Below are 142,962 nucleotides of genomic sequence, written 5' to 3'. Positions count from 1 at the left end.
AATTCTGTTTTTTTGTGATGGCAGATTTTATTGGGCCCTATTTACCGAATGCCCGGGAAGACTGAGCTCGACGAGAGCTTCACAGTGTGCAAGGTTTGCAGGAACTCATGTTTAAGTGCACTGTTTTTTGTTTTTTGTTTTTTTTGTTTTTTTAGAAAGAGACACTTTTATTTTTGTTACTTATATGTGATATTTCTTTTATGAAACAATTCCATCTAAGCATGGACATATGTTTCCAACTTCATAAATGTGAAAAAGACACTTTAATGTGATCATAAGATCATAAGAATCATTTACACACCTATGGATTGAAGCAGAAATCATTATGAATCCAATTGATCTCGAATTGAATCGTAGCCCCACATATCGGAATCGAATCGAATCATGAGATAGTAAAAGATTCCCACCCCTAATGGACGAACTTGTGTGCATAGGTCTGCAGGAGCGCAAGAGAGTGATTTTCTTTCCAGCATCGAAAATTCAATTCTGTTAAGGTTGCCGAGTCCATTGCTTATCAGTCCATAATAATGTCAAATCTATTGTGGCCAAAATCCCTCTGTTCCCACAAGCTCTTCACTTTAGGGCTCTATATAGGACGGCAAAGTTAATTTCTGAGCAATTATATTTCCATGAAAAAAAAAAAGAAATACTGAACTTGTACGCCTTGTAATGGTATTTGATCTCTAAACTGTATTATTCCACAGACTTGACAAGCCCAGTAGGCATGGAGCAGCCGGATAAACTGTATTGATACCCTGGGGCACACCAAGCTGGATTTTCCTTTGCAATACCCCACTATAATGAGTCAGTGACAGATGCAGGTAGGCTCATTATGTACCAAACAATTTGAAAGCCTCCATTTAGCCATTAATTCACCCGGTGCCATGTGTTGGTATCGGCATAATAGAACAACATAGTTGGCCCCAGCCAGCACTCAACCCTGGCTCTGGAGAATAATGAGGTCTTCCAGATGTATTGTGTGGGACTTAAACTGCGTGTATTTGCTGTTGTGCACGTGTGTATGAGCATTTGTATGGACACTTACACTTGCTTGTATTCAGCGATAATGGCCTCTTTGCCTGTTTTGGGGGAGATTGCAGCAGTTGTTTCCACTGCAAAGAAGGTAGAGAATTCCTGTCATATTTCTCTGAGACGTTTTATTTCATTTTAAAGTTGATTTTATCAGTTTTTTCCCGGGGATTTTGTTAGTCCATTCGACACTGCCTGCTAGTTTTAAACCCTACATGGGGCTTAACGTCCCTGCTTGTGGAATATAAATTTCTCTCGGGGTGAAAAACTGTCTGCCGGTTGGCCAATAGAAAAACCCAAGGATGATTGGACCACTGCGCTGTGACTCTCTTGTTGTGTGATTTCTCCAGATAGCAAGAGCATGAACAAAACTGCCTTTGTACCACTAAAGAAATAAAAATTCCTTTCGATATACAGACAGAGCGCATTCTGCCAGTGAGAACTGATTCACCACTCCATGATTGATTACGACAATTATACGTCCTTCCTTTCTGACAATGGCTCTCCTTCTCGCAGAAGTGTTTGAGGGCTTCTTGTCGGACAGGCATGGCCAGGTAAATTAAATTGAACTGTTTTCCCACTGTCGATTTGACATTAGCCAGACCAGCTGCTAGCCGTACAGTGAGACATAAGTCGTTGCCAATCTGCAGCTGACGTGATTATTTGAGCCGATGGGGCTGTCATTTTTCTCATCTTATTGCTCTTGTTCCCGATTTGTGGTTTTATGAGTCCCCTCATTTCATCCTGCATGCTCCATGTATCCCATTACGGCTGGTGGTTGTACATGAGGGGATGCTGGACTACTCCTGTAATGCCCTCTTTTCCAATTAGGACCAATCCCAGAAGACAAGAGAATTAAAGAACAAACTAAATTAATAAACTTCACACTACGTATTCCTGCAGCTATAATCAGATATTATGCTTTAGTTTTCTTGCCATTTGCAAGTCGTGTGTAGACAAGGTTAGTCTTCAGGAAAAGGAAGGGAATGTCATCATTAGCGGAGAACATCAGTAAGATATCGCTGCGTTCAGTGTCAGAAATTGCACAGACAGGAGTGTCTGCTCTGTTTCTGCGCTACCACTTCAACGGAAATGCTCCATATGTCACTGTAACTTCCATAAGTGATGGCGATACATTGTGACACCAATGGTATAAGTTGTTTAGAAGAGCAAAGAGAAGTCTGGTCAAGTTTGAAACAGTGGACTCTTCTTAATCTTCACAACACTAGGTTGTATTAATAACAAGACCACTCTTTGAGAATTGAGATGCGAGATTCTGATTACTTTGTAGGTTTGTACAGGGGCTGATTGATGATGTTCCTATTTTCTTTGTTGCACATTTAACCCTTTCAAAGAGCAACATATTGAAATCTGTGGTATGCAGAATGTGATTATGAAGTGTTATATTGTGTATCATTCCAGTAGTCCTCGACAGCTCAATACTGTATGAGGATGTGTTCCCACTTAGCTTTCTTGGGATGCGCCTAGTGATTTATTTATTTTTTAAATCTTTATTAATGAGTTCATTTATTTATTTCTTGAAAGTCGACGTTGAAGCTCAATTTGTGTCCTTGACTTAAATATTGCTAACATGCATTTCAGAGTGTGCTACCAGTGCTCCCCTAGCTTTGTGTTTTTTTGTTTTTTTTTTATCAACGTAATGTATCAGGGAAAAGCTCAGGCAAGCATCAGTGTTTGTCCCTCTTGGACCACAAATATGTACAAATCAAATTTCATCAGTCGATCTGGTCAATTTAGTGAAACATCAAAATGTCAACTACATTATGGACATGTAATCGGAAGATTACTAAAATCAGCAGACCTCTTCCTTGGGGACGCCTAACAGTTGGTGAGAGCTTCGAGGCTGACTATAGTAGTGGTACAGACCATAGCTAGACCAACAGAAAAGCTATAATCTTTCCTAACCTACAGGTATTTTTCTTGGAAAAACTTTACAACATGGCTCTGACTCCCGTGCAGTACAACAATGGGGTTTTTTATTGGCTGGAATAAAATGCCAGTGAGTGAACATAAGCCAATACTTAAAAAAAATAAATAAATAAATAAAAAAAATAAAAATGGTGAAACAAAAGTAGTTCAATGTTATTAATTTCAAGGATCCAGGTTTATAATTTCACGTCTCATTTCTTCCGATGTGTTGACATCTCAGCTGGATACACATCAAGAAGTGATTTTATGTTCCCCCATTAGTGTTTATTCAGTTTTTCTGTCTCACAGTATATCTACCGTAATGATGCCAACCGGGGACACTGTACAATCAGTTTATGTTGCAAGTAAATACTTCATATCAGTGTTCGAGAGAGGGCAGAGGGCCAGATTACTTTTAGCTCTTAGACTGACACTGATTTGCCCAGCATACTGCAGCCCAGTTTCATTCAGTAACACACAAATGCACCTACAAACAACAATCTAGGATGAAATAAAAAAGAAATGGGGATAAATGGAGCTAATTCTTCCCCGCAGTCTCACATTTTTCTTTTAACCTTTTCCCATCTCTGCCCTCCTCTTCTTTTTCATGACAAAGACAGCACCACAGGCTGTGTATGAATATCCGGCCCTCACTGTCCCATGAATAAAGTCCATGCTCACACAATTAGCTTTTAGTGCTCTCTAATTTTTTTCTGATAAAGTTCTTAATTTTAATTGTGCCCTTCAAATGGGCTGCATATCGTTTTGCGAACTCAACTTTGTCTTTCGCTCTCTTCTCCCTCTCGCTCTCTCTCCCTCCTTGTCTTTCTCACCATATAATGAGTTCTTTTTATCAGCGGCTGTGCTGTGCCTGGACAGGATGAGTCATTTTGGGGATCACATGAGACGTCTTTGCATTGCACTCAGTTACAACAGGTTTCAGAAAGCTTTGGGGGCCTCGCTCAGCTTTTCCCTGCCAACCACTGGCTGATTGGGTTTTTAGCATTTGAGCATATAAAACCTAATTACCAGCAAATTTTAAGTAACGTAAATGTAAAAATGATGACATGGCACATGGTTTGAAGAACCAACTTATGTCATCTTTGAGAACAAAAGCCAGCTAATATCTTTCTGGTTCCTCAACCTTTCATCTGTTTGAGGCAAATGATATTCAGATGTATTTGGCACGCAGACTATGACAGTATTATTTGGTTGTTCTGATGCCTCACTTATGATTAACTGGGTTAATGTTGCCTAATGTGTAACTGTGAATTATGGCTCCTCTCTGTCAGACATGATTAAGTACAGACTGATTGATTTAAAATTCCTTTAAACAAACAGGTTCTTTAAAAGCAGTACATTTTAAAGAAAGACGAAGGTTGTTTAAGGTTTAAAGTGGTATGTAAATCTAAAAAAACTAATAATTCGTGTGTATGAATATAACTTTATACCTTAATTCTTCATTGTAGTTTTTTTGTTGTTGTTGTTGTTGTTGTTGTTGTTTTTTTGGCACCACAAATTTTTTTCCTCCTGGTACCAAATTAGGCAAATGAATTTGTGGAATGCAACAAATAACACGCTATTTTAACTGATCGCACCCGATGAATACATCACTAAAATATTCCCAGTGTATGTTGGAGAGCGTGAGGCCCTCGGCTGATGGTATTAACAAAAGCTAACAGATCTCAGGTGTTATCAGACCATGACGCCAATCAGTGAAACAAGTTGTTGGAGCTACTTTTAATTGTTAGAAAAACACACTCAGACATTTTGACTTTGCTATTCACATTGGATATCCAATGTTGTGAATCTAGCCTCGCAAAAGAGATCACAAAAGGCTTTTGATCAAAAAGAGTTGATTTGCATAAAGCTGGAAAGGGATACAAAGTGAGTTCAAAGAGTTTAAGCATCCGTTGGTCCACATTTGGACAAACTCCCTATAAATGGAGGTGATTTTGTTCCGTTGCCTAGAAGAGACTGTCAAATAAAAATGACTCTAAAGGCACATTGTAGAATAATCTGTGTAAAAATGAAACTCAGCGTAGCAGCAGAAGGCTTGAAGGAATCGTTGGACCAGAATAACATCTCTGATGAGTCTACCATAAACAAATCATGGTATATGGTTGTTTTGAGCATGTTTTCAACACTACAGAGGAAGCTGCCACAGAGGGTCTTATGAAACTATGGCTGAATTGTTTAGCAAGAACACGTAGCGCTATGTTTGGTCGACACCAACATGAAAACAATGCCGCGGTGAAATGCGCTGGAAGAATCATCATGATTTGAAGCATTGCAGGCTGGATGCTCAGCATCATTGAGGGAACGCTAATCCCCATGTTTATCGCAGTATTTTGTAGGATAGCTGTCAGGACACCAAAGTTTGAGCGGCCCAGTCGGATCCCAGGCCTTAATCCCACAGAGAAACTGTGAAATTACCAGGCGAGAGCCACTCACACAAGATGTCCCTTTAACGTAGCCTCATGAGAAGCAAAAGGATGTTTAACCATTAATGGGTGGATATGCATACTCTTCCACATGCACTGTCACTGTTTAATTGCTGTTAACTAAAACCTTGTTTGTTCGCATTGTTTTGAATTCCCCTTGAAATAATTCTAACCCAACAACATGGTGCAACATGTGCATCTACCCACCTGAAAAATGTAGGTCCAATTTTCGCTGTTTTCAGTTGTGCTGTTGGTCTCCAACAACATCTGAAGGACAAATCTGGCTCCATAACTTCTAAACGCTGCACCTACTACTTGTTGAGTTTGTCCCTCTGGGGAAGAGAATATACATTGGGCTTATAAGAGCTGGAAAGTTGGCAAGAGACCAAAGCAATCACAATAAATAATTAAAACCCTCTTGAGTACTTAACTGTAAATGCTGATAATAATTCTGGTTTGCCACCACTAATGACCCTTTTAACATCACACTATGAAATTTGACACATTTGATTGCTAAATGACAAACTTGTTCCTGTGACCTATGGAGAGAAAGCGTTGATCAGATTAAATGACGAACTGTCGTGTTACTTATTACTTTAACGCAGCTGCTGTTGGTGTGGTGTGGAGCTGAACTTCCTAATGATGTCAAGTCTATTATATATAAGCACAATGTAATATAAAAAGCTGTAAAGTAAGGAGAGCCTTGATCGGTAACCAGCATATAATGCATACATGTAATGCAGAGCACATCTTATACAAGTATTGCAAACAGCACTTTGGGGTAATTTTCCCCTCCATTGCACACTATTCATGAAAATTTAATTTTTCTCAGGTCCCAAAGCCCAATCCTCAAAGCAGTGCTTGTCTCTTGCCACAAAAAAATTCCAGATGACCCCTCTATATTTTTCACCATTCAGTGTCATTAGGGGTTCATACTTGAAACAAACTGTCACTATGTTAAGATCATTTTTTTCGAGTGATGTACATTTTAGAGGCTGCTCTGGTGCCACTGTTCATGAGATTAAGCTTCATCATGCAACAGTTATATGCTCAGGGACTACCGAAAAGAAAAAAGACAGTCAGTGAGAGATAAAAAATACAAAGAGCCAGCGGAGAAACAAATGGTAATGTAATGTAGTGGTTTTCATAGTTTTGCATCAGGCTGAGGAAGGGCTCTTAAATTCTGAGAGAGAGCCCGCTGATCTGTTGGTATTTAATGCCAAACAGACAAAAAAAAAAAAAAAGAAAAAAAGGTTGATTTTGTGTAATTGCATGAAGCATGGGAGTGCGATCATTTATATTCATCAGTGAACCTCAATTTGTTGGAACTGAAATAGCAAATGAGAGAAAGAGGGAATACAGAAAGAAACATTTTGGTGCAGTACTTAGGTTTTGCACTTACGTCAACTTGTGTTGACACAGCGGGCATCCACCTCACAACTGTCTAACAAAAAGGCTCCAGTTCAAATCGATAAAGCGTGTGTTCGGAATTTACATAACATTGACTATAGATTTTGCTCTAAGATGTGGGCGGTTTCATGGCTCCAAGTGGATAATTAGTTAAGAAACTGAGCTTATATATAACTACAAGCCTCCTATTTCGACTAGGGCACTTTCACATTACCAAACACTATTTCTATATTGCTACAGTAGTTGATAAACAAGATGTGTATGATTAGAATAGGAATAATAAACATCCATTACAAGAACACATCTTGGCTGAAATCAGAAATAAAATGCCAGATGGCCAGCGATGTAAAAGTGAATTCATCTGGCAGACACTTTTGTCTGAAGCTCCATTTTTATTCGAAATTTTGGGTCCAGTGCTAATCAGGGACACTTGGACATGTGGACAGGAGGGGACTGGGATCTAACCCACCAGCTCTACCGCCTGAGCAGTTTCTGAACAGTAGAAAGGATTTTTTCTCGATAGAAATAAGACAATGTAACAGACAGATAACTTCTGTCTGAATGTGCTTTTACGAACAGGTGCTCTTGTTACTCACTCTCCTCTCTAATTAGCCTTGGCCCCATTCTCACACTTATACTACGCAGCACTCGGGCCTGCTGTGGTTTACAACTGAACCTCTTGACCTTAAGTATACACTTGAAGTGTTGTTTTGCTTAATTTCTCTCTCATTGGTCTGGATGCTGTTGCACAGCTGCTGAGTTTTCAAGCTGTCACTCTGCGCAGAACGGAGTCTCCAAACAGTGACAATGATGGCGTTATAAAATGACTTTTCCATATAATACCCCCGGGCACTTTCTATATTTAGTACACAGGAATGCATTCACACAGAAAGCCAGAAATCCAGTAAAGTTTTATATGAACACATTTGAGCCTTATGAAGAAGTTTTCTCTTCATTTTGACGACCTTTAGGGAGTTATAACTGTGAGGGGGTCAGGTTGGTTCGTTATGTGGATGGGCACTAGCCGAGGCTGTTCATACCAGGGTGAAGCTGTTAGAGTGCTAACAGCTGCAGTGTGAGGAGAGCCAGATTCCAAAATGTTCAGCTTTGGATAGTGTGCATGTCTTTTTCTGTTTCTGGTTGTCTGCTCCGAATTTTTCTTATCTTTTCCGTGGATTCCACCGCTTCCCTCTCTATTTCACTCTCTCACTCTCTATCATATTACATCTTCTCTTTCTCGTGGCCCTTCCCTCTAATCTTCGCTTTCCCTTTTTCCCCCCTCTGGATCAAAGTAAGCCAATGTTCGCTGGCTCAAAGCCTATATTATTCTCCCCCTTCAAAGTGCGTGCACTGTGTATAAGTTGAGAAAATGAAATGTCGTTCAACATTTTTGTATTTTGGACATGCTACAAGAAAATGCTAGAGTAAAGGGGGATTACCAACAAAGAGATTCTTCTTCCACCAGTAATTACAATACCTGAAAATGAAGCACTGTGCTTTTTGTCAGCTATAATACAGCTTGTGATACACAGCTGCTCCTACACCCAGTGGAAGTGTTATTGCAACAAAGCTAGGTCTCCCCAAATCAAGTAATTAGGAAGGAGACCAAGCAGTTGGATGCGAGATTCAAAAGGAGGCAGCTCATGTGAGCTGCATAGTTGAACACCTAAATGTGTGAACCGCTGATACAGTCACTTGCTGCAGTACAGGTTGCACATTTCTCAGGTCACTCAGGTTTGCATCATTTCAGAGGGGGAGCACTTTAGCATTTCAAAAGCCAACCTTGACTGGAAGCCAGACGTCTGAAACCTTCAGAAAGCCGCAAGGCAGAAGAGTCATACATGATTTCAGCCAGACTTGTTTCAGACCTCTGAACAAACCACATCGCCTGGTTGTTCAGGGATTCAAATACACCTGGTGTTTTGTCACAGATGGGGGATCAGTTGCTTTAATAGCATTGAGGTTTTATTGGCATCCAAAAGTAATGACTCAACAATATTTTTAGAGCTGCAAACAACTAGTTCATCAATTGATCAGTTAGTTCGCAAAATCAACCAGCAACTATTCTGGTATTCAGTTAATAATTTCTATAATTTTGAAGCAAAAAAAGCGACAGATTTATGCTTCTCACGAGGATGAACTAATTTTATTTTTTTACACACAGTGTGACAGTAAAACTGTTATCATACACCCCATCCCTCTTCTTTGAAGATTTACCAAAAAAAAAATTATGAAACCAAACTAAAAAGGTTATTTTCATTCATCCCTTTTGATTACAGCCATTACCATGGTTTCCTTTCTTAGCTGATACTTAACATGTTGCCCCGCAAAAAAAGCCACAAACACGATAGAACAAAGTGTTTCTTTTGCCGCATTATTTTCATTTTTTATTTTTATTTTTTTTATGGATTGAAGGTCTCTGGTGTGACCTTTAATGTGGAAAACACTGTATTAATGTATTTATAACTAAAAATCAAAACCAAATCCATGTCAACAGATGCTGTGCTGTGATAAAAGGATTATAAAATGCTTTGCACAGATGATATCAGGAGACTTTGATTTTTCACAATATATAGAGTTTGTAGTGGGATTTTTTTATAGGTATTTGTCACTGTTTCAGATGAATCTGCAATGAAATCGCTCTCCAGTTGTGACCTACATGCAGAGTATATTATTATGCCCAAGGGGAGGGTGTGGTTGCGTGATCAGGAACGTTTTGCTCTGATGAAGCAGTGACATAACTCTGTTTCTGTTGTTGTGATGAGACCTCATTATGTTGAATCATCAGCCATCCACTGCAGAACAGTATGGTTGTTAGAGTGGACATTTACAGTTCATGATCGGCCTCGCCCCCTACCCCCAACTTTAACCCAGACATACAGCAAGTATGACTTCAAGTACGGTCCACTTCTGTCAGCTTGGCTTAACTTGTTTTATTCATATATTTATACTTGTATGTATATGTACGCACACACACAAATACATACACATATATATGTATATGCATGCGTGTGTGTGTGTGGAATGGTAGTCTGTCAATATGTGGGTGGTCCCAGCCTGCAGACTGTCACGGTCAATAAGACAATATATGGTAAATTTGTCCCCTGCAGCCTAATCTGATGGAAGTAAGTGAAGAGTGAATACACAACAAAATACACTGAAGAACAAAAGCTACAAGTACAGCTAATAATATTAGGAGGACAATTTGTTTCTTCTTTTCCCCAAAGGGCCAAACACATAATTGAGCTACCAACATAAGTGGCCTGGAATTGAGTTATTATAATTGACCTCAGGTGTATCAATGAATAAAACAGTGTGCAGGAATGCGGTCACGTGTGTCTTCTGCCACATATGCAGACTTAATGCATTAGAACATTCCTATATTTTAGTGCATGCAGTGCAGTAGAGTGTAAGTAGATTTTTTTTTTTCATACAAATGGCATCTTTAGCAAGGCCGTTTCTATGGAAACCGGGTTGCCACGGAAACACTGCACGTCTCTTTGAATTAGAAATGTATTTTTCTGTCCCTCACTGCTCCCTGCTCCGTACATCTCTCCTTCACTTTTGGTCTCCTGGTCCTCGTCCTCCCTGACGCCCCTTTGACAGTCTTTGACAGGCCAGCTGCTGTCAGTCAAAAAGTCTTGCACTGTTGAAGGAGAAGTGCAGCACAAATCGACGGGGCATCTGTACTCTCGAAGAAGGGGGGAAAAAAGAAAAAGAGGGAAGGAGCTCTTATCTAGGAGCCTTGGTTTTTAATCAAAGACATCCCATTGAAATAGGAAGGAAATGTTGGGCGACATTCAAAACATAATGATGACGAGGAGGATGCTGTGAACAGAAGAGCAGGAAGACTGAAGGAGGAAGGGAGGGCTACAAAGACAGAGAGGGAGAGATAGCTGATGAAAGGGAAAAGGGAGAAGTGATTGATTTTTGCTCTCATTTGTGCCTCTGGTATCTGTGTAACCATGCTGCCACACTTATTCAATCTATCTGATTCAGCAGTATGCATGATAAAGAGAAGATAGATAGAGATACATATATTCAGAGATACTTTCCCGAAAGGGGGGGGGGGGGGGCAAGTGCAACAGATTGACAGATCCCAAAGAAACAGAGAAAAGATAAAAGCGGTCTGGGGAAAGTGTATAAATGAGGAATGTGGAGTTAATCACTCTCATTTCCCAGGTGTAGATGAATGCTGCTATTGAGGTTGTGCTTCAGGAAAAGTGGAGGGGGTGAGGAAAAACAGAAGGGAAAGGAAAAGAGAGTCAAGACGTGCTGAAGAGAAGTGCGTCATGACAAGGTTTTGAACTGCATGTCTCTCATTGCACGCTGCACTTGACTCTAACCCGCACTTCTCACCTTGTGTGCTTGTTAGAGAGGAAGGCAGAATTGAAAAGGCAGGCGGTATAGATGGACAGAAGAGAGAGGGAGAATCAGAACAAAGTACGAGAGCAAACATGCATTCTGACATGGTTAAGGGTTCATGTGAAGCTCTTATAGCTATAGATCAGCTAAAGAATGTGTGGTGAACAAAGGAAAAATGTAAGTTTTTATATATATATATATATAAAAACTTACATTTTTCCTTTGTAAGTGAGTGTGCTCCTACATTCCTACATGTGCCTGGACATGTGGACCTCAGAGGAAAAAAAGATTTTCTCTAAAGTTCTCCTTCAAGCCCTCCTGCATCCTTACACCAAGTCATTACAAATCAGTCTAGTGCTTCTTGTATGATCATGCTGACAAATAAACAACTAAGCCAAAAAAAAAAAAAAAAAAAACAGGTGAAAACATGACCTCTAATCCAAACTGAGGAAGTGGAGACCATAGAAAGGGCATTTGGTTGCATGCATGCAGGGTACCTTTACAAATTAGAAATACATTTCTGTTTCTAACGTCTTGTTTCTAACATGCGTGCATAAGCATCTACTAAGTGTGTTCCCAGTAAAGTCAGCCTGGTTAAGGACACATGTTGGAACAAGGTATTAGGTTTTCTCTGTGGGCGTGCTTGTAGTTTCAGAAAGAGGCAAAAAGACAATCAAAGAGAGACGGATGAAAGACCTATTGGCTGTAGTATTTTACCAGCTCAGAACTAAATTGATAAAATAAAGTGAAAGCAGCTGTCTGGCCTAATCCCAAGTTACAAATTGTCTCAAGTTTCAGGGAAGTGGTGTCTGTGTGCCTGTGTGTGTGTCCACACAGCATCAGGCAGCCGAGCCTGATGTTCTTGTCATCGAAGCTGTCTACACGAGTAGTTTGGATGTGGAGCACGGCCATCTTCACCTTTAATGTGCCAACGCAGCAACGGCAAAGCAGAGAAGATGTGCCGTTGCAGGGAAAGTGCACGACTGGTAATATTAAGGATGGCTGTGTTCACCGTGTGCACCTGTAAGCCTCACCGCTTACTGAGCAGACATGACCCATAACACGAGGCCCAGATATGCCCAGGTATACGAAAAAACCGAACAAACAAACAAAACATTCTGCCGACAGGTTAGAGCAGCCTTCGAAGACGTCACATGTTGAGTTTACTACTTCCAAGGCTAAAACATGGTATTTGAATGATATAGGCATTATACAAGCACAGAAAGTCAAACAAAACAAAGCTACACGTTGCATCCTGGGAAATGTAGGATTCAAAATGAAAGTACTTAAGGCTCTTCTGCTTCTGCTCTCATAAAAGCCCATAAAGGTTAAAAAAAAAAAAATGAATGGAACAGAACCAAGCACAATCTGATGATCTGTGATTTAAAAAAGATTTTCCTTTTTAATCAATAATAAAGCTATTTGTCTATATCTATGCTTAGCTGTTCTAATTCCAACTAGTCACTTTCTCTTACTGTCTCCTCCCCTCTTTTTCACACACACACACACACATAAATATGCACCATTTGGTTAGGCAGGTCATGTGACAACCAGGGCAAGTCTTATTGAATCACTGGCTTGTTTGGATTGGTGGGATCTGGCCAAATCAGCATGCAGAGCTCCCATGTGTTAGTGATTAATTACTTGCGTTTTCTGCTGTGCTAATGAGCTTAATCAAGTCCTCAAGAAGGGACTTGAATTAAATAGCAAGGCCAAAGGTGATGCTAAATTGACTCACTCCCTATTCTCCTCCTTTCATTGTCTTGCAGGGCTGGCGTTCCTTTTGTGACACTTTTTGGGGCAACGTTTTATGCTGTTGTGCAGCTCTTTTCATTGCTTGTCATTGCTGTTTCACATCTGTTACCAGTTGCGCCGCAGACTTTATTTCATCCGTTGTTCTCCATCTGCCATTCTGTGTTAGGGCAAGGCTTTGGGCTTGACTGACATGATGTGACTGCTGTTGGGGTTCCAGATTTAACAGTAGGAGATTGAATCACACTATTAATTTTATCTTCCTGGTGGCACACACGCCTGGGATAGCAATGGCGTGATGGAGAGAGCTTGAGGTGAAGACAACTTTGTGCGTGTGTGTGTGTGTGTGTGTGTGCGTTTGTGTTGGTTTAGACATTGCTGGATAATGCATCGGCGCAGTGTGGTTGTTTGTGTTTTTGAGACAATTTATTCTAAATAGACATCCAGTTGATGATTACATTTCAGTAGCTACTGGCGCATTATTGTCTTTTGTCTCTTAGAGGGATAATAGAAACCCTCTAGTGCTTTAATGTGTTCAGATGGTTCTGGCTTTTTCACATCTGGCTTACGGTAAGTGAGGATGATCATGTTAGAAAAGAATACAGAATTTTAAGAAGAATCAAAATATATTACATTCTTTGATGCCTTGGTATACTCGAATGGTTTATTAATGGTTTGGTTAGCAAAGTGAGCTCCAGTTAACACGGTACTAAATTCACGCAACCTTCTTAAAACATTAAAATATTGTGTAGCACAAGGGACTTTTATTCCCTGAGCAATGAGCGAATGCAGCCGCTAACACCGCTCCCTTAGCCAAGTACAAGCCACATGGCACTGTGCCTTGTTCACTTCCATAGCCAATCATCAAGCCTACTTCTCTCTACTTAGTATGAGATTTGTGGAAGATGTCATATTACTTGATAAATCAGGATAAAGTTGGCTCATCTAGACAGCGTGTTAACAAGTGGCTTAGCTACTAGATGTCGGATTGCAGGTAAACAGTACTGTAGCAGTGTCAGCGCTTAATGGCCGGAAACTGTGGTGAATAATAAAGATGTATACATCTGAGATCTGTGCACGAGTTTCAGTCGATCTACCTAGATTTTATGAGATATAATATAATATAATATAATATAATGTGCGTATATTAATGCAAACTTGGCATTTTGTTCTCAGGGTGGACCTGAGGGAGCCTGTGGCAACTGAAGAACCTAGAAATGCTTCATATTCTAGAGAGCCTTTAAGCTCATGATACATCTCATAGTATATTTCTGGTGTCAAAGAGTGAATTTTAGTGTGGTGATGAGTAAGATTAGATTTGGCCTGTGGATACATTGAATATTTATAAATATTAATCCTAAAGACCCCTAACATCAACACTTTTTTGTCTTCCATTCTAAATAGGAATATGTTTGTGTCAGCAGTATAGCAGACATATTAACAAATATGCAAATGAGGAGATGGCAAGCAGCATTGTCAAAGAGGAATGTGATGTGTTTAGCCATCAACAGCTTTCTGTGCTGAGCTGACGTGTTGAGCCGTCCATAAGCTGCTACTGTAAGACATAAATTTGCATGATTTGATTTGAGCGTTACTCACCAGGTGTAGGGAAGAAGAGAGAAAGCTGCCATTCATAAGTCCTACTTGCTCAGCACAACCCCACACCCATCCTCCCCTTTATGGCTTTCAAAAAACTCATACTCAAAGACAAGGAATTTCACAATTTACTTCAAAGAAGAATGAGCATCCTCCATCGAAATCAATAACACTTCTGGAGTATTAGCAGGCACCCTATAGAAAACAACAAAGATAGTCATGGGTGATTTACATTTTTTTTTTACAACAGTGCTTAAGAGAGGCCTTTACCTCCACTATCCGTATCATACTGGAAGAAAACCAAAAAGGAATTTAACAATATATCAAGTAACAAAACAAAACAATTTATTTTAGATATGCTTGTCGAACTCCGACAGAAATATTTTGAATTTGGAAATAAGAACTTTAAGAAATCAACTGAAGCAACAACCAGTGAAATCCATCATTATAATAGACTAAGCTGGAAATATAACACAAAAAAACCCTCCATAATTACATATAATTCTTCCACAGATGTCTACACTCAAGACCAGAATAGCTCACCCAAAGAGGCTGAAGGCTTTCTAAGGAGCATCCCCTAACCCAAACTAAGTCAAGCACAATTGGATCACCCAAACAAACAACTACTAACCACGCTGATCTATAATTTGCACGCATTGTATTTTAACACTACAGGTCTAACACTGTAAACAAGCAGTACTTTGAACAAAGATATGAATCAAACAAAAAAAAAAAAACACACACACACATATCGAGCAGTTCACATCTCGAAACATTAATTTCACGCCCTTTCGAATCTTTTCTGGTTATTTTTAGGATAAATAGTTTGTTGAGCGTTTAGCACCATAAAAGGAAAAGCAACACACTGGAAGTGATAATTAAAAATGATCAAAATTAGTGATAATTTGTACCTATTTTAAGAGCGTCCATGTGGAAATTGAAATCTCTGCAGATGGATAAAGAGCCGTTTCTGTTGTGTGAAATTGTAATTTTGCTCCCTTCTGAATGTATATGGCAAGCCTTATGTGTTTGTCTGTGTGTGTTTGGTGTGTGTCATCTTATTTTATGATACTAGTATCAAAACATCAGAGTGATGAATAATTGCTCAATAACATTTGCTTTAGGATTTTTTTAATTATGTTTGCGCGGTTGTGTGTGTGAACCGTAATGAAAATTGCTGTGCTGTATACTTTCAGTTAAATCCTACGAGGAGATGCAGGTTGGGTCCTGAGGGTGTTGTGCACTTTTCTTAAACAAGGTTGCAGCTGAGTTGCTTCTGGGTCTTATTTTAATATGTCTATTGGCAGAAGATTTTGATGAAAATCTGGGGAAAAAAGGGATTTTACCTCTTATGCATCAGAATGATTCAAGCTGCATTAATGAAAGAAGAAAAAACCAAAAAGGACAGCAATCATGATAAAACAGGTAAACCACTGACTAAACTTGTTGGTTGCTGGACTAAATTAATGTAAAATGAATGCTGTAAAGTGAACAGTGCCATCGTTGTCATCATCATCATCATTGTCGTCATTGCTCATCTGGTCACCGAGGAGTGAATCATGTTTCAGTGCTTCTGAAATCATTTCCTTGACAAAAATAGAAAGAGTGCTTTTAATCAGAACATTAAAATGAAGCGCACTGAATGAAGCTGGGAAAGAGACGTGGAAACAGGGTCATTGATAATTAAACAGCCGAATATGAGATTAATTAACTCGGTGTGAGTGTTTGATTGGAAATATGATGATGAAACACGATGGGCTGAAATTGAGGAGGACTGACAGCAGCAGAGGCAGCGCTCAGACTGTGAGGACAAGAGAGGGAGGGAGATGAAAGGTGGAGAAAGAGTGTGATGAAGTGGAAAAAGCTCAGCGTTAGAGGGAATGATGTGTTCACTGCCACTTGTGTTAGTACGTGTGAGTTTACATGTCTGCGTGTGTGTGTGTTTTTGTGAACCCCGGTCCGTGAGTTCTAAGGGTTCACCTGTTTTCTTAATAGAGGCTCTTCTCTGTCTCTCTCAGGCGTAACAGCCATTCTCTCTCCCTTACTCTCCATCTCTTTCTTCTTATTCAAACTCTCTCACTCTCTCTCTCTACCCTGGAGACCTCTCCCGCCAGGACTTGTTGAGCAGTGGGCCAATGTGTCGCTCCGCTTCTGCAAATCTAATTGGAGACAGGCTTTCCCTGGCATGACATGGAGATGAGTTGCCAAATCCTTTCAGCCCTCCTGCTTGAGGCTCACTCTCATCAGCTCCCGTACAGTACTGCGGACTGACGCAGCAGCTGCAGACGCAGAGGCAGGCTCAGCGCCGGCTACACATCCAAGGAAGTGTCCGTGGCAATCTGAGCGAGATCAAACATACCTAGTTCTCACTGTCTAAATAGATTTGAACGAGGTAGCAGCCACTGACACTACGCTGGCAGTGATGTTTCATTTAAACGTGTGACACTGAGAGGGAGAGACGTCAGCACTGTGGGGATGAAACTGTGGGGAAAAAAAGAAAACTATCATATTTACACGGATGAGTGTGTTCACTAACATGCTGTGTGCTTCCGTCATCTGTGAGGTCTCCAGTGAGTTCACGGAGAGTGTGGAGTCATCGTCTTAACCGAGGGATTCTACTGGCATGTTAGGCAGCAGTATTGTGCCTCAGAGAGCGGGGATAAGACGTGGAGGTTTCTGTCACTGAGCTAGCTCTCTGGTGCCATATCTGCACAAAGGTTGAATAATGCCTCTGAAGTGATTCACTCCTCTCCTCGCATTTTGTTTTGCCACAACCTGTAGGTGATTCCTTATCCCTACACCTGAACTCCTTTTGCAGACTTCAACAGCTGAAACACCAAATTAACATTTGGTGATGGGAAATGTGTGTGTATATATATATATATCATGTAACATTATATAAAATATATATATATATACATATAAAAAGTGTGAGTAGTAATACAGAGAAACAAGAACTGTAATTGACAGTAACCAGAAAGTAGAGAGCTCCCGCTACTCATTTACAACAAGTTCTAACAAAATCCGACACAGAACAAATCTCAAAAATAACCCACCTGAATTGCAACTTAGTGAAAGGAGGCACAAAAACAGACCTTGAAACAATATGGCAGCAAAGCGTTCATGGTTGATGAGTGTGAAACACCAGCTGCTGCAGCACCCCACCACCCCGGTGACACCATCCAATAGCCCTCCAAGACTCTTTACACTTTTGCGACATGAACTAATGGAGCTGCAGGACGAAGCAGAAAAAGAAGACTAGGGGTTCAGAACAGAAAGGCCAGAAATCTAAATGGGGGTGATTAGAGTATGAAAGAGAAAGAAGATGATGATTAGCTGTAATATAAGAAGGACAGAATGACATAAGCAGTGCCCTCACAATTCCTCTGAAAGGCAGTTTTAGTCTGACAAGTGATGACACTTCTCTGATCTCAGTTTTAGAGAGATGAAGAGTGACACCCAGACATGGAGGGGGTTTAGGCGGGAGGAGAAACTGATCCTGTTTGAGTACCAAGGTAACATCTGTATAACACTTGTTTGAAGAAAGGGGACAATTCAACTTTGTGGTGCATTTTCCTGTTTACCTCGTTTAAATTCATATTCGCACATATTTTGTTTTGGTGTAGGTTCTGCACACCTATGCAAAATTAAATTTGCAATCCAAATAATTCGTTAGCAGCACTGTAACGATGTTCTGCAGACATAGCCAGGATTTTAGACGCCTCCCTCAAGATCCTCATAAGGCAAACAGAGTATGTCCAGATTTTAAATAACTTGGATTTTTCATATTTCATTTATTGAGTTAACTGTTCAATTATACATGAAGGACTAAATACTGTTTCAAAGCTTTCCCCTCACAGCCAGGAGTAAGAGTCTGTAGGAAAATGCTGAAGCATCTGATCTGTTCACTAGTTTGCCAGCGTAAAGTGTTGAAATTTAAAATTGTTGAATCTAAAAATATTGCAAAAGGCACATAAAGAACAGCCACGTGTAAGTCCTTGAATGTAGAATTTAAACTCCCTTCAGGTGCTGAGGCTGCAAATAAATAGATAAAGTCCTGAGGATATGACAAAAACAGTAACATTTATGTTCACTGCTGACAGTTTCAATATTGACATTTTTGTGCTGAAAGTGTCACAAAGTTAAGTCTTTTTCACAATTTCATAGTGAGGTGGAGATGGAAACTTAAACTTAACATATCAAACCGAAAACAAATCAAATCCAAACCATGGCGTCTCTATGATGGGACATCGCTCAGGATAAGTTAAACCTGAAGGCTCTTCTCTACGAGTTAATGAAAAGAATTAGTGCAGTCATCGTTACTTCCTGATGCACCAACATGATAGAGGCCCTCTTTTCCTTCTGAAGATGCAAATCCTTAAAATAGGTCATAAATATTTAATTTCATTTTCATAATTAGGTCAGTAATTTCCTAAAACTGCTGGTTTTCAGCACACATTAATCAAATTGGAGGAAAAAAAAAGCATATGACTGTGACTATTTTCAGCTCTTCTACTATATTATTTACGGCAGCGCGATGATGCACATGGGATTGATTCAGAACCACAGAACTACTCAATTACATGATACGTGATCATATAATAATTAATGATTGAAGTAGAATTTACAAGTTGAGCTAAATTTAGATCATTTGATTGGATTTTGTTGACAAGAAAAAAAAAAAAAAGATGTGAATATCACTCATCCTTTTAAGGCAGGAAGGGGGTTCAGTGTGGTGAACAGATGGCACTGTGGATACTGGAAAGGGTTGGAGGTATTATACCAGGTCCACATACAGAAAATTCATGTCATGGTAAATCACGTATACTTTTTACAATTCGTTTAAGTCTCAGCATGTTCAAACTGAAATGCTCAAACAATAACGGGTTTTGATGGAAATGTGGGGTTAGAGGTGAACGGTGCATTAGCTGTTAGTCATGCATGATGGCATCTTCATTACCTTCCTTCCTGATGTTCTCTCATTGTAGGTAAAAAGACACACACACACACACACACACACACACACACACACACACACACGTACACACACCGCTGCCGATCTATCCACCCTTACATGACACTGCTATGTTATAACCGTGTTTGGGTGAAAAGTAGGTAACACATCATTTCTGTCCCTGTGGGTAAAAAAGGTGAGGATGGGGGTGGGTGGGCTTTGGTGTAGAGTTGAGGTAGCACAACTAACCCGAAGAGTGTGCAGCCTTCTGCGTGACTAACATGTATGACTGATTGTGCACCTGGATGGATACATACAGTACACATATGTGTATCGTGGCATTTTGACGTCAGTGCTGCATTTTTATTTTTATTTTTTCAACTTCATTTTAAGAACACAGGATACCTGGACTTTCTCGTGAGACTCCAGATCTACAAAAAATATGAAACTGGTTGAATAATAACATTTTGTTAATACTTTCTCATTCTTTGTTTGTTTGTTTTTTGTATATGCTCAAAATTTTTACTGCATCATGATGTGTACGAACTTTTGGATTGATCTTTATTTGAGTGTTAAAGTTGATGATCCCCTTGATTTTCCTGTAGCACCACTATGAGAGTCGCAGTTTTGAGCCATTTTTTATTTTAGCAAATTCAGACAGATTGCTATGAAGTTTGATGCAGTCATCCAATCTACCACCACACAAAATTCAACTTTGTAACTCTAATATGCTCCACAACTACCCCTGTTTTTTTCCCATTTGACAACTTTGGTACTTCCCAAAATGGGATTGCTCCTTTAAGGCAAACATCTTACTCATCTTCTTGAGTAAGGGCCAGTTTTTAAACTTAACCCAACGTCTACTGTCATCTCAGTCACTTTTCAACACTAACCTATATTTCACTCTGGACTAATAAAAGAGCCCATACATGATGTTGTTCCCATTGCCTTACAACATGTCACCCCCCGTCTCTATCATTTGTGAATAATCCATCTTGACTTCCATGTCCCAATGATTTGGTTGGCTTGCCCTTGACCAATCTATGACACCAGTCATCATGCTCCTGGTGCTCTAAGAGTGCTTATGACTGTCTCCTCCTTCTCTCTCATAGAAGAAAAATGTTTCAGTAGGAATGTCTACGTGAGACTACATTAAATATCACGAAACCAGGTGGCCACTTTAACTGTTGTGACCCCAGTGGAATACTAAATGCGCTAAAGGCAGCTTTAAGCTTTAAGAGCTTAGTAAGTGAACAATAGTGAATGAGCCGCCGTGTCTGTTTTCCATATTTCAATCTATCCATCAATCCATCTTCAGCTGCTTACCCGTTTCCGGGTCATGGGGGTGCTGGAGCCAATCCCAGCTCACGCTGGGTGAGGGCGGGGTTCATCCTGAACAGGTCGGCAGTCCATCACAGGGCCAACACACAGAGACAGACAGAGACCAACAACCACTCACACTCACACTCAGACCTAAAGACAACTTAGAGTCACCAGTTAACCCAAACATGATGTGTTTGGACGGTGGGAGGAAACCTACACAGGCACAGGGAGAGCATGCAAACTCCACAAAGAAAGGCCTCAGGCCGGGAACCGAACCCACAACCTTCTTGTTGTGGGGCAAACAGGACTGCTGCATGGTTTAGCCGGACAGGCTCCATCATCATCTGTGCCATGCCTTCCTATTCTCCCTCATGCTATGACTCATGGCCTTTTTGACTAATTGGCTTCATATCTTTGGTTTCCAGGATGACCACTCTATGTTTTTCCAGTTTGGTCCGTCCATCGAACAGCAGGCCTCCGTCATGTTGAACATCATGGAGGAGTATGACTGGTACATCTTCTCCATCGTCACCACATACTACCCAGGCTACCAGGACTTTGTCAATAAGGTGAATATGAAAACACACACGCTGATAAATGTAATTTATGTACTTGACATACAACTATATACTTTATTATAAAGGCTTCACAATTCAACTAAACATAATGCAAATCTGATTTGATTTGATTTTGACTTAATGTGCTTGTATTCTCTGTCAGGCAACCTTGAGTGACTTGAAAGGCGCTATATAAATAAAATGTATTATTGTTATTATTATGAAATATTCCTTTGATAATAAGTTATGGTCAGACATTGTGAGGGATATTACCTGCAAAGATAAATGAATTCTCTTGGTAAAAACTGGTTTTGGAGGGAGCAGGACACAGATTAGCTGTAAAGTTAATTAGAATAAATGTTTTCAACCATTAATGCAAACACAAGGTTCCTATTTTGCTCTGGCACATTTGATATTATTACATTTGTCTTTTGGGGATCCATTATAGAAGGTCTTGACAATTTCTGTAATTTTGAAATTTTCTTTTTGTTTCTCCTTATTATCCATTTTTTTTAGTTTATGCAGCAAGGCTATGTGCAAAACAATTAAATTATCCTAACAAAAGCGACTTTTACTGAGAACTTACTTTGAAAAAAGGTTGTGCAGGGCCTAATATATATATATGGCTAGCAAATTCAGTTTTCTTTGTGCTTTAATGGAAAAGACAGATCGGCAGAACATGTCCTTTTAAATGCGGCAACTCACTGAAGATTCAGCCTCCTAGTCTTCAGAGCTGAGAGTTGACTCTTAAAGCAGATTGCATGTGAGTCTGAATTTAAAACGTTAAAACACTTAAAAACACCCTGGACTGGTCGCAGTCAGTTGCAGGGCTGTTAAATAAAACAAGCTAAGACAAACAACCATTCAAACCTTCTGAAAATATAGTCACCAATTAAATAAACGTGCATCTGTTTGGACTGGGATTTTTAGACCCAGCCCAAAAATCAATTCTTGCTGCAAAACATATTAATTTGTCGTAATGTTGTAGTAATATCCATAGAAGAAGGAAAGTGACACTATCTATTACAGTTTCATCTGTATCTCTAGAGGATATGGCCTTAGGATTTGGGAGAAAACATTACCTAATGTTGCTCTTGTTACATAAAAAAATAAAAAAAATAAAAAATCGACCAGTGCTTCCTACTCCCAAGAGACACGTAAAGACAGAACAATTTTGCAATCTGGGAGCTGGAGGAGGAGGCATCTCAGTCAGTTTTGTTCCAGTAGCTCTCCTTAACAAGTCCACTGAATGTTTGCAGCCTACACTTTTTAAAATCACATTTTCCTTTCTCATCTAGGTCCGCAGCACCATAGAGAACAGCTTTGTGGGCTGGGAGCTAGAAGAGGTCTTCCTACTGGACATGTCAGTGGATGATGGAGATTCCAAGATCCAGAACCAGCTGAAGAAACTGCAGAGTCCTGTTATTCTGCTCTATTGTACCAAGGAGGAGGCGTCCACTATCTTCGAAGTAGCTCACTCTGTAGGTCTCACTGGCTACGGTTTCACCTGGATCGTGCCCTCACTCGTAGCTGGAGATGCAGATCATGTTCCCTCCGTCTTCCCTACAGGTACACCCAAACACCAGGGGGCAGCTCACAGAGGAGTTTTGACCTCTGCTTTGATTAAAAAAAAAAAACAAACAAAAAAAAACAACTACAGCCAAACAAACAGAAGAATAAGTTTGGATCACAGCTGTCTAAATTCATCAGTGTCACAAACTAATTTAGTTCCTTTCCACCTTGAGTTGGTTAAATTTATCACCCAGTTCTGCAAAAGTCAGCAATCAACCAAAATCGCGCGAAAAAGAGCAGGAAATTCTGTAGTTTCCTGAAGTGTTTAACAGTTACAAAGACAACAATTAAATGAGCGCAATTATTTTCTGAAAAACAGCAACACTGCCTTGCACCACCGCATATATTACTTCTTTTTCTCCTTTTACTTCTTAAGCCAGACTCCAGAGGTTTTATATTCTTTTGTGTAGTAGCCTATAGTGGAGCAGCAAATAACTCTGTGTTTCAGTTTCCATTGGAATGGAGAAGATTGTGACTGGCTCTCACCTTGTCACATGCACTACCATGTGATATTTGTGTAAGGTTGAGTCTGTGCAAGTAGCTTTAAAGTCCACTGAAGCTTCCGTTTTTTATGAGACTGAAAATGGTGGCAGACAAAGGCATCATGTCTGTATGGTATGATTAAGAAACTGTTACTATGGAAACCTAGGGGATGGGCGGCCAACCTTTTAGGTTTAATATTAGTCGTCTGCTTATCTGAAACTGTTTGCTTCTTCAGTGACTAAATTACAAAGAATAATAAATTTAGAAAAGTGTCTATCGTGTTACACTATCAACAGGACTTAAAACTGCTCCAGGTAAGCAGGAGTTATTACCCTTGCATTCCATAATTCCCTCTGCTTCCTGTTTGAATTTGTTAAGTCTTGGATTGGATGATGATTTGTTTACTTTTTCTTGTGCTGTAGATGATCAGAATGTACTTGACTCTGACATTGTGCTAATAATCAGGAGTAAAGAGGTGCGGGGTTATGTATAGTTTGGTTTTTTGCTTTGGTTCCACAGCATGAACTGCAAATTTTATTCAAGGACTGTGTTGCCGGAGTTGGTTTTGTAGACCTCATTTTGTGAATAGACAGAATGATAAGTTCATGGGCCAGAGGTCAAACCAGAGGTTGAGCCAGCATCAAACTCATCTTAGCAACTCCTCACTGAGCACACTCGTCTGTGGTATGTTCTCAGACAACTTTGTATGGATATACGGGCACAGGTGACAGATGGTCTTATTTGCATATATGGAAATGTTCTTCTGGTGTATTTGCTGTGTACTCTGCCAGTCAGTGGTAGGCTGCATACTAATATTTCTTAACCTCAGGTAAGTTAGACTTTCATTAGTTTGACATTTGGCATGATTTTATTCCTACTGCTTATGGAATACTTAACATAAACGACTCGATGACTGTGGAATAACAAGATTTCCTTTTTTATTTATCAGTTCTAATAATAGCCTCAACTTTGGCCTCATTGGTTTATGTCACTGAGAGACTTCCCAATGATGCTGTTTTGAAAATGACCTGCCTTGAAAAATGACCTGAAAATGCAGTTGTTTATAGGAAAAAGATGTTGACATATAATAGCCTGCAGTTTCTTATGCTTGAAAAGTCAATCATAACAAAAAAAAAAAAAAAAAAAAAAAAAGCAGTGGGATGACTGATTCTCACATTTTGCTATTATTCCCTGTGTTTTCAACCTGAATGAGCTCTTTCATAGCAAGGTAGCATGGTACACAGCCCAAATATGGCTTGCAACGAATTACAACATGATAGATATGATTGCACTCTTAATTTCGTCTCAGTGTTTTGCCACTTCTCAGCCTCCTCCAAAGTGCCTTCATTTTTGTATATCTTTTCCCCCTCTGGCATTTTTTCATTGCACTCTGTCTCTGCTTCCCAATTTGTACACTCCCTCTCTTTCTCACACTTTTCTGCCTCCGTCCTGCTCCTTATCATCTTTCTAAAAAAAAAAAAAAAAATGTTTTAACCACTTCTCTTTCTTCACACTCTCTATGCATTCCTCCCTCTCACCTCACTCCATCTCGCTCTTTGCCAGGGCTTATCTCAGTGTCGTATGACGAATGGGACTACAACATCGAGGCCAGGGTACGTGATGCAGTGGCTGTCATTGCTACGGCGACCTCCACCATGATCCTGGACCGGGGGCCACACACGCTGCTGAAGTCAAGCTGCCTCGGGACACCTGACAAAAAGAGCTCAAACACCGGCCACTCCAAGGAAATACTGAAGTGAGTCAGTGCTGGGGAGAGGGGCTGGTATAGACAGAAATGAATAATGTTAGATTAGGATTTCATGCTGATGACTTGGCCATGGGACAGAAGTTAAAACGATTCTCACAGGTTTAGAGCTTAGGGACTCTACTTTGGCCTTTTCTTGTGTCCACTCACTTTCTAAGTGATAACTTAGTAACTTCCTCCCGTTAAGGGGTGGAACATCTGGCCTGTTGCAGCCATTCAGCTAGCATGTCATCGGTAAAATCAAACCCATCAGGGAAGTTGCCACTTCCTCGAAAGTGTATCGCAAATATATTTCAAGCACCCCACCTTTCCTACCTGTATGATGTCACAATCCCCGAAACTGCCAAATCCACATTCCCACCAGCGTGGCACTGTGACTGGCCAGCTGGGTACAGCTGAAAAAGTAACTTAGTTCAACGCTTTCCATCTGACCCTCATTTTTTTTTTTTTTTTTTTTCATTCTTGTCACAACCGTTTCTGTCCCTGCTGTCGCCCAGCGCAGCACAATGAATGTCCTCCAGGAGTCATTGCCTGAAATGCGTGCATTATCAAATTTAAGCGATACCTCGTCTCCCGCTTCTTTATGAAGTCCACTTTTTCCCCTCCACCTATGTGTACAGTTTGAATGGATAGCATAAAATATCAATATCAACCATGGTTGGCCATCACAGGACAAAATTCCTCAAAACAGTCACAATATATTAAAAGGAAACGCAAAAAAGAGATTCTGGATTCAGGTGATATTTCCATGCATATATCTCTGTGTTTCTGGTTTTAAATCGAAGCATGTAAAATAGCACCTGTTCGCAACAGTCATCTGTTCAGATGCTGTTGTTCCGATGTTGTTGAGCAGGAAAGATAAAACGTCTTTTGCTTATGACAGTGTGAAACTGAGCATTCATTGTTTTGGAAACCAATCCAGATTTCCAGTGATAAATTTGCCACTGTCATTATCAATCCCACGTGTATTAGCTGTTTTTATGTGTTACTTTCAGCACACATCATTTCCTGGCACGCTGCAATCTGTTTTTTTGATGAAATTTGGTTTTGTTCATGAACCTGGGTCTAGGGAAGACAAACAAACTGCTGCGAAAAAAGAGCAAACGCAATGAGCCTTTTTCACCTGCTTTTTAAAAAAGCTCTTTATGCGTGAAATTTCTGTTGGGCATCCTGCAGAGTGCCCAAATATGGGCTGAAAGACATACTGACATAGAAAACTAGGTGTTAAAGCATCATATCAAAGCAAGTACTGAAAAGTGTAGACACACACAAGCACTAAAAATACAGACATCCTCCCTAAGGAGAAGCTGAATTTGTTTAACCAATACAAACTTAAAACACAAGATGAGTAAACACAATAACTCTGAGATTTATAATAACATGCTGTCTTATCTGGAACTTAACCCACAGCCATCTTTAAAGGAAAACATCCTACTCCTCCGTTTCCTCTAAACCTCTTTGTTTTGCTTTTCAGCACATTACAGAACAAGCAGGAGCATTGGTATTCAATAATTAATCCCCATTTGACTTCATACGGCATGATTTTACAGTTCACATCGATCAGAGATTCCACAGCTAATTGAATGCTTGGGGACAACTGGATTCATAGAGGGGGGGCAAAGGAACAACAGTGGGGTTATCACTAGGATGCAGAAAAACACATACATGTTGTTATGGCATGGCATTTAACAGCTCTATAGGACTTAGCCCCTTAAATAAATGACTCATGCCATATTCTATTACAAATGCAGAATAAAAAGCCTGCCTTCATTTCATTTTTCTTTTTTCTTTTTTTCATCTTTAATATTTCATGTCTTTTTTGTAATAAATTAGAATTTGAGTCATGTGATGAACTGGGGAAAATTTAACTTTTGCTGCTGCTGCTGTATTAATCTCTTGGCTGTGGTTGATGAATGACTGTAAATTTTGGTTGTGTCTTTACAAGCCTTTCTGTTTTTAATATCGGGAGCGCTTGTGCGTGCAGTCTAGGATTGTGTCACCAACAGGACTGAGATAACAATAACACAGCAACCATGAATATTTGAGTCCCCAACGGGCACTATCAGATACAAGGTTAGCGCTCAATCATCCTTCAGGCACACACCTGGGACACTGCTTTGCTATGTATATGTGTGTGTGTGTGTGTGTGTGCGCGCGCTGTGAATGTGTTGAGTGCCCTGATGTGAATGTATGTTTTCCAACCAACCATGAAATATTTCACCATTTGCCTTCGCAAAGCCTGAGATTTAGGATCGGTGGGTCTTGGTGGTGACCACAGAGGCCAGAAACAGCCTGCCACACAAACCGTCACATAATTCCACCTATTCCATCCCCTCACCCCCAGAACAAAAGCAATAATAAGGCCATATGTCTCTGCATGGCCCTGTATCGCTACGGGCCACGGTGCGCTGCATGCTTGCTGGATTAGCATGCCATCCTCTCAGCGCTGATGGATGGAGATGGGAAGTCTTCATGAGTCACGCTCTCAAATTTGTTTGAGGGCTTCTTGACCTAATAGGGCACACACAAAGAAGCAAGCACACATAAAAACATACATGTACCGCAAGCACTCATGCTTCAACACAAAGTAACTACACACATACACGTAGACTCACACACGCACGCACACACACACACACGCAAAGAAGCTCTAGAGGGGATCCATTGTCTCCTGCCTTACAGAGCGGACAGGAACTCTGGGATAATGAGAAAATGTGCTCCAAGTGGTTTTGGCTGAGGCACCAAGGAGCTTATTTGTGAGTGGATGCTGCAGAAACAGGGATGTTTTGGTTTTTTTTTGTTTTTTTTTTATGATTTATTTTCCTCTGCGTGTTGCTCGTGTCCAAAATTCTTCTTAAATACCGGCGCTGGCACACACAGACAAACAGGCAGATGTGATGAAAGAAATGATGAATATTTTGCAGTGTCTTTTTTTTTCCCTTCTTCTTTAATGTGATCATACGAGACATTTGTCTTCATGTCTGCAGGCTGCCTTCCGTGCGCTCGGTCCGAGCCTTTCAGCAGAGCTTTGTAGACAGACATTTCTGCAGGGCATCTGACACTTGTGCTGCCTCTCATGCGCATTACTCGCTTTCACCTTTAAAGTATTTTTTCATGCTGCGGGAAAGTAGTGGTATTGTGTTTCTCAATGGGCACAGTAAAAGTGTTTGTCTCATAAATCCTAGCTCTGTTTATGAGAAGCCAAGCTGGCCATTTCTTGTGCTTTTGAACATCTACGGCGCAAATGACCGTGCCTCGGCGTGGTTCGTCTGCACATTCTTTCCCTCAGCTCCTTTTTGAAGTTCTCTAGCATTATGAATGAGGTTGGAAAAAATGGATGGCACTTGAATTACATTTTTGTTTGTTGAGATTGAGGTTCATGGAAAATGTTTTTGTTTTTTTTTTTATTTCATCTTCAAACTTTTGCTAGATGCGCAGAAATAAATCTCTGCTTTTTGATTCTGTGGGACTGATACCAAATGTTTCCATTGAAATGACGTTGGATATTCTTTATTTTTCTCCAAAGACTGAGAAAAAATGTACCACAGACTAAAATTTGGCTTGCAAATCTTCTGTACATGGCCAATAGCTATTTGTAATATTGAATTTAGTGTTTTTGGGGTTGAGTTGATGCTCCCTGCAGCACTGCTGAGCTAACCACACAGAGCTAAGATGTTCAATCATATTTGTTTATGTTAGCTATTAAAAATTATTCATCAAATTTATATATTTTTACCCTAAACTACTTTGATTAAAGTAGATAAGTTCATATATCTCCGATAAGGTCATTATAATGAGGTAAGACAAGGCTGATAGTATTTTCAGTCAGAAGTTTGGTTTTTGTTGGATGATAGACAAACAAACAAACAAACGAACAAAAAAACTCTTGAATCCAGGCTTTCGGAAAAGTTGTGGCCAAGATAAACAGTACCATACTGAAGGAAATCCTTCCCATGCCCTAACAAAACAAGACAAAGGGGCTCTTCACGTACTAAAATCAAACATTTCAGTCATAGTACCGTCATTTGCACGTCTTTACAAAGCAAAACAAATTATCAGTCAAACAGAAGCCTATCAGAAGAAAAGTCCGCTTTGGAGTTTTCTGGAGAAAGCGATCATCAGAGCATATAGAAACTTTTCTTTTTCATGTCAAATTCAACTCATCTCTGTATGGATCTAATTTTAGTCATGGCTGTTCATATACTATTAAAGGCACGTTTTCCCCAATGACTTTACCTTGACTTTGGGAAGAAAAACTAGATGTTTAGTATTAATAGAAAAATCCTGCGTGAATGTTGTGGGCTGTAGAAAGTCAGCGTCCTTGTCTGTTAAGCACATTTTAAATGGCTGTCTCTGATACAGTGCTCCAGTCTCCACAGGTAGCTATTTGATTTCTCCTGCTCAACAGGAGTCCTCATGGGCCCAGATCACATGGAACTCCTGGAATCACTCATTAAAGGCTGCGGCTCAAAGACTCTCTGAGTCTCACATCTTCTCTGCGCGTCGTGTTCAGCACTCTCTGCAACCAGCAATAACTGAATCAGTAAAATGAGTATAGTACATTAATGTACATTAATTAGTGCATTAAGTTTCTATCATGATTAAAAAAAAAAAGAAGGAAAAATTACAACCATAGTTCGAGTTTCCTCGCAGAGACACTGCTTCTATGCAACGAGACTTGTGATGAATAGTACACATTTCATCGGTACCTGTGACTCTTCAGAGCCGATCTTCTGCAGTAATCCCAAATTGTGAGTCATCCACCCAAACCTGATACACACTATGTATATGTGTGTGTGTGTGTCTGTGTGAATGTGCACTACATAATTCCATATACACACAGAACAAATTCACTTTTCTATGTCCCCGCATTGCAGTGACGGAAACATTTGTGACCTCTGACTATTTTTCTATGAGAAAAAAGGCATTCTTATCAAATTGAGATGTGAGGGGAAAAGAGGGGTTTGTGCCCATGCCGCTGATGATTCAGTGTCTCTGTAACTAAAAAACAAATTCCCCTCACAGCTAGTGATTAGTTGAGGAGCAGTTGGTGAGCAAGGCGCACACAAGCACTGCATATGGCTGTGATGAAGCTGCATGAGGTTCTGTGTGTTGCTCATCCCAGTATTTTTTCCTCCAGTAGAGTCAGAGGGGGAATACCGACATGAGAGGGGATCAAACAGCACATAAAAGCTACATCAATACTACAGGGCTACAAAATGACTAACAGAGCGACCTCCTTTGCTGTAAATTCACAGCACGCTGCAGTCTTTGTCGAGGTACCGGTTAATATACGGACAAAGGAATCTATTTATGTGACGTTTGATGTGCAGCTTGGAGATGAGATCGAAAGATTGATTTGAAAGGGAGAGACGGCGCGAGGGGCGCGTTAACACTCAGTTTTAGACTGAGAAATGCTCCTTTCCTCTGCGTCTCTATCTCCTTTTCAACCAGCCTCTCTGAGATTACTGTTCCCATGGCAACACATCTGATTGCCTGAAAATTGCTGTAGTTGTGGGTGCCATGGCAACACATTGCATTACATTATACCGGTGTTAAAATCCCCACTGCGTCCCCGCGTTTCAGTTTTGCGTACATTTGCAAGTGTCTCCCTGTCATGACGAGACACACACAGTTTGCTACTGGTCACGTGGGCGATCACGGCATCAAGGCGGAAACAAGTTGGACGTGGCGAGCTTCCACCCTCATCGTCCTGATCTTTTTGATGCCCCATTCAAACTGAGATTATTAGGAGGCTCATCCCATGTTACATGTGCAGAACGGCACTTTTAGTGTGCTAGCCAGTCAATGTGCAGAAATAGGCATTTCGTGGAGGTTTGAGTCATTCTATCGACTTCGTCCGAGCATGTAGCATTACTTCGATCTCTGTGTGTATGTGGGATGGGATTTAAATATAGATGAAGACATTCCAGATAGAGGTACTCAGCGCTCCAGTCGGACACTTGCAATACAGTCTTGAGTAACTTTTAGGCCATTGTTCATCTGTCGCCATCTGCATTTTTTGTTCATTTGTGAATAGATTTATTGTTTTATTTTCACACTGACTCGGTTGGAGATGATAATGGATAAAATGTGCTCGGCGCCTCTTCTAAAAAGACAGCACACAGCACCACACACATATACACGCAGAGGCACACGCGTGCACGCACACACACACACACACACACACACACCCTCACAGCCCCTCACTCCTTGCATTCAGACAAGATATTTATTTCTCCGGTGGATTGTTTCAGAGGCAGAGCATCTCCATGGTGATGGCAGCCCACAGATCAGGACAAGGAAAAGTGAAGGAATGAGGCAGCAGATAGAGGGAAAGATGAGTCCAGCTTATCTGCCACTGCTGTGTACTTGTTGACACACAGATTTCCTGATATATGATCACACAGATAATTAATACTTTACTCCTCCTTTCCTCTTCTTCTTAATCTTCTGGCTTCTTGGTGCTCTCTTCACTCCCCTCTGCTCTCACTTATTCTGACAGTGTCATTGTGGTCCTTCGACTGTTGTCATATATTAAACTAAGTTAGTTAATTGCTGAAAAGCAGCACGAACGCCAGTGTCCCATATTTTAGTAAGCACATAATGGGATTGTGTAGTTGAATTCTGTGCTTCTATTAACAACATATCGCTGGCATAAAGGTTACTTACTATTACAAGTAATAATAATAATAATTAGAATGATAACAATGAAATTCAAATGAGGATTTCTCTTGGTTCCATTCTCAGGTCAATCCACATTTTATGATTAACCAGCTGTTTTAAAATCGCCACACTAACCTGCCTCAGGACTTCAGTCTTGAAAAGGTATAATACAGAAACAAAATAATATATACTAAAACACAAATTAATAAGGTAAACAAGAGTCAATGCTGTGTCTTTCAAATGGTAATGTAAAGCCTGTGGGTGTCAGATATTATACATGGCGATATCGTTTTGATATTTTCTGACCCAACACATTTCAGGACATCACTAATATTATAGTGCCAAGCGTTGACAGCGCTGACTCACCATTAATACCAGCCATGTACGCTGTGTGATTGAAATGTTTTGGCTCAACATTTCACTGTTCAAGACATTTGAGAATATTGATGAAAAGCGCTCGTGACTTCTTCGGCGTGGATACCAGCAGCTTATACCTACAACATAGGTCTTTGCCGGTACGCCGGTAAGCTTTTGCACTTAAAACTGCACTAATAATTTATATTTTAATGTTGATTTTTGAAAGAAATGCTTGTGTTGCTATGATGAACCACAGAGAAAATATCACTTGACCCTACCTAGCGTTTTAGTGTCTTTAATTGTCTGATTTGGTTTAAGGCCTTCAGCGTCATTGTTTTTGTTCCATTTTGCAATGTAATTTGCTGTAACTGCTGCTGATCAGCTCATAGGCCAACCCACATAATGTCTAGCTGGCTGAATTTCCCTCAGGACCTGCTAGAGCCTACACTATAGGCTTTACCTAAAGCCAAAACAGAGTGAACATTTGACCTACTGTCACCAGATGTAAAATAAGTGGACTATAAATGAATGCTAACATGCCTCCAAGATTGTTCGTCCTCACAGCAGATTTTACTTCCCGTAACCGGCCTAAAAACGATTTCAAGCAGCTTTTAAAGAATGGTCACTTCCAATATACGTAAAATCTGCAATATGTTCAGGTAATTTCCAGCCTCTCGTGCCAGTTCTTTAAATATTTATAATTTTCACCACAAACTCAATTTTGTCAGAAGCCTTTAATTATTTATACACATTATGCACCTTGTAGCCTGAATCATCGGTAGGAAATAATGTTGAAAGTCTAAATGCTGAACATTTAGTTCTCAAAACAGTAGACATGTAGATATTTGTAACTCCAACTTGAATTTTCATTTTCAGGTACCTCATGAATGTTACATTTGAAGGCCGAAACCTGTCATTTAGTGAAGAGGGTCACCAGATGTTCCCCAAGCTGGTCATCATCCTTCTAGACAAGGACAGACAGTGGGACAGGGTAAATATCTTCTCTCCTTGTCTATCATCCACTTGCTACACCTAGTTCATATCTTTTTTCTGATCCATCCCCTGTTTTTTTTTATTATTATTATTATTATTATTTTAACTCACTTTGTGTGTTGTTGTTTTTTTTTTTTTCCCCCTCTGCGATGTCTCCATCACTTTTTAGTTTGGAATGTCTCTCTGGCACTTCAAGTGCGTGTTACAGTGGCCTGTGTAACTCACATCCCTCCTCCCACTCAACCATGCAGGTTGGCAAGTGGGAGAGAGGCTCTTTGACGATGAGGTACCACGTGTGGCCTCGCTTTGAGCTGTACTCTGGGGCGGCAGAGCGGGAGGATCACCTGTCCATCGTAACTCTGGAGGAGGCGCCTTTTGTCATTGTGGAGGACGTGGACCCACTTAGTGGGACCTGCATGAGGAACACTGTTCCGTGTCGCAAACAACTTAAACTCAGGTGAGAGTTTTAAGTTGGCTGGGGTTAATGACTCGTTGGTGTGAATCCAGATGACGATCCTACAGTTGAGTCCTTCAAAGGAAACTGAACTTGATTTATACAGGGATACTGAAAAGTGAATGACTTGAAACTTCTCTGATAATGGTTTATTACCTTTTGCTCTTATCAAAAGTCATGGGTCTTGTGACACATTGGAAATTGCTAGTTAGGTATAATAATACATAAAACACAGACAGCTGCATTTGTAGCTAAAGGTAATATTATGCAAATTGTAGATAATAAGCTATTTGTACAAACTGATCCATTTTTCGTAAAAAAAAAAAAAAAAAAAAAAAAAAAAAGGCCTGCTGATAGACGAGCATTCATGGCCGCGGATTATTTTACATTTTCCTGAACTGCCCACTTTTTTTTCTTCCTTGGCTCTTCTGTTCTGTATTTCATGATCAAATAAGCCCAATGTAATGATTCAACTGCCTTTTTCCTCACTGGGTTTTAAAACTATAATCTATTTTGTTGACAATCTATTAGTGTCATGTGATTACTTTGACTGTACTCTGCAGATTGTGTCACTGTTTTTCTCCCTTCACTGCCTTTTCACCCTGATCTGCTTGCTATCTACCTCTCCTTGGTGTGTGTGATAATGAATTGTTCTCGTTGGTCTCCTTTTCTATCACTGGGCTACCTGAGACCTCCTGAGGCCGTCCTACATCTTCTGGCTCAGTGGTTTTCTTATTGACTGATCTTTCGCCCTGTCCATTCTTCTATTCCCACTTTGTCCCCTCCTTCTGTCTGTCTCTTCCTTCACGGACATCCTAACACACAGCGTTTTCATGGAAAGGCAGAAATATGCCACCGAGAATATGCAAGGCTTTCTTTCCAACCAAAAAATATTCCCTGAGCCAGGTGCTCGACGCTGTGCAGATTTGTCCTTGTATGCACAACAGCAGAAATATGTGGACAAAGCCTTTGTGCTGGAGAGATAAACCCATGTTCACTTCATTTCGTTTGCTACAGTGCGGTTTATCTCAGTAATAATGAAGGTTGTTCACTTGCAGGAGCTGAATTCATAAACCAACAATTGTCTACAACTGTATGCTGACACACCCTTGTGGGAATACAAAACACATTAAAACAAACACATTTGTCCTTGGTCTGGCACTGGCAACATCCTCTAACTGTGCCAAAGCTGCTATTGTGTTGTTAGCCACAGCTGTTATGCACCTGTAACTGTTGTGAGCCAAAACAACCCACTAATTGATGACTCGCCATTTGCTCAAATTTGTTACTCGATGTGCTTTATTCTTATTCTTAGCCCCCACATTAATGTATAATTGAGACAATATGTAAACTTGTTTGTTTGTGCTCGAATAAATTTGTGCTGCACGAATTGTGGAATTTAAATTCAAGTCTTTCGGAGGCGCTGGAAAAAGTGTGGTTGTGTCTTCCATACTGCAATATCACAGCAGTCCTAGTACACGTAAAGAACAGTAAGGGGGGCAGTGGCTGATGTCATATTTTGAATTTCAGATTTTGTGTGGATTGTAGTGAGCCAGAGCCAGAGATGATGTTCTGGCAGTGATCAATATGTACTGTGTGTAAATTTTGCCGGTTTCACTGACCAGTTCCTGCTGTTTGAAGCGTTTAATGTTTGTGTTTCAGTCTGGTAGAATTTTTATTCTCCTTCCTTCTCCCCCTCCCATCATCCACCAGCAACCACACAGGTGATTCTGGGATTTACATCAAGCGCTGTTGCAAAGGTTTCTGTATTGACATCCTGAAGAAGATCGCCAAGACAGTGAAGTTTACATACGACCTCTACCTGGTCACCAATGGCAAACACGGCAAGAAGGTTAATGGGACATGGAATGGAATGGTTGGTGAGGTGAGGAAATCTCTGTCTTTAATGCAATCACTTCATTTGTTGCGGCTTTTTCAGATAAACTAGTTCTGATATTGTTGATATTGATATTGATATTGTCAGTTTCACTGGTTTGTAGTCGGGGGATTCTTCTTTGAGATGCATTTAATGAATAATAGAACAGAGATGATGTTTAGAAGAAGAAATGTGAAGTGTTCTCAATCAAGTCCAACACCAGGAAGAAGGAGCAGCTTAAAAATGAAAGTGCAGACACAACAAGCAGGCTGTTCATTGATTTATTAAACCAAACCACTGAGGCTACTGAATAGAAATAAAACTGAAAATCAGGTAATACAGCAAAAGGGAACAGGAGTATGAGACACAGGAGGAACTCCGCTGTGGCAGAACAGCCAAACTGCCACTTCAACAGGGGGCAGAGGCTAAATACACAAAGGGGGAGCAGGTAACAGGACGCAGGTGTTAACACATTAGGGCAGGCGAGACAATCACACTGGAGGGAAACTGGACAAAGTGACACAACCAGAAGACACTTTTAAAATAAAAAAGTCATACAAATCCAAAAACAGTCCAAAAGAGAGAGCACTTTCAGGTGCAAGCAGGTCTTTTTTTGGAGTTAGGGAAGTTGTGATCAAAATAAATGAAATCCAGTTTTCAAGCTGCTTTTGTTTAATGTGGTCTGATCGAAGTCATTTGAAAAAAAAAAAAAAAAAAAAACCTTTTTGAGAAATTGCACCAATGGAACATTTTTCAGCTTGTGACAGCCACCTGTGCCGAAGTAAAGTTTGATGTTGGTCTGTTGCAGGCAATACTGCGACCAGAGGATTAAACTGTGGTAATTTAAACCAAATACAGTACAGCTCTCTCTATCTCTCGCTCCATGCATATATCATTTCTTCATCAGTTTTCCTGCTCTTATTATCTCCACAGTTTTACTGTTACGCAGTTTGTAATTTGCCTCTCTTAACAATATTAATACAAAGCTCCGACAAAATTATCTTTCAAAATGAACCAGTTAAACAATCAAATAAATAGAGTAATTAAACTAATTCAATTGCTTCTATAGCTGAGAAAATGACTTTTGTGCCTACAGGAATTTATTTTTACCATGAGGCAAATGAATTTGTCTGAATGTCTCTTTATTTCTGTTAGTCTCTCCATGTCGTTGTCATGCCATGGAGCACTTGTTCCCCACAACCTGGCCTGAGGGGCAGCTCTGATCAGCTCCTCAAAACCTTGGGAGGAGGATGATGAGGCTTGTAATCAGGGCTGGACAAAGAAAAAGACACGAGAGAAAGAGAGAGAGAGAGAGAGAGAGAGAGTGAGAGCGTAAATGGGAAAGAGAAAAAGAGTGAGAGAGGGGGAGCGAGGAGCCTCAGGGAAAGACCCACTTCTCTCGTGCACACATTACATATTAGATATCAAGCACAAACACAGCTTCACAAATCAATGTGATGTCCAACTGAAATGATTAGGACAGCAGCTTTATAAATATCTGAAGAACGCAGATGAGTAGAGATGTGTAATTTAAAATTATAGCATTTGCAGTTGACCCTCTGTAGACTGAGTTAAAAATAAAAAATATTCCGTTGATATACTGTATGGACCATGCTAATGTGTAGCGCACGCATGCATGGATGCATTAATCCACATCCTTTAATGCTGAAGCAAGTAGCTAATGATTTAATTTGAACGGTGGGAGAGGGCACAACAAACAGAAAACAGAATGAGAGGGAGAGGGAGAGGGAGGAAAAGAGAGAACAGGCCTCGACAAGGAAGTGTGACAAGCAGGGGTAAAACACTGCATACAGTAGGAACACTGCTCGCTGTGGCATACGTGTTTTCTTATTTACAGTCTTTCGTGCTCTATTTTTTTCATGGCCCAAGGCTCCAGAAACTTAGAGCTAAATATACCTGAACATCCCAACGAAGAGGGAGCACTGGGAGCACGGACCTAATCATGAGAATGAGCCCCTTCTCACCCTCATTTCCTTCGACCAAAGCAGCTTCTGAAACGCGAAGCAGAGATTGTGGCTTGACGAAGAACAGTTGCACTGAAGTGCTTTTCCAATTATCACGTCGATTTCACTCTGATGTTTTTCACTGCTTTCCTGTGGATTATCTTACTTTGCACAGCCACTGACCCTTCGTGTTTCCCTCCTGTCTGTCAATCTGCGGTCGACTCACAGGTGGTATTGAAGAATGCCCACATGGCAGTTGGTTCGCTCACCATCAACGAGGAGAGGTCAGAGGTCATCGACTTCTCCGTACCGTTCATTGAAACAGGGATCAGTGTCATGGTCTCCCGTAGCAACGGCACCGTTTCCCCCTCCGCCTTTCTGGGTGAGGAGATGCACACCTGGTGCTTCTGGCAGATGTGCAACAAACAATTGAGATATGTTTATGTGGAAAGACACACAAAATCTGGTTTAGCACAGATATTAGATTTAGTTGGAAAATGTTGGAAAAAGCTATTTTGAACAGTAAAATAATTCATGACCTCGGCAACATTTACATTTGTTATTATTAGTCATTTTATTTATACTTTACACATCTAAGCCAATATTGAATCATTTTATGATTTCTTAAATGTTCGAATATTATTGCTGTTGAGTTTTGGTTTTTTGGTATTTGAAGACATGGGTCACAATTTTCTGACTTCATCAAACAAACAAATCTTCAGATTACGCTACAGTTACGGCAATCAAAATATTCATTAGCTGCATCCCGCAAAACAAAAGCTGATAAAACAATCCCTCTGCAAGGTCTTTTTGTAATTGTCTTTAGTAGTTCTGGATCTTTTACTTATATCAAACACAAAGTTTTCATGGAATTATTGATTTTTAGATTTTCATTTTTCTGTAAGCGTTAAGGATGTCTTACTTTAAAATAAGCTTGAAAGGTGCTGTATGTAAGTTTTCTTTTGCTTCCAGACACGGTTTCTTGCAAGGATTTAGTGGTGGTGATAATGGTTGTTTCTGAAGAGATTCAGCTATTGTCGTGTTCACACTACTAGAGGTTATAATCAGGCGTGAATAGTAACGAAGTACCCTTACTTAAGGACTGTACATTTTTTCAGTATCTGCACTTTACTTGAGTATTATTGTTTTTGGAAACTCGTACTCCTCTATACTTAGACACAAATGATTAGACAAATAAAGTTTTGATAAGGAACTTCTATACTTTATAAGTAAACGGCTGTTAAAGTTTCCTTTGGCCATGTAGTGATATAATAAACTTAAATTTACATATATCCTTTAAGATTTCTGTTCTGGTTGCTTCTGCTTGATTGTATTTGTTCCCACTCACGGAACTACTGAAATGTTTAAAGTGGCCACTAAAAATTACATTTTTTTTTGTTTTGTAAATGCTGTCACCACTACCGCAGTGACGCTGTATTTCCTGCTTCAGCTTTAGTTTTTTAAAGTGAAGCAAACAGCAGGAAATGTTGGATATGCATCAGCATTTACACCGTAATTTCTGGATTATAAGCCGCTACTTTTTTCTCACAACCCTGCGACTGAAACAACTATACGGCTAATTTATGGATCTTTACGGGTAATGAGCTTCATGCCGCCAAAACATTTAGCGTCACATCAGACCAATGAAATTAGCCAACAGGTCACAGTGGACCAATGAAATTGTTCGAATTAAGTTAAACGCACCCACACTAAATTCTTCAGATCAGTCATTTATTTTGTGCTTCGTGCACACAGCCTTATCACGGAAAACACACAAAGCAATGCATATGATGCAGCTTTCAAGTTAAAGTCGATCGATGTGGCGAAAAGGCAAAATCTTTCTGTGTAACATAATTCCTGCCATATGCCATTTCCTCCCATATTTCTGACACCTGTGGCTTACAAATAAGTGCGGCCTATATATGTACAAAACAGTTTAATACTTTACTTTACTTTAAATTTAGCGTGTGCACAATAAATAGCGGCCACTGGTGAAATTATTACAAAGTTACTGTTGCTGGATGATGCTAGGAATGGCACACTGATAAAACAGTGAACACCAGCCGTCACAGTGGTGTTGCTTGTGACTATTGTGTGAAATTCAGCAAACAGAATAGAGAGTGAGCGGAGGAAAAAGTGCCCATTTCAGTGAGTAGATCTGTCCATTTACACCTACCTGCTTTCCTCCTTTGGTTTCTCTCTTGAGAAGTGCTTGTTAGGGTACACACATAAAATCCATGAATGTGAAACAAAGAGCACGCACTGCATGCCGTCTGAAAACAAACACTCATGTTGACACCAGAGGGTGTTTTTATAATTTTGTTTAATTTGGTGTAATGAACTTCCTCTCTCTGTGTCCCCACAACCCTCCCCTCCCCTTTTTGCTTCCTCTTCATCCTGCTTCTTCCGCCCCTTTCCCACTGCCTCCCCCTCCTCTCCCACCCTGTCTCTCTGTGTTTCAGAGCCCTTTAGTGCTGATGTCTGGGTGATGATGTTTGTGATGTTGCTGATCGTGTCAGCTGTGGCTGTGTTTGTGTTTGAGTACTTTAGCCCCGTGGGTTACAATCGCTGTCTGGCAGACGGACGAGGTGAGAGACATACACATCTAGACACACTCTCACACACACAAGCCCAGATCCAGATAATCTATACTGCTAATGATGTCGAGGCCCATTTTATTGACGAAAAAACAAAAAAAGTGTTGATGTTTTGCTATCTTGATTGCACAGAGGAGCCCTCCATGTGGTGAGTTACTTTTACAATCCCCTCTGATTGAGTGTGACGGGGGCACAAGCACTTTCTATTTGTTGACTACTTCTAAACATCTACAGCTACAAGCTCTTTTACTAATAAAAATAAAAAATAATTGATGAGAACCAGATACACGATCTTAAGTATTTGCACCCACGCTGTGCGGACAAAAACTTAATTAGCTGTTTTGCCATGCATTGAAAATAGATGCAAGATTTTAACGGTCTCTGACAGTATGGATTGAAACTACCCTGTTGAATGAAATGCGGTTCCAGTAGGCTGTTCAAATCAATTCGCCCATCAAAATCAACGGTTCATATTCAATCTTTTCTTTTTTTCTCTGGGCTTTTACACCAAGGTCTGTTGGGCTCTCGGGGTTGCATTAACCTGAAACAACAGCAGCCATTCAAGATAGAATTAAAAAAAAAAAAAAGTGTTATAATGCTGCCTGCAGCCTTTTTTTTTTTTTTTTTTATCAAGGACCAGCAGGGATAAGAGCAATGGTGTTTGCTTTGGAGTTATTTTTCCCACAGCACTGTTTTCTGAATGTCTTCTGTCACAGTAACAGTGTGTGTGGTTTAATCGCTTCGTTATGTAAGGCTGTTGTCCTATACTGCTGCTCCAGCTGTAGCATAATTGTAGCCTGCTGTGTGCCCATCTACTCCCTCCCCCATCTCTCTTTCTTGCCATCTCTGATGCCACACAGCTACACTAGGTATCTTGTCATACTGCCATAGAAGTAGGTGGAACGGAGTTAGTCTGTAACAGTGGGTTGTCACAGCAGCGGCTGGAGGAGTGGATGTGGACCATACAGCACACCCTACGATCACTGACAAACTAAAGGATTGGAATAAATCTAGTCTCCATCGCTGTGATCCATCAACTCCCTCCCACAATGGCAGTGATGAGTAAATGCATATAGAGTGAAGTAGTTTTTAGGATCTATGAAACTGATTTCCTACATTTCCTTCTTTATTTCTGTCATCTTTCAATTCACCTCCATCCCCTTTCACACCTTCCCCCGCTTTCTGTCATTCTGTCACCCAGAGCCTGGAGGTCCCTCCTTTACCATCGGTAAGGCCATCTGGCTGCTTTGGGGTCTGGTTTTCAACAACTCTGTCCCAGTACAGAACCCCAAAGGCACCACCAGTAAGATCATGGTGTCGGTGTGGGCCTTCTTCGCTGTCATCTTCCTGGCCTCCTACACTGCTAACCTGGCCGCCTTCATGATCCAGGAAGAGTATGTCGACCAGGTTTCAGGCCTGTCAGACAAAAAGGTGTGAATTCAGTGCAATGTCGGGGGCTGCTGGCTGAGGAGGGTGTGTGTAAGCAGTGTCTTTGTGAGACGTCAAGAGCATCTCCTTGTGTGAATGATTAGATGCCTGGTTTTACAAAAGTGCTTGTGGTTCAGCACGCCAACTTATGCAGCTAAACCATTTTCATGCCTGATTATTTGATGTTATTTAAGCTTTATTTATTCAGATTAGATGCTATTTTGCAATAACACAACCTGTTAAACTAAATAGGAAGATGAGATGGAGTCATTATTAAAACAGAAAGTAATCTTTTTTATAAAAACCTGTGATATATTTTAAAGGGAATTGTTTAGTGGTCCTGAAATTCACACAGTTTCAATAATTCATTGTGTGGACAATAATTCGGATGGATTAGTAATAGCTACATAGCCTACTCTGAAAATCGTAATATTTTCCTGGAGTACGCTCCACTGAGTTGCTATAGTCTGCTCTGTGTCCCTTGCTACAGTTTCTCCTGCTGACACTTTGTTCTTTTGTTGATATGCAAGTAGTGAACATATCAGGAGGCTCCCAGTCTCCTGATTTGTCCACTGTCCAAAGCAAGCATTGGAACATGCTGATGGTTCCTACCTTTGGATTTCATCTAGGAACCTTCAGCATGTGTTGCAGGGGTGGCACATATTTAACATTCACAAAGTAATGAACAAACTGCCCCGTGCTCAATTGATTTACAATGGACATGGAGCTGACAAAACACTCTTTAGCAGTCTGCTTGATGTATAATACGTTGTGAGCAGCGTGCAGCAACAGACACGCACTTTGGTGCTGATGTTTTGTAGACTTATATTTACTGTCACAATAAGCAACAGACAAAATGCTTCTACATTTGAGAAGCTGGAACCAGAAAGTGTTATGGTTAGCAGAGATACAAACGGCGAAGTGGTACTGCAGCTCTGATCTGTTACAGACCTAACCACTGATCTGCTAATTAATTAAATTGATTAGCCAGTGATGAGAGTGAAAATTGATTACAGCCTTAGACAGCTTGTTTCAGCACTTCATCCCTGTGATATACATCCTGGATCCTTGATCTGGTGTGCAGTACAAGCTGGTCTAAATGTTTGTTTGAGATTAAGTTTGTCTGTCTATTGAGGTCCTGCTCAGCAGTGCATTGCAGGCTATCTGATGTGGCTCAGCGCCTTTTCCATGCTAATGAGCCCTCCTGTCATTTTCTCTGTGTGGTTTCATTTTCCGGAAAAACCTACCACAGTTCCAGAAGCCGAATGAATTCTCACCGCCGTTCCGGTTTGGCACGGTGCCCAATGGGAGTACAGAGCGCAACATCCGCAACAACTACCCGGACATGCATGCCTACATGACCAGTTTCCACCAGAAGAATGTAGATGAAGCACTGTACAGTCTGAAGACCGGGTGAGGAAGAGAGATAGAGGGGAGGATGGGGAGACAGATGGGGCTGTAAGGAAGGAGAGAGTTGAAAGGATATCCAGCTGGGAAGAAATGAGACAATGTTAAGGAGTTGTGAGGTCCTGTACTGATGCAATACAGAGAAAAGATGATGAAGGATTAAGGAGAGGGAGCCAGAGGAAGAGGGAGCTTTTTGGGCAATGTGGGTGGGCAGCTGGTGGAGCTGTGTATCTGCCTGCCTCTGGTGCTCAGAATAGCAGCGTAGCCTGCGGTTGCATGAAAGCTAGCTAATATTCAGCCAAAACTATGCAACGTCCTCCCTCCATCTTCTCTCGTTCCCTCTCCTTTCTCTAAATGTTCTCCACAGTCTCTGCTAAATTATGAATACAAAGCAGTGATGACCCCTGGTGTTTTGTGAGAGTTGAATGACCACAGAGGCCTGGAGGGCCTGAGTCACTGTTGATGGAGACTGTCATTAACCTGCCTATCAAATCCCTCGGGACTGATATGGATAGAAAAAAAAAAGAAAGTTAAGATTTAAATTAGTGGGTAAACTGCCCAAACAAAATTTAAGGAAGGTCCAACTGAGTTGGACTTTTTTATGCTTTTGACCACATCTTTGGCTTTTTTCAGTTGATGGAGTTGCTCGGTTGTTATAGAAATGAATTAGTATTTACTTCACCTTCTTGCTACTTACTCTCATTGTTTTAACCATCTCCATGACAACTGAGCAACCATCTGCTGAGAAATGCCATGAGAAGTGGTCAAAAGCTTAGGAGACAAGAAGAAAGATGAAGTTCTTGAGCATGTTTTATGTAATCATGGGTATGGCATTTATCATGTGTGAAACAGTGAAGCTGCTCTTTTCACTTGAAGATAAATTTTGCATTTCACAGAAGATAATTATTTATTCAGGACATCAGTGAAGTTTGTCTTTGTTTCAGGCGAGGTGACTTTGGTTTGCTATACAAAGCCACTCAGAAATTTCAGAAATACACTAGTGTCTAAATTCTAATTGAAATACTTATGTACCATTAAAAAATCTCAAGCCATGAATACATACTCCATATCAAAGCCTTTGCTAAAAAAATATATATATATATATATAATAAAATAAAATAAATCCCTTATTGTCTAGTAATTCTTTATTTTGTGGGACCATAAATTTCTAATAATTTCACTGTAAATGTCCTTATAGAGCAATACCATTTGTTATAAAATACAGCTTAAATAAAGAATGTGTTCAACTGGTACACTTCCATTACTTAATTCTAATTAAGTGCAAGGCGAGCATATCCCTGAGGGACATAGTCAGTTCACAGCAGGTCAGCTGAACATGCAGAAATGTGCACAGAAAAGCGTGTAATTCACTATGACTCCAGAACACAGTTTTTAATAGTAAATTAATGATGAATGAACATCAAGTTCAGTTTAAATGGAGCAATACTTACAGCCCATCCCAATCATATAACTGCTTCCAAATGCTTTGTGTAAAATGGTCATTACCTAGAAATGTTTCTCAAATCACAATTCACTCCACTTAAGTGATTCACAAGTCCTCTAGAATTTCAATTAATCATAAATGGCCCGGAATAGTGAATAAGTGGGTGAGGCTGTGATTTTTAGCACACTCATTCACAGTCAGTGTATAGCAAGCTCCATCGCGTTGTGTAACAGCGTTTTCTTTCCATTGTGCCCTGCAGCAAACTGGACGCCTTCATCTACGATGCTGCAGTTCTAAACTACATGGCGGGCAGAGATGAGGGCTGTAAGCTGGTCACCATCGGGAGTGGCAAAGTGTTTGCCTCCACTGGCTATGGCATCGCCATCCAGAAGGACTCAGGGTGGAAACGTGCTGTGGATCTTGCCATCCTCATGCTGTTTGGAGATGGTAAATTAAGTATTATAGTCCAACGGTGCCCTTTTTTTTTTATTGTAATATCATCACTACCTGTCATGTCGATAGCCCACCATTCACTGGTGGATCCCAGCAGCTAATTGGATTTCCTGAACCAAGACTTCAGTCTTAAATCAACAGTGAATATATAATATAATAATGGCAGGACCCAAAATATGCAGCTGCTGCGTTTGTAGAAGGGGACGCTTGAGTCTGAAAGGAGTTGGTTAGTATGGCAGCACATTGGAAAGGCCATTTGGGCAAGACAGTCAAAGGCTGACCTTAACCGAAGATAAGTAGAACAAGCTCTGCGGACAAGATTAGTGCTGAAATGTAGAGACATCTGCATATCGTTTGACTGGAGTGATTGACAGATTTTTGCCACAAACATTTCTGCAGCAGGACCCGTGGAACGGCAGACTCAGGTAGTGGACTAAAAAATGTTCAACTGTAAAACATAAAATATGTTTTGATTTCCTCATTCTCAGTCGATACTGTGGCACCTCATCCAAAACTTTTTCAAATTTGTCGACGACCGAATTTGACAATTGTTCAAGTACGAAACACACGTAGAATCTTAGTCAACTTGTTTTCACACGTGGTTGAAAATTACTCTGACATATTAAGTGAAATTCCTTCCATGTTCATACTAGTGCACAGCTCCCAGATGTTCTTTTTGACATCCAGTAAAACCCTGCAGACGTTTCAGACATAAACGCTGCAAAACTCTCTCAATTTAGAAAAGTACATAAATATTTTAACCCCTTAACCGCCTCCACTGGCTGATAGGTGATGTGCAAGCAGCGCAAGAGTGGTCTCGAGCAGTACATTTGTCTTTGCCTAAATAATTACTTAAGTACTGTGACACCAACTTATCAAATCAAAAAAAGGGGGGTGGTAACTTTCACCACGACTACAGCTGGATCATATATATCTAAATATTCGTATAAGGGAGAGAAAGGATTCTGTAAAGTAAAAAGCAACACAGATGATATTTTTTGGGGGGAGGAGAGCATTGCAACATATGTAACGTAACATATGTAATATAAAGTTGGCGACGATACAACCTTCGCACCTCTGTTTGATCGAGGGTCAACTTGACGTCAAACTATTGACAGCTGTCGATGTTTAGGAGTGATGCAGAGGAGACACACGGATATGGAAATCAAGATGCAGCTTTCATAGTTAAGAGTGGAAAATCAGTCAAACTGTCAAAATGACTCAGAATAACATTGATGGTGTCAAAAAGACAATGTGTTGTTATTCTTGTTCTTACTGTTGAGTGATCAGAAAAGACAAGACTGGGCATCCTTTAGTTAAGATACAACACTGCCACACCTCAGTTAGGGTGATGAAATATCCACGTTATTATTTCAATCACGCTGGTGAACAGATGACGGACACAGTAAAAAAAAAAAAAAGATGTATTTGCGCCACGCATTCTTCTTCCTTGTCAAAAACTGGCACCTGCATTACCCACAATGCAACTATGTGTCGAGAGTTGGAAGTCAGTTGGAATCTCGGACATGTTATTCTAGCTAGCTGCCATCTCGGCCTCAAGCAAAGATGAGGACCGAGCGACAGAGGTCTGGTAAGCTCACTTCTTTCTAACTTCACACCACCGCCTAGTCTTTTTCATTTTCAGTTTGAGATCATTTTATTAAATGTGATGCTCATTCTGGAGCATGACTTTTATTTCCATTCTTCTTTCCTTACTCCCAGCACCTGGAATTGACATAGATGTATAAAATATGTGGATTTCCCCTTCAACTAATTTAACCAAACTTTCCCTCTCACATATTTCAGAACCAACAAAAAGTCTGCCAGCTTGGAACTTTTGTATGAACGCCAAGGATGCTACAGTTTTGTTTTGTTTATATATATATATAATATATATATGTGTATGTATGTATGTACAGAGTCTGGTTAAGTTTACTTAACTAAAGATGTGATAAAAAGAAAAACAGGATTGAAAGTTTTTTTGCATGTCTACAATTTACTGCAGTTATATTATCTCCCTGACTTTAACCAGTGAGACGAGTAACTCACCATTTGTTTTTAAGCCTGTCACATAAACGTAGAGATTCTGTCTGCTCCTGTCACGGGGAGCATGGTTCTATGGGAAACATTGTGGTGGAGTCACAGTTAAATCTACCACCAGCTGTGTTTTCAGCAGTACTGGAACCTTGTGAATTGTAATAAAAGGCACATTTAAAAGAAACGGTGGGGGCCGATGTAAATTCAGATGCATTATGCGTTTCATACTGCCTACCACATGAGACATCATATATTGTGAAGCACTAAGAGGCAGGGACACACAATTATTGGGTTGAGAGGTACAGTTATTCTCAACTAGCAACAGAACACAGACGATCGATGTTGTGATTTCAATTCCATTATTGATTGACTGTATTGATCTCAATCTTCGTCAGCTTTAATATGATTTGACAGCGTTAGTTATTGTATATATAAGAAAGCACATTTCAATTTAACAGCGCTCAAGAGAGCATGCCTTTGCTTCACATCACTTAAATCTTCATAAGTGATGTGAAGGATCAGTGTTGTCAGAAGTCAGGAACTGGAACCATATATGCTCACTAATCTGCTGATCCAATCCTTGTTTTTGAAGTTTTGTGTGAGCTGATCTGAAAACAGGAGTATATATATTTTTTTGTCTAATCATTCAATTTTTTAACATTTTTTTTATTTTACAACTATAATCATGCAAAAACTTTCCCTCACACGCAATTACTTGAAATGTTTCCAAATGACAGGATATAGCAAATGAAAGAAGTCTTTTTCATAGCACATGAATTGACTTCTCACTGGATGCATAAGCACAGTGTTACTAATTACATTAACATTGCTTCCGCGGGACAGGCGCCGCTAAGTCTGGTCCACATCACTGGATCTCCATGCATCCGTAATGTCTTGGGTGCAAACCCACCTGTACTTGGAGCTATCCACTGCTCACAAACGTACATTAATGAGAAATCCTCTTGTCGGCACTTAACAGCCGTACACGAAACATTGTTATGCAAGTGTTGGAAAAATACAAACCCTCTGACATAGACGCAGAGACAATAAACAGGCCCTTGGTGCAGCTCAAGTAAATCTCTTTAGACATGTCCTCCCGCCGAAGCAACCCCTCCTAGGGAAGCTGAACTCAGGGGGCCACATGTTAGGGCGGAAATGATTGTCACATGATCACGTGCGCTTCCTCCCTGAGGAGTGTCAAGTCGCAGTAGGCTGTTGTTCAGAACAAAAAAGGTTTAGCCTTGCATAAGCAGTCCTTAATGAGGATGCGCCTCTGGCATATTCCCTAACAATAACATGACGTGTCACATTTTGCACATACATTAGACCTGAGCTGTTTTTGGCAACAACGCCCCATCCAAAAAATATGTCCTCTCTTGATACTCCTGCTTACGTGGTTTGACACCTAACCCATCCAAGTGTGCAGCACACAAAGAGAAACATCTACTAACACATCGATACCGTAACCTGGGCACATGTTTCTCCTTCTTCCAGGTGAGATGGAGGAATTGGAGGCCCTGTGGCTGACAGGCATCTGCCACAATGAGAAGAACGAGGTGATGAGCAGCCAGCTGGACGTGGACAACATGGCAGGGGTCTTCTATATGCTCGGGGCCGCCATGGTTCTGTCATTCATCACCTTCATCTGTGAACATTTGTTCTACTGGCAACTGCGTTTCTGCTTCATGGGCGTGTGCTCCGGAAAGCCTGGGCTCACCTTCTCCATTAGCAGAGTGAGTGTGTTTGTGTTTTATTTTAGGCCTGACCTTTGTCCTCCTGACAAAAAGATCACAGGAGTGGCTCTTTTAAAACCACTGGCTGTGGTTGAGTTGTATCGAGTCAGTCAGGGGCATATGATGACTCACCTGTAGCTTTTATTTTTAGCACAGGCAGTTTTTAAACACGAAAAAAACAAATCACAATCATCCTGTGTCATGTTAAAGATCCTCAGCACGATACCTCAATGGTATACCAATATGACAGCTCCAACTTTTAGAATATTCTTTCTGTCAATATTAGTGTTGTCACTGTTAGTTTTCCAAGTCTGAGACGTATGAGGATAATATATTGTGCAACAATATATGTAATTTGCTAAATAAATGGAATTTGCCATGATTATTATCAAATGAGGAAATATTGATCATTGATTCAACTAAGGACTATTCAAGATATATTATAGATTATGTACATGCAGAATTTAGGTCCAACTAGGAATATTTGTCATAAAATGTATAAAAAATTTTGAAACTTTGAAAAGTGACAGCTGAAACCTGAGTGTAAGTGAGGGGAGGCAGGATCTAACAACCGCTTGAGTGAGTAAATAAGGGCAAAAACTGATGAACATTTAATTGGCAACCTGCTGAAAATGAATCGGGTTATACCAAGTGGCCTCTGAACACATCGCCCCATTTGAATAGTTGGGACACCTAACTAACACGATGGTCGGCATCAGTTTCCATTTGACAAAGCTGACACGTCTGACTTCTATTTGCCGTTGCCTTAAGTCAAATGTTACGGTTACTTTCCACATTAAATGGAGTGGAAAAAATTCTGACGCCATAGCAACACGAGAGTTACTGCATGTTCATTCTGCTTTTAAGCAAACAGGTTATCAAATTTACATAATATACTTTGATTGATCGAGGAAAAAAACAGTTTGCTCTGAGACTGTTGGTCTCAGTCCATAACAGGCTTAAAAATATTTAGCTGACTATAGGAAAATCCACAGTTCATAAACATAATACTGCTGAAGTGAAAGCTACTTACTAGGCAGCACAATTTCAGCGGCTGACCTCAAGGTTTGTTGGTGGATGATGAGCTCATTTCAGCGTAGTTACAACTCCCTCTCAGATAGGTCACTTAACAAGGTGTCTCAGTGTTACTGATGTAGGCCGTTAGGGTCCGTGCAAATTATTGCTTGAGATTGTTTTCATTTGCATAATTATTACCTATTAAGATAAAGTGGAGGATGTTGTGTCATGCACATTGTCTTATTGATTCTAGGAGTAAAAGATGCAGGTGTTTCTAAATAGTCTCTGATTGTAATGGCGTCTGGTTTACACCTGCTGAGAATCGCCTGACAGAACTTGACGGACAGATTTGACCCTGAGCTCTTCAGAAAGGGCTCAGAAGGATAAACGTCAGAAACGCACGGAACATCCCTGTTTGTTGAATCGACACCAATTCCCCTCTGCACTCTGCCTCTGTAGCTTCGGAAACTGCAATGCCTTTTATGCCTTTTACACCTTTTATGCTTTCTTGCAGGGTAGCTTCAAGATTCACTTAATTTACATCTTGAATCACAACAATTTATTTACATGGTGGTTCAAGTATTCAAGAGTCATCCTACCACCAGATTTTATTTGCTTACATGACGAGTGTAACACATGAAGTAAAGAATATTAAAAATAGTGGTACAGTCAAGACAATTGCAATTCATAAGAAGTATACAGGATGGGCAAGCAATTACAGACAGCCAGAGCAATGAAACAGAATAAAACTGGTTGAATGACAAAAGCAGAGGAGAAAAAAGAGTAGCCGTAGCGGTGTGCCAGTAACCTCTATTCTATTACCTTTCGCAACAGCTGTAGTAGCTATAGATGTAGAAAGATAAAGAGAATCCCATTGGAGCTGCTGTCGTTCACCTGTGTGCCGGAAAATAGTGATAAAAAAGAAGCAAAGAGAGAATGGGGACATCAAATAAGGGTTCATAATTCACAATCATGAATGTAGCTTGCAAAAGAGACTAACAGAGACAGAAACTGGTTCTGACACACTGACGCCTTTGAGGAACGCTGGCCTGCGTGCTGCCTCGTGGGTAGTGTGTCGTCGGCCTTTCAGATGTGGCTGTCGCCTCGACCTCAGAGTCCCTCGGCCCTCATTTACACACGCTTGCTTGACTTCAATGGCAAAGTCCTTCCCCTTACTGGAAAATCCTGCTGTCGTCAACCAACCAAAAACTAAATAAACAAATACGCACATTTTGGTGGATAATGACATTTTCAATAGATTCCAAATGTCTGCGTATCAGAAAAGTCCGACAAACTTTAACAGACTGATCCATTCCCTCGACAATGTTTTTATGAAAGGAAAAGAAGCGTAGCACTTGTGATGTAGAAAGCCAGTGGCACAAGTGTCATCTGAATTTAAATGACATTGATTAAACCTATTGATTGGTGGTCAAAGCATGAGTTTACTGCTCCCTTGAGTTATCAGTCAAGGCTTTGATATGCTCATTCCCCTCTCACTCACTTCCCTGTCTGAGGTGGAGTGCTGAGCAGCAGCTGTGAGGGTCCACGCAGTTCCCCTGAGAAAAGTCATTTATGAACTCGGCCCCTATTACTGTTAAATAGTGTGTAAACAAGAGGGTGGTCAGAGGAAACATGGCAATGCATTAACCTCTCTCTGCCTGTGTCTGTCTCTGTCTGCCTTTCTCTTTCTTCCTCTCTCCTTGTCTGTCCGTTTACGTGGCTGGCGTTTGACTCTGCCCCTCGATCATTAAATCTCGTCTGGTTCTTGACTCCTTACTACAACTTACTGTTGTTCTCCTATCACTTGAGCTTCATGCTCTATCACTTTCGCTCTTCCACTTTCTTCCTCCCATGGCCTGTCTCACACTCTCTTTCTCTCTCTACCTCCCTTTGCCTCCAATTTTCACACTCCAGGGAATCTACAGCTGCATCCATGGCGTACAAATTGAGGAAAACAAGTCAACCATTGACTCACCATCGGCGACCATGAAGAAGAACATGAACAACACCCACTCCAACATCCTGCGGTTGCTCCGCACTGCCAAGGACATGACCGCTGTCCCAGGCATCAATGGGTCTCCACACGCTGCCTTGGAGTACAGTCATAGTGGTCGTGAGTCAGCTATTTATGATATCCAGGAGCACCGACGGAGTCTGGTAGGTCACCCTGCAGACTGCAAGTCAGCGCCTCCTTACCTTCCAGAGGACAACATGTTCAGTGACTACATCAGTGAAGTGGAGAGAACTTTTGGCAACTTGCCTCTGAAGGACAACAACCTGTACCAGGACCATTACCGGCACCACCACCCGGCCTCGGCTCTGGGTATGTCCGGCCCCCCGCCTAATAGGCCGCGTAGTTTAGGCAGCGCTAGCTCGTTGGAGGGGGGTATGTTCGATTGTGACAGTTTAGGGGGAGGGGTAGCACCCATCTTTACAACCCAGCCCCGCCCCTCTATGACTCACAGGAATACCAATAAATTTGACCTGATTGCTGGCCACACCCCTGCGGATTCCAACCAGGGTGGGTTCAAGGGAAGCAATGTGTACGGCAGGTTTTCTTTCAAAGGAGGCGCATCCAGCACAGGGCTGATCGGTGGTCATGACAGGTACTGTGGTGGGGGTGGGGGAGGCTCAGGGGGAGACGATGGGAACATTCGCTCTGATGTGTCGGATATTTCTACGCACACTGTCACCTATGGCAACCTGGAGGGCAACGCCAAACGGCGTAAACAGTACAGGGACAGCCTGAAAAAGAGGCCAGCCTCAGCCAAGTGCAGACGGGAACAGGACGAGATAGAGCTGAGCGGCTTCAGGAGGAGACCCCACCACCACACCGTCCACCACCACTTTCCCCATGGGCCCCTGGCACACCGCACGGTCTCACCTCCCCTGGAGCGGAAGAGGGGAGGAGGAGGGGGTAATTCTTCACCTTACTTATTCCGCAAAGACAAAGAGAATCTGAGGGATTTCTATGCGGACCAGTTCTGCTCCAAGGAGGGCAAGGCCAAGTGGGAGCAAGAGGGTGGAAGTGGAGGAAGCGGTGTGGGCGGTGGTAGTGGTGGTGGTATCTGTAAAAGCTTAGTGCCTGTGGAAGACTTCCTCAAAGGTAAAGGCAAGAAGCCAGAGTGCAAAGGTGGGTTGGGCTCAGTGTCAGCAGGACAGCAGGTGCACACCTGTTGGGAGAAGGGGGTTTCTGGACTAGGAGGGGGGGGCATAGCAGGGGGGGACTGGGAGTGTCGTAACTGCCACAGTGTGTGTCACCACAGTGGAGGAGTAGCGGGAGGTGGCACGTGCTCAGCTAGCGGAGCTGGGGGGAGCAGCAGTCGCCCCAGCTCCGCTACCTCCAAACGCTGTGACTCCTGTAAGATGCAGCCGAGCAACCTCTACAACATCAGCGAGGATAATAACATGGTGTTCCCTGCAGAGAAGAGTAGCGTAGGACCCAGCCAAACACAAACTCAGGCGCAGCGCAGGAAGCTAGGGCCTGGTGGGAGGGTGTTGAGGAGGCAACACTCATATGACACATTTGTGGACCTGCAGAGGGAGGGGGCAGGCCGCATGGGAGGAGTTGGCGGGGGCGTAGGGGGCCAGTTTGCCCAACCCCGAAGTGTGAGCTTGAAAGACAAAGACCGCTTCATGGAGGGCCCCAGCCCCTACGCTCACATGTTTGAGAGATATTCAGGTGAAAGAGAGTCTCCCATGTTTGGCGGAATAGGGGGGGACAGGGTCAAAGGAGGCTCCTCCTTCAGTCTGTTCCGTGGAGGTGAAGTTGGGTTGCATCGCCGGTCGGTGGGTGAGAGAGACCTGAGGGACAGAGATAGAGCTATGATGGGAGGTGGGGGCTGTGGTGGTGGTGGTGGTGGTGGTGGTAGCAGAGGGGCCGGGACTTACTCCTTGTCTAAATCTCTCTACCCAGATAAGGTGAACCAGAACCCCTTCATCCCAACCTTCGGCGACGACCAGTGTCTATTACACGGTGCCAAACCGTACTACATCAAAAAGCCACAGACGCAGCAACAGCAGCAGCAGCAGCAACTTCTCAACAACAGCCGAGGAGGAGGGGACTTCCGCGGCTCCATGGGAGCAACTTCCTATTTGCCCGCATCTGCCACAGCTGGGGTGATTTCCAATGTGACCCCAAGGTTCCCCAAAGAGCTGTGTCTGGGCGGGGTGGGAGGGCCCATGGGGAACCACCATGGGAGCAACAAGCTACTGCCTGGGGCCAGGGACACTTTAGGTTTGGGGCAGGGACAGAGACCCTTCAACGGTGCCAGCAATGGACATGTTTACGAAAAGCTCTCCAGCATTGAGTCAGATGTCTGAAGGTGAAGACCGAGGAAGAACGAGAGAGAGGGAAGATGAAGTGGGTGAAGAAAAGGAAGGGCACAGAGAAAAACGTAAAGCAGCGGAGAAAAAAAGAAAGAAGAAAAAAAAAAAAGAACAAAGCAAGAAACTGCTCAGGCTGATGACCTCTCTGTGTGAAGGCAACAAGGAGACAAAATACTGTGTGCGTTGTCCTCTCTCCACGTACTGGGAAGGATTCGGACCACAGGCCACTGCAGGATGAGCTGGGGCGAAGTCCAGTGGGAGGCAGGTTTTTAATGAGAAGAAAGGATTCTGGTGCTGCTCCAACGCTCAGAGAAGGATAGGAAGGGAAGGAGGGCGGGAGGGAGGGGAACAAAGTGAAATAAAATCTCCAGTCTCTGCTCTCTTCACATGCTCATTGTCTTTCCCTCCCTCCTGCAGTTCCTTAACACCAAAACAAACATTTTGTTTAGCAACGGAAATACAATCATGAATGACCAACACTTCTGTTGAAGTAACAGGGTAAACTAATAATAATTGTATTGATAATGTTAATATTATTGAATATTATTCTAGTGTTTAATAATGATCGGTTTGGATTGTTTTTCAATTTTATTTATTTATTTATTTAAATAGTTCATGTTACATATTTGTATGATGTTAATTCTTTCTTAGCTTACCAATATTACAGGAGGCTGGTGGAGCAGTTGTCCATTAGGATCTTTTTGAAGTTCCTGTAATTTGGATTCTTCTTTGCTATTAATTACTCATGTTTGATTTTTTTTTTTTTTTTTACTTTTCTTATTTTTGAGTGCTGTGAAGTGTATGTGAAAGGCATGACTTGCTCAGTACATTTCATGTACTTATAAATTTGCAAAGAAGGTTTTTCTTTCAGCTGCAGAAACAACATCATCATACTGATTTGCCATTTCCTCTCGTTTTTTCTGCTCGGCAGCATCAAATGGGTCTCACATTTTGAGCTGGATGTGCCTTAAAGGATTAATGCTGATTTTCTACACATACGATCTCTTTATGTTGGTAAACAGATCCATCTGTAAACAATTCGTCAACTGATTTGAGTGGCAAACACGCCTGATAAAAGTCTGATATCAGAGTCAATTTTCATGAACAAAACTGACTTTTAAGTACTTTTACTTTTAAGTCTAACTGACAAACACTGCTGTTCTTACATTGACCCCCCCCCCCCCAACAAAAGTAACCAACAGCTGGATTACAAGGGTTAAGACCACAGTGCCATGAAGAATATACATTCCTGTTCACCCCAAGTCAGGTATGATGGAGCTGTGCTTCTGTGTGTGAGAAAATAAATTCATCTTCTACTATGAACTTTGCAGTTTATCTTAGTGGAAGTCAGTTTCCTTTAAATCATCTTTAAAACGCTACCGACTTTATCACCTGACCTCTTGAACAGATGACCTAGGAACCACCTGCCCATAAGATACAAGTAAATCACATTTAATGTCTGCTTTCTGCTCTTGTGGCGTCTCATTGTAGGTGGCTATTGGCTGGCAGCTTTGCTGCTCAGGGTGAGAACACCGTCAATGGACTCTTAGCACAAGACCTGTTAATTAGGCCATGATTGGGGCTCAGAGCTTCGTCTGCTGTATTAGATTTTGAGTGTCAGATTATTTGAATGATGAGAAGTCTCTGTCTGTCTTTTCCAACTCCTCGTTCCTCTGCATTAGGGGGACCGCAGCAGATAACTTCAGCCTCAGCCCCAAATATTGACTTCATCTTCAATTCTTGCGACCTTTTTTTGTTTTCATTTCATTTATTCTGCTCACCTCCACAGTATGTGGTTTATTTATTTTCCTAAAGAGACAAGCGCTTCTTTAAATGTGTTGAAGCATATTAAAGTAAGAGATTTGTTCTGTATATTTCGCCAATTAAACTATTTAGCTTTGCTGCATTGAGTTGGAGGAGAAGATCAATAACAGTTTTGTATGTTTATTAAAGGTAAAGATACAGCTGCTAGCTGAAAACTGAAAACGTGGAATCATCTACTCTGATCGTGTCCAAAGTAAAATAATCCACCTACCAACACTGGTAACACTCAACTACACAACCTAATATATGTTACATAGTGATAAATGACATATTTTTGTTTCCTAGGGATAATAGGGAATAATCAGTCTTTCCCTGACTGGTGGAAGCCAGATATTGTTACCTGTGGTCAGAGACAGGCAAGCCAGTTTGCACTAAGATAAGCTTAGTGGGCTGTGAAACCGGTATCAATCCTCTCATCTAACTCTCACAATGAAAATTAAAATGGAAATGCCAAACTGTTCTGGCGTGATCTTCATCTTCCAGTCTTAACAAGAGAACTAGTTTGATACTAGCCTGTGCACGCAGTCATCATTTTCCCACCATGTTGCTCAAACTCACATTTTCACCATGCAGGACACACCAAAACAGTCTCAGTATGTACCGTAACCTTGATTTCTCTTTCCACTGGACCATAATCTCTTTCACATGCTGAGATTTTGATGAAGGAAAGAATTTGCTCTCAGGTCCAAGGTCGTGTGCGGACTGTGGAGAATAAGAAAAAGGAGAAAGGCAGGAGAAAGTGAATAGTGTCCTTTTCAAACAGGCGGTAAATTTTGCTAAGAGCGTTGCCTTTATCACTGATGGAGCTTGTTTGGTAAGTCAGTGGCCCCCAAGTCCACAAAATCAGACAGGCCAGGTCTCACACAATCTAAAGACAAGGTGAAGCTGTGTTTTCTTTCTTAAAACCCTCCTTGCCATCAACAACACTGTAAGTCACTATTTAAAATGAAGCTTTATATTTTAGTTATCACTTAAACCACCTTGCTGAACCAAATTCTAATATCTAAGCACAATGTGACTGAATGGATCGAACACTGAGTTTGTTGTACATCCCAGTCAAAACTTCAGCAGACTTTCCTTCTCTTGGTTGACAAGTCAGTATGTATGATACTTAGGTGTTTGTAAGGACTTGCATGTAAACTCTGAGTTTTTTTTTTCTTTCTTTCTGTTTTTTAACTCTTTACCTTTTAGCCCAAGATAATGGGTGTTTTTGAACGATATTTGGAGTTTTATCAATTTCACTGGTACTGATGATCCATGTAGTACTGTTAGTGTGTGCGTGCGTGTGCTTGTTTGTGCAAGAGAAGACAAATCTAAAGAGTCTAAATTTGGATTCTACTCAAATAAATATGGCAAAATTGACAAACAAAAATGTTCACTAGGAGAGGAAACATTTTTTATTGTCAATATTATACAGCGATCAACTTTCTTGATAGTTTGTGTAAATGCTTTTTAATAAAATTGAGGTCTCAATACATTCATTGTCACTGAGGAAGCCTTTTTTTATTTGAAATACTTTTCCAATGTTCATTTCTTTGAATATTTCTCAATACTTTTCATCATTTCTGTTATTGTATGTGCCTGAATACATACGCTTGATTACCTCTGTGTGTGTTCATATGGAAGAGAGACAGAGTGTGTGCGTGTGAGCGATAACTGTTAATTCTACATGTATAGAAACTGTATGTAAATATTTTACCTCACGTTCATGGACTTTTGATAAAAACTGTAAAAAGCAGCAGAGAATAGATCTATTTGGGATAAATCTTTGATTCGTAGGTCCCCTTGCAAAATTGCTTTTGTAATGACTTCAAGCCAGGATATGTGCACTCATTTAATATTACAGACATCATGTGCACATTTAAGGTTTGTTGATTTGTTTTTATTTCCTTTTTGATTTTGGTCCAAGACCATCTTTGAAGGTTGTTTTTCTCAAAGGAAAATTTGTAAAGCGGCATCATCAATTGGTACACGGAAAGCACAATAGATTATCTATTGCATATTTACACAGGGAGTCTCTTCTTTCCTCTTTGGCTACATCTCCTGTTCTTGCGTTTTGCTGCAGAAGGATGAACCACTCCATCCCTGAGCTGTACAGATTGTGAAAAATGTACATACGACAAGAATCTAGTTCATCCTCAGATTTTTTGTATGGAGAGAAATTACTTGTCTGGAGAGAGTATTTCAAATTTGATTGAATATTTAGTAATATTGAAAATGAGGTTAAACACAGTCAATGTGAAAATAAGTGCTGAGAAATATTATTCTTCTGTCTCTTTGGAATAAAAGTGTTGAGTATTAATAAAAAATAAGAACTCACAAACTTGTTTGCCTTGTTCACTTATTTCCCTCCAGCCTGTTTGTTTTTGTTTTTGTTTTGTTTTTTTTTTTCCTTTGTGTTCTCAGGTTAGTGGTCACAAAAACAGGACTTCGGTCATGTGCGTCCTGTTCATATTTGGCATTTAAATACGGTGGGTTCATGTTGAACGGATGATATTGTTATGTCCCACAGGTAATCAGTGGATCAGAGATGTCTGCAGCTGAGTGTCATCTGCTCTTTTTTTTTTTTTTTAATCAAATCTCTTTTTGTTCCTCTCTGTCTCCAAGCATCAGTTTAATCTCATGTTGAGGCTGATGTTACTCGCAATGTTGGACAAGTGTTTTCCTAGACTAAAGAGCTATTAAAAAAAAGGTGGAGTGAAGGCGAAGAGAACAACAGCAACAAAAAAAGAAGCAGTAATGAGATAAATTAAGGAAAACGAGAAGTGATGCAAACTGCAATGAGCAGCAAAGATCAAAGCCCCCCCCCCCCCCCCCCCCCCAAAAAAAAAGAAAACCTCTTTCCCCTCCCTCCCTCCCTCACTCCTCAGACTCTCTCTTAACTCTGAAAGCCTTGTCCAGCAACAGGAGTTATTTAAAGAAACATGCAGGTTTGAAAATGTGCCAATGCCTCGTGTATAGATTTGGTGGGAGGATTATAAATGATATAGGTTCCTGGATGCCGACATGAGAACGTGGGGCTTTAATCATTTTTCATCTCCGGCCTAATGTTCACTTTCACCCTCTTTCCTCTTCCTCCTTTTTTTTTTTTTTTTTAAATACGCTATCTGTCCTTCTTACACATTCTCTCCCTACACCAGCACTACAACCTCAGGATGCATTGCAACACATGTAACTACTTCTTGACAATTAACTGTTACCTAGCAACTGGCTCTTTTTCCAGAGATGTTGAGGGAGGAGGATGAGGGAGGTTTGGAGTTGGGGGTGGGGGGGTGGGGGGGGGGGGGATTTATACAGTATTCCCACAGCATCTTAACTGGATTGAATGCAACAATGCATTGACAAAACAATACCAAAACGGAAAGTACAGCTTGAGCTTAACGCCCACACGTAGCAGTGGAGAGAGAAAAGGAGGAGGGAGTGAAGGCGGAGGAGGGGTGGTGGGGGTTGATGTACAGATTACAGGATTTAAAAAAAAAGAAAAATCAGGGGGTGACACCAATGCAAGAGAATCTGAGGAACAAAGGGGAAACTGACAAGTGGCTTTCGAGCAGCTGCAGGTTGAAAATGGGTGCGAGAGTGCAGAAGCTGAAAAAGAAGAGAGGAGGAAGATGGCACACTGCAGTGTGTGGTGTGGATGGCAGGCACAGTTGTAGAAGAGGTGAGAAACTGGTTGCTGTAGAAACACTTGGCAAAGTTTTAATGAAGCCATAAAGTTCAATGCCTGTGCCCACAACACACACACACACACACACACACAATCATTGCATGCAAACAAACAATATAATTATGTTAGCAGATATTAGGCACCCCCTGCTGGGCTCACAAGGACCCTGCCTGGCTTCAGCTGAACAAAAAAACACCAGATCAAACCCCCATGAATCAGTGTAATGTTAGATCTGATTGCAGCAGCAGGTGAACACTGACACCCCGCGGCCAACCCAGACATCCTGCACACAGGGGGGTTTAGTTTAGGAGAAAGTGGCCTGATTGACAGAGTATGGCTCTTGTTTGAAATTGAGCAATTTTTGAAGGCTTGAAGGCAGTGGAAATGATGCAACTCTCAGAGCTCACCTCACATACTCAGCTAGGCTGCGGAACCCTCATATTTACTTTAGATCAACTTCGGAATAGATTTTCTTTTTTCTTTTTTTTTTTTGTAGCTCTTCATTTCATGGGCTAATTGAAAAGAACTTGATCATAACTGCACTAAATATAAATGTTTCTGTTGACGTGGCCGGGTTGTGTTGGTTTTATTATTTGCTTTAAATTTTATTCCAGTGAACTAGCAGTGGTGATGCATCAGTGTTTGGTGTCCGCATATGCTCTGCTGAATTGGACTGAATTACTAATATTATTATTGTCGTCGTTGTTAGCTGGCTTTGAATCCCATCACATACAGTGACCTCACTGTAAGCTGGAGTCTTCTGTGGCCTGACTGAGCAGGAACATCTGTCCTTACAACAGTTTATTTCACACTGATTCTATTCATGTTTGGTGATATGTGCTGTTTGCATTTAAAAATGTTTTAGTTTTTTTTCTCAGTAAGTGTTTCACCTTTCAGTTATCGAGAAAAACTGGGAGTCCGCTCATCAACAGCCAGATTGGTTATTTGCTTCGATGATACTGCACTTTAAGTCTCAACGTTCATTTATGTGCAAATTAATCCAGTAAAATGCAGTTGACAGTTTGTCTTCAAGGCCAGGGATTAAACTACAAACCCCAAAAGGGCGTTTCTTATGATGTTCCCCAAACTGATGGGAGATTTACAGGGGTTAGATGGTGGGGGTGTCTGTTCTTCTGTCAGGACTTCAAACTCAGCCTCACATGAACAAATGAAGAAGGAAACAACAGTAATCATAAATGTTTATTTGGGAAGATATGGATGATCTCTGACCAGTAGAACCCATAATGCACTGCTCCTGACCACACAGAAAAAGATGCAACAATGTCTTGCAACATCATGCTATTTCACAAAAATGACATCTATCCACTACATCATACAAGAAAAAAAAGGAGCAGAGCACCTTTATGTCCCAGTTATCCATTTCTATCTGTCACTCTGAAACTGTTTCCCTCCCCCCTTCTTCAGGACTCTCACCCGTCTCCTGCTCAGTACCCGGCTCCCCCTCGGTGGGCTGATCCTGGCCCTGGTTGTGGTCCTCAGGGGGTGCTGGTCCAGACTGGTAGCCTTCCCCCTCAGGCTCTGAGGTGCTGGAGCCACCTCCTCCCCGGCCCCTCGGTAGCCGTGGTGACGGAGGAAAGGTTCCAGCGTTGCTAGGCGATGAGAGAGCTCGGTGATGCGCCTGCGCAGCAGTGACACTTCTCTGAAGAGGTCGTTGACGGACTCGGACAGAGGGCGCACCCTGCAGGACAGAGACAGGAAGCTCAGGGCCTGGCTGACCTCATATGAGGTGAGACTAAAAAGCAACAACACACACTAACCAGACATCTTGCTCAGTCACGCAAAAATCTCACACTTCCATTTGTAGATTTGTGTCTCCTTGTAGTCTGCATGTTGCTTTTTGTCTCTCTCACTGGTTACTGTAGGCCTTTTACTGCTCTTGTGTTGCATCTCTTTGATTTCATTGAGTGTTTCTTTGTATCTGCTTTGCATCTGTTTCTTAGCACTTTACACACCATCGTGGTCTCAGTCTCTAAATTAGTTGAGCCTGTTTGCTGTCACTTTACAGTCAGTGGACAGAAGTGACAGTGGCATCAATATTCAGCAAAGTCTCAGCAAACAAGTTAGCGTCTCACTCAAAATATCTACGTATTTTAAAGTGTTGCTTGAAATTTTACAACCCTACAAACACTTTATAGAAGACCATGATGCGTGAATGACTGAAAACCTCTGACGCACCAACTGCTCCATATTGTGAGATTGTTGTCTTAAGACTGAACTTTGGCTTTTCTGTGAAATTTTCCTGAAACATTTCATTCAGAATCAGCCGTGAATAACCATAATATATAATTTCATAAATGATTTGAATTGGAAATCTCTTTGTTGGCCACTGACTGTAAAAGAAACACTCAATATCTGCTATCAGTTTGATCTGCATGCACAACAACGCTGGCCACATGTTACCTTGAACAAAATTTATTCCAGCGAACTGGCAATGTTTAAAGATCAGCGCTTGGTTTCTGCAGATGCTCATTGTATAAGGAGAAATAAGCTGAACCAGGGCAATACTAAATAAAATCCATTAACTCCTGAGGACACAGCTTCTGTATGCTCACTGGGAGGCTCTGGATGAATGAAGGGAATGAAGATGCCGGCCTGCAGGCTTATTTTGAGCAGAATTGTGGTTTAAATATAAGTAGTTTTAAGGAAATGCAGACAAACACTCTAGCGAAGTAGATAAACAATTTGTTGTAGAAAGGAAAAAAGGGGAAATGACATGACACAACTGTTTTGACACTTCAGTTCAGTGTCATTGAAGATATTGAAAAATATTTAAACGTGGGCACGTGGGAGTAAAAAGAACAAAAACATGTAATTGCTGTAGCAGAAGGAGTGACGATAAAAGAAGAAAAGTGATGAAATACCATAAATAGTGTAAAAGTTACAGGTGGGTGTTTGACGAGGTGATGCAGCAGCCCGGGCTTACCTGGAGTAGTCGGGCAGCAGCGTGCTCGGCTGTGAGTGCAGCAAAGTCTTGATCTCATTGAAGATGCGTTTTCCCCAAGCATCTAAAACTCTGGTCACACTGCGCACTGAGGCCACATTCACACTGTCCGCTGAAAGCACAACACCACAGCACAGTGATCCCATCAGGTTTCAGTTCACAGAGGGAGAGAACACCCTGCATGAATCATGAAAATCAAAGAGACATATTAACATCTCTTTGCAGCCTGTGATTGTACTCCAACAGTTAATTATTCTTTTCATGGACAACTTCAGAGATTTTATCCTTCTTGCGGCTCTAAAACATCAGGCATTGAACAGAGGCTCATGATCTACCTCCCTCTCTGTAGTTCCAGTACCCATAATCCAGTTCATTCTCCTCGCTGGCTGCATGACCCCCAGTTACCGTGGCAACCACCATCAGCAACAACAACCGAGAGGATGGCGCCATGCTCAGCATAAACACGCCGCCCTTAAATAAATAAAAGAAAAGAAAAAATGAGGATAGATAAAGGAAAAATCTACAGGAAATAAAACACAGACCTGGAAGAGTGACTCATTTATTTTCAGATTCAGCAGCAAACATGTGTGTGCAAGACGTCAATCACACACAATTGGCGATATAAGACAGCTATCAAATTTAAAATCCAAATAACAAGAAGAGGCCCTGTGATGCACTGGCGATCTCTCCAGGGTGACTCTGCCCTCGCCCAGTGTGAGCTGGGACTGACTCCAGCAGCCCCGCGACCCAGAAACGGATAAGCAGCAGAGGAAGAATGAATGAATGAAAAACAGCAATAATAATAATAATGATAATAATGTTCGGGAAGAGGTCCAAATTTTTTTTTTAACACTTTCAGTTTTGCATCTTGGTGCTCCGGACTTGAAAGATGCTTTTCCTTGCAGTGATATATATTTCACATTGTTGTATGTCTGCTTTTAATGAACACATCTTTAACTACTGTGTTTCTGGACGGGCGGAAAAGCTACCTCCAAAACTTTAAAAATACCTGCTGATCAAAAAAGCATTTTGATTACATCTGTACTTGATCAATGGTCTGGTTGAGATACAAAAAGTCTTCTGATCTATTTGACTTTTTTTTTTTTTTTTTTTTTTTTTAAGTTTTGAGTTTGAGTTAAAATCTGCAGAAAACAGCCTTTTGTGTCTGCCATGAGAAGAGAATGCCTCCAGTGCAATCTGGCAAAATGAAGCAATTTTTTAAGATAGTTTTTTATCATTCTAATTCCATGACTAGGGTAGAAAAACAAGAGAAAATAAATAAGTAAGGGAGAGCGGACAAAAAAATTAAAAAATGTGGAAAAAAAGTAAAGAATTAAAAAAAAAAAAAAAGCTGGCTTGTCTCCATATGACAAAGTGTGTGAATCATACTGGGCAAATAATAAGACAATGAGTCATTGTTGAGGCATTACATGTGTTTTCAGGGTTCAGGAGTCTGGCCACTGATCAAAGACACGGTGAAAAAACACAAGATCCCAAAATAATCTGAAACAGCTGGAAAAATACACCAACAACACTGTACAATCACACAAGTCAGAGTCCCTCTGCCTTCATGACTGTGACTGTGCTGCAGTCACTGCACCTCTAACTTTGCCCACCGACCCTCCACACACATCACCTGAGGAACGTGAAATATGCCCAAATGAGTCAACACTCACCAGCTGAAATGAAGATGATGCTTCAAAGTCCTCTGCCGAGGTAGTTTGAAGAGCAGATGCCTGTTTCTCTCCGCTCTCCCCCTCACTGTGTCTCTGCTCTTATTTCCTCTCTCCCTCCCCTGTTTTCTCTAATGCTCTCTCCACCCTTTGCTTGCAGCTCTGATGGGGACATGATGGGGACCCCTCTTTCTCCCTCTGTCACTCTCTCTCTCTCTTTCTTACACACACATACGGACACAAACATGGCAGCAGCCGGCTGCTGCCAGTTGTGCGTTATGTTGTGTTATGCGAATGTTAGGGTCTGCACTCTCGCTGTATCTGTGTGGATCAAGTTTCTGAAGTCATGCAAGTTCTTCTCTTCAAAACTCGATTTATGGACCTTTTCATGTATGTCTGTTTCCCACCTGGCCTTTCGCTCAAGACATCTTCTCAGCACACCAAAAAGTCCAAAAGACCTTTTTTTTTGTTGAACAGTGGTAGTATATTATATTACTGTACTGCAGTACATTCATTTGAAACCTGTTAAAATTTTTGTTTGGTTGGTGATTGGGTTAGGGTTAGGGTTAGGTAATTTGGAAACGTGCAAGTTGTTTTACGACAAAGTGGAAAATATTGAGAGAGCTCTTCTACCGCTAACATTGAATGTTGCTCAGAAGAATTTATACAAATTGTGTAGTTTATACACTCTGAAACTGTTTATATGAAGTTTAGTGGGTAGAAGTAGCAACACAATAATATGGCCCATAATATTAAAAGTCCTGAATTTACCTTTTTTATTGGAAAAGGTACAGGAACAAATATTTAACCCGTTTATTTTTACTGTGCACTGCTGTAGCAGCTGATTTAATATACTTTGGGGTAGTGATGAAAAACAGTACTGTAGCACTTAAATTTGATGTGTGAGATGGTCTTCATTTTGCAAATATATTTTATGCCACTTTGTTTTGCAGATTCATATGATTCATTAAAAAAAATCAAGAAATGAATTGGGTCGTATTATTATAGATTAAGATACCCTGAATTAGCCCCAATGTACCAGTGACTTGTATTATTAGGAAATGGCCCAGTCTGCAGTGCATACCGTGATGCTACTGTGACCTTCCCTGAAGAAAGCAAATATCTTCCAAAAGCCAATATCTAGAATGTGTTTAGTTGGAATTATCGTGGAGTAAAAGGTCCAGTATTTCCCTTATGAAAAATCATGGAATGGAATTATAATGGAACATAAAGTTGAGCTATTTACGCAAATGTAACACCTAAAATGTGATACAATAGCAGAAATGGGTATAACTTGTCACTACTGTTCACTGCAGGAGACCTCTGGCTTTTTCCCCATTCCCAACCAAAATGAAGCACGCTTCATCTGGTTTGAAAGGCCACTGACGTCCCTTTAATTTGTATTTTAAATGACTGAAATACAAGCCAGTGCATTGGAGGATCTGAAAGGGTGCAGTGCTTTTTTCAAACTGTATTAATTTATTTGTAAGTAAGGATTTGGATACTATACTCCCCAGGAAAGTGTGCAGAAGGAGTCTGGGAGATAAATAAAAAAAACGAAAACGAATTATTCTCGGTTGACTGCCATCCAGATGTTGTTGCTGCTTGCTCTCTTGCTATCTGTATCTGTTTTCATGCTGTTGCTGAGGTGAGCTCAGAGTTGGACATCGAAAAAGCCAGAAAGAAAAAATTAAGGAAAGAAGTCAAGTAGGGGCAGAGCGGGGGGAGGAGGCGTAGAGGCAGAAAGAAAAGCAGACAGACAAACGGGGTTAAATAACGACAAGTACCGCACTTCAACATCTGTGCACCACTCCTGGCAGAGTTACTGTGGTGAAGTCACAGCACCAGCCACAGCTGCTTCACATTAACAACAGGCAATTTGTCACCTTCAGCTGAATTCCAGCCGTGGTGACACACACACACACGCACACACACACACATTTTCCCTTTTACTGTCTTAAAAAAAAAAAAAAACATATGACAGGGAGGCAGTTTGCGGCTCACACTTATTTCCTCACCACTGTCTCTCTGTAAGGAAAGGCCAACATTGCACTTAACATCTCAAAACTGATGTCACCAAATTATGCAACCAGTAATATCCCCTCTCAGCACACAACCCCAAAAAATAAGTAAATAAATAAACTGTCTACTGTCCACATTTCTTTTCTGCTATTCTGGCTTTACTGTTGTTGTGTTCAGTGTTTTGAGGCTCTAAGCTTAAATGCAATGATCTTTTCCTCTGTGCTCGTGACTCTTTAGTATCCTTGGTGTTTGAGGGTCCAGAAAAAAAAAAAAAAAAGCAAATTTGAGGAAGTGACATTGACTAGAAAGAGGAAACCCAGCAATGTATTTTATTTACCATGAAAAAACACTGAGTAGGTAGACAGGAGAAGTTAGTACGACGAAGAAGATAAAATCCTTCAAACCACAACATGAGAGCGCAACGAGTTTGCCGACTTTTCTTCAAGCTGAGTTGGACATTTACATGTTTCCTCTCTTCTTGTTGCTTGGGTAAGTAAGCCATCAAACTATGTTCACATACTTTTTATTCGACATTTGGATCGGTCTACAGTATATTTGCCATTAACTGTAACAAATTGCAATTATTGGATTGTTACCAAAAATGTCCAAATATATGTTTCTTTAGCTACAGCAGGTAAAATAAGCATGGAACTCATCACTATTTTTCTCAGGAAATATATTTCTACAGCTGCTATTGACATGAAATTTTCACCGGACGTTGGTAACGACCCATGCAATCTACACGTGCTAAGAAATCAAACCTTAAATGGCCAGAAATTAAGTTGTGAGTAATCAAGTGAAATGACACAGGGAAAAGCTATTGAAGGACAGAATGGCGGCAGATTCCTCCACAACGAGAAGGTTGTGGGTTTGGTTCAACACTCTGTGTGGATTTTGCAGTGATAAGAAAACAGCCTGCCCCTTATATGTGAAAATTAATAACAGCTAGCTCAGTCCCAACTGGTGGTCCATAAAAAGGTGTCTAAATACGGTCACACACGAAACATCTCATGGTCGGTAAGAACAACGAACTTTCTCAAAACTGTTGCAACCTTATTGTTGCAAAACATAATGATGGTTTTGGAAGTATTTCTAAACTTGTGAATGTTCCCGTGAACACATTTGGGGCCATAATAATAAGGAAGTGTAACAAACATCATTTCACCATAAACAGGCAGTAACCAAGTGCTCCTCACAAGATTTCTGACCGAGGACTGAAAATAATTATCAGAAATGCTGTCCAAAGGAGATCTTCAGAAGGACCTGGAATTCGCAGGTGCAATTGTTTCAAAGGAAACAATAAATTATGCACTCAACTGCTGTGGCCTGTATGCACGCTCTATACTGGGAGAATATAGACTGGTCAGACGAGACCAATTTTGAACACTTTGGATGCCATAATACACCCCACGTTTGGAGGTCAAATGTCTCTGCACATCACCACAAAAACGCCATACGAGGTAGGAGGTGCGGACATCAGTGTATTGACCTGTTTTTCAGCACACTGCACAGGAAAACTTGATTTAATTGAAGGAAGAATAAATGGGAAAATTTACCAATACGTTTTTGTAAAGATCTTCTGCCATCCACAAAGATGATGACGATAAACCTTCAACATTTGAAGACTTTTCATGGTGAAGAATGAGCCAAACTCACACCAGAGCAATACACTTCACTAGTTTCTCCTGCATGGAGAAACTAGCGGTAGTTACAGATCATTTAATTTCTGCAGAATTTATGTGTTTTACTTTTTTCGTATGTATGGATTATTTGGGTTGTTACCAACAGCTGGTGAAGATTTCATGGCAGTTCTAGAAATATATTTCCTGAAAAAAATGGTGAGGGTGAGGTACTGAACTTACTTACCCGCTGTACACATTCATATTCATAATCAGTACCACTTATGGTTTAAGTCAGAAATTTGTGAAACGTTTCCCCAAATTTAAGGTAAAATAACATAAATAGAGCACATCCCCACAGTTGTGTCTTAAATTTGTTGGTATTCCATCTTCTGTAAATTGGCAAATTAATAATTTGACAAATCATATTGGCTTTTGTAATGACATGTATGCTGTGTCCAATCACAGGCCTCTCCCTGGAAGCCACAGTCTTTGTGGCCTGTAAAGGTGAAGCGCTTACCATTAAATATAAAGTGGAGAAACCGGCAAACTCAAGTCAAAGCATGTTGACCTGCTATGATCCTCTCAACAAATCAATATATACAAGTGCACTGACCGACGAGACTGCAGATATCCCAGTGAAAAATGTGAGCCAATCAGGAGAATACTATTGCGAGTATCGAACGGCCAAGGCATACTGGTATCTTCTAGTAAGAGGTGAGTTCAAAAACAGGAGAGAACAAATGAAAGCTGAAACTGAAAATCATGGAGGTGAAGTAAAAAAAATGTTTGCCTATAACTGAGAGAACCCTCTGCAGACTGAGAGTGTGGTGTTTCTGAGGTTTACAGTTCAAAACAATGTGTTGATTTATCAATTAGTTAGCTGAAACAAAATTCATTTGCAGCCAGGTGGCTTGTTAATCAACGTAGTAAATTTATGTGGGGGACAATAGTTCTGCCATCTTAATCTATGAGAATTTACAGGCTTCTCCTCACTTTTGTGAGAGTAAATTTAGGCATACTGGTATCTTCTAGTAAGAGGTGAGTTCAAAAACAGGGGAGAACAAATGAAAGCTGAAACTGAAAATCATGGAGGTGAAGTAAAAAAAATGTTTGCCTATAACTGAGAGGGTCTTGTAAAAAACAAAACAAAACATATCAATTGTTTTTCACGAGTTCCTTTTCTGTTTCTGTTTTCACATGGCTGTAAAGGGGAGCGGTGCCCACCGTGGGAAGGCTGTGCATTTATTTATTTTTTATTTTTTATTTTTTAGATTATAATGAATCCTCTTTGTTAGTTTGTCAGTCTGTGTGTTAGCGCTGAGCCAAAGTATAAGACAAACCTCAAAGAAACTGAACATGTATGATTAGTTTCTCTCTAATCCCTTCCACTTCCTCATCTTGTATTATTTTATGAACAAATGTATCTCAACTGAATGGCGCGTCCCAACCACCAGGATGGGAAACACAATCAGTTACCAGAAAATGTTTAGCTGACAAAATATCCAGTTGATAGAGATATATTTTAACCAGTTGATAAGTTGCTTTACAGATGAAGGATTTTTGTGTGTCACTAGCTGACACCAAACAGTGTGTTATTTCCAGATGACGGCTACGTGGAGCCTCCGGTGTTGGAGTACATCATCATACCAGCCTTCATCGTTGTGCTGCTGATCATCGGTGTGGTCGGGTCAGTCTTTGTCTTCAGAGGACATCAGGTGAGCTGTACGCTGCTTTATCACCTGTAAGTTAAGAAACCGCATGCTGTACGTTACAAAGAACCCTCTGCGGACTGAGAGTGTGGTGTTTCTGAGGTTTACAGTTCAAAACAATGTGTTGATTTATCAATTAGTTAGCTGAAACAAAATTCATTTGCAGCCAGGTGGCTTGTTAATCAACGTAGTAAATTTGTGTGGGGGACAATAGTTCTGCCATCTGAATCTATGAGAATTTACAAGCTTCTCCTCACTTTTGTGAGAGTAAATTTAAGGTAAATTTTTTATTTATTTATTTATTTATTTTCCGTTATTGTATATAGCTCTTCAAAAAATCATCATTATCAATCATCATCATCATTATCAACTAAAGAACTACAGTAGAATAATGATTAGTTGAAGTCCTAAATCATGTCTGGGTGAAGCACCAGATTGCCTGAATGTTTTCCTTTTTTTTTGAGTGTGTGGGCAGCTGATGCGCTCCTTCCAAGCTTCTTTAAAGTTTGTTCTTAACTGAGGATAGATTTGCTGCAAATAAACAACAGCTTTCTCACAAAGGTGTCATTAAGCCTTGTTTAAAAAAAAAAAAAAAGTCACTTGCATACAACAAATGAATCAAAATCTGTCTTTATGAGCAAGATAATTAGAAAAGTTCTGAATCTACTGAATCTCCTGAGTAACAGGAGCCACACTAGTTCTGTGGCTTCTGTGGCTGGCTTAAGTTCCTGAATGGTATTAATCAACACACTGGTCAGGTTAATGCATATAGTTTATGTTATTTGGTTTTTGATTTTTGTTGTCAAGAACAAGAGTAAGACTACTACATATCCTGAAACAAATGGGAAACGAAAGCAGAACACTGAAGAAAGGAAAGGAAGAGAGACGGGGGATGAAAACACTAATGCTCCGTCTACGTCCGTATATGCTGTAAGCAGTATTTTTCACTCAGCATTGTAGATACAGGCACATTTCACTTGGGATGAATTGACCTGCATGATTTTTGTCTTTGGTCATTCCTGCAATTAGCTGTTTATTTTTATGTGTTGCCAGAGTCTAGAGATTCGGCCCGGGTCCATTTATGATGTGCTGGACCACTCGGCTACCAACACAAAGTCTGACCAAAAGAAACCCAAGGCCAAGAAGAAAGAGCCTCAAATAACAGTAAATGAAAATACTGCATGTTTTATAATTTCCTGTCTCAGTGGATAGCAATGAAACACAGTTTGTAACCTGCCTTTTACTTCCTCCACAGAAAACCCCCAAAAACCAAGACGAAGGTGTGTTTGAGAGTGTCTATGAGAATTTTTGAATCACATACAAGCTTATTTATGCAGACTGTTATATTTATGTAAGTAGTTGAGGTCTTCTCCATTTGCTTTGCTGTGTCAGTGTAGTGGTAGAAAGCATACGCTATAAAGATTCTTATAAAATAAGAAAACGTCACATTTTAGCATAACATTCATTTGTATGTACTTTATATGCATGGATACAAGGGTTATCAGAAAAATGTACTCATAATATAAAAGCTAATTACACAGCATGCAGGCAGAAAACCTGTCACTAATCTTTAATATGTTGTAAAACATGATTGATTATAATATAATGCCTTGTCCTGTAAACAACGTTATTGCAGTGGAGCACATATTTCCTCTTTTATTTTCAGAGGTTTCATTTGCTGTGCTGTACTGAACTGTACTTAGTCGGTGAAAACTGAAATGAAAAATGCAAAAAATAAAAGTTCACTTGTCAAATTTCTGCGTTTGATTACTCGCTAGAAAACGTCAATTTTGTATTTCCGGTGCCTCCTAATATGGAAATGTCCCGCTCATACACACGCCAGTCTTGGATGCAATGACCAATGAAATTGAGAGGTCTGGATTCTACGAGCCAATCTGAACGCTGCTCTCACCTGTACTTCCTGGTTTGTCTTCGCTTGTTTTGCTACATTGACAATGGCCGCTGAAGGGGATTTTCTGGCTAGATATCGCGCTGTATCAAATAAACTGAAGAAGTAAGACAATTAATAGCAGTTTTTTGTTTCAAAAGAGCCGAAAACGACCAGGGATTGCTCTAACAGTTGTTGTCAGTATTGATAGACAGGATTTATACAGACAGGGCTAATGAGCTAAGCTAACTGTTAGCCTATCGTTGATGCCAGTGTCGGCTAGTTAATATTTATTTAGTGTAACTAACCCTAACCCTAACTCACATATTATGTTTCGTCAATGTTTATTCGAGGCTCCTAACCGAATTAAAGAAAGGGGTAACTATATTGTTGACAGATAGCAAGGGGGAAGGTAGAATAAATAAATATGGCCCTTGCTAGTTTGCTAAGCACGAAGCTCATCGACGCTTCCCCCTCAGACCAGATTACATTTGAGTGAACTTGATTTTCATCACGTCGCTTAATGTTTGACTTAAAAACATTTTGAACACTGTCAGTTTTGCACTTTTTTGTCGCAGACGTTTTCTACGGAAGCCCAATGTTGCCGAGGCAAGTGAGCAGTTTGGTAAGTTCCGATCTCAAACCTGATGTCATGGCTCAAAATAGCGCATTTGCTCCATCACGATAACGGTGAATATGTTTCATTCAGTTTTGTATAAACACTTTGGTCTCAAGTAATTCTCTCCCTGTCTCACCAGGTCAGCTGGCCAAGGAGCTGAAGCAGCAGGACTGTCTTCAGTATGCTGCCTTCTGTAACCTGGCCATGGCTCGGTGAGGACCAAACCCGCTTCGTATAAACTCCATACTCATTTACATTATGGAGACACTTGACTGCCCTGCACGTTTAGAATAGTTTGCTTATTTTTTCAAGTGAAAAGAAGTAAAAACAAACTTTAGGCATTCAAAAGATACAAATCCCAATTATTCCTACTATTTGTACAATTCCTGTTATTGGCTCAATTGCCCATTTTCGATTTTAGATCCAAATTTAGCAAAGGCCTCTTTGTGTATTTGCTGACATGCATATATTACGGCTCATAAAGACCCAGTTTAGTGTGCAAGATTTGTATTAGCATGCACAGGTCCCTGACATGAATGCAACAGAACATCTTGAAGATAATAAAGACCACGAATTTATCACTTTATCATCTTCGAGATTTGCTATTTAAGGTCATGTTATCTTTTAGATCATCCCACAAACGTTCCGGCTAGTGACTGGTCATCTCCTGTTTTTCTTGTCCATCACCATAAATGACCACAAGGCAGTGATGAGAGTTTCTGCTAATGAGCCCAGAAGCTGTCTGGAGCTTTCAAATTGGTGTTATGTTAATGTGTACATTTGTTGTTGTTGTTGTTGTTGTTATTATGCATCCTGAATGTCTTTGCTGCAGGTGTGAGCAGACTCTTTTTAATGCTCCTGGAGAAGCTTTGGCATTAACCGATGCTGCCCGCCTCTTTCTCACATCTGAAAAGGAGAACAGAGCCCTGCAGGCCCCAGGATTTGATGAGCACCTTCAGGCTGCACTCAACTGTTACAGCTTTGCAATTAAGGTACACTGATGTCATTAGTGCATAAAGCATCAGCTGCGCTCTGAAAATATCTGGTAAATGAAAGCATTAGTAATCTCAATGTTAATTCTGTTGCATGTATATCCTGTAATCCTTTTTATGGAATATGTGAGCGCATCAAGGATGCAAAGAATCAATTCTGTTGTACATTTCTATATTGTGACCACATCGCTATAGAGACAGTACTTCAATGCTGATGTGCAAATGGCTTACAGGTGTATATTGAGATGAATCAGCCTGTGATGGCAGCCAGCCTCTGCCTAGAACTTGGCAACGCACTAAAGGTACAACTGTGTACAATAATGATCTTAATTTTTGATTAAAGGTTTATAAATGTCACATATTAACCTCAGTTCTGTCTTTAAAAGGAAATGAACAGACCAGGAGAGGCTGTTGTTCACTATCAGAGGGCTGCAGAGTTACAGACCCAGACACCGATTGAAACACTCCTGTCAATGGGAGAGATAGCTACATGCAAAATTCTCACACGTGAGTTCAGACAGTCTATTCACATTTTGCTATATGTGATATTTATGTGTTTATCCTAATATACATATGCTTATAGAGCTGATTTGATTTGCTGTAGTTTAATCTTTTCTCTGCTGTTTTGCAGGTGACTACGATGGTGCTTTGTCGGTGTTCACTGAGATGCAGCTGATGTGTCAGGAGAGAGGACTGCAGCTACCAGGCACCAGCACCCCTGTTGGTGAGGCTGTGCACTTATTTACATCATGTAGCAGTTCAAAATCATCTCATATGTGTGATAGTGTGCTAATCTCAAAAACATAACAAACAAAAGATCCAATAGGCATAACTACATTTTGGCACTTAAAGCTGGGATGTTAACTTTAAGATTCCAGGATCATTGGCTCATTCTCTCCTTCAACATAATTGTTGCAATTTACTGGATTTATGCAGATTGAGAAACTGCCCGGTAGTGTACTCTCGTCAGTCATTTTTTGCATATTTAATTCTCTAAAATTCTCCAAGGTGCATTTTTGGACATTGTGGCAAAATGTGAGATCTCCAGAGTACTACTGCTGATGTTGCTTGAGGTACGTAAGTCTATTTTATTTTTAATAATAGTTATTGCAAGTAACCCATCTACATCATAATAACTAAGTGGAAAATATAACCTCAACAGGTGCAAAACACATTTTAAGAAGTGTATTAGTATTAAACCAGTTCAGTAATTGCTCACTGTAATTCAGGTAGTCATGATGAAACTTTATGAAGCCGGTGCAAAATATTATTACGGTGGATACACTGCAGAATAAATTAATGGCAAACTGTCAGTAGGTAAGGAAGGAATGAAAGAAACATTAACATTTTACCATGAACACCTCCCAATTGAAAAAGCAATAGAAAATACTGTGACTGAAGTCAAGTATGTAAATTTTTTTTTTTTTGTATTTCAGTACAAATACAAAGTCTTGGAATGAAAATTGCTGAATGGTTTGTGCTGTAAGACTTAAATAACCTTGCTGTTTCCCGGTGTAGCCTCCACCCCAGAAGCTGTTACCAGAACATGCACAGACTTTGGAGAGATATGCATGGGAGTCCTTTGACCCTCACAGCCAAGGTCAGCATTAAACTATTTTGGAACAAAATTTAGTTTTTTACATGTGTATTCTTTTAAGTGGTAATTCCCAAGACTGCATGAAGCCTGTCAGTGAAATCAGTTTGAAGTAGTGGTAACACAGTCTTTGTGCTCTCATTTAGTGACCTTTCTGCCTGAGAATGTTTTCCTGCTCCTACAGTCAGTCGTGGTGAGTTTCATCAGACACATATTTGCACAGTTCACATTTTTTCCTGATTTCCTGATATGTCCCAATTGCTTGAAAAGAAAATCATGGTTTTCATGGCCTTCACATGGCAGTGATGAAAGTGCTTGAGTTTGTTTTCATTTGCTAGTGAAATTTATTGTATCCTTTTGCAGCATTTTATAGTGCTGCGTGTGTGTCATTAAACTTTTCCTTTTTCTTTTAATAAGAGTCAGTAGATAGTAACAGACGGCGATTGATGTTTATTCATGACTCAATCCCCTTAATTAAAAAAAGATTCTGTAAATCAACTTTTCTGCATGAGTAGTCTCTATCTGTATTATTGGAGTAGTTATAAGAGAGCATAAACATTGACAAGGTCATAAGAACTTGTCAAGGTTATGGTTTTATTTGTGCAACGTTTTAACAACAAATCTTTTTTGCAGATGGCGTGTCAGGAGAAAGACACCGAGTCCCTTAAGGCTCTTCAGACTGAGCTGTGGTGAGCTTCTGCAAATCTTGATTTCCATCATGTGATGAGATGTGAACAGTATTTTCATTGCTTCTTAGTCTCAATTTTCCAAATTTTAAAGTGTTTATGGGGTTTTTTCCCCTCTTCAGGCCGCTTCTGACGGCTGAGCAGAATCACCTTCTCCACCTGGTGGTGCAAGAGCGTATCACGCCGTCTGGCCAAGGCATCTAGTGCAGTCCAGTTTTTACTCACTTCCTCTGGGAACAATACTTAATATAATGGAACATTCCTGTTTCTGACTGGGTCTGTTGTAAGGCCTGAAGAAGTGATTCTTAATGTTGGTGTTGTAGCTTGCACTCAGACAAATACACAAACTTTGCCCTGATCAAGCAAAGTCAGATTTAGAAACCGGTCAAAATCGAATAACATTGTCCGATATGTTGTCTGTTAATACTCTGATTTATGTCAGGAGGCAAATTTAAGATTACATTTAAATCAAATTTATTGTAATCTTGTGTCCTCAAACTGAAGTGAATGCTTCAAAACTGGATCATTTCAGAAGTATTTATTATGTAACAGCTGCTGTTTTGGTTCTTTACAGCAATTTCATACAAGAGACGTGAATGCCGTGTTATAATTTGTTTTATTAATAAATGATATGGCTTTTATTCCAATGTAATTACAAACAAAATCCTCTATTGTATACCTCTGTAATATGGTGAAGTGAAACACCATTGTCATCCATCCCTGGTTCACTTTATGTTCACTTGTACAAGTTGCATGTACTTTTCTTAGGATAGCAGCCAACTACAAACATAAAATCAGACATGATTTAAAAAAAAAAAAGAAACACTCCATACAAAATCCATGTTACAAAAATATACTGGTTACAATGTACATAGAATTAAAAAAGAATACACTACACTATACCTCAGTTGTAAAATAAAGATACAGGATTAAAACTATTTGTACTGTAAATTTAGGCTTGTCTTTCGTGATTGTTCAAGTTCCACAACAGGAATGTAGTACTTTTGCCAACATGCCGTACCTTCTCAGATACAGTATTTTTCTCCTTCCTCGACTAAGGAAACCTGCAGTAGTAGCTCTCAGCCTCGCAATGTTGATTATACAGGATAAGTACTTCAATTTTACAAAATATATGGAACTACTATGTATCAAACGGGCGTTTACTGAGGGCATTATGTTTCTCACACCAGCGCTTTTATTCCACTTCCAAAAGCAGCAGTGAGTTTTGGGATATGCACTTCGTAATGTTCATGTTGAGCCAATATGACGGAACAGATTCCACCGCCATCTAATTAAACATACAGCTACAGAGCCAGGCTACTTTTAGCTTTGCATAAAAAAGATGGTAATAACAGATAGCCTGGCTCTGATGAAAGCCAATTTAACTAACCATCATAGCAAACTCAAAAAGCAGGCAGGTTGAGTTACACTTGTATTGGATCATAGCTAAACTAAGCTAAACCGTTGTAGCTTTAGTCTAAGCGCACAAATTGTGTGTTCACAGTTTAGTATGGGATTAGTTTTCTCATTATTCTTGCCAAGAAAGTGAGTGAGTGTACTTCTCAAAATGTTGCTGGGTGTAGACTTACTGCTCTAAACCTAGATGCAACTACCTCTACAAGACAATGGAAATTATCGATTTATTATTTTAGCACTATGAAATAAGCTTTTAAGGATTGCAGCCTGTATATCCTATTATTTTGCGCCCCATACCATCTCACTCTTTAGTACTCTTGCCGTCTTCTCAATTTAATCAAAAATTGATCACCTAAAATTCAGCCCTTCATGTAATGTTAGCATCTCTTTTTTTTTTTTTTTTTTCTGTATTTATAACATTGAAAAAATAAACAAATACATGGCTCTTATTAGTGATTGTATGAACTCCCCATTCTTCTAGCTACAGATGTTGATCAACCATCTTTCAACAAATTTTGTTCCTTAAGATCCCATATTCAAAGAAACATAATCTCAGCTTTGCCCTCATTCCCTTTTATCCTCTCACTCGCTCTTCTTGCGCAGGACGAGGTAGGTAACTGCTAAGAGGAAGGTGAGGACAAAGGATATCCAGGCCAGGACATAGCAATGTCCATACCCTTCCGTTGCCACGTCCTCAGTGTGAAACTTAGCCGTGTAAATCGAGGCTGCTGTCATTATACAAAGGCCTGCAGGGGGAAAGAGAATATTGTCACACGTGACCAATGAGGCAGTTGAGACTTAATTACTTGCCCAAATATACGATAAGGCCCATGAACAAGCATGGTGAAGCGAATGTTTCCACCACAATCGAAATGAAATGAAATGAAATGAGCATAGCAGTTTCACCTTACTAACTTTCATATGACAAAGGCTCATTACTTCTGATGTCACATAACGTTACCTTCATATTTTTCCATATGTATTAAGTTAAAAGCAATGACTAGGGATTGATAATTATTACAGTTTTCTACCCATGTCGTTAATAGCACATCAGCACGAGAGGTGAAACATCTTTGAAAAACCTTTAAACCTTGTTTGATTTAAAATGGCACGTTTGAGGCCTCATCCCAGCCTCTGAAATGTTAATATTTCCTGGTTGTGTTAGCCATGTATAACAGTAATTGTTACTCCTCCCCCCCCCCCCACCTCCGCCGCCACTTCGGTTTCAGACACGTTTGAATTATATTTCCCATTTAACATTTAAGCATCCTGTTTCAGCCTGCAAATATTTTTGTATCCTGAAAATGCCATTTCAGAGTGGCATTTAATAACGAGGCACTGAATTTTCACATAAATAAACGTATTATTCCAAAAACATAGATGGTAACTGCTCCACTGCCGAGATTTTTCTGTTGCGTGCAATCAAAGCATGAAATGAGACCGAACCAATTTGACCATTTTTACTCTCAACTAAATACCTGCAGGCTGTTGCAGCACAATGTGTAAAGTTTCATTGATAATTAATGTTAATATTTATCTACCCGCCCTCGCCCACTGTGAGCTGTGGCTCCAGCACCCCCTGCTACCCGGAAATGGATAAGTGGTATAAGATGAATGTATGAATGAATGTTACTATTTATCTGTTTCTTAGACCTAAATGTGGACTTTCTTGCCCAAAAACAAAAGCTTTCCTGAAACTGTCTCTGGGGTTTTGGAGTATATCTGTGTCCGTTTAAGGGAGAAACAGACTGCGCTTTGACTGAGCTTTAATTGATTTCATATCGAATGTAACATTCTCAAAAAAAAAAAAAAGGAAGAAAACAACTCACATCCTCCATAGAAATGTTACCTCGAAGAAACAAGCAAATAAACCAGTGACTCCAGGTTACTTACAGGCAATTAGCTGTAAAACACCAGTGAAAGTGAACCTCTGGCCTTTGGGCAGTGTGAACAGCTGAGCCACAAACACAAACAGGGCCAAGAAGGCAAAAATACAGGCCAGCACTGAGGTGGCCTGCACAGCCTGGAGATAGTCTGCAGGAGCAAGATGCCAAAACACGCAGTCAGTAAGTCATCAACATTAACACCTTTACATTATAACCTTCATATATACATGATTTTATAACAGCTGACATAAAAAAACCAAATAACTTGGGAACATATAAAAATCCTTTCAGTTTCTACATCTTCTGTTGTGGACACTGAAGAGTCAAATCAACTAACGTGAACAGTTTTGTGACAAAACAAAGCAGTTACCCTGGTTGTCGTTGCTCGGGTTGCTGTAATGCCAGGCTGAATTTGAGAGCTTCCATTTGCCCCACAAGTCAGTTGACAAAGTGTTACTCACCCACCAGGCCTGAAGACACACCCACACACACACACACACAAAAAACAAAAAAAAAAAAACATTGAGGATATCAAAGCACATAAAGGAGGTTCAATCAGGTTTACTCATAGGAAGTTTTGTAAGGTCATCATGTATACCCACATGTATCCACATTGGCAGAGCTGTTCAGTGTCCCATTGTGGGTGGTAATAACCCCCCCACCCCCCACCCCACCCCCCCCACCCACCCACCCAAATTATACTCTGACATTTGACTCCTGAGTTTTACAGTGTGATGTAATGACGTGGTGCTGGGCCGAGCTCCCATTCACAAACGCATGCTGCTCCTGCTGTTTGCTTTTATTCTGAAAGTGTGGGGGTCTATTGTTAGTTTTCACAAGCTCACATGAGTAATTACATTCTGTACTCACATTATCAATGGTAGCCACCAGCAGAAGGATAATGGTGGTGATGTGCAGAATAACGATTCCGGCCAGCATCAACATTGTGACCTCCTGAAAACTGATAAGAGAGGAAAGGCAGAAAAAAACAAAGTATGCACACTATTATTTGTTTTCCATGCACGGACTTATGCAATGAGGAAGCATCTATTCTCACACACACACATCTGTCCCAAAGAAGGGCAAAAAAAGAGTGACAAAAACTGTTGCATTCAAGTCCAAACTCGCTTAAGATTTTTTTTTTTTTTTTAATAAACATAAAACCAGTTGGACACCCCCGAAAGTCATTTTCTCTAATTTCGCAGCTCCAAGAAACTGCCATGCCCTCGGCAGCACACAGAAAAAACCCTTTCCCTCCACTTATCCACTCGATTTTCACGACTTTCGGCCGCTTCCGTCGACAAGAAAGGCGCGTTTGTGTGGACGGTGTGAGGGCTTTTCCCTGCGGACTGCTCCGGCTCACAGGCCCGCTCCTCAGCCAGCAGCTCCCAAAAAGAGCGCCAGTATACGACGGCAGAAAAGTCCAGTGAACGCACCTCTAACAAACACATCGATGCGATAATAAAAGCCGCGGAGCGTTTGGAGCCGTGCGTCCGTTTATTAAAGCTCCTTTGCGCTCAGTTGTGTCTGAACTATTCTTCAGAGCGTCGCTGAAAACTGAAGCAAGTTCTCTTTTTCGGCCCACCTGGACCCAACTGAACAAAAAATAAAGTAGACGCAGAGTCCTGCGTAATGATGCGTAAGACACAGCTTTCTGCAATGTAAACAAGGTGAATAATTGTTACCTGAAAGCGCCTTAACGCACGGCCCGGGAGTTTTGTGGGAATGCGAAGGACTGTAGACCCACCCAGTTTTGAATTCACAGCACACACATCACTCTGTTTTCCCTCTCCATTCCCTCTCTTTTCCCTTACAAAGCCCCACCCATAAAGTTTCTTCTCTTTCCCCCCCCCCACAGTGAAACCTCCAGAGTCAGGCAAACCAAAAAAACTTCAGCCACCCCCTCCCTCCACCTGCAGACTGCGAAGCTAGATCCCCAAAATCATTTTTCCTCATGAGTTATTAACAAGTTTAACTGCGTCACGTGTATAAATGTCCCGTCCCTTTTTTTTTTTTTTTTTTTTCCCCTTGCAGGTTGTTTCAAATAGATTTCTTCCAGCCATGTGTCTCATCTTCGTAATGAACGTGCAGCAGCTGCTGTAAGCCGCGCAGCTTATTCGTATGAAAATGAAACATCATTTGGGTCATGCTTTAAGATGTCTCGCAGAGCAGTGGAGGCCTCAGGTCGCCCTAGTGCCTTTTCAGGCCGCTTGCACACTCTTTGCCGGTTCATTACACACTTAAAATGATTCCTCTAAAGGTGGGCCATTAAGACGGGCGTCTGAGCACCAGGCCCTGGTGGATATCCTCATCTCTGCACAGCACTTACACTCTGATGGCATGTTTTCAAGCAGGTGGAAAGTGAAATAAAATACTGGCTCATTTAGATGAAGTTTCAAAAAGCTTTCAATGGATTATTAAGTCAGTCAAGTCTCCTCTCATGGTGGAGTGAAGTTTTGCTATTACAGGAACAGTGGGTGTGCGCAGCCATCTGAAGGTGGAGCACTTTGTGTGTGTGACTGTGTGCGATTTGATTTGTTCCTCAGAGACTCACTCATAGTCAGAGACCAGGTTTTTCAGAGGGATGTGGAAAAATACAAGCTTGGCATTCACAAAACAGAGCCATGCAGAGATGAACTACTCCGACTCCGTAATATATCAACATCAGCATCAGACACGCTGTTCAGCTCTTTTTATTCTTTATTTAATAAATATTTTTTATGTGTTTTTTTTTTTTTTTATGGATGACGCTACATCTCCCTGAGGGCTCACACTCTACCTGAGGACGGACTGAAACACACACACAGACCTGAGCTGCACGAGCTGAACTGCAAATTGTATAATAGCCTACATGTTAGAACCTTTTCCTGACATTTACAGATTAATAGGAGGAGAAAAAGACATTTTGCCTTTCCCTCAGTATACCAGCCTCATTTAAATAAGAACACAAAAGTGTTGGAATGAAAAGAGAAACCATCAGTGGCAGCCGAGTGAAACAGGGCGGAGTTTAGCAATATACTAGACTCCTCAGCTGAAAACAAACTGTTATATTTGACATAGATACGTGTTATTATTGGCTGTATTCACATACTACCTTACTATTAAGGGATTAAGCAGCAGACAGTGCACATCTTGTGAAGCCTTTTATCACCTGCTTCAGATGAGGGTAAGATCAAGTGATTATGGGTCTTCTTGTTTCTACAAAGGACCTTCATAAGAGGACATTGGCAGAGCATCTTTATTTTTTACAAAGTCTTATTTTCTAGCAGGTCTCAGCTCACCTCTGCCTCGGTCTTATCTGCCTTCAGGCTGCGGTCTCGTAGTGAAAAACACAGTGGAAGTCTTGTTACAATGGTTGCCTTGTGCTAACTGAGGTGGCATGAGGAGAGATGCCATAATTGCTTCCTTTGCTTTTTCACTGATCGTTCCCTCATTGTTGACGATGCGAGCTACCTCACTCAGGTCCTGTGTGCAAGGACAGTCGTCAACTACCCAGCTCACTGTTGAACGCATGGAGGTAACAGTATGTACAGCTCCTATCATTGAAGTCAGTTTGAATATTGATACAACAACGAGCTGCTTGGTTTATAACATTTTTGACAGTAGAAATGCCATCAGAATTACCCCCAACCCAAAATCATGAATACATTCATAATTAAATAATCTAGTCTAATAGCGTTTGGTACTTATTCTGTAAAAGGTTTTAAACTTTCAACAATATCTCAATATCTTAATTGGCTCGTCCTCATAATACTGTAGTTCATAAATGTATTAAATTGTGTTTGTTCTGAATTATTTCGTGTGCAATTTAACATCGTGAAGTAAGTCATAGCTATATCTTCCAAACAGTGGAATAAAATACATAGTCCAACATATAAAGTAGTAGCTGTAGAAGTTGGACGGTACTTGAATACATTTACTTGAACTTAACTTTGAGAAACATTTTATTTCTTTCTATCATCATACTATCATGGCTGTCATGCAGTAGCCAATATTATATAAACGTTGTATATTTTTATTCCTTTGAATCTTTTTTTCATCTTGATTAAGCAATTGAGGATTCTGACTATGTTTTTGGAAAATTGGATGCTTTGCTCTGAGCCTTGAGTTTAATAGGAAGACATGAAAGGGCACACACTGGGGCTAAGCTTTATCTGTGGGTCAGAGCCATTAAAAACAAATGTCTTCTTTACAGAGAATACATTTCTCACAAGCTCTGTGTTACATAACTTTGGGCTGTGCTGAACGGACCATTAGCACAAGCCTCTGTTTTTATTATCGTACCGCTGAGATGAAAATCATTCAAGAGCTACATTATTGTCAGAGGGTGTGGGAATGGCCCAGGGGAAGTATTTCCTTCAGGCAATACGTCTGAATAGGACCAAGATTGAAGCCATTATATCTGACCCCTGATGGTTTGTCATATCCTCCTAGTGAATGGTGAGTGGGTGCTGAGCAGTGCGAGTTTCCCTTTTATGCCACCTCTGAGTCAGTGGAGTTTCTATTCCCATCCTAACATGTGGGCCTCTGAGAAAGAACAATCTTAATCAGTGAGGCCGTCTATTGGAAAGAAAAAATCTCACTTAAGACGGTGACGTTTTTCAGGAAAACAGAAAGACACACGGACAATAATCTTATTTTCTAACTTTTACTGTTACAGTTGATATATTTTTACATTAACATTCCCACCCTGTCTGAGACACATTTCTCAGAGAGGCAACATTTTGTTTCTTTTCTTTCAAAGTTTCCCCAACAAACAGTGAAGAAGCCACATGCCGCAAAATTGTTCTGAAGTTTGTCAGCACAGTGTGACAGCACACAGCTTTCCTTTTCACATTAAGTCCAGACGCTTTTGTAGCCTCGGGACATTGAGTCTTACACCAGTCTCATCTAAGAAGCCACCGCAAACTTATAGCAATACAGTAATGAACGATCTCCACCAAAGTCACACAGACTGCCCCTTACTTTTCACTTCCTCCCATCATAAATACAACATTTGTCAGGTTCTGCCACTTTCAGCCAATTTCAGCTGCAGTTTAGGAATCCCGCAAAGGGTCAAAAGGTCAAACTGAGGTCTTTGCAAAATGTTTAACAAGAGAAAAGAGCAGAAAATTTTTTCTTCTACACCTATGGACTATTATTTATTATCCTTCATCTATCCTTTTTACATAAAAAAAAAAAAAAAAAATCAATCTTTGGCTTGTATGTCAAAACTGGTCCACATCTACAACTGCATCTAGGACTAAACTTTAGCAAGCAAGTGCCTCCTTCTTGGACAAAACCACTAGATGTCAAAATCACAAAATCTTATATGACACTGACACATTTTCATTTATGAAATAATATTCTGTGTGATGGTTTTGATAGAAAAACAACAAAGTCTGTACAGCTGACAAATCTGCAAAATGCTAAATATATCATTGACTTTCAAAAATATAACCTATAACACCTAGGGTTAGTTTTTTTTTTTATATGCACTAAAATAAATCTGGGTTGGGAAATATAAAAAAAGTATTGTCTGCGACCTGTCCAGGGTGACCCCGCCCTCGCACCCCAGTCTGAGCTGGGATTGGCTCCAGAACCCCCACCACCACCACCACCAAGACCAGGAAACAGATAATCAGTGGAAAATGATAAATAAAAAAATATATATATATTGTTGGGCGATCAGACCCAGTGTCAAATGTTTTGTTTTGACAGAGCATCAGCCCGAAACCAAAAGATACTTAGTTTATAAATACATAGAAGTTAGTTTTTTGCCTTAGAAGAAGATATATGATTTTATATCAGGAAAACGGTTCAATCTGATGATGGACTCACCATTCATCATCTATTTAAGGTAAACTGATCAATTCTTTAACCTGATTACTACAAATGAGTTAGTCTGTTTGAAGGTGACTGTCACTATGACAGAAGGAGGATGAAGTAGAACACCTCCTCCAGGATTAATTGGTCGGCCATTGGTAAAACTATAAAGGGCCAGTTCGGGCGCGCGCACACGTGGAGCGTCAGTTTTAATTAGTCCCGATGACTCTTAATTGAGCGGCCTCTTCTTCAGGGGACGCCTCTGTGCGCCTGTGAGCAAAAAAAAAAAAAAAAACAAAACAAAACATCAACAACACGGCGATGTCTTGCAAACGGAAAAGAGATATAAGTACGTTTTTATTCTTGTTGGCGCTTTATCTGTGCATGCTTGGATTTTGTCTCTCGGTGAGTCTCGGACAGAGAGGAGGGGGCTTTAGTCCGGACCAGGTTCCAGCCGCGAAGAGGACCGGACGGGACGGCGGCGTCCGGTGGGGAAACGGGGACTTGGTTGAAAATATTATTCCTGAGGCACATCTGCGCGAAGCCGCCCGGCCTGAACCCGCTCCCCTCCCCGGGGATCCGCTGCAGCACCCCACTGCGCCAAAACGTTTTAAAGCTGGCGCGTCCTGGACTGTGGGAAGAGTCAGCCCGGAGCCGAAGGCCCCAGCTCAGGACTCCGGGGACGGATACCAAGCGGATTTTACAGGTTGAAGCTCTTTTAAGTCTGTAACACCAAAGCCTGTTTACAGGTGGAGAGCAGCAAAACGATTCTCACGTGTTCCTCGAACACAATGTCAAATCTATGGAGTGTTTTCAGAGATGGCGGGTTTGGCATGAAGCAGTATCCTTTATCACGATAGTTTCTTTTTTTTTTTTCCTGCCATTAAGGTCACCATGGAGTCCAGGGGAAGGTTTTGGGCCCACCATTTGACTCCAGTCCACATTTATCTGAGTGGCAGGCCATGAGGCCTTTGGTGCAGTGTGATGAAAATGTCATGACTTTGAGGGCCTCTGGACAGGGACTGACACACCTGTTAGTGGACAGAGGTAAGGCTATGGAATAGTATTACTGCCATATGGTGAGAGGTCTTGATGGAATATGGAAATTACAGGAGAGAATTTTACATGATAAAAAAAAATGTGGTATCCCCAAAATCATGTATCCTTTAAAAAAAAAAAAAAAAAAAAGGCGCTGTCGTTACCTTGTTGAGACTTCCTCACAATTTTCCTGAACACAAGATGAAGTTGCAGCTAATTTTGTCTGAGTGTTGCTGACCTGAAACAAACACAATATAAACATTTGCACAGTGAGTGTTTTGTGTGTTTACTTCCTGTCGCTCGGGCGGTTTGTCATTCATTAGTTTGAGCAGTAAAATCGGCTGGCTGACATTTTCTCTTTGCAGAAGAAGCGTTTCCCATCTCTCCGTTCCTGCTGCCTCCATACTGTGGGTACTCAGTGAGGACGTCAAAGAGTGAACTGGAGATGACGGTGCCGTACGATGCATGTTACATAATGCAAGAGGTAGAGGTGACGCCCGCACGACATTTTCCACCATTCGCTGTTTCCGTGCCTTGTGTTCGTCATCACCTCCGTGTCTTTTTCCCTCTGTCAGAATGACACTTATGTGCTGCCCCTGTTGTGGTGGGGCAGCCCCCTAAAGCTCTCCTGCCCAGTGCAGATGTCCACGTCTGCCCCTTTGTCCTCCCTCTCCGCCCCCTCAGTCATCTGCTCTCCCTATGGCATGGCAGTGCAGCTGCATGGGCAGGAGCGGGATATACCACTGCTGGGAGTCAAAGGTAAGTTAGTTTTGATGGGGTTTTTTCCTAACTTTTTGTTTTGCTTTAATATCCCATTTTACAGCTTTTGATAGTCTTGGTACGGTGCCTTTTTTACTTTTAGGGTTTTAAATTTGACAACTTTTAAACCAACGCCTCAAAATCCATTGCTTGTAGGACAGGGAGAGCTTTGAAACAGCAGTAAAACATTAATTTTTGGCAAAGAAAACAGTCATGTTTGTTGGATTTGTGCTTTACTTTTTTTTTTTTTTTTTTTTTTTTTTGTTTCCTGGAGAGAAATGCAGTATGTAATCTAATACTCAGAGCTTTGGCTTTGTTTTACCTACACTGAGACAGTTCTTTCATGCAGACTAATTGGTTTTCATGACTTAATAACCAGTAGTTTCCCACAGGAATTTAGGATGCATACAAATTTTTAGTTTGGATTAAAGAAGTTCAAAAAGTTTTTATTTTTTCTTTCTTTATTTTTTGTTAGCTGTAGTACAAGCTCTCTTTTTACAAGTTTTACTCAACTCTTTACTTACTATCTCTGTAATTATTACTTTTCTCTCATGATACTGTTGAAACTCGTAATGTTACTAAAATCAAAACATTTCTCAAGAAGGAATGCAGAAGATGAAAACTCTCAATCATCACAATTTGGGCCTGTTCAACTCACCATCACCTGATGCTGACCTGTAATCTACTTTCCAGTGAACGGAGGCCGGGGTCCATTTTCATCTCCAGGATGTGCTTATCGTGTCCCCGCCCAGACTGAAGACCTTTTGTTCTTCATTCCCTACAATGCTCCTTGTGTCATTATTAGAGTAAGGTGTCTAATTTTAAATGTACTTTATCAGAACAGGTTGCTGGCTTTGGCCAATATTAATTTTATTATTAATTATTCCCTCAGGAGGGACTACATCTCCACCTCACAGTAGATGATCATGAATATATCCTCTCCTGTCCAATCGATCCTCAGTTTTTTGTTTTACCAGAACCTGTTGGACCCGCACCCTCTTCCCCTCCCCAGCCACCAACCAATGAGCAGATTACTCAACTTCCACAGTACCCATACCCTGGGCTGCAGAACCCCCAGCTTCCCCAGCTCCATACCCCTGGCCCACAACCTGTCCATCCTTTGCAGCCCACTAAAGACAGTCCTCCTGGCTTCAAACCCCCACAGCAGCAGCAGTTACCATCCTCTGCTGGAGAGCACCCAAAATACCCTCCCCCTGCAGTCATAGAAACCACATCTGCCCGAAATCTTAACCCTGTTGACTTTTCTCAGCATCAGTTTGGCCTGTTCTACCCCCACATGAACTTCTACTACCCTACAGTCACACCAGCGCCGACCCCAGAAGCTAAAAAAACCACTATTGCTTCTACTGTTCCTCCAGCTACCCGCCCACCCAGACCTCCAGCAAATCCATACTACCTTCAGTATTACTTTCAGATGCCTTATGATCCTGCACCCACTGCAGCACCAGTGACTCAAGCACCAGATACCCTCCCTCCCAGCCCAACTACGCCCCCTCCCCCCTCTCCGCCCAAACAGCCAGAGGCTCCACAATATCAAGTTGGATTTTACCCACCTAATTTTTATGGCTCTTATTACCCTTATGGATCAGTGTCCTACCCAAAAATGTATCTTGAGGCACAACCAAAGTCTGCACCACATCCTACTACTCCACCTACTACCACCACCGTAGCGACTACCAAGACGATGCTTCCTAAACAGCCTCAAAGTCCCAGCTATCCCTCTGCACAAGTACCTGAGACACCAGCTGCCCTGCAAGCCATCTGCCCCGCTCATGCTCATGCCATTTGTAGCTATTACTCTTACCCCTATTATCCCTATTATCCCCACTATCCCCACTATCCTTTTTACCTGCCACCTTACCCTCTTCCGGGCCCGGACCCAGAGACTCAACTGCCAATTACCCCCAAAAAGCCTTTTACCACCACCACTCCGATTCCCACCAGTGCAGGGCCAACGATGGCCACCCCAACTCAGCTCACTACACAGATGCCCCACCTTCAGTGTCTGAAGGGGAGGATGGTTGTCTTCCTCCCTTTTGCTCACTCAGATTCCATCCAGGTCAGAGGTCAGTGTTATGTCTTAATGTAAGAACTCTGTTTTTCAAAAAGTGCCAGATGAATGAATTGCTTGTTTGTTTGTTTTTTTTCCTTCGTTAAAAGAAATCCCTTCATGGTCCGGTTTTAATTCTCCAGTCTTTAATCTATATAGCTTCTTTGATGTGATGTATGAAGAAACGGCTAAAAGATCTGGCATCCATACATATTTAGGATTTACTGCTTTACGTTGTCAAAGAGCATACTAACCACACTATTTGCTGTAGCCTTACAAATGTAAGAGATGTACAGATTTTTACCCAGAAAACAACAATGACTGACGGTTTTGTTTACTTAGCATACACCTTCCTCTCATCCTGAATACTGAAATGTATGTTTGAAACTAGATGACCCTAACGTATTACTGAAAACTGTTTTTTTTTTTTTTGAATAAAAGACCTTTAAAGCATAATAATATAGTGCCTGACTGTTGACAAATATTAAAGCTCTCACGCTCATTGTGTCCTTTATCAGATCAAATGAAGATATGGGTGTTCCTCTCCAGTGTCTCTCCACTGTGTGGGTACATGCTGCATAAAGCTGAAGGCCCTGGGGTAATCCTTCAGTCTCCTCTGCCTGCCTGCCACAGCCAGTCACGGGTAAGCGCCTCTGTAACGCTTCATCATTGCGTCTGAATGCATCACCCTTATATAATGTATGACTGCTTGACTTCTACCCATATTCATGTTGTCAAATAAATGAGGTTTAGTGGTGTCATGGCAGGACGATGCATTTCAAAAAGAATTTTTTTGCAGTTCTCATGGAAAGTCATTGTAAGAGCCCTTTTTTAGTATAGTGAGAAACATTTGACATGCTCACGTAGGGCTGGACAGGAATTCCATATCGACATAGTGTGACAAAAAAAAAAAATGTTTCAATAACAATGTATTTTTAAAAACACACTTCCATTATTTTGATAAACAATATTTACAGCGTCTGTCACTGACTGACGTTCATTGCAGGCACTGCCATCAGTTTATTAAGTTGAGCTGCCACTGCAGTCATTTATCACAAGTATGTATATGACACTCATCTCATGGATTTATAGACAGAACTTACCCAGAATGCATTTGCCCAGGTTTTTTTTTTTCTTTAAAAAAATGTACTATGCAACCCAACTGATAACAATAAGATTTGTTTGTTGTATTTTTCTTTTTTTTTTTTTTTGGCCAGTTGAGCTAGCAGCCTCTATTTTTAAATACAGGAGTTGGACACTGTGTGGTTGTTAACTGACTTTATTACTCTCTCCTCCACTCGCTTTAGACTCCCACGACCATTTCTCTAACTCTCAGGTTTTGGGACCTATCCGTGGCACACTATAGGACTCTGGAAATGCAGTGCCCATATGAATACAGTGCCCGTGAGACCCCTGCAACAGTTGCCCCACCTGTCTCCCTTACCCCTCCTAGCACTACACCTCTGGCAGTGGTGAAGCCTAAAGTTGTCTGCTCCCCCCATCAGATGACTGTGGAGTTTCCCCCTGGGTCTGTCTCTGGAATTCTTCTGAAAGGTGCATGCCTTCATTCATTCGTTTGCTCATTCTAGGTGCATATGGTTGCCATCAGCTCCGCATGAGTTGACTTTTAAACTGACTTGAGGGAGGCAGCTCTAGTGTACAGTTGTACGAGGAAAGGTTTTGTTCTTGTTTGCTACTGCTAAAACGCTCGTCCTCAACATCCTGAGAGCTGTAATTTTGCCGTTTAAAGTCTACACAAAAGTTTTATGTTCCCACATGTACTTTTTCAGACATCAACGGGAACTGGATGGACCTCCAGGATGTCCCAAAGCACTGTGGGTATTCTGCAAGTAAAGGCAAAAATGGCAAAATCCTTTTGAGTCTCCAGTTACACTCACGCTGTCACATGAGCGTGCAGGCAAGTATTGATTCCCATTTCACACTGAGAGCAAGACCTTTTGTGTAATTGACCGTTTACTTTACCTATTAACACTTGTATAAACATTTTTGTCCAAAAGGGTAAAATGTACACAATCACCATTGTCTACATGGCAGTAAATGGAAGAAGGGAGGCACGGTTTTCTTGCCCAGTTGTCATTCCAAGCTCTGGAAAAGGTAAACGAATTTAATATTCACAGCTTTGAAACTCTCTTCAGTTTGCCAAAGGGTGATGTGTTTATTTTATTTTATTAAATTTTTTTTCTCCTTGAGTTCATTCAGAGAGATTTTAACTGTGTGGCTGACATTTGCTGTGCTGTCCCACAGAGTGCAACCTTCCCAGCGAACAGCATCTCCCCTGCGGACCTGTGTCTGTATCCCAGCCACGCTGCCTCTCCATGGGCTGCTGCTTCAGCAAGCACCCCCCTTCCTGCTACTACCCAATGGATGGTGAGCTGCAGTTTGAGTCCCCACTGGCATTTTCATGCCACTTAGCCGAGTACAGTTGAGCTGTTTTGGGCATGGGAATGTAAGCACTACAGCTGCTAGATTTGTGAAGAGGCATATTCTGGACCAGCACAGCATGATTCAAGCTGGCAGTGGCACAGAATGTGAAAAGGGTATAAGATACCTTGGGTCTAATTATCAATTGCCTCCTGAGATTTCTGACCTTTTTTGTTCATCTGACCTTTACATAACTGCACGTGCATCTATATGTGTGTTTATGTGTGCCTTCCAGAGTGCACTATTGACCGTCACTTTGTCTTCTCCGTGCCTGCTTCCCTCACTGAGCCCCCTCTTTCTCCTGCCCTGCTTGTCGCTGCCAGCAACACCACCTGCAAACCTGAGAGAGTGACTTCTGACTATGCTTTGTTCAAGATCCCAATGGATGGCTGCGGGGCACGTAGAGTGGTGAGCTTTATTGTATGAACACCTTTCCAGAGTATTGAAAAGTTAAGGAAGACATCCGCCTGGATCCAAATTGTTTCACCAACTACTTGAGCTGAAGGGAAAACCTGCCGATATTCTATATTTTTATTATGCTCAACAAATTCATTGAAAATAACAAAATAAACAAAAATTGTCCTTATCTCAACATTGTGCCGTAGTACCTCGGTGAATGTCTAAAAACACTTTATATGGCAACAATCCTGCACAGAGTAACATGCTCCTTTATGATTGAATAGTGTAGTTTGTTTTGATTCTGCGATTCATTGTTCAGATTTGTCATTAGTAAGATCCAGTAGACTTAGGGTTGATTAAAGAGCGTGTGTGTGTGTGTGTGTGTGTGTGTTGCCAACTTGCATGTATGATTCTGTATTTACAGATGGTGGGGAAAACGGTGATCTACATGGTGGAGGTCATTAACAAAGTTCAGGCAATCAGCCTCAACTACGGTACCATCACAAGAGATTCTCCAGTCAGGTCAGATTGTTGTTAGTTACACTCCCTTCATTTATTCTTCTGATAAAGTATGAGATAAGCCTGCCGCATTATTGTGACCACTTGTTTTACATTATTTCCTTCCTTCCCACACTGGTGGTAGATGCTGACCACTACATACTGGGAACATCCCCAAGCTATCAGCCCACAATGATCAAGACAGCAACTGCTTGTTTGCCACCACGTACAAAACCAATCCCTTTTTGGGGGTGATCTTACTTCTGCTTCTCCCTTGCAGAGGTTTTCTATTTCATTTGCACCAAAGCAAGTGAAATTGATTCACAATCACTTGTGATTCTGACTCAGTGGTTATACACAACTTATTTTACAGGTTTATCTCACCAGCACCAAAAAGAAAATATATATATCTGGGGGGGGGGGGGGGGGGGGGGTCTGTTACTTTGTCTTGACATGTTCTGTGGTATTACAATGAATTGTAATTCTCAGAACTCCGAAGTAAACTCAATCAGTTACAGATTTGGTATTTTATATGTTCTAGATTTGAACCATTTCTGTGTAAATGTCATTCGTTATCATTGTGGAGAACAAGATGTTATACAGATGCAGTGCTCACACCATGTGATCCCAGTGTTTACAGTTTCATTCAAGCATGTTTCATTGTTAATGCCCTTCTTTCTCTGTGCGTTTCCTTTCAGGTTTTGTGTTCATCCATCATTTATGCACAGAACCCCATTAACATTTATCCTGTCTCATTGTCAGGTTGTTGGTGGAGTGCAGGTTTCAGCCAGGTTCTGTCCTGACTGTGAGCTACCTGGTTAAAACACCAACCCTTGGTGCTGAGGTTCATACTCAGGGGATGTTTGGAGTCCAGCTCAGGATTGCCAAAGGTAACTGGTCTTTATTTCAGCAGTAGCAGCTGCCTTTGCATAACTTTAAAATATTGATCTTTGTGCCATTGTGTATGTGAGAACACGTTTATTCCCCTGAAGATGGATGGAAACTGATGGGATTGAATCGAATTGCAAGTTTCAGCACAATATGAATACTTTAGACTTGCATTGATTGACAGAAGAAAAACTTCCTTGTTTTGAGGGTTGCGATTTATCTTTTTATTCCAGATGCTCAGTACAGCAGCTACTACCCTCAGTATCATCAGCCCCTGCAGATGCTCTTGGGGAAACCTCTCTACCTGGAAATGCGGCTGCTGAACGCTCCAGATCCCAGCTTGGTGCTGCTGGTGCACTTCTGTGTAGCCTACCCCCGCTCAGGAACATCAGTGTGGGTGCTGCTTTACAACGGGTATGTATCTTGTGTGTGAAGTGAACACCAAAAACAGTCCTGAGCTTGGCAGAGGTGGTGGAGGGGAGGGAAACTGTAAAAAGAAGAGAAAATATTCTGACAGTACTTATAAAACTGTTGTCTTATCTAAATGGCTTACTGATGTAAAATAATTACTTCCTAGCTGTCCTAATCCCTTGGACCCAGCCCCACAGCAGGCAGTGCTCTCTGGTCCTCTACCACCCTCCCCTTATGGTCAGACCCGGCGTTTCACAATCAGCACCTTCCAGTTTCTTCCTGATGGTGAATTTAAGGACCCAGATGAAGAAGTAAGGATGAGCAAAAAGTTCTGTAGATGATGGTGGAGGAGAGAGTACACACATCCAATGGCTTTTGTGACTCCCTCCCCCCCAATTCTTGTATTCATCTTCTACCACTTATCTGTTTCTGGGTTGCTGGGGGTCCTGGAGTCGATCCCAGCTCCTATTGGGTGAGGGTGGGTGCACCCTGGACAGGTCACAGGGCCAACACAGACAGGCAGAGGCCAGCAAGCACTCACACTCAGACCTTCGGACAACTTAGTCACCAGTTTATGCAAACATGATGTCTTTGGATGGTGGGAAGAAACTGGATAACCTGGAGGAAACCCCACACAGGCACAGGGAGAACATGCAAACTGTGAACAGAAAGGCCCAGGCTCTAAACCTGCAACCTTCTCGTTGTTGTGCAACAGCGCTAACCAGTGTGCTGCCCATTGTGTTTGTTTATTTATTTTATTTTATTTTTTCCCCGTTTCTGCTGAATGACTTGAGTGTTTTTTTTTTTTTTTGTTTGTTTGTTTGGTTTTTTTTTTACTTTTGTGGCGCAACTAGAAATAGGGTTTGTTAAAATGTCAATTTGGGAATTTGCATATTTGCCAACAAATAGAGAAAGTAGATGATTGTTGTGTAAATATGAAGCTATAACTGTGAAGCTGTTTGCTTAGCATCAACTCTGGAAATGGGGAACACATAATAATAGACTGTCCAAATGCAAGACATCTGCCTACCAGCACCATCAGAAATGTTGATAGGGGGCATTTGTTCCTTTCAGTACAGAGCCAGAAAAGCAACTTTGTCTTTAAACTGAATTAAGCTAAATGGCTACTAGCTGTTTCTCAATTTTATTGGCAGAAGAGATGTATGAACCATTTACTCAACATTTCTAAGAAAACTTTTTTTTTTTTTTTTTTTTTTTAACCAAATATCAGTTCCAATTTTTTTTTGTGCTTATGCATTTCTCCCTGTGATAATTAAGTCATATCTTACTGTGGCCTTTAATCTAAGCCAAGAGTGAATGTACATTAATGTAAATTATATGGCGTCTTCTTGGTGCAAATATGTTTATAGCTTTATTCAGCAAAAGCATGGGGTGGAAAATGAAACGATTAGATCTCAAGCCAACATTTGTTACAGAGAAATGTGGCGGGCCCTTTTGTAAACTGCACAATTTAGCCAAGTCTCAATTGCCAGCAGCTGTTTGTTAGAGTACATTGTGCACACTCTGCGGACTGGACCCTATGTGTAATCCTCTGCTCTTGCTTCTTAGATCTACTTCATGTGCTCAACAGAAATCTGCTCGCCACGTGATGGACCTTGTATTGAGGGATGCTTTGGCCAATGACGGTGAGGAAAAATTGGCTCTCTGTCCTCAAACCACCCACCACACCCCTCGTGACCTCTGGAAGATCACATGAAAACGCTCATGAATGAGCCCCATTACACTGAGTAGTGCCTGCCATTCCATATGACAGCCGGACAATGATTTAGTAATGAGGGTTCTGAATTATTTATTAAGACCGATCCATTTCCTGTTTTTCAGTTACAACAGGAATGCTTGAAGTTGGTTTAGACGGACATGATCTGTTACGTTGCACTGGACTTGTGTTGAATGCCTGTTGGAACACACCAGTTATATTTCCATACTGACTATATTCTTGGTTGTTTCCCTCTTGTCTTCAGGCCTGACACATCGCTCATTTAAACCTGCCAATAAAAGCTCTTGGACAACAAGGGTGTGTACATATTATTGTTCATTAACTCTTGGCCACTTGGTTTTACAGTGGGAAGTGCCACCCCCCCCCCCCCCCCCCCAAAAAAAAAAAAAAAAAAAGTGGAGGCAGCTTTGTTTGCATGAACACTTGGCCCTTGTGGAGTCTGACTGAGACACAGACTGTCCTTTCCTGCTCATTATTGAGGAAGGGAAAACATGATGATGGAAACTATGTCTGAGAGAGACCATCAGAATATTTCTCCCAAAGCTTTGTCCTGCTAACGCGACCAGATTAACCTGTTTCGGAGCATGAGCCCATCTATAAAGCCTCCCACATTGAGGAAACCAATTTAAGTCAGCTTCTGCTTGTTTCCTAGTTTGCTAGAGCAAATTGCCTTTTGTAGTATAGTGCCTCTCCTGGTAGCCTTTGACCACTGGGTGTCATCCAAGCAATAAAAATGCCAGAGGAACATAAGCTACTCCATACTGCATGACTCAGAGCTGGGCTTGTGTGGAGACCTTGGCCAGTGCATTGGTTGTGTAATGACTCGGGAATGAAATCTTCCACAGCTGAACTTGATCATAAGCCCCTCGCCCCCTTTTTTTTTTTTTTTTTTTTTTTTTTTTGCGCGCACACCCTGCTATGTTAACGTGGCCTCAAACAAGGCAGGCAAAAACTCAAGGATTAGAAATGTGAAGGGCAGAGAAAACAATTGGCGTGGAGGTTGTAGATTAAGAGCGTGGTTCTCTGGGCCGGAGGATCCCCCCCCACCCGCGTACACACACACACACACACACATAAATACACACCTCCCCTATGTGAAATATATGGAAGCACTGCGGCACGCTGCGTGTATTTGCAGGCTGCATGGCTGCCTGGCTCAGCGTTCAAAGGCAGAGCGGAAGATAGGAGGAGGGGAATGAGTACAGGCAGGGAGGAGGAGGGAGGACAATTTCCTTTCTGTAACACACACGCTACAAGAACACATCGGGAAAGCGGAGCGAGCAAGGAAAATAATAGGAGAGAGAGAGAGAGAGAGAGAGAGGGGGAAGGAAACACTGCAACCCGTCCGTCCATCCGTCCGTCCTTTGGTTGATTTTTATTTGTGTGTGTGTGTGTAATTTTTTGGGGGAGGGTGGGGGGGGGGGCAGAGAAAGCGTCTTTTCTGTGAAGGCAGACTTGCGGACTAACATGGGGGGAAAACAGAGCTCCTGACGAGGACTGACTCCCAGTGAACCTTCAGCTCTGAGGCTCCTGACACACAGAGGGGAGAGAAAAGGGCGACAGGGAAGACATGTTGAGGGCTCCTTTCGTCTTCAGGTTGCGGTAGGATGTTCACGTTGTGTCGTTAAAAAAAAAAAAAAAAAAAAAAAACCAACACACAGACGGTAGAGAAATATAAAGAGGGCAAGTGTTGACTGGGCGGCAGGCTGTGCTCAGGAGCCATTGTTTTGATCGGTGTTTATTGAATTGGTTTGTTATGAACTGGAATAACGAAGGCCTGTGAGGCAGCCCCGCAGTAAATAAATACACGGTCAGCAAACCGGGGGGGGGGGGCGACAGCAGGAAATTAACCCGACAAGCCTGATCACATTTCAGAGGACATTTTTCTTACTGCTAAAGATTTGTAAATTCAAGCTGCGGTGTGTCTTGCTCCAAGTTAAAGACGGTGTTTATGGGCCATCTGTTTTTAAAGACGAACACCGCGTTGCTCAACGAGGGCTGAAACATTTGCAGATCCATCAACTCCTCCGGGGAAGAGGAGGGGGGGGGGTCATACAGAGGCCCGCTGGGAAGCAGCCAGGGCCACTGGGCAGCAGGAAAGGCTTCCTTTTTAAGCACAAAGGTGCGCAAGGTTGGTCAGTTTCAGTCCCAGTTCAGCTCCAGAGAGGGGACAAAAGAAGATTTTTAAATGTTAATGTCGACCGACGTTGCATCAATCATGCTGCCCGTGTCCCGGGGTCTCATGGACCGGGATAGAGAGCTGGACGCCATGGCCGGGGTTCATCCCAACCCGGGCGGCGCTCCTGCAGCCGTCCGGGGGATGAAGCGAGGAGACCCGGAGCCCGACGGACAGACTGCGGCGGCTCTGGTGGACTCGACCGGGGCGGAGTGCAAGCGTCCCCGGATCGACGGCTCAGGAGGGATCGGCGAGGTTGGTCAGGTGAGGAAGAGGCGAAATGTCCACATTCAGTAATTCAGCAAGTCTTATCCTGCAAAGGCACAGGCGTGGTGCAGGAATCTCTTCATGCGCTGCACAGCTGCTGTTTGCTCTCGTGTGCGTGTGTGCCATTTGTAGTTAGTTGTATGCAGATAGTTGCAGCTGGAGCTGCAGAGGGGCCACCCATGGGCCCAATCCTCCCCAAACACTGAAGGAAATACCAGCATAGCTCACAGCTGGAGATGGCAATACATACTGTTTATTGTGCTTTAAGAGGGCACTGCATAATCCATAGTGTTCACCCCCCCCCCATTGTACTTTTGACATATCCTTAACATTTTGGAAGCTCTTGAAGCAGTGCAATTTGTATCTAGTGTGTTCACTGGCTCATGGCATCACAGATCAGGCGTCCTGTTGCTTCAAAACTCAGTGAGCACCTTCTGTTTTATGAACATTAGTTTAAACCCAGACAAGAGTCCCAGCAGAGGGTGAGGAATGTAAACAAACCTGACCTTTTTTATTGTGTGAAAATAACCTCAGCCATGTGGCATAATGGTGATGACAACATTTGGCTTGGAATGGAAATTGATGCTGGTATTTGTTTGCTTGAGTGATCTTTTGTTAGTGAGACAGGTTGAAGAGACACATCCAGGTTTATTGGTGTGCAATCGGCGAACCTTTTATTCTCAGGCCCCTGCTTTCATCAGCATTAGTATTACCTCTCATTCTGTATTTATCCTCTCTTAATTGGTTTCTCAATTTTCTGTTTTTGCCCTCCAAGGGTGGTCAAATATTTCTAAATAAAGTGTCTCAGGAGTTCAGGAGGATGCTCAGGACATCATTATAGGGTATTATTGAGGCCGAAGCACTCCTTTCTAGGACGGAAAGCTCTTTCTCTCCCATGAAAGGCCAGTAATGGAGGTGAAGTGGCTTGTTTGCTCCTGTTTGGAAAACTAAATGGCTGGCATTACATCGTCATGCTGTCTGTGAGTGCTGACAGACAGGCTTAGGAACGTAATGCACTTAAACACAGATGTGAGTGGAAAGTGTGTGTTTGTGTGGAAGAGGCACAGATCAATACTTCAGCACCTAAAATATATTGAACTGGAGCTGGCTGGACAGTCCGGAAATGAGAGTATACGACCCCCCCCCCCCCTCACCCAGTTGGTGCAGGAACAGATTTGCCCTATCACTGGCAGTAAAGAGGCTTTGTTTCCAGCTAATGGGATCACATCTCGTACTGGAGGGGGCATTATAACCACACTGATCTCTGAGATCCTCATCTAATGCAGATGATTTACACAACACACATGCACATACAGACCCATATCCCAGGATGAATATTTATCTACTGATGTGTGTTGAGCTGCAAATATTAGCAATTAATCAGCTATCTGTAAAATCAAAAAAATTTAAGCCAGATCGCAGAAAATATCCAGGCTCTGAAACAGCTTGATAATTAATATGCTTTTAATATCAGTTTTAGGGATTTTAACTCTCAACAGGAGATTTGAAAATATAACCATGAATATTTTTTTCACCATTTTAAGATTTTATTTTTTTTTTTTTTACTAAACTAAATAATTAGGTGAGGCAAATAATCCGTTATTTTTTGGAGCAGAAAAAACAACAACAAAACATTTTTTGGGATCAAAAAAATACTATTTTTGTTCTGCTGTTTGTGCCTCTCACACTCAAACAGTCATCCCCCCTAATCCCAGTGTGTGTAAAAACACTGTAACGTATTTTTATCCCCTTAACCGGGTGACACATTAATATTCTAGAGACAAATTGGGTTGAGTGACGTTCAATTTTCCTGCTTTTTAAAGCACTTGTCTTTCCATGAAATGTCTATGAAAATGTGCGCACACACACACACACTCCTATAAAGCACAAAACCATTAGCCTGCTCTCATAAAGTACAGTGTCCTCCCATCCTCCACCTTTTCCATCCCTGCATTAAAATAAAAAAAATATTGCTGACATCATGGCAAGAGTTGAACCTTGACCTGTAATTGAAGCCAGCACAAAGAGGTGTGGTTGTGGTACAGAGCAATTTATTTGACCCTCTGCAGCCAAACAATTGGATCTTTCTCATTTAGCCATTGACCCTGGTGTTTTTCTTATTAGCTTGTAGGGTGTGATGTCATCATAGTATGGGGGAGGAAGGTGCTGTCAAGTCAAATCTGTGAAGTTTTGCGGAGCAGCAATGCATGTATAAGTCAGTGCAGCATGCAGTACATTACTGAATGCTCAGCTGACATGGATGAGTTGGAAGAACAGAGCTGTTGATATTCAGCTCAACGAAATTCCAAAAGTGTAGATCTTAAACCTGAATGGGCCACCAACATGCACGGTCCCATTAAAAAATAAAAAAAAATAAAAAATTAAATAAAAAAATACTATAATCTATTTTGCGTTTCTCTGCTGCGCGGGTAATGTCCTGCATTTTTTTTTTAAGGGCAACAGGAGATTCATAACAGCACTCTGCGTCTCAAACTTGAGTCAGATTTTGGCAAATGTTGAGAGGAGCTTGTCGGCTCCAATATCCATCCGGCATGCTGCTGAGCAGCCCATGTTTTGTTGTCACTCTGCGGAGGAACCGGGGCTCTCTCTAACCTAATAAGGTCTTGCCTGGGGTGACAGCACTGAGGACAAATCACTTGACTAGGACATTAATGTAGGTGGATCACCCCTCTGTACTTTCATCTCAGGCCTGACACTGAAATAGAATGAAAACGTCAGCAAGAAAAATGTACTCTCGCTGTGAGTTCAGAATATTTATTTAGTTTTTGGCCTCCTGTTTTTCTGTGATAAATCGTTAGCAGAGGTTTGTTGATTGAATTATGTTTGAGAGACCAACAGACAGGCGAGAGTGAGTTTTCGTGCTTCGCTCTGTTCTAGAGCTCGTCTGATCTGATTTAAATTTAGTCATCTTAACACATCAACTGCAGATTGAGAAGTGATTTGTTGCCTTTATAGTATTTCTGGTTTTGATTGTGCACATTAATACATGAATGCATTCATATTTAGCAACTGGACTGCATTTGGTGGCATATCAGTTCTGAAAATGTCTGTCGATAGTGTTTACATAGGTATATTGGGCATTTTTTTCAGCATACAGCCTATATCTGTTGCCGGGTGTTCTGGAAAAATGATTGTGATAATATAATAATATACCGTTTTTCAAGCAAACGTAAAAATATTTTAGCTTTCTTCTGACATTTCTCTGGCCGAACAAACAACAAAGAATGGAATCTGCATCTCAACAGATAATTGAAATCATTACTTGGAGCCATAGACATGCAAGAAATGCTATTTCAGAATTTTATCATTATTAGGTTGATGCTCTGTTGTTTTGGGTGCCCTGTATTTTGTAAATTTATAGTTTAATTTATGGTTTAATTATATAATAAAGCTCCCTTAAATTTTCACAAAAGAATTACAGACTTTTTTTTTTGCCAAATATAGCTGTTACTGTTGATCCCAAAAGTTCAGTGTTGCGCTCCAGTTTTAACAGTGAAATGATCTTACAATGAATTGATGATACGGAGTAATCATGATGGGCAATTATGCTGTGTGGGAAATAATTACTAGCAAACACTAATTCTGTCTAATCAGATCTGAAATAAATTGCGGGATAAAAGTGACTTATTTATTTATTTATTTTTACTTTTTTTTTTTTGCGGATCAGTGGAGTGGACATAATTTTGATTACGTTGCATTTGATTTGCAAGCCAATACTGCTGCGTGATTATATTACACAATAACTGTCACACCAGCTTCACAAATCCGCCGTGGCACCAAGTGACATGCCCCTGAAAATGTATGCGTAGGTTTACTGTGGAAAGTTTGAAAGGATGCGAGGTGAATTGAGGGGAAAATAAACATGAGAACGCCAGGCCGCATGTTTTGAGGCTTTGCACATAAGTGCTTTGTGGATGAAATGGATTCACATCCTCTTGAGTGTATGGAGTGCCCTGCTTTGCCATTTAGGTAGAATGACTCTCAGAGCAGTCAAATGTAGCCCCCCCCCACCCCCTCCCCACCCTACCCACCCGGAAGAGCAGCAGTCCCAAGGCATGATAGGAATAGACACAAATCTTGTGACCATTGTGACTAAATTAGAGGCACACATAGACATGTACCAATACCTGTGGTTTTGGAGAACAGGATCAAGAGTGGAGGGCGGGTGGGCATGTGTTTTAAGGGACAGTGAGGGTTACAAGGGCCACTGTTGCTTTGTGAAAAAATGGTGTGAAATCGAGAGGTGATTGATCTTATCGTCCTTTGCCTCTCTCCAAATTTTATTACTAGAGGGCAACCCCATCACCCCACCCTCTGAATTGATGTGCTCTCCCCCTCCTCGCCATCTGTTGACTTGAAGTCATTTTGTTTCTCACGTTTGATTGTTCAGTTGGTGTTCTCTAGCAGTTTCTTCTCTTGTGTCAGTCATCCCACCTATCCCATAAACACCACTATCACCCCCACCCAGACAACAATCGGCTGCTTCACATGTCATGTCCAACAACAACAGCAGCAACAACAACAACAAAAAAAAAAAAAAAAAAGCTGAAATGTGTCTAACTATAACGGCAGCGAGCACTGTACTGTGCAAGTGACTGGTGCGGAGAGTGAGACTGATGCACACTCATCTTGGCAGCCTCTGTGCAGTCTTCTCTCTCTCTCATTTCTCCCAGTTCCTTAAGGAAATTAAGCACATGACTCTGCTCATGTATGAGTCATTGTCTTTGCTCCCTCCATCTTATTTTGTGTTTTTCTTTTTTTGTTGCTGTCCGTTTGCCGTTGTATTTCCCCCTCTGGTTCTCTCTCTCTCGTTCTAATTCCAGATGTTTCTTGTTGTTTGCATGCGTATTAACAATGCCCTCCTCACTTTGATAGTGTGATGCCCTAATAAATCTGCATTTGTTGCTTCTTTTTTGGTCTTGTTTTGTTCCAGATCTGCTCCAAACCTTCAGTATGTTGTGTCTTGGTTTATTCTTTATTCATGTTATTCAAACCCCTAAGAGGTAATTCATTATTTAGAGCTTCTACCTCCCAAAGCCAGTTCACTAAGTACATTTTTGGCTCTTAGATAGACTCACAAAAGTGCCATTTTTCAGTCGTGAAGACGATGCCCCCACCTCCTGACCAGGTCTCTTGTATTTGGAAATGTGTGCTTAGTTTTAGTGAAAAGGCCTCATGGGCCCCAGAGTTAGATGGCGATGGTATTAATCAGGCAATCAAGCGCACTGAGCAAAGTGTTCCCCCTAGGGACAGAGCAAGCATGGGACATTGGTTCCAGATGAAAGAAGGATCAGGAGGGAAGGACAGAGAGAGAGAAGGGAGGAGCAGAGTTGTTTTCTAATCTAGTGATATGAAGCCAGAGACAGGCAAATCTGTTTTTCCCCTTCAAAGTGTGCTGTAATTGCTGTGAAAAGCTCCTTTTTAATGGAATACATTAGCATAAAAGCCGGAACACGGCATAATGAGCACAAATAGTGAGTTACAAACTATTTTTGGGACTAGCGACATGATTTCTGTTTAATATTTGGCTCTAAACAAAATCAGTTATTTTTTCCTGCGTGTTTAACTGTAATTACCCGCCAGATGTTTGTTGTATCCATCTTTGCTTTACACAGCCTGAACATTGAGAGGAATGTGTTGGGAGATTGCATCAGGGCTCATGATGCCATTTCACACCAATGGGCTTCATGCTCGCTGACACTCCTGACCTATTTATGATTTAAGAGCGGTGGTGACACTCATTCTTTTTAGCCGTCTTTCATCTCCCGCTCGCCCCCGTTATCACGTCTTTACAAGTGAACAAAAGATCCACTGGGTGGAAAACTCTGGAGGAGGAGCACGATTGTGTCGGTGGTGGAGTTAATTTGATTGGGACTCGGTAACACCACAGACGTGCAAAGCCACTTAAAAGGAATAAAGACTGAGTGAATAAAGGAACCTACAGCCCAGAGTAATGAGAATAATACTTGGTAACATTTCTGAAGTAAATAAGATGCTGAATGTGTATCTTAAAATATTCTCTTTTCTCTTTTTCAGAATAATGACCCTTTGACCCTTGGTTACCACGGCTACCCATCTCATAGCCAGGTAAGATAACTGCATGTCAGACACACATAAAAATCTATGTTTTATAATATCCCATGAGCCAGTCCTCTTTGATTTCTTTCCTATGTGTACATAGTGTTTATATAGCATTAATACGGCTCAGTGAAGCTCTTTAAACCACAAGGTGGGGGTGTAGATTATAATTTGTCAGTTGTGTAAAAGAAGACATGCCTCCACACCCTTCACTCTTCCAAACAAACCCTCCCACTACTTTTCTTTCTCTACTCCACAATCAGCAATATAAGTAATCATCTCTCAGGTTGTAAATCCAAGTTAGCGCCTTCAAACCTGTTAGCGTTTTTTGCTTTTCTGCCTGCAAACACAACATAAATACTGACCAACTGTATTGCGTGTTGTCTTTGTTATTGTGTGTGTTTGTGCGAGTGTGTCAAAGGCTACAATCTGTTTACTCTTGTTTTGTATTAGCCTGCTGATTGTGTTATTAGACTGTTCAGTTTATGTGGTTAATCCTACAGATCATCCCCCGTTCATCCACTCATCCTCTCATGCTCTGCCCATAATCCTCTCATCCCTCCCTCCATGTGATGCCCAACAACCTCTGGCTTCTTATCTCCTCTTTATCAGTCATAAGCCTTGTCTTCTACGCTCTTATTTGCTTGAGTATGAGAGAGTTTTCCTAGCTGGCTCTTTTGGTGTTTAAGGGATATCATGGAAGCCTGGAAGCCAATTAACCAGTTTTCATTTCAATGTTGATGCAGCTTCGAAACGTTTCCTTCCTGAATCATAATCTTCAAAGAATAATCACAGAGCGTTACCTTGTGTGAGCAGTTCTTGTGCTGGGATGGAAAGAAGTCAGTCAAGGACTACCTCAGGGACTCAGAAGTGTGAACTGGCTTCTGACCAAGAATAAAAGGCAGAGAGGAAGAAAACAATGCTGGGCAGCAAAGGCTCCCACAACACTGAGGTGCTAAACTGTCAACAACTGTGTGAGAATGATGTGATCAAAGACTCCTGAAAGGAAAAGCCTGGAGAGCAGCAGCAGCCTGATGTCTGAGGAGAGACTGAGCTGTTTTTGGACATCCAACATCAGACTTGTCGTGCTTTATCTGTCTGTCGAAGTCATGCTTATTTGGGTCTTTCTATATACAGGTAAAACATTTGGTGATGGCTTTATTCAAGCATGAGACTGTAAATTCCGAGAGTGACAAGGTAGGACAGCTGCCGAGAAGTTGCAAAATCCTCAGTAGGATGATGGGTGAACTTGGTTTTACCATTGATGCCTTAGACAAAGACCATTATCAGCACAAAAGAAATTTAACACTTCTGTCAACGCTTTTCACCCAAATAGTTCAAGAGCACTAAAACATAATTAAAGATGATGAAAGGCTGCAACCCCTGTATAGTTTTCCTTTAATGCCTTCAGGAAAAAAAAAAGGCTGATCAGGCGCAAAAAAAAAAAAATCATTTACATTGGCATAACTTGCAGTATATCAAAATGTATTCTTAATTGAATTAATTAATAATCACATAATTAAATATAAACAGTTATTAAAACCGTTAATATCAATCTTTATTTTCATCATTCATCCTTGCTGCATTTACTATGTGAAGACATATGTTTAATGTGTGGTAAATAACCTATTTGCCTTCTGTGATCTGCTATAGTAGTTTTCCTTGCATGTACGTATGTGATGGCGTGCTGAAGACAAAAGCTGGCACCTGAGTTCAGATTTACCGTGATGGGAAGACATTGTCAGCTGTTGTCCTCAGTTTTGGTTTGTTTTTTAAATAATGTGACATGATAAATCTTCTCAGCTTACAGTTTGTTTGGCTTTGCTGTCAAGAGATACACAACTCGTTCTTCTTGTATTGCATTTAGAGTAGCTGCTCAAGGCGTGTTTCCTTGCCCCCAGTGGCCATTACACATGCTATTTCATGTGTCTGAGAAAAATATCTGGCTCTTATGCTGCCAAGTGCTGCACTATATTCCCCAACTAGGTTTTGTGTAGTGCATAGTGGGTTGAGCAGCACGTCTTTTTGCCTGGATGTGGGATTGACAAGAGTGGTGACCAAAAACTGGCTGTAAAGTTGGGACCAAAATGAGAAACTGTAGATTCGGGATAATTGTCTGTCAGATAATCACTCAGAGTTACATATTGTCCATTCTGCCCTTGTTAATATTATGATTAGTGCAGCTTAACGATTACAACCTTGATTTGGCAGTATTCAGACATCAGCCAGTGTGATTGCAGTTGTGACTGTTACAGAAGAGTGACTTCGGTGTTTTCTCAAATATGAGACAAAGATGTAGAATTGCCAGCACATTTACGTAATAGGGTGCACATCTGAAAGGGGCTACAGAGAGAGAAGGAAAGACTTCACTTCCTCTCCCAGTGGTGCCACCAGCCCCAGTTAACTCACCTACATGGAGAAAGGGAACAGAAGGAGAGAGAGACAGAGCAAGAGAGAGATAGAGGGTGGGACTGCGACACGAGAGGGAAGCAGAGGGGAGGGGAAAGTTTGCAGGTGTGACAGGCAGAGCGGGAGGAGGGGGAGGCGTCAGGCTCTCTGGGTGAGAGAGGAGGAGGACTGGAGAAGAGACAGAAGAGATGAGCAGGCAAGGGCACAGCAGCAAAACAGAAGGCTGGGGGTAGAGGGAAAGCAAGGAGCGAGTGGGAGAGGGAAAGAAAAGAGTGAGTGGGAGAGAGAAGACGCAGAGAGAGAGAGAGAGAGAGAACGATAGTGAGAGGAGAGAGGGAGGGGGAGAAAGAAAAGAAAGTAAACGAGCGAGCGAGGGAGAGTGACAGGGACAGAGGCCAGCAGAGGAGGAGGAAGAGGTGGGGAGGGGGGCTGGGGGGTGGTTGGCAGGGCAGACAGAGCGAGCGGGGGCAGAGAGAGGGAGATTTTGAATCTGTGAGACAGACAAGACTGAGCTGGTAAGGTGACACAGGCTCAGAGAGGGAGAGAAAGCGAGGCAGTGTGAGAAGAGGAAAGCGAGAGGAGAGAGGAGCGACGACAGTTTGAGTTGTTGCACAGAATACGATGATGGGACTGTACTATCCTTCCGTGTTGTCGGTGAGTGTTTACCTCGATATCTCTTTGCATCCTCTGCTTGTGTACCCATCCGCTGTTTCTCTTCGCCGGAGCTCGGGCTTCACTGTACATGAAATGCTATCAGAGCAGGCAGCAGTGTCATTGAGCATGAAATGTTAATTAACCACTAACAGATGAGGACTCTACTTGACCCCTTTACTGGAGTGGTCCATTCAGTGCATTTCAGACCCTTGGTAAGTCTTGGTGGCCGGTTGCTTTGAGGTATATAAACACTGAAACTAGTGTAGTAGGCGTAGATGACAGCAAGATACAGGCTGGAGATTTTAGCGCTACAATCATGATTTGCTACGGTAAAATGCACAAGCGGCAATGTAATATTGTACGGCGTTGTTGTGGCATCTGTTCTCCTGCCCAGAGCTAGAAGCGCACGCAATCTGAACATCAAGAGCTGTTCCTGCCAGAAACTGTGCTCTGCCATGTATTATGTATGCTCTGAAGAATCTAAGTGAACATATAGTGCAGCTGGATGAAGCAGCATAGTGTGTTGCCTCTGTGATAAACTCTTCAGATATTTTCTGAGGCAAACAGTGAAGGAAGACGGGGGGAGGAGAGGTAAATAAGTCTTTCTTCTTTATTGCCCCTGCAGCTGTCCCTGTGCATCGCTCAAGCCTGTGAGGGAAAGGGACAGGTGTCCACAGAACAGTTGTTTCTGTCCTTTTTTTTTTTTTTTTTTTTCCTCCCCTCCTCCTTACTCTCTTTCTTTCTCCTCCCTTTTTGCTTCTGCATCTCCTATTCAGCTAACAACACCTCCTCACTGTAATTTCTGTGTCACACATTTCACAAACACACAGAAGCTCAAGCACACAGTGGGCTGCAAAGTTGGTGCATGAAGTGTCTCGTCCGTATCATTACGTTTCATTTGGTTTGAGTCAGGATGAGTGTGTGTGTGTGTGTGTGTGTGTGTGTGTGTGTGTGTGTGTGTATCTTCCTGTCTTTGCTCACTCTCCTGTATACATGTATGTGTATATACATGCGCCTCTCTTTCAGCTGTACCTTAGATTCCTGCTCTCTTTACTGTTTGACCTCTTTTCTCCCTCCTCTTGCACTCCCTGAGGCCCTGGCAGCTGTTATCTCAATGTTTTTCTTTAAGAGTCTATGGAAGAGAGGGGGATGGGTTGAAAGAGGGAGAGAGAGAGAGAGAATGGCAGCGGGAGAACAGAAAATTGATTTTTAAGGTGATGGGACACCCTCGGTCAGTTTCCAGGGAAGCCCGCAGATGAGGAAGCTGAAATCTCAGAGGTGGACGCTTGAGCTGACAGAGACGGAGAACGACACAGAGATCCGGCAGTACTGTAAGGTCAACTGGAAGGAGATGGTTGGCTCAGTGACGCAATATCAGACTGTAAAGCTGACTGTTCAGAGTTGCCTTTGGGGGGGTTAATTTTCCCCTTTAACAATGCTGCTTACTGCTAATTATTTTGATCCGTGCATGGGGAGCCAGTTTGAAATAACAGATTGGGAGCAAACAACAGAAATGTTTTCTCTGGCCCCACCTAAGTGTGTGTGCCCTAGGGCAAGGGAGAGACGCCTACCTGCTGCAAAACTATACACATACTGCCACGCTTGCACAAATTATAAACAGGTCATGAGGATCACCACTGCACACACACACACACACACACACACACACACACACACACACACACACACACTCACACTCACACTCAACCTCATCTTCCTTGTCCCAAATCTTGTTATTGATTCTTTGCAGGGTTAACAATAATGGCCATTAAATGATCTCAATGAGCCATGTTGCCGTGGCAACTCGCATGAGTCATTCATTTTGTACAGATTGTTAGATGGTTCGAGGCGTGAGGGAAACGTCGATAGGAGAGCTATGTGAGGTAATAACCTTTTGCACTGTGCTTCAAAATAATTAAATAAATAAAAGGAGTTATGAAATTGCTCAAACCTCGAACTGCCATAACCGTTATGCCTCTTTAGCAGCTATTTGCATTTCTAATAGCTCTAAAAGCACTCGCTGTGAGGCATCTGTGTGGCTTTCAAATGAATCTGCTTTTGAAATGGAGAGGGATTGCCCCCACTGACTCTTTGGTAGTGAAGATGACAGCGACAACAGCATCCTATGGTGGGCTTGTGCATAATTTTGAAATACACAGGACACTTGCGTACTGCTTTGTAATAATACAAGCCTTTTCTGAGTGCCAACAAGATTATCTTGTTTCATGGTCCTAACTTATGTATGGGAAGAGGTGTGTCCCCGTTGAGTAAATACATGCATGTCTGCTGGTTTGTGTGCTCACCTGCACATGTGTTTGTCCGTGGCAGCCTGTGGGTTTTAATGAGCGGCAAATGTGCACAGATGTCATCATCTTCTAGTTTTGAGTGTTTATTTTTCATAAAATGCTGCAGTGGGGATGAACAGCCCATTGATATAGGCAGAGAGGAGATGACAGGGGAAGTTAGTGTGTGTGTGTGTGTGTGTGTGTGTGTGCGCGCGCACTACAGGCCTGTCCTCGTCTGTGCCTCTACACACACATATGTTGAAGGGGAGGCTCCCAGAACTGACTTGCAAGGAAGGGGAATCATACGTGATACCCTACAAGGAAAAAGGTCGGGGGTGTATGGGGAGGGGTTTGTTTGACAAGCAGACACGTTACCCTATAAGGAGATGGAGAAGAGTGTGGGAGGTGGAGCCCAGGAACCACTGATATCCTGTTGCTATGAGTCCAACGGTCTTGATTGACATGCGTGGGGGCGGGAAGTATTCAAGGGTCCCGTCTGGATTTTATGAAGCGTAAAGAAACGAAGCGCACAGCAGAGAGAGTGGGAGGAAAGGGAGAACAGTAGCAAGAGGAGCGGAGAGGAAGAGCATGATGGGGAGGAGGAGTGACAGAGGAGAAGGAGGGGTTGACGTGGGAAGTAATAATTTAAGAGAGGGTGTCTCCTGGCTCATCGGTATGCCACAGACGCATCGGAAACGTTTCTCCAGCTGTTCGCAGCTCGTGTAACAACAACACAGAGTCAAAAGCCAAGATATGATCTGAAGACAACTTCTCCAGTTAAAATCATAATTGAGCCAACTGCGTGCCGCTGCTAGCAGCATGAATCACATTTTCCGTCGTCAAGTTTGTTGAATTAGGCTATAGAGTAATGGCTCGAGGCCCAAGAAAGTAAGACTCTGAAATGTCATTATTCATGTGAAATGACCCAGTGCTGCCCTAGTTAGCTCTTAGCCATCCTCTCCTCTCCTCTCCTCCTCTTCTCTCCTCGTCTCCTCGTCTCCTCGTCTCTTCTTGTATTGTACTGAGACTGCTGCAGATGAGCACATTTTATAACATGCCTCCTCAGACACACTTGCTGCTGCTAACTGACCCGAAAGTAAGGCAGCTACAGCTACCGCTCTGAGTCAATGGCTTTGCCTGGCTAACGCATACACTTACACAACCCTTAACGCCAGGGGAGCTGCGCACAAAAACACATACACACTGACATTCACACGACATGTATGCAAACAAAACATACACAAACCCAAGTGCTGACACATCACGGCAGGACTTCTCTTCAAATTGTCCACGAATGCCCTCCTCCTCTCTCTCTTTGTGTTCTCCCTTTTATCCTGCTATCTATGCGCATTTATTCAGTGGATGCTTTTATCCTAATGTGAAGCACAAAGGCCACTGGCAGTCAGCAAAAAAGACCCATAACTTGACAGTTTGAGAGAGCAGAGGAAAAGCCACATGCAGGAACACACTATTTTTGTAGACACGAGCTGTTGACATAGTGTATCAGGTAGGGAGAGGGGCTGTTGAGATGTGGCTAAAATGGAGCTCCTCTGAAAAGGCCAGTCGTTGAACACAAATACAAGGTTGTTTTTGGCTTGTCTTCCCACTTCTATTTTGGTCTGGCAAAAGGAGCAGCAACAGCCGGCGTTGTCCATTCTCCTGCTAGGCTGTAGTCTGTTTCTGGGTAGGAGCAACAACAATAAGGCGGATGTTATGATTGACAGAAATGTGAGTCGATTCGTGCTATAGACTGAGGAAATGATATATATCGTGATGCAGACAGACCAAACAAACAAACAAACAAACAAACAAACAAAAAAAACTGCTCCAGTGTGCAGCATTAATATCCAACTCACTATCATTCTCTCTGAGTTGCATCACAACTTGTCAAGCCAAGGCTGACTCATTTGTAGTGGAGTGAGTTGTGTCATGAGTTATAAATGTTGGGAGTCTAGTATGACAACAGTGGAGCCATGTTGACCATTTTGATGCAGAGTAGGAGAGTAGTTTTCCAAACAAATTCGATAAAAGGTAGAGTTTCATTGCACCCATGCTGCCTGGTAGTCAACAATATTCTCTGCACCAACCACTGCGGCAGGGAGATCCCTGAGTAAAATATCCCAAGATTTGCTCAACTTTTTTTCACTTCCTTTTTGTTTCGGCTTATTGTTCCAGTCCTAGGCTTTTTGTCTTGCGGAAAGCAATTAATTTTATGGCAAGTAATACACACAATACACATGATAGCTTCTGATTTTAAACAAGACTAAAGCTGCCAATATCTGTCAGAACTGCTGGCTGGAGGGCCAAATATCTTTGAAAGCCTTATCTCCATTTTTAATTATCGTGACTCCCCCTCTTTATCACCTTTTTTCCACCATTGCAGTTTGAGGACTGTTTTGGTGTTGGTGCCTAATCTGAGGCCAGTTCTCAGCATTAGCTTTTAGACGGAAAACTGCTTCCATCAGGTGTGGATGGGCGGGATCATTATTAGGATCAATATGACAAACTTAAGCTTTGTGAGTACCCTTTTTAAAATTACGGAGCTAGTTTAACATCTAGTCTGCCTGTGCCAACCAGAAAAACCAGAGCCGAAGAATGTGTGTGAAATTGAAGCAAAACACTTGTAAAGAAACTATGTCGCCTGTCTCATTGCTGTGCTCGGTGCTAGAGCTGCTTATGAAAGACAAATACTTAATAGCGAGCCACTTCTGTGGTATTAGTGCTTATTTCTCAAGTTGAAATAACTCGAATCCAGCTCTAGCATCAGCCCAGGACATGCACCAGGTTTGTGAAGAACACATCACACTAACAGTCTTTCTGCAAAGGTAACCCAATAATGACACAGCAGTAGTGGAAGATAAATGCTGTTGATAGCATGCAGGCAACATGTGTACTAAACTAAAAGCACGCAGGCCGACTGTCATTCATAGGCATTGCTTAAACGTTTTATGTCTGAAAGCCATTTGATTGTTTTATTTTTGTAAAGTGATGCCAGTATGTCGCCTCTTCTATCTCATTCATTTTACTGCACAGCCAAAGCATGGTGATTAACTTTACCTTTTATCGTTGTACCTTGGAGCAGGTCTAGTTTCTACTTCTGCTTGTCAGACCATTTGGCCCCTACTTTGTGCCCCACCCACTATCATCTTCAGCTTTGCAGACAAAGTTAATCCAGAATGTAATGACTCGAAGGCAGCGTCATCTGGTGTTTTGTCTCCTGCAAAAAAAGCAAAAACAAAAAAAACATGATCTGAACTGACTGATTTTTTTTTTTTTTCTTTTTTTCTTTTTTAAGCTTCTGATGTCCTTTTCTGTTCGTCTGAAGTGTTAAAATATATTGACTTCTGGATGTCTCATCAGCGGATTGCAGCACATTTTCAAATTATTACCATCAATGATGTAACGAACTGGATGGGCTTTTTTTTTTTGTTTTTTTTGTGGAACAGAAAAACACGTTCACATTAACATTTTTCTGTTCTATTTTTAAGCTTTTTTTTATAATTAATTAGAGCATAAAATTATATTTACTATTAACAGAATACAAATTAAAAGGAGGGAGGAATCATGCATAGAAAGGCATGACGATAAGAAACGCATTGAAATCAATATTTACTCGATACACCCCATTCCCCTATTACATTACCATTCTTAATGCTGAACACTCAGGAATGACAGTGATTTTATAGACCTAGATGTATATTTACATACATATTGGCATTACATAAGCAAAACCCTCATAGGTCATCATAATGGCTGTGCAACAGTCTGTGCAGATAATGAGCAAACCTAGGTACAAGATGGTTGTGCTGCTACATGAAACTAAGGCAGCACAGGAAGGCAAGGATGTGAGAGATGATATCATTTAGCAAAATCTTAATTTGGATGCTTGTGGACGATATATTGGAAGAGGTTCATACAGCTGCAGGGTTTAGATGAGCGGACACAGCTGCTATCTGAACATTTGAATGAAGTTAAAGTTGGACAGTGTGGTCAGTAATCTGGCGGCTTTATTGTTCGCGTGCCAGGCACTGAAGATGGAGAACATGGTTTCTGTTCTGGCAGAGGTAGCAGCTCTTCACCTGGCAGAAAGAGCAGCAGCAGGAGCGGTATAAGGGATTTAGGTACAAGCATGGCAGCACGGTGTGTTAACAGACTTACAGTGTTGAGATTAAAGATGAAACATGTATTTACTGTTTGTTATCAGCACGAGGAGGGGGTGAGATAACAGGATTGGTGGTTGTGATTATTCTGTTGAAATCACCGTAGCCAGACCAGTACAGCAAGCCATAAAAAGTTGTTTTCAAAGCATTTCACACCTGTTTCTATCCTTTGCTCATGCATCAATATACAGCAGTAAAAAGAGGAGAAGGCTACAGCTGAATTAGTTTCCTATGGCAGAGGGAATTTTCTTTCAGTTGAATATAATCATGAGGAAAAATACTTAAAGATGCTGTAGATTTATCCTGAACTGTGGAGAGCAATTCAATGGAAGTTATTCTTAAAATCAAATCTGAAAAAGCAAACACAAATATAATGTAATAATAACTTTAAAGATAACTTTTATGATGTGTGTGTGTGTGTGTGTGTGTACACATATATAATTTGTAGTGAATTTGCACAGGTGATGATAAAGGATTGATGCAAAAATCAATCCTAAATTTCATTCGTATTAAATTCATGTGACTCTTTTATTTACTTGGGTATGCTGATAATTTTTGTTGTCCTATGAATTATTTGAATTCACTAAAATTTAGGGATGGGTGTCAAATTCAGTGAATCAAGTTGATTAATATTTTACATATCACAACCAAATGTACTAATAAACCATTTAATTTGTGGTGTACTTGTCTTTAAAATTTGCAAGTCAATAATTTGCTCCTGACAAATGGTCTTTACAAAAAAAAAAAAGGCCGAAATCCAAGAAGAATAGTTGCATTTCAAAAGCAAAGAAATTGCTGATTTGTTCTGTATTTCTAACCCTTCTCAACATGACAATAAATGAAAAGTGAAAGTGGTCAACTAATAATTTGCTTTTTAGATTCTTGTAAATATTTAATATAACTGACGAAGCCAAGTTGCTTTTATTTTTGTTTCCCCGTATTGGTTACGCAAAGTTTTGCCTCACTGTTTACTCTCATGTCACACTATCGATGTGATCCATGTCGACTGCGTGCATCCCCGGGTTTGTCACTGAGTCGAGGGGGCTCGACTGCCATGTCACAGGTGTGACGCTGAGAAAGGTCAAAAGCTGGGAGACAGATGGCATGCACACGTCGACACACACACACACACACACACACACACACACACACACACACAGAGACAGACAGACATACACATCCTCCCACACACTTTTAACACTCCCAAAGGGACAGAGATCCATTGTGCAACTAAGATGGGCATCGCTGCAGCCTGTCAGTCACTCACATACACGTACACACAAACGCACACACCGACTGTGTAGCTAAGCAGATGGCTATTAGAGTGTGAAGATTTTTGTTTGTTTTTTTTCGAAGAGGTACTCATCATTTTGGTCGTTGGGGGATAAAATGTAATCAAATATTATTATTATTATTATTATCATTATTATTATTACAGCAAATGAATGTCATTACTGCCTGTTTTAGCGCCACTGCAGTTACAAAGCATACTAATATTAACAGTCGTAATGAAAATGATAATGATTAAAAGGAGAATGAGACAACAAAGAGCAAGGTGCTAAAAAATGGCTGCCAAATGTCGTCTATTAATTCCAGTGATGTAGGGATGGTTTTTAGCATTGGACCCTCTACGTCAGGGATAGTTCTATCATAAACATGTTTTACAGCTGCTGTCATTATGTCATGATTTTTGGGGTTTTATTTGATGTTTTATTGAATTTGAATATATTTTTATGTCAGACGCTGAATGGCTGCCTCTGTCTTGATAACAGTTTCTGGCCTGTGTAAACATCAGGAACAACAACAAAAATAAGTCCAGGACTTTATTGTTCTGTCCTGACAAACCCTCATAAGTTGTGTTTTTATTAGCTGTGCTAGCTGCACTTCACTAGGGAGTGGGATGATATGTTGTTGGTCCGCCACTATGCTCCATATTCAAATATTTCAACAGCTACAGAATGAGTTGCTTGCAACTGACATTCATGGTCTTCAGTGGATGAATCATTGTGACTTTGGTAATTTCCCCTGAAGCTCCAGCATTTCTTATCAACATGTGTTGCCATGCGGACACACCAATGTAACGCGGCCAGCACAGCTAACATTATACCTACTGCAATGTACGTTTACAAACACCAGTTAGCGTAAGTCAGCTTCCCAGAGCCATGGCTGCAGTTTTAAAATCAATTGTTGAGCCCTTGCAGCTAATAGTGACTTCTAATAACATCTGAAAGACAGTAATGGTTGGTATTATCTCGTGCAGCCATGATCAGAGACAGGTCATGCCTCTTCTATCAGCCACCACCTTTTATCATCCAACCCCTTTCCTCTCTGTCCCCACCGACTCCCTCTGCTCTAAAATGTTACCATTTAGGGTATCCATGCTTGACTGCCAACAACAAGGAATGTGTGTGCGTTATAGCCAGTGTCATGTTTGTGTGCCTCCACCTTGCGTTTGTTAGGGCATGTCATGCTTCTTTTATTTTATTTTATTTTTTTTGGGGGGGGGGGGGGGGGGGGGGGGTCTGATCAACAATGTCGATAAAATATTTGGTCAAGATTCCACACGAACAGTTGGTCTTTATGTGAGCTTTTAGGTGTGTGGGTGTTTTGTGTCAAAGGTGGTTTGTGTGCAGAGGCGTTTGTGAGTGTGTGTGGAAGCGTTGGACACTCACTGTTGTACAACACTCTGAGCATGGAGGTATCTGACCCTCAATAATAGATGTGGCTACAGTGAATATTTAATGAGTGGGGGGTGGTGTAGATACATGCGCACATTTACACACAGAGACACACAAACACAGGAGGAAATGGAAATTTAATATCCATGCTTGTATGACTTTTACACTGAAGCTCTCAGGAAAGTGCTCTCTGTGTGTTCTGGGTGATGCTCTCAGTAAAAGATACTGTGGAATTTTGCCAGCCAGCTACTTAAACCTTAACCCCCCCACCCCCCACCTTTTTTTTTTTTTTTTTATTGAAACAGGGCTCTCAGGATAGTGCTGGCGGTCAGGAGGGACTAGTACCCCCACCTTTCTCTGCATTCCCTCCACCTCCACCACCTCCACCCCAGAACGGCCTGGCCCTGGATTACGGGGGCAGCCTGTACGCAGCAGGGGCTGTTCAGGGTCCTGTGGAAGCTGGTGGGGCAGCGAACAGTGCTGCCAACGCCACCAACAGCCTCAGTGTCCAAGTGAGTGCCTTTCTCTTCCTGTGTGTTGTGAATTTGGGATGGATTGAGATGACTCTCCCCCCACGACGATTCAATAGCATCGCTGTTGAGAGAGTTAGTGGCAGAAGGAGTGTAAATTTGCTCTGTGTCGCAAACACTGATCAAAATCCTACTTTTATTGAATTGCCTACATTTTTCTGCAGGATTTTTTCCGGACAAAGGGGAAAAAAAAACGGAAGTAATACTAAAATAACTATAGTTGTAAAATGGTACCAGGATCAGTGGATAGCATATTAAAGAGACCGTAGATGCGATTAACTACCTCAAAAAAGGGAATTTGTGTTACACACATACACGTCTTTATAGGCCTGAGAAATTATAGCAATGGTAACATTATCACAACAGCCTATATTGTGTCTGGTAATGTCTGGATGATGCTCATTACACTTGGAAGTTTGATTTATGAATGCCGATTTCAGGGAGAAGCTGTAAAAACACAGTTTGTTTTTGGGCTTGAGTGGACAGATATAAATGAGACATCTTTTCAGTCAATCCTGGAAGAAAGCAAATCACATGGATATGGATATGAGTAAAGCACGGTGTCAATATGACACTGTATATAATGATATTTTAAAATATCCCAAAAACTGGGATAAAAATGAAAAAACACTTTTCTTAAAATAGCTTTTTTCAGACCAACATGACCAACATGATAATCCCAAAGATATTCCATTTAAAATGGATACTAATTGTTTGGAATATTTGTCACAAACAATTGATTTATTCTTTAATTAATATTCAGTCCATCAGCTTATAAATGTATCCAGTAAATTGTACATCACTGCACTTTATGTTTCACAGCTGCACATTTACAACTGCAGTAATAGATAGCAATATGTTGATTAAGCTACTGGAGTATTGTTATAAAATTAATCAGCAGCTGTTGAAAAATTCCATTATCATGTGTGACAAATAGATTAATCACTTAGCCAAGAAACTAACAATGGGACAAAGTATAATGGCATCTCATGAAAACCAGTGGTAGTAGCAACCCTCCTCTTACAAGAGCGTGAACAGTGAAAAATGGAATCTTTTGCTATCATCATATGTTACAGTCCCAAGAAGACATCACTGTATTGTTAACACTCTGATCTCTGCTGTGGCTCTTTCGTGTCCTTCCCTCTCCCTGCAGTCCGATGGGTCCTCCCAGATTGATGGACAGTCAGGGGTTGGCTCGGGAGGAGGGGGTGGCGGGGGAAGTGCTGGAGATGATTCAGATGCCAAGGGGACCCCCAAACGCCTCCATGTGTCCAACATCCCCTTCCGTTTCCGAGACCCTGACCTACGACAGATGTTTGGAGTATGTAGACCAGAATGTTCTCCCCTTTTTTCACCCTGCATCGTCATATCAGGGCTTTGGATTAAAAACATACAGCCAGTAAATACAGCACTGTTTATTTCATCTGATCTCAGGGACACATTTTTAAAATGATTAAAAGACACTGTCATGTTTATTACAGCTGAAAGAAGCCACGGTGTGTCACAGTTGACAAGTGATGAATGCTTGGGTAAACTTAAATAAGTAATTTAAAGTCAGGTGTGAAAATGCAGCTCTGTACTTGGCTGACAAATGCCTTTAAATTGTGGCGCATAGAAAAGAGCAGAGGCAAGGAAGATGTGCTTGTGGGTGGTTGGGGGGTGGTTGGGGGGGGCTATTTGAGCTGGCTCAGTGCCAGCCCATCGTGGTTGAACAGTGCTGACACCCTGTGGCAAAATACCATACATGACTTTCATGCGTGTCTTCATTTCACTCTTTTGTTTGTTTCAGCAATTTGGCAAAATCCTTGACGTTGAGATCATCTTCAACGAGAGGGGATCCAAGGTGGGTTCAGTGGAGCAACACCTAATTTCTAATGCTCATCAGATGAAAGGATGTCAAGTAAAAGCCTAACGAATACTTGCAGCGTTCTCCTACCCTCCCCCTCCTTTTCATTTTCTGTCTTTGCTGCTCTTCTGCTTGCAGGGCTTTGGTTTTGTAACGTTTGAGTCGAGTGCGGATGCAGAGAGGGCCAGAGAGAAGCTTCATGGTACACTGGTGGAAGGACGTAAAATTGAGGTACCTCACCACCCTCCCCCTTTAATTTGAAAACAGTGACCATTTTCCTCCTCTATTTTTTCCCCTCCATGTCCAACAACGAGAATGAGTTTGTTCTGGTCCTTTCTACCCCAGAGAAGGTTTCTGGATGGCTGTATGTGTTCGACTCTAACCCCTCTGGCTTCACTATAGCATGGGGCAGTGGTGCTGCGCACAGAGACGTCTCTTTTCGATGGCACTTCCTGTCAATGTTTATGCTGTCGTTTGTTCTTGTTGTTGATGTCGTGGGCTGTCCATTGCACCTTGATCTTTTGAAAAGCTGTGTGGTTTGCAAAAGCATGCTGGGTGGAGTGTGGCTACACAACAGGCATGGCCGGTGAGACTTCACTATGACACGTTTGCTGACGATATACGCTTCTGTCACAGCATGTAGGATCTGATTTGTTTTTATTTTCCTGCACCTTTTCCATCACCATCACCACTTCTTCCATGATCATGACAAGTGGCCATTTTTTTTTGTTCATGGTTGCGTTTATGACTGGATGGGGGCTGTTAGTGGCCTCTCGGTTTTTTTCCCCTGTAAAATAAATTTAGTGCTTGCCGGTGTCTGTGAGAGGCTCTTGTATGTTGCATGGGTGGATGATGAGGTCAGATGTCATCTCAGGAGTTTTTCACTTGTCCACCTAATGTTAAGCAGGTGCGTCTGGGTTGCTGGGTTTATTTCTGTTTGACGTTTGAAGTGTTACGAGGGCAAATGCATGAAGGGGGCATTTTCAGGGGCAGTTTTTGGGAATGAGACTGCCGTGAGAATTGTGGTGTCATTTCTGATGCTTCAAAAAGCTGTTTTCAGATGTGCAAGATGGATGGTGAAAAAAACAAAAAAACAAAAAAACAAAAAACAAAATTGTTTGTTTGCACACACACTTGCATCCACCACTCCTGAAAAAGAACACCAGATCTCATGGAAGTGCATTTTGTTATGACTTTTTTTTTTTTAGTTTGTCAGCATGAGCTCGGGTTTCAATTGCAAATGGCTTCAGAGATCTAATACACCATGCTTTGCCATTTGCTCTGGCTCTTGATTTTAAATCACGCTTTTTTTTTTTTTTTTTCTTCTACTTGCTACAAAAGCTGTTCTGCATGGTCTTGAATGTCCTGCACTCTTCTCTGTATCTCTGTGTGGGTGTGCAGAATTTAAAAATGTGGAGGGTTGTGAGGGAATGAATAAGTGAAGAGAATGCCATAGATAGTCCCAGCCATCGTTCCCTCTCCTTTCCTTTTGTTTTTCTGTATTGTTTCTCCTCCATCTCTCTCTTCGCTCTTTTTCACCAGGCCAGTCCATCTGTCCGTGTCTCCAAGTTTGTGTGTGTGTGCGCGTGTGTGTGTGTGTGTGTGTGTGTGTGTGTGTGTGTCTGTCCGTCCCTATATGCACCCGCATTTCTGCTGTCCACCCCTCCCTCCATATCTCTGTCCATTTTCCTGTCCTGTGATGTAGCTGGCTAGCATAAACATTGGAGGATTGGATTATTCACATTTTTTTTTTTCCTGAGTGAAAATTTAGTTAGTTAGTTAGTTAGTTAGTTAATATAATCCAGGCAATAAAATCAGCTCCCTAGTTAGATCAAAACTCCTGCCATCTTCTGTTTCCATTTGTTTCCTCCCTTCTTAAACTTTTATGATCTTTTCTTTATTTTAAATTTTTTCCACGGGCTTTATACAGTAGAGGTTAGATTGTTGTCAAATGGCTGATGCTTGTAGGTGACTGTTGACGCGTGACCTGTTACATCACTTCCTCTCTACCACAGGGTGGGGGTTGCTTCTCATTACCTCGTTCTTATTTCTTTCTTTTTTTTGTTTGTTTTTGGTTCATCATTTCTTTCTTACATATATTTTCTCTATTTCCCTGATGATTTTTGTATGTTGTTGTTGTTGTCAGTCTCCACGGTAACTGCTCGCGTGTCCTCACGCCGTTTCCCTGGCAACGGTAAGTTGTGTACACATGGCATCATCTTTGAATGACCCCTCCCCCCACCCCATCCGTCCAAATGAAATAAAATGCACCCAATGCCCAAACGAAAGACTCCTTTACTCAAGGGAGCTTGATTGATTGGTTGATTGACAAAACCTGATTGGCTAATCCTGTGATTGATTGGGGAGGTGGTGAATGAAACGATTACGAGATTAGCCATTGACCGCATGGCAGTATAAAGGCCACTTGTATAACTGAATGTACTGCATCTATCTGCAAGTGCAACAACTATGACTACCACTTCTTATGCATTCATTCCAATCACCTCTCTAACTGCATTCAGCATTTAATTCCAGAGCTGTATCCTGCATGGTTTACTCTCTTTCTCGTCATCTGTATGACGCCATATAGTACTATGTCATCTTTGTGTCATGTGTCAGCCAGTAGCTGCATTTTTGCACCTTAGCAGGACAGCATGCTGAAGCATGAGTGCTATGTTAGCCGTACTGGAGAGGATAATAGTTGTGTGTGTCTCATGGTGTACTGTAGTACATTATGTACCACATGGTAGACTGCAGACAGTTGTAGAGGCACCACTGATAAGATTTATCATTCAAAGCCAAGAAATATATGTGGATTGATCGTGTGTGTCCTTAAAAGGATGCAGGCATCCTCTACTATAGAGCAAATCTACTCATGGTTAATAATATGAACAGTTAGCATCCGAGAGAAAAGAGCAAACCGAGGCATTGAGTAACTGCAGCTTTTCTGTAAAGCGGTGTCTTTGTTTCACTTTTTGATCCTTTTGGTTCTGGATGGTGTGTTGGTGGTTGTGTGCTTCTAGGTTTTTCTGGTGTGCGACACTGATCTGGAATGCCTGGCAGTGTTTCACATTCATGGTTTGATTTTTCTTTTTCTTTTTTTTTTTTTTATTGTTTTTATTTATTAATTTATTTTGGTTCTTGAGGAATGATATCTGCATCCCCCATCCTCTCTGTCTTTTGTCTAGACTGTTCACTCTCTGTATTTGTTCTTGCTCCATTTATCATTTTTCCATCATTGCTCATGCACAGTTAGATCCAATGTAGGCAAATAGTCTGTATTTTGAATGTGTGTACCGCATCTTGTTTCCGTTTGTTCATTCGAAGAATTGCACATTTGGATGGATTATTCACTCTCTGTGTCTCTCTCTTCTCCACAACATGTACATGTTTTCTGTGTCTTTTCATGTGGACTGGCTCCTCCTCCTCCTGCATCCCTCTACATTTCTGTCTTTTCTCTGTCGTTCTCTCTCCCTCCCCTTCCTCCTCTTTCTGTATGATGTGTATTTGATTGGGGGAGGGGGGGGGGGTGCCAGCCTTTTTTGATTGGTCTCTTGCTGCATCTGATGCTTGCTGATTGGCTAGTTTTGCTCACCTCTGGTGATGTGATGCGCTCTTGATTGGCTGCGTGTAATTTTTGTATGATCTTTTTGATCAATGTTTTTTGCATTGTGTTCAACTGATATTTCTGCTGCTTAATTCACGTTCTTTTTCCCTCCTTTTCTTTGAAGGTAGCAATATAATGGTCTTGGATTTCTTTTTGAATGCCTTTGGTCTGAACTATTTTGTTGTTTTCTTTGTTCTGTGTGCCAAAGGTTGCATTATTTGTGTGCTAAACTGCCTGAATACTCACCAGGATCCTTGTTTTCAATGTCTTTCTCCTTCAAAAGAAGCGCATGCATCAAAATCCATCGCTGCTCATCAACAGAATTAACCTTTGTCCTAAGTAAATACTTGTTTTAAATGTAATGGCACCTCACAGTTCAATTACAAAATTGATATGAAACGTCTGATCCATGATTTGTCAAGCGAATATTTTAGGCGTTAGACAACACCACAACGCAAATTTAACACGGCGCTGTGCCAATTTTGATCATTTTTTTATATCTAATACATTGGGTTAAATTGGCCTTTGACCACTTGCTCTGGTGTCTAGGTCAATAATGCTACAGCCAGAGTGATGACGAACAAGAAGATGACTACCCCTTATTCCAACGGCGAGGGCCTTGCTGCTCTTCCATATGGTACTGCATTTTGTACATTTCTCTCTCCACTTGGAAAGCTTTTAATACGGAGTGGCTGAAGCTATGCACTATGGCTCAATATCACAATCAGTAAATTAATCAGTAATTTCCGAATGTAAATATTGGTAGCATTTAATGTATCGCATTAGCTGGTTTTGTTGCCCTTTTCATCACAATTTACTTGTAATCATAATCTGAACAATACATATCATTGCCTTTTCACTAACACAATATCAGAATTATGGGTGTTTCACTTATAAGTCATTATATGAATATATAACCAGATCTCGCCCTTTTTTGACTCCAGCTGGATGGAAGTTGAGTCCCATGGTTGGCGCGATGTACAGTCCTGAGCTCTATACAGGTAGGCAACAGCTATTATTGCTGTATTTCAAAACATTGCTGTGGAAAGGTATAAAATAGAATCGGAAGCGTAATCATATAAGCAGCTCTTATGTCCTTCATTAGCTTTCTCTCACTCAGTTCCAGGGTTTCCATACCCAGCGGCAGCAGCAGCTGCTTCAACTGCTGCAACCTTTCGAGGTGCTCATCTCCGCGGGCGTGCGCGGCCTGTCTACAGTGCGGTCAGGGCAGCTGTGCCACAACCTGCAATCCCAACGTACCCGGGGTAAGCATCAATAAAAACTCCCCAACTAACTTCCAGCAAAGTGTTTTTGATGAGAAAAAGCTGACATCGGCTTTCTTGAAAGCATGTCTACGTGTAGTTAAATGTAGCACTTCATAATTGTGCATGCTGTGTGTTTGAATATGTACATTTTTTTTTTATTGCGATAATGACTGAATAATAATTGCTGAAATACCATTTCCTTGTACTTAAACGTGGTTATATGACCATTCGGTGAATTAAAATCAAACAGAATAGCATTTCCTTTGATAGACCTTTGTCTCAATAGTATCACTTTGAAACTAGTTTATTTCTATTTACAAAGAGGTGGTATTTTCTTGCATGTTGCACGGTGTGTAATAATCTCACCCTTCTTTCTCTTTCTCTCTTTCACAATCTGTTTGGCACCATTTTCTCACCTCTCTCCTTCAACCGTCACTCTTGTTTGTTGTTTTCTCCATTGCCCACACGGTGGCGCATCACACCATTTCTCTCCCCTCCCCACCCCCACCCCCACCCTCCGTTTGTTTTCGACGTTCCACCACCGCTCCTCTGTATTCCCTCCCTTTCCTTCTTTTCTTTGCTTTCTCGTCTCTCAGTGTGATGGCCTATCAGGATGGTTTTTACGGTGCAGCTGATCTCTACGTAAGTATACCTCTCTCTCCTCTGCTGCCTCACTCCTCACCTACGTTTCCCTCCTCTTGCCTGTGGGTTTTCATGTAATGAAATGGCACAGACCAAACCCAAAGAGTGCGTGTACTTTTGAGTGTTTTTTTTGATTCATCAATTCTCCACGAGCAATGAAACTGTGAAATTAGGTTGACTTTCAGACGGTCATGTAATACATACTGATAAAGAGACGTGAATAACCTGGCACGCACACTTTAATCATGTGTTCATTCATGAGTAGACTCCTCTCGGGTTTGTCTCAGTGCATTTATGAGTTAGTTTGTACCAATGTGATTATGAGCGCGCGTGTGTGTGTGTGTGTGTGACCAGGTTGACAATAGCTGTTTCTGTTCTCTCTGTAGACTAGTGTTTCAGGACATTAGTGGCAGATTGCCCCAGGTAGGGTTTACACACTCTGTGTGAGAGCCAGTGTGCATCATCCTCGTCTCCAATGACTGCGTGCTGCTAGACATTATTGACCATCTGAGATTGAAATGCCTTCTCTGTCTTCTCTCTTCTACTAACTCACTGGTTTCTGACATGGGTGGAGTTGCGGAAGGGGGTGAAAAGAATTAACTTCAAATCCGAATTCACGAAGAGCATATAAAACAGTGATCATTCACAAAATCCTTTCAGGGTAGAATAAATGCAGGGCAGGATACTCCTTGTGTGTCAGTGGCTTTCTGTTTTTCAATACGTTATATTTGTTTATATACGTAATACACAACTTATTTTTCTCCACAGTTTGAAAACAAAGGCATTTTGTCTTATTCAGGCATTGTCAATATGTTGGTGTAGTTGCATTATGTCTATTGACGCAAGATAAATGAAAAGAGGCTTTTTATCATATTGTTATTCCAAGACATGCAAAAAATAACTAATCTAAGATTGTGGGGGGGGGGGGGGGGCACAGATGAATCTTTTTTTAAGACCTTATGCATTTAATCACATTGTTACATTTTGATAAGATGCCAAAGATTTCCTGTTGTACACAAATATCACACATATCTTCCAGGCTAGAAGGAAAATCGAAGGTATCAATGGGCTGCATTGTCATGCTTGGAATACAAACGGGGCATGAAATAAATAAGACATGAATAATGACACTGAAACCTGAGGCTATGCAGTAGTCAGAGGGATGTAGGACAAGAAAATTCATTCTATCAGCAGTTCATTCAGACCCCTTCCAGGAATCTCCCTATCTGTTTCACCTGTGGCATGCTAACTGAATCAGTGTCGGCATGCAGACATACTTACAAGGCTGATTCCTCCCCCCAGTCTTCCCTATATCTGTGCTCCTTCTGTCACTCTTTCTTTCACCTTTTCTCACTCTGTCTTCTGTCATCTTTAGTCAACAGCAGATTTTTTTTTTCTTTTCTGTTTTCCATCAAGTCTTTAAATTTTATGCTGTAATGTCTTCCTCCGTCCTGTGTTCTGTGTCACATCACATCTCCAATCTGTCCTTTTCATCATATCACCATCTTCTTCTTTCAGTCACTCTTTCCTCCTCTCCCCAGCCCAGCCTTCTTTCCATAGCAGCAACTGTGTGGTCCTGAATGCGGGGACATGGTCGTGACTGATTCTTTAGGGTAGACTGCAGCGGTGTGTTTTTGTTTTTTTTTTTTTGCATTATTTCATAGGGATGTGTGGTCTAATACACTGTACTTCCTGAGTTTGGGAACGCATGCTGTGTTTGTCAGTGATTGGTCGATGGCCATGTGGGTGTGTGTATGTGTGTGTTCTCTTTTTTTTTAATCTGAATGGCTGACTGTCTTCTTACACCTGTAGTTTTGTTTTTTTTTTTGTGTCTGTTCATCAGCTGCCCATCCAAACAAAAATAATGACATAATCATCCTGCCGCCCCTTCCCCTTTCTTTAACCTCGTGTTTTTGGTAGGGGAAGTAGGCTGGGGCACAGTTATGGGTATGAAATCTCTCTCCCTCCATGTCCAATGCAGAGTGGGAAAAGTAACGCACTTGAAAGATTATGACACTGTAAAACACATAAAGTTCGATAAAAGCCCCCCCCCACCCCCCCACCCACCAAGTTGGCCACGGAGGAGGAGACTCACAGAGCCTGAACTACATCCTTGTGAATGCTGTACTGCACCAGATTAGCCAGTTTTGCTGACTGTCTGCTTGTTAATCTTTTGCTCTCTTCTCAGCAGTTTTTCTCACAATGTAACCCCCCCCCCCCTTAAATTCACTACTAGTCTGCTACCCTGTAGAGAAAATACAGTAAACTTTTAACAATAATTTACTTTCCTTTCTGTCCCGTCTCACCTCTCCCTTCATTGCACCTCTCTCCCTCCTCTGTTGCACACAATGCCCCCCCCCCCCCCTTGGTCTGTCCTCCACCTCTCCTCTTTCCATCGGCCCCACGCAGGGTGGCTATGCAGCATATCGTTATGCCCAGCCGGCTGCAGTAGCGACCCCTGCGGCAGCAGCAGCTGCAGCAGCAGCTTACAGTGACAGGTAAGTTAGCTGTTCAGTGCATCTTGGAGTCTCATCTGACAGACCAACACCTGCACCTCTTGAAACATTTGGTTCCTAAACAAAAAATTGGCCAGAAAGAGTTTTTAAAGTAACCTTAACCTTCCTGAGGTACATTATTTATCTTGTGTTTTTGAAAGTAATGCATTGCTTGCTGTTTCTTTAAAATGACCTGTGGCACATGATTTATTGACTGTTACCCTGACAGTTACGGACGAGTTTACACGGCAGACCCTTACCACGCTGCACTCGCCCCAGCTGCCTATGGTGTCGGAGCCATGGTAAGTCAAAATAAATAAATAAATAAATAATTAATTGGTGTTAGTATTATAGTAATGGGTACTCAAATGAGTTGCATGGGTATTGATGTATTAATCCATTAAACCATTGAATCGATACCTCCATCACTAGTGGTAAGCTCATTTAGGAGCCCATTAAAACTGAGACTGCTAGCTCACAAATGTCTCGCCACTCCAGGTAACTTTGTACGTAAGTGGTCAGTTCTTCTCTCCAATAAACAAGTAAAGAACTGAGTGTGTCCCAGCAGCTGGCTTAAAGATGAATAAGAGGGCCACATAATGTGTTCGTTTACTAAAAAAAAAAAAAAGAGGAAGAAAAAAATATGATGCGATTGGTATTTTTATTTGTTTATTTTTTTATATATATTGCAATCTGGACACCACATCTGCTCTTTAGTTTAAATAAACACATGTTAAGTGTTTATATATTGCCTACTTTCATGAGTTTTTTTGCCCCCACAAAATTAAACACAAATAATGAATGAATATTAATCGTGATTAATCAAATTTAATCTGCAGGGGCCATGAGATTAATCAGATTAAAAATTTCAGTCGTTTGACAGCCTTAATGAATACCAAAGCTGACAATGCATTTGCTCTAATAAAGCTATCCCCTTATTGTTTTTTTTTTTGTTTTTTTTTTTTTTTGTAGGGGGGGGCACTGAAAAGGAGTGCTGTAAAAAGGCGCAAATATTAAATTTTTTTGGAACAGGTTTTAGCTTCAAATGATTATTTTGTGTTTTGTGTCTTTACACTGCATTAACCAAGGCTGGATTTAATTCACTAAATGTTTGTTTCACAGGCTACGCTGTACAGGGGAGGCTACAGTAGATTTGCCCCTTACTAAGGACACTACATTTCCCAGGAGCTCCTCTCTTCCATTGAATTACTCTAAAAGAGCTCCCTCTTTCGTCATTGAGGTGGACTGCGCCCAGTTTAAAAGTGTGGAATCAACCACAACAAAGAAATTTCTGATCCCACCCCAAAGCAGTCTCACATTTTCTTATATATGCTACTACAGAAATAGAGGAATGCTGTATTAAAGACTGATGGATGGCCTTTATGTGAAAAAAAAAAAAAAAAAAAAAGAAGAAGAAAAAAAAAAAACTCTTAAGTGGCCACCTTCCCTATTGCACGGCTGTATAATAGACCCCCTACCAGCCCCCTTCTTATTCCCTCGACACTCAACAGCACAAGACTCGGGATGGAGCCCAGATGTTCTTCCAAAGGCTGTATGTGGATATAACCGACATTTAAACAGCTGTCAAACATGTATGAGAAAGAGCTGGGTGCTGTGTGGCCTGCACACACTCAACATTTGAGGAAAAAAGAGAGGGAAGCAAGAAACAGGGGTGTCCAGAAAATGGAACAGTAGGAAACGGGAAGGTGCATCAAAAAAAGCATCTATTTTGATTTTGAGCGAGGATAACGAGTCATTGGATTTTACAACTCCTTCTCAACATGGGCGGATTGTAATAAATCGCAGGATTTCCATTCTTGTTGTGCCCCCGTAAGGGAGACTGAACATGGCGGCTTGTAACACTACAGAAATCCCGTCTGAAACCTGAAGGAGGGAGGGTTATTAGAGCTGTTCCGTACCTCAAGTTTTCTTAGTATGTGGAAATGGTGAACCTTTAAATTTAAAATTGTTATGATATGCAAAGAAATTAGTTTAGGAAAAAAGTTACCAAATTATTATTATTATTGTAATCATTCTAATTATAATTCTTATGAAACCATTATTTTTTGTTTGACTCCGCTGCACAGCAGCTACTTGTGTTAATGGGAAATGTAGATAAAACAGTGAAATCAGAAATTTAGCATCTATTAAACTAATATTCCACCTTTTACTATATGACACAACTAGGCCTATAGTCTCACTTCATCCCTCTCATGCACAGGATTTCACTACAATCTGTGTGCAGCCATCACAGTGAACACTAAAGTGTAACACTACACTGTAAAACATTTCTCATTTACTTGATTTTAGATGTAGATCCAATCTCCCGAACCCTGGGGTTCAAGTGTTCGTTGATCCTTTAATGTAGAGATTTATTATTTGGATTTTCCCCTCATGCTCCATCTTTTATAGAGCAAAGTCCAATATTGACTGAGTCTTCCTGAAATGTACTCTAGTTGGCAATTGTGTTTGTGACGCTGCCAGCAGGAATTACTGAGCAAGAGAGATATTCTGCCGATGAGTTAATAGAAAATATTTAAATGCAAAACACCTTACTATTGTGCATATTTCTATACTGTTGTATTTCCAAAATGTGGCTTTTCTGGCATTTTGTTTTTGTTCCAAAGATTTGTAGAAAGCACATTTTTCTTCTGCCGTATAAGTATATAATCTTTGTTAATGTTATCATAATCCTTGATAATCCTATTGCTGTCTTTATTTACCTTGAGGTTTTTTTATTTTAATTTTTTATCCATTATTCCTTTTTCAGTAAGGCGCAAGGTCTTGAGCCAGATCATACCGGAGTAGTGAGAGACAAGTATAACACTACCAAACTTTTGTTCTCTTTGTTAATCAGCTAATTTTATGTGTTTTCTTCATGGTTGATTATAGGATATGCCGGCATGATATGTAATTATACTTCAAAATATGCAGGAAAGGCTGGATTATAGGCTGGATTTTCATTTTAATATCCCCATTTTGCAAGTGACTGAAAAATTTGAAAAGAATGAACATAGGTCTGTAGCACTTTGCTTAAAACCAACTGCAAATTCTTTTTCTGATTGTTGTTTATTTTAATAATATTTGCTCAATGCAGACTCTTTAAATTTCAATGGTGAAATCTGTCAGCTTGGCACTGTCAGTGTGGTCGCTCCAGGTTTGTCTGAAAGTGTTAGGTCATGTACATGCAGGGAAATATTCTAAAAAAGTAAAAAAAAAAAAAAAAAAGTGTCTATGTGGGATATGCTTTTTTTTTTTTTTTTTTTTACCCATCAACCAATTAATTTCAAAGCTACTGTTTTGTTTTCCAGTTCTTAAACTTGGGGAAAAAAATGCAGGTCAATAAGTTTTTGTTTTTTGTTTTTTCCTATTAAATGTGCTGCTGTTTAATTTGCTAACATAACTTTTAACATTTTCTTTTTCGATATCTTCATATGAGTGCAGAATGTGCTCCGGACAAAATGGGAAAAAAAGAAGAAAAAAAAAAAAAGATAACCTAGCCAAAGATGCTAACTAACAGCCCCTAGCACGTTCTGTCTCCCAACTTGAGAAGTGCTACACAAAAAAAATAAAATGATGGACTTTCGGAGCCACTGAAGGCATGGACAAACCAGCATGAGCGAGTCTTGTCAAGTTTTAAAAAAAGAAAAAGAGCAAAAAAAAAAAAAAAAAGTTTTGCATGAATCTTTTGTCTTTCGTATTTGACTCCTGAGCAGCCAAGCCCGATTGTGTTCTTCTTTACCACTAAACTCCATGGAGAAAGACGGGCAGCTCGCAGTTTAAAGCTAGTTAACACAACAAAAGAGCACAGTGCTGTTTGGCAAAAGGGCCTGCTGACAAACAAAATGGCTGCTGCACAAAGATCATTTTCCTGTTGTGGTTTTCTTGCCACTGTATTATAGTAAACTATGTGGTCATTCTTCATAGTTGCTATGGTTTCTCAATGACCAGTCTCCTTTTTCCTCTGTCATGTCTACATCCCCCCTGACTGCCATTATGTTTTTTTTTTTTGTTATTGAATGTCCATATAAAATGTTTTATATAAAAATGTTTTGTTGTGACCCAGCTTTCAGGTTGTTTTTATTTTGGTATTGTATTTATTTAGTAAAATGGGCGAGCATATTTCGTAATGTCTCACATTATTTCACACACAGATGATGCCAGTATGTGAATACTGACTGCCGGTCTAAATATAAAGTCAGTATGGCTGATTTAACCCTACAGATGCAATGTGGAAACACATTGCTGACCTGGTATAAGAGTTGTATCGCTCTTCAGTCGATTAATGCTAGTTTAGATATGACCTCTTCTTTTTCGTATGTTTAGGACTTTTAAACTCGAGAAATATCTGAAAATCAACTACAGAAATCAAACGCTGGATCCTAGTTCGGTGCCAACTCTGTCTAATGTTTGGTTCAGGACAGTGAGTGCTCGTGTACAGCGTGTTTCTCGTGCCAGCAGCTATGTGCGTGTTTTGAGTTGACTTGCTGCTGCTACAGTAGATTTGTCTGGGAAAAATTCCTGTTTTCCAGCTGCCTTACCGTCAATGCTATTTAGCCTCTCGTGGTGATGGGCTAATGGTTGCAGTTATTTATTTAATTTTTTTCCATGGCTTCTCAGTACAGCGTAGCTGCATTCAGTTGTACCGCTTGCTGTGTCTTTTATTTGTTACTTCCGCTCCTTTCCGTAACGCTTCGAGTGCGAAGAGAGGAGGGCGGTTGAATGGAGGCCTGAGATAGGGCTGTAGCATTTGTTTGGTGGGAGCGGCGCGATGTCGTGAAGCAGGCGCTTACGTAATCTTTCACTTTAAGAAAATGAAAACTTAACCGGGTGATGATGATGTATGCAAAAGTGAATAAATTACCAATGAATGTCAAAACATTTAAACCCAACAGTTAACAGCTGTAATTTTCAACCTCATTGAGGCGCTAAAGAGGAAAAAAATAAGGATCATCACCAATCGCCATACTGACCAGGGCACATATTCTTTGGACCGTGAATTTGAAATGCGTTGCAATTTCTAGAAATTGCGTAATAATCCATCACCGTTGAGATTGCTATTATTGTTAAATATTCATAATGGCATTAATATTGCAGGTGATGATGTTAGAGGTCTGACTGTTGAATAAGTAGACTGCTTATGTAAGACCATTGCATAATAACCACACCTTGCATGCTGGTGCAAATGAGCAGACGCTGAAACGTTGCTTTTTGGGGAAAATATTTATTTTACAGTCCTGTTCAACTGCTCTGCCTGATTCCTATTGATGGTGCACATAAATTTACATTCACAGTTCATAAAAATAAAAATATATATTTCTTATATAGCTGTACATTAAGTAGGAATAGCTCCAAAGAGGGAGGGAGGGAGAGAAGGGGGTCATGGAGTGGAAGACGCAGGAGAGGGGAACAAGGGATCAGCAGTGCATTAACATCAATTCAATACTGCAGCAATCAATCCCGCTTACAAATGATTTAGTCCAATTTTTCTCAAAGATGCATAAGCCACGTGCAAAGTATTTGGGAGGGAGCTGGGAATAATAGGACACCTCAGTGAAGCATATATAAGTTAATAAACGGATATATGTGATTTTCCGATCAGCTCTGGGTGACAGTTTGTGTGCAATATTTCCCAAAACCTAGGATAGCCTAACACAACGGCAGACATGAGGTGAGGTATTTTGGGAGGTGAAGGAAAACGGGGTGGAGGTAGAGTAGGCGGTCAGCGCAGGGAGGTAAAACGGTTGTGGGAAAGACACAGAAGGGTTTCTAAACGATTCCGTATTTTGCCAGGTCGCTGAGCTCCATGTCGCCGAAGGCCTCCCATGGGCAGACCACTGTGATGTCTGTGCCCAGACCCTCCATGCCGGGGATGTCGTCTCCGAATCTGAGAAAGAATCAGCCATGTCTCATTTTTCCAGAAGTGTCCCACTTGAACTCTTCACCAATATGTGACAAAATCCTCGGCAAAATGTGCTTATTTATTTCCCATCACTGGGGAGCTTACCCCTTCTGGCCTGGTTTAGGGGCCTTGCTCTTGAACGTGCGAGTAGTCCTCTGCTTGAACTTGGGAGGTCCCTTCTTGTCGGCGGGAGCTGCAACGGCTGTGTCTGCCATCTTCTATGCGCTGAGAGCAAAAGAGTTGAAAATCGGAGCGTTAGTTTTGGTATTTAAGACCGTTGAATGATATAACACCCCCAGGTTCAGGCAGTTTTCTTAAGTCCCTGTTACACAAACAGCTTTTTCTATTTTTACACCTCGGCTTTAAAGATTATTCTCAATCAGGTTATAGACTGAGAATCTGGAGATAAAAATAGAAATAAGTTCACCTAACTCCTCAGCTCTTCTCAAGCCAACATACCTGTTCTCTGTTATACATACGTGTAAGGCGATTTTGGCCTGTGCAGGTTATTTTTATTTTCCCTCCACCTGAATTATCTCTGACCTCTGTCGACTTATCTTTAAGGACCACTCAGCAGGACTTTAGACATGCTCTTTGACAGATAGTTACTGTTTTAGTAATCCACATTAGCTGCCTAAGATTTTAACTTTAACTAAGCGGTTACTTCCTGAATTTCCATCCTCGTGCTTTTTTTTTTTTTTTTTTTTTTTTTTTTTTATTGTACATTTCTACCTTTTATTCAGCCACAGCTAACAGTGTACAGTAAGCTTGTATTGTATTTACAGTATGTTTGTGTCCTAACTGCTACTGTCTATGTATGAAGAAAGTATATAAAGACTCTTCTGTCTTATTTGATTTTTAACCTTTTTACATGTGATTTTAACTGAGCAGGATGGTTTCTTGATCTCTGAACTTCTTTTTCAGGAGAACTAATCAATTATATTAGAAGAATCAAAACAGATTCAGCTTCTCACCTGTAGAATAATAGAATGTAATTTCACTATGTTTTTGCAGATGATGCACATTGCAACAATTCCAGTAATTGGTGATCCGCCAAGTGTGTATCAAAAAGATCAATTCTTTCTAACTCATTTTTAATAATTTTTTTTTATAATTAATGAACTTATACAGAAAACACATTTCAAAAGACATGGCAATAATTACAAATGTCATGTATCCTCTCAAACAAAAAACCTTAAAATAAAGTCGTCCAGTAGTCAACGCACAACCTTCTGAAAATTGTGTCATAATATAAAATAGCAAAACCTCTATTTTATGTCCAACATTAAAAAAAGGTTAATACATTAAAGCGTGGATATAAAATGGTATTTGCAAAGTTCTTAACAGTCCAATATATAAAATAAAAGATTGCAAGTGCAAAACCAAATTGTTAATTTACGTCTCGAGAAAATGTCAAATGAAACCATTTAAAAGATTTAGCTTCAGAAAGACCGCTTAGGCATTTACCAAAGCTGTGCAGCATCCAAGAACAAATTCATATGTCTACAAAATATGTTTAAAGAGCTACTAAGACACATGCAACCCACAGTGTCAGGGACAAACTGAAGCTTCCTCGCCAGTTTTCAGCAGCCTCTATTTTTTTAATCTGCCCTTAATCCTGAATTAAAGATTTGGCAAGATATCAACTGAGAGGAAGAGTTAGATCTCACCTGTTTTTGCAGTAATGCAGTTGGCTTCTGTCTGCCGTCTCTCTGGTCAGCGTGGGCTTTTCTTTCTGTTCAGTGTCCTTCTGTCTTCTTATATACACCCCCCGCTAATCCTCCCAACATGCTCATCCATAAATTTCTGTCCTCTTTTTTTTTTTTTTTTTAATACCCCTTCTCCTAATTAGCCTCTCTGCTGTACGGGATTAAGGCGGGGACTCATAAGTCGTGACATGTGAAGATGTTGGCAACCTTACATAATGAAGCACGACTGTGAAAAACACGCGTAGATTTAGTGAACAATATGAGTTTTTTCTGGATATATATATTTTTTTTTCCTGAAATGATTCCTCAATATTGCAGATTTTCCCAGATAATATAGTATACTGTGAAAGCTTTTGAAAAAGAGAGACCATATGAATGCAAGATTTTATTTCCAACAAAACAGAAACAGTGGAGATTTTAGATAAATATTGTGTGTTGTAATGAAATAGAATGCGGATGACCATTTTTTAATTGTCTGTTTTACTGTGAGTTTTACTGTCTGAATATTTTATCCCTTCAACCTCAGTCCAGGCCATGAAGACAGAGTCGGATTAGGTGCTGAATAGTTAAGTGCTCTTTATTTGTCACTGAGGGAATGGAGCTCAGGGTCCAGCTGGTCTTACATCACATGCTCCAGAGTCTCCTGCAGTCTACATCGACTCATGTCTGTTTGCGAATGAGGTCAAAGTATATCCCAGGCTTTTGTGACTTTTCTCCTGCACATGTTCCCTCTGTTCTCAAACCTGCCTCATGTGTGAATACTTAGCCTGGGAAAGCCGAGTAAACTTGTTAATAGAGGCCGTGTATAGAGGAAAAAAAACAAAACAAAAAAAAAAACAAACAAACAATCAAAAACCCTCCCCAAAGAAAAACCTAGATAAAATGGATATGTTAAATAGTGAACTAGTCCAAATACTATCAGCGGCAGACATTCCTTAAATGTAGAATTATGAATATAATAAAAAAAAACATTCAAAGAAAACAGAAATGTGTAATGTTCAGTATATATCCATATTTGAATATTTTTCTTAAAAATATATTTTCTCATTGAAAATGATTCCAAAAGTTCAAAACTGATGGCTGGTCTTAAAGCCTTTGCAAATGTATAACTTTCTGTTAATTTCCTTCTTTCTTCCCATTTTGCTCTGTCATTTCTTCTTCGTCGCTTTTAGTCACCGACCTTTGTTGGACGGCTTTTACTGCAGTTTTAATAGATTCACATAGTTTAAACAACAGAGAGCGTCACTTTGTTCTGCAGCTGTAGGTGTATTTAATATACGTACAACAAAGCAATTATTCATGTGACAATTACATTACGAAGCTCTTTTTATGTAATAATAATGCTCACAGTTTTTGGTGGGAACAAATGTATTTATGTGATTTGACAGACAGACTCACAAAGAATATCTCTTTTTTTTTTTTTTTTTTTTTGCTTCAATTTGATAGTGCTGCTAATTAATGTCACTCAATACTGCTGAGACGTGACACCTCTAAAATTCTCTTCATTTCACATGTTGATGGATATATCTAACTTGAAAAGGACCTCTTATTTATATCTTGTTATCCTTTGCCTATTTGTGGCTAAGCTGGTACAGGAGTGGACCAAGTCGAGTTGGCACATAAAAGAACGAGGGAATTAGCACTAGATCAAAGGACTTTAAAAAGGAGGCTGTCCGGCTGTGAGAGCAATGCCACAAGCAAGGAACTGAAGAGCTCATCAAAAAGCATCAAAAAAAAAAAGCTTCTGAAACTCCAGCAAAAGGTACGATGAAACTGCAATTTTCTTAGCTCTGGTATAGGGAGATAATACTCTTTCTGCTTTGATAGCATGTATTGGCTCAGATGCGTTTGCTTTTTGCAACCATTTCCTTAGTGAAGAGAAAGAGACACATGGGATTGGCTTTAGAGAGCTTTTTACTTGAGTACTGAAATGGAGCTGAAATGAGATGTGTGATTTACACTGAGTAGTTCTTTGTGTCGGTCCTATTCTGGGTACTGTTCAAGGCTCAGCTACTATATCTTTACGGATAGATTGGCTCTGGGGAGTTTTAGAAAATTGTCTCTTCTTTTCTTCTTCTTTCAGTCTTTAGCAAATTCATTCCTGGGTGAGTGGTCCGATTTTTAACCAGCTTGCTGAAGAGGATGATAAAATACTATAATAGGAATAATGTGTTTTTACACAGTGAGTGATTTTACCATTTCTGAACTGATTGTAGGTTGATGGTGGTAGAGAATTCTGCCAAAGCATTTAAAGTTTATCTGAACAGCACTTTTGAACAATGAAGGAATTTAAAATGCTTTACATCCGACATAAAAAGAAAGCAGGAAAAAAAATAAACCGCAGAAATGTAAAAAGATAAACGAGAGGGGCAGAATAAGGCAGAATAATTAAGGAAAAAAGGAAAAATTAATCACAAATAGATTTTTTGATTTCAATTTTGAAGGATCTGAGAACCTCTCTCCGTTTTCCATCCTTAGCAAATAATCAAAATGGCAGATGTGGCTGTTGCAGCTCCCGCTGACAAGAAGGCACCTCCCAAATTCAAGCAGAGGGCAATGCGCACCTTCAAGAGCAAGGCGCCTAAACCAGGCCAGAAGGGGTGAGAATAATTTACGGCAGCACGCACAAATCTTTTTTTCCCCTGCTGCCAGTTTTTGCTATTAAAATACTGTCCTATCACTGTCATCGCTTCTTTGTATTTGTCAGTCTGTACTGTACCAGAGCGGTTTTGTCTCTCTCATTTAGATTCGGAGACGACATCCCCGGCATGGAGGGTCTGGGCACAGACATCACAGTGATCTGCCCATGGGAGGCCTTTGGTGACATGGAGCTCAGCGACCTGGCCAAATATGGAATCGTCTAGTCCTTTTTCCGCTGCCTTCACTCCCTCCTGCCACCGCTGTCCCTCATGTATCTCCACTATTTATCAAGCAGCTAAAAATCTAATACCTCTGTCATATAGAGAAGATGCAGCCCTTGATGATTTAGAGGTTCAACCTGGAAAACAAAATCCAGCACTTTGTCTTGTCTATTGCACTTTAATTGCCCCTGCCTTTCCAGCAATTCGCCATTCTTCTTTTCTATTTTTCTTCACCCCTGCATCGCTTTGAACTTCCCACAGAGGGAAATCAATTAAATGGAAGGCGTTATATTTTGTAATATGAAAGGCTTGTTATCTATTATTGTGGTATCCCGGAGCTGCACTGCTCTTATTTTTCCACCTCTTCTCCTCAAAAGCTTCCGATTCAACATCCGCAGATTTCTATTTTGTGTAGCAGCTAAATCAAATTTTATTTTTATCAGAGAGTCTATAATTCACTGTGTTGTTCTGTGAAAGAGATCAACCCTGTTTATTCTGTCACTAGAAATGAACAATTCCATCAACAATAAATCTCCATGGTTTCCACAGATGAACATGTGTTTGTGTCCTCTCTATTATTAACAGAGATGCCTGCATATTAATGCACTCAATCCATTATTTACAAGTGTGGCTACCACGTTTTAAGATGACACACTAGCTATTATTAAAATGCAATGTTATTTAGTAAAACTGCAGAGCTAAATCCGTCTTCAAGAGCAGAGGTGGGGAGGGAAAACAGAAAGCAAGGGAAATAACTGAGGTGGTGTTACCATAGCAACACAAGCCTAATTTTCTCCCAGGGAAATTTCTTTTTCTCCTCATGTAAAGAGTTCAACAGCGGCAGATGAGCAATTTTTCACGTCAACCTTAAAGCTTAAGTTTCGACTAATTTATTTACTTGTGAGCTTTTGAATCTATTACAATGCGTCACAGTTGCTCATCGTTGCTTTCGCATACAAAATCGAGCTGTGAAAACATTGCCAAACTCTTACGTTAGGCCTCAAGAATGCCAAAGCCAGAATAATTATCGAATACACTTCGCCGCAGATGAAACGGTGGCTGACATACACTGATATGTACTCAAAGCGATCCTAAAATGAAGCATTTAACAGCTCCCCTGGTCACATTTCACTTACTGTTATTTTCTGGTGCTGGGTTCATTGTGTGTGTGTCTGTTTGTATCACCTCCAGATATCAATGTGCATTCGTGTCACCGCACCAATTAGCTGCACAAGCCTTGGAACTGTGAGCTTGCAGAAGGGTACAGTGCCTTATGCAATGTGGCACAAACATAACAAACAATGTTTTAAAAACCTTTGGCCACTTTAGTGAGAGGACGGCTGCGCTATTAATAGTTTTATGGATTCATTCATTGCATAAGCTTATGCATAAAAAAAAAAACAAAAAAAAAAACCCAGACTTTTACATGTAGAAGACAGTTGCATGCTGCTGTCATTTAAGATGATTCATTCTGTCTTGTGTTAATTGTGTTAAAGTTTGTCGGTGTGCCTGCCAAGTCTTCTGCTGGAGCAGCTGGTTTCAGGTTGTTATCTTGTAAAATGATAGTGAGTTGTTTGCAGAATTGGCCCAGCTGCATCTTCTGGGTGTGCGATATGTATTTCCTCATGTCAACTTGATGTCTCTCTTGCAGACATAGTTGGGTGTAATAAAATAACAGGGACTCTCCCAACTATTTTAGAGTACGATATTTAGTTTGTTTTTTTTTTTTTTATTCATAATTCCCCGACTGTCTATGCTCATGTTCTGGCAGTAGAATTTATTTTGTGTCCTAATTCTCCATATGACCTCTATATTTGGTTTTTTGGCTTCTATTCTATTCTGCCACTCCGGCATTTAAATTTGCCCTGGAAAGCTTCAGATCTTACCTGTGAGTCATCTGGTTTTTATGGATCGGTAGTATTAAGGCTTTGCAGTGATAAATTAGGAAAAAAAAAAGCAATAATTCATAGCCAAAAAGAGCTGTTAATGCAAAGCTAATTTTCCAAAATGTCAAGCGCACCATCGCTTTTTTGTAACCTTTAGAAATGTCTTTGTTAATATGCTGCACATATGCTGACTATTCTCGGTAGTGGAATGCGTTTGCAGAAATCACTTTTTGATAAATCAAATAACCAAAGTTTGAATCATTGAGGCTGCTACTCTTCCTTCCCCATGCTTTTTTTCTAGCGCCAATCATCTACATGTTTAAAGATGACTCACCCCCAACAATAATTTGGCGACAAGACATTCAATTAATTCTCATACAAATGTGTTTAAAATGATGGAAAACACAAGTTCACACTACATCTTATACTGTCTGCGTGTGACGCTTTTAATTTTAACTTATTGGATTTTTTTTTTTTTTTCCACCTTCCACTGATCTATCCTAAACCATCTCTCTGAATCTGGAAAAAAAAGTACTTTCTTTTGCCTTTTGTTTTAAGCAAGACTCTTTTATGACAATGCAGTACATCTATTACTGTCAAACTGGAGGGCCAGGAAGCCTGAATGCTTCTGAAAGGCTCCAGCAAAACATTTCATTATTAAACATATCACTCCAGAGCTCATCTAACACGCAGACTTTCTGCAGTGAGCGGCAGCACATTAGGCCAGAAATTGTGACCATTTCAGTTTGAGCATGAAGTGCACAGATGAGGTTCTGAGAGGTTTTTGTGAATGCAGTAGTGTTATTAGGCTACTGTATACTAAAATGTTTCTGCAATAGAAACCCAAACTTCCGTCAATTCTTATTGTTTCTAAGGCCATGACTGTATATATTTGATCACAAATTACAGCAGAGTCAAAAAAAAAAAAAAAGAGTAAAAAGCGGAGGAAAAACCAAACAAAACAAGACGCTTGAAGCGTGAGTGTCCTCAGAAATCTCAATCCTGGGCCTGGAGTAGCCTGTCAGGTACTGACCAAAGGATCCTGTTTACCTCTGTTCTTTGTTCTAACATGAAGCTGTGGCTCTTCACTCGGAGGCAACATGAGCTGGCAGCTTACAGCCTGCAATAGGATTGGGTCTAATCCACGCGGGCCACTGCAGACAGATCTAGTACATGAGCTCCGTGTTGATCTTAAAAAAATCAGAGGAGCTGTCTTCAGCTAAGGTTGGCTGCACTTCACATTCAATGTGTTTCTTAGAGTGCACAAAAAAAAAAAAAAAAAAAAAAAAGGTGGCAACTCTCCGCAACGCGGATCTGGATGGATGCTCAAGTGCACAGTGAAAATGTATCTGTACGTGAATCTGTGTATTTTTCACATTACGTATTTGAACTTAATGAAACCGACCACACAGACATGGAATATGAAAGATTGAAAGTACTCACAATATCATGCAGCTGCTGCACACTGTTAGCTTCCTTTATCTGCTGGAGAGATTTTATCTTCTTTGCTATGTGAGCTAATTAAGGAATAATTTAATTCATTCTTCATAACTGTTTTTTTTTTTTCCATAGAAAATGACTCAGCCTATTTATTTTCTATTATATTGAATGTATGGGCAAATTACTGACTTGGTAATTATCCATTCATACTATAATTTTTCAATGACATGCTTGAACAGCTTCTCCAAAATAATTGTTTGCAATTGTTTCATTTTATTTGTGGACAAAGTAATTATAATAATTATTATAGTTAATAGTTATTTAATCTCCATCTTGTAATTTCAGCGTCTCATATTTCTTGTGCCATTATTACCACAGATACAGGAATAGCTCTGTATCTGCTGCACAGATGGAGGCTCATATGCAGTCATAGTGGTATTTAATGTGTCAGAGGGATTCTCCATCCTCAATGGACCCCTGACATAACCATCAGACAGTAAGTGTAGACAGTCTGTAAGCAGTTTTCAGCCCACCAATGAAATCCATACTGCAAACACTCCCCCAGAGTTGACACAGTAACCGTGGCCCACATCATATTAATCCTGAGCCACCAGCAGTGTGACACTCCAGAAAAAAAAAAAAAAAAACATCAAGGACATTTCACATATGATTTTGAAATGAGCTTGAAGGCGCTCACATATCCTGTCACTGAATGGAGCAGTTTTCTTTTTAATTTACGTTTGTTTTTCTCTTCTTCCTCCCAAACCCAAACAAGAAGTCTGAAGTAATATTTTCAAAAACCTTTTATAACTTAAAGGTGTTTTTTGTTGTTGTTGTTGTTGTTGTTGTTTTTTTTTTTTTTTTTTTGGTTCTTAACATTTCATGTTCAAGTTTGCATGTGAACGCGGCATTAGTGAACCATCAGCCGGGTCAGAAGCAGCTCAGCTGCAGGGGTGAAGGATTAATACCACATGATGTGAGACCTTAACACATGGGCTGTGTCAGAGCTAAACAGGGTTATAGGTTGTGCAACAGAAATCCATCTGTCCCAGGTAAACCTGCATTACATCACTGATCAGACCACTCAGCCCTCCTGTCTGTCTGTAAGTAAACTTGGAAAAACTTCTTAAACTCTCTCTGATCTGTTACGAGCACTCAAGCATGACGTCCGTGAGGAAAACTTGATTTTTTTTATAGTTCACAAAACAAAAAGTTAAGCTCTTAAATTCACCTGAAAACATTCTTGCAGTGTTCTAAAGGGCATGTCATAAAATATATCTTACATTGTTGTCTGAGAAAACATGTGCATGCAAAAATAATGTGAGAGGGATCTTTTTTTTTTTTCCAGACTTGAACGCTTTACTCAAATTTTGCTCACAAAGTTGTCCCTGAAATAAGTCGCCCCCAGCTTCAGAAACCACTGTGAAACAGTTCTGATGTTTTAATTTCTGCCACTGTGAATATTGTAACCACGACTGCTGCTTTGTTTATTTGTAGCAGCAGCTATATGAGCAGCTGGGCCTGTAATTAGGACCTAAACGGCATCCTCGCTGGGCCCATTGAACATTTAACATGCGTCCACAAGGAGTCAGACATTGCCATTGCACATTTTTTTTTATTTTTTTTTAATTTTATTTCTGTCCTTCCAGCTTGTTTTCCTCTAGCCTATGCATTTGTCCACCAGTCTCTTTAACGGTTTTGTCTCAGGAATGTTGCACTGAATTTAAACCGTCTGTGTTATAAACTGTAAAAGGTTGTTTGCTTCCTTTGTGAATTTAGCTTCAGAGTATTAAGGCAGCACTCAGCAGGGCTACAGGGAACATTAAACCATTTTGACCACGATGAACTTAACTTTGAAATATTTGACAGACAGAAACAAAACTGAAAAGATCTCCAGTGCTGTACAACATTCCAGTTTTCAGTCACTTAAAGTTAGTGAAACTTATTTTACTGTCATTACTGTGAATTTATCCAAAAAGTTAGAGTGGCTCCTTATCCCCACTTGTCCTCACTAAATTACAACATAAGAGACACAAATTATAATTTTTTCTTGGTACCTGTAGGTAAGTAATTACTTTTTGAATCATGAATAAATCTCAATATACAGTATGTGTATGAGTCAAGAATAGCTATCCTGCAAACATAAGGTTCATTTGAGAACAAAAAATGGGTGATCATATATTAAGGCCTGTCAGTTTTGGGATTTTTGGTTGTTGTTGTTGTTGTTGTCGTTGTCGTTTTTATTGATGCCTTGTACACAATGTATCATCTTGCAGTAATTTGTTGGCTGTGACCTTTTAGTGATTACAAGAGCAGAATAGGCCTATTTTAATAGTTTTAGTGTAAGTGGTCTTCACCTCAGAGCTGCAAACTCACCCCTGTGATGTCTTTGTGTGTTTTCCACAGAGGTCTGTGACGTTAGCGTTGCTCTAATTCAAACTTAAGCTCCCTGTGAACATACATCACCACGCCAGCCTTGTGAGTAAGGTCAGACCTTTCACTGCTTCGCACACGCGTCCTTTAGTTTCAGTTTCCAGTCAAACGTGTCGAATCAGCGAAAATCTGGCTCAGTTTCACTATAGTTTCCTTTTTTTGTTGTTCAGAGGCAAAAAACATTAAAGAGCTGCAGTTTGTGTTCCCTTTTTCTGTTCTGTTCAATTTTACAGTTCAGAGGTATTATGCAACCTTCAGCATTAAAAGAGCATTTTGGGTGCGAATCCCACCAAATAATCCCACCTACAGCCACAAAACCTACTTTTACAGCTGTCCTTTCATTCCACTTTAACTATGTATATAAGAACAAGGTTCTATTTTCGGATGCATCCATGGTTAGCTTACCAGGGGTCGAGAGCTCAATAGCCCCCAGCCCGTCGGCAACAGGTGACACGTACAGGGTGTGACGCATATTCTGATCAATAAAATGTTCATATATAAAAAAGTCACAAGATCACCTAAATCTCCGGAGTCATGAGTATTACATTGAAAATAGCTAAATAGATTAAAAAGCACTGAAATTCATTAGCCGTTACTTATCCACATTATTCTCCTCCAGGCCAAAGGGCGCCACGGCAGCCGGATGGAGGAGTCGAGGGTTGGTGACCCCTGCTTTAACCACTTTGCTGTAGGGAAAAAAAGCTAAATGTGGCTTTTAATTCCAATGCTATGCCATCACAATGTCAACACGTGAAAAAATATTTCGCCAAATACTAACTTCTGAGCACCAAGCATTTTTCAAATGTCGGTTTAAGTTTCACTGCTTGACGGCATCGTGGTGAATGGATAGCGAAGGAGCCGTGTCCCTCGTGTGGCGGATGCACCAAAATGCAGCCCAGTTAATCTCTGCTCCCTCACTGCTCTCCAGAGCCTCCTCAATGCCCGTTTCCAACCAGCATTCAGACAACGAACGAGTCCTTCCGCGTCAAACACTCCCACTCACAGCACACGTGCGTGACCGCAGCACAGTTTGAGAGCGAAGTTTACAAGAGGACGCGCTCCTTGAGACACATCA

General features: G+C 41.0%; 8 protein-coding genes across 15 annotated transcripts in view; 6 read left to right on the top strand and 2 right to left on the bottom strand.

The window, feature by feature from the left end:
- The window catches only part of grin2bb (glutamate receptor, ionotropic, N-methyl D-aspartate 2B, genome duplicate b), a 58,415-nt gene extending 4,185 nt beyond the window's left edge, over positions 1-54,230 (top strand). The window contains exons 2-14 of the mRNA XM_029504087.1: positions 21,228-21,371; positions 22,658-22,928; positions 24,978-25,170; positions 33,079-33,193; positions 33,447-33,652; positions 35,363-35,534; positions 37,718-37,871; positions 39,952-40,077; positions 41,288-41,517; positions 42,767-42,927; positions 44,625-44,812; positions 48,350-48,588; positions 51,520-54,230. Coding sequence (XP_029359947.1) covers positions 21,228-21,371; positions 22,658-22,928; positions 24,978-25,170; positions 33,079-33,193; positions 33,447-33,652; positions 35,363-35,534; positions 37,718-37,871; positions 39,952-40,077; positions 41,288-41,517; positions 42,767-42,927; positions 44,625-44,812; positions 48,350-48,588; positions 51,520-53,928 — 4,608 coding nt within the window. The 3' untranslated portion in view covers positions 53,929-54,230. The remainder of the gene's footprint in view (positions 1-21,227; positions 21,372-22,657; positions 22,929-24,977; positions 25,171-33,078; positions 33,194-33,446; positions 33,653-35,362; positions 35,535-37,717; positions 37,872-39,951; positions 40,078-41,287; positions 41,518-42,766; positions 42,928-44,624; positions 44,813-48,349; positions 48,589-51,519) is intronic.
- Positions 54,231-66,433: 12,203 nt separating this feature from the next.
- nfam1 (NFAT activating protein with ITAM motif 1) lies at positions 66,434-71,144 on the top strand. Its single transcript, XM_029510542.1, has 6 exons — positions 66,434-66,571; positions 68,170-68,418; positions 69,307-69,419; positions 70,221-70,343; positions 70,467-70,577; positions 70,669-71,144. The coding sequence occupies exons 1-6, from the start codon at positions 66,493-66,495 to the stop codon at positions 70,723-70,725; spliced, it is 732 nt and encodes a 243-aa protein (XP_029366402.1). The 5' UTR covers positions 66,434-66,492; the 3' UTR covers positions 70,726-71,144.
- Positions 71,145-71,343: 199 nt separating this feature from the next.
- f8a (coagulation factor VIII associated) lies at positions 71,344-76,084 on the top strand. The gene is made up of 12 exons (XM_029506417.1): positions 71,344-71,427; positions 71,880-71,926; positions 72,060-72,132; positions 72,753-72,912; positions 73,146-73,214; positions 73,299-73,419; positions 73,544-73,636; positions 73,921-73,985; positions 74,431-74,512; positions 74,653-74,699; positions 75,140-75,195; positions 75,315-76,084. The coding sequence occupies exons 1-12, from the start codon at positions 71,369-71,371 to the stop codon at positions 75,394-75,396; spliced, it is 954 nt and encodes a 317-aa protein (XP_029362277.1). The 5' UTR covers positions 71,344-71,368; the 3' UTR covers positions 75,397-76,084.
- An 854-nt stretch (positions 76,085-76,938) lies between these two features.
- On the bottom strand, positions 76,939-80,316 carry LOC115046207 (epithelial membrane protein 1). 3 transcript variants are annotated; one of them, XM_029506430.1, is made up of 5 exons: positions 80,180-80,316; positions 79,365-79,455; positions 78,865-78,964; positions 78,502-78,642; positions 76,939-77,354 (listed from the first exon to the last, which is right to left on the bottom strand). In XM_029506430.1, the coding sequence occupies exons 2-5, from the start codon at positions 79,437-79,439 to the stop codon at positions 77,191-77,193; spliced, it is 480 nt and encodes a 159-aa protein (XP_029362290.1). In that variant the 5' UTR covers positions 79,440-79,455; positions 80,180-80,316; the 3' UTR covers positions 76,939-77,190. The 3 variants fall into 3 exon arrangements, with proteins under 3 accessions (XP_029362290.1, XP_029362309.1, XP_029362300.1); XM_029506449.1 differs by lacking the exon at positions 80,180-80,316 and adding an exon at positions 79,931-80,172; XM_029506440.1 differs by lacking the exon at positions 80,180-80,316 and having other exon boundaries at positions 79,365-80,172.
- A 10,670-nt stretch (positions 80,317-90,986) lies between these two features.
- LOC115049848 (zona pellucida sperm-binding protein 1) lies at positions 90,987-94,502 on the top strand. Its single transcript, XM_029512420.1, has 6 exons — positions 90,987-91,017; positions 91,433-91,530; positions 92,269-92,396; positions 92,628-92,808; positions 92,972-93,116; positions 94,375-94,502. Exons 1-6 carry the CDS (start codon positions 90,991-90,993, stop codon positions 94,447-94,449), a joined length of 654 nt encoding a protein of 217 aa, XP_029368280.1. The 5' UTR covers positions 90,987-90,990; the 3' UTR covers positions 94,450-94,502.
- Positions 94,503-95,867: 1,365 nt separating this feature from the next.
- On the top strand, positions 95,868-129,359 carry rbfox2 (RNA binding fox-1 homolog 2). Of its 6 annotated transcripts, none has more exons than XM_029497389.1 (13): positions 95,868-96,983; positions 103,044-103,094; positions 115,577-115,783; positions 116,955-117,122; positions 117,591-117,644; positions 117,786-117,878; positions 121,804-121,891; positions 122,199-122,255; positions 122,360-122,519; positions 123,548-123,584; positions 125,571-125,659; positions 125,886-125,958; positions 126,779-129,359. In XM_029497389.1, exons 1-13 carry the CDS (start codon positions 96,732-96,734, stop codon positions 126,821-126,823), a joined length of 1,374 nt encoding a protein of 457 aa, XP_029353249.1. In that variant the 5' UTR covers positions 95,868-96,731; the 3' UTR covers positions 126,824-129,359. The 6 variants fall into 6 exon arrangements, 4 of the variants coding, with proteins under 4 accessions (XP_029353249.1, XP_029353248.1, XP_029353250.1 ...); XR_003840571.1 differs by lacking the exon at positions 126,779-129,359 and adding an exon at positions 123,116-123,161 and having other exon boundaries at positions 95,869-96,983; positions 125,886-125,931; XM_029497388.1 differs by lacking the exon at positions 123,548-123,584 and adding an exon at positions 123,116-123,161 and having other exon boundaries at positions 95,873-96,983.
- Positions 129,360-131,425: 2,066 nt separating this feature from the next.
- pde6ha (phosphodiesterase 6H, cGMP-specific, cone, gamma, paralog a) lies at positions 131,426-131,773 on the bottom strand. The gene is made up of 2 exons (XM_029508764.1): positions 131,664-131,773; positions 131,426-131,543 (listed from the first exon to the last, which is right to left on the bottom strand). Exons 1-2 carry the CDS (start codon positions 131,771-131,773, stop codon positions 131,426-131,428), a joined length of 228 nt encoding a protein of 75 aa, XP_029364624.1.
- Positions 131,774-135,757: 3,984 nt separating this feature from the next.
- On the top strand, positions 135,758-136,131 carry LOC115048435 (retinal cone rhodopsin-sensitive cGMP 3',5'-cyclic phosphodiesterase subunit gamma-like). Its single transcript, XM_029509886.1, has 2 exons — positions 135,758-135,867; positions 136,014-136,131. Exons 1-2 carry the CDS (start codon positions 135,758-135,760, stop codon positions 136,129-136,131), a joined length of 228 nt encoding a protein of 75 aa, XP_029365746.1.
- The last annotated feature ends 6,831 nt before the right edge of the window (positions 136,132-142,962 follow it).

The sequence above is a fragment of the Echeneis naucrates genome, chromosome 1 (genome assembly GCF_900963305.1).
Source record: "Echeneis naucrates chromosome 1, fEcheNa1.1, whole genome shotgun sequence".
Taxonomy (NCBI): Eukaryota; Metazoa; Chordata; class Actinopteri; order Carangiformes; family Echeneidae; genus Echeneis; species Echeneis naucrates.
The sequence above is the reverse complement of the archived record's forward strand: the minus strand, read 5'-3'. Positions and strand labels throughout refer to the sequence as shown.

Excerpts from the sequence above, each read along its gene's own strand:
- LOC115046207 (XM_029506430.1), bottom strand. The coding sequence starts at position 79,439 with ATGTTGATGCTGGCCGGAATCGTTATTCTGCACATCACCACCATTATC. Across the intron at positions 78,643-78,864 it reads CCCGAGCAACGACAACCAGG|ACTATCTCCAGGCTGTGCAG; the intron begins GTAACTGCTTTG and ends TTGCTCCTGCAG. Across the intron at positions 77,355-78,501 it reads TGTTTTACAGCTAATTGCCT|GCCTTTGTATAATGACAGCA; the intron begins GTAAGTAACCTG and ends TTCCCCCTGCAG.
- rbfox2 (XM_029497388.1), top strand. The coding sequence starts at position 96,732 with ATGTTAATGTCGACCGACGTTGCATCAATCATGCTGCCCGTGTCCCGG. Across the intron at positions 103,095-115,576 it reads GCTACCCATCTCATAGCCAG|GGCTCTCAGGATAGTGCTGG; the intron begins GTAAGATAACTG and ends TTATTGAAACAG. Across the intron at positions 117,645-117,785 it reads TCAACGAGAGGGGATCCAAG|GGCTTTGGTTTTGTAACGTT; the intron begins GTGGGTTCAGTG and ends TTCTGCTTGCAG.
- f8a (XM_029506417.1), top strand. The coding sequence starts at position 71,369 with ATGGCCGCTGAAGGGGATTTTCTGGCTAGATATCGCGCTGTATCAAAT. Across the intron at positions 72,133-72,752 it reads TGTAACCTGGCCATGGCTCG|GTGTGAGCAGACTCTTTTTA; the intron begins GTGAGGACCAAA and ends TCTTTGCTGCAG. Across the intron at positions 74,700-75,139 it reads TGCTCCTACAGTCAGTCGTG|ATGGCGTGTCAGGAGAAAGA; the intron begins GTGAGTTTCATC and ends TCTTTTTTGCAG.
- nfam1 (XM_029510542.1), top strand. The coding sequence starts at position 66,493 with ATGAGAGCGCAACGAGTTTGCCGACTTTTCTTCAAGCTGAGTTGGACA. Across the intron at positions 66,572-68,169 it reads CCTCTCTTCTTGTTGCTTGG|GCCTCTCCCTGGAAGCCACA; the intron begins GTAAGTAAGCCA and ends GTCCAATCACAG. Across the intron at positions 70,578-70,668 it reads AGAAAGAGCCTCAAATAACA|AAAACCCCCAAAAACCAAGA; the intron begins GTAAATGAAAAT and ends CTTCCTCCACAG.
- LOC115049848 (XM_029512420.1), top strand. The coding sequence starts at position 90,991 with ATGGATGGCTGCGGGGCACGTAGAGTG. Across the intron at positions 92,397-92,627 it reads CCAGCTCAGGATTGCCAAAG|ATGCTCAGTACAGCAGCTAC; the intron begins GTAACTGGTCTT and ends TTTTTATTCCAG. Across the intron at positions 92,809-92,971 it reads TGGGTGCTGCTTTACAACGG|CTGTCCTAATCCCTTGGACC; the intron begins GTATGTATCTTG and ends ATTACTTCCTAG.
- LOC115048435 (XM_029509886.1), top strand. The coding sequence starts at position 135,758 with ATGGCAGATGTGGCTGTTGCAGCTCCCGCTGACAAGAAGGCACCTCCC. Across the intron at positions 135,868-136,013 it reads CCTAAACCAGGCCAGAAGGG|ATTCGGAGACGACATCCCCG; the intron begins GTGAGAATAATT and ends TCTCTCATTTAG.
- pde6ha (XM_029508764.1), bottom strand. The coding sequence starts at position 131,773 with ATGGCAGACACAGCCGTTGCAGCTCCCGCCGACAAGAAGGGACCTCCC. Across the intron at positions 131,544-131,663 it reads CCTAAACCAGGCCAGAAGGG|ATTCGGAGACGACATCCCCG; the intron begins GTAAGCTCCCCA and ends ATTCTTTCTCAG.